Below are 138,357 nucleotides of genomic sequence, written 5' to 3'. Positions count from 1 at the left end.
CAATGGACAACCTAAATTGGTATTTAATTCGTCAACTATGAGATTCGAACCTAAGATCGTTCACTTTCAAGTGAAAAAGAATATCATCAGACCATAGTATTGAGTTGGTTAATTATCATCCTCGGAGTTTATGCTTTTTAGATATAATTTCTACGACCTTATATTCCAAATTTTAGGAGATAATGTTGGCCAAAAATTGTGATGTGTGGAAAAAGGTGATTGCATAATCATATTTTGTTATTATTTCCAAAGGAAAACAGTACACGACAATGTGATCATGTGAAAAGTTGATCACGGAAAATCGTGTTAGGAAAACGTGATTTCATCGCCATCGGACTATAATCCTTGATTAAGCTCGTGATTTGTTTTTGTCAAATTAACGAAGTCATTAGAAACTAAAACATTTCTACTAATCATGTGTAGAAATACGAATTCATCAAAATTATAAAAGCAACAATCGAAAAAGTCAAAATTAAAGCGAACTTACCACAAACAACTGAAATATCCATATTATCACCTAAAACTAGCCTAATCCGTAATAAGATCATGCAACCTAGAACAACAAAAACACGAAATTAAACCATACGCCTAAATCATGACTAGCACTGGGAACCAAACCTGGCTCGAATAGAACTCACCACATCTAACAATGAACTTGTAGGGTAGATCAGGAGATCAGTAATCAGTGATTAAACTCATTGCGTGATGTGGCCTAGTAGTCGAATACCGAGTCCAAAATGATGGTCCATTCATCAACTTGGAAGCAATCAGTAATCTCCAACAAGTTATCTAAGACGAGGAAATGTTGAAACTCCACTCCACTGACTCAGAAAGCTAATCTTCCTGCAGCTTCGTATATGTCTGATTGCATGCGGTTTCTTTTCTAATTCAAATTCCACATGCAGAAAGGTTGCTACGTACGTACGTATTTCAACTGCCATTATCCATCCGATTTGGAATTTGGAAATAATCACGCAATTATAAATGTAGGAAAGAAAAATGCCCGGAAATGTAGAACATGGGAAAATTAAACTACATTGACAAGTCAAGCTTCAAGGGAGCATATGCCTTCTTTCTGGTCATGGCTTCTGTTCTATATATCCAACTTATCATTACAAACCCCTTATTATTAAAAATAACAATAAAAGAATAATTGTCGGCAGAAGGCAGAATTTTTTTTCCCTTTTTATTAGAATGGACCAAGCCCAACAATGCTTTATGGCAAAGAATGTTGAATGGTCATGCATCAACGCATGCAAAAATTGAGTGTGGCAAAGATGAGAATGCTTCATTTTTTGTTGTGTGGGCCACGAGAAATGACATGATTAAGAACGAGGTAAAGTAAGAGTAGCCGCAATTAAGGATAAGGCGAGAGAAAATCGGTTAAGGTGGTTTAAGCATGTGAAATGAAGACCTACATATGCTCTAGTTAGAAAATGCAATTACGAGACAGAGGCTAAAGGGACAAATGGTACATAAAGACCAAGGAAAACTTGGATTTAGACTTCAAGAAAAGACATAAAGTATTTGTTGTATTTGAATGAAACATAAAGCTTAGGTAGGAACTGAACACCTTCACTACTTTGTACATGTTCAATAAACATATTAATTTAAAAAAAAAAAAATGTGTTATTAGCTCTCGCATCAGTCTAAAATAGTCACCTGTCGCTATTCCCTCTCTTAATTTTCGATTTAAGAAAAGGAAAGATTAACAATGGTTCAGTGTTAAGAACAATTTTCTTTTGAAAGATACGAATTTAGACCGACCGAAACAAGAAGACCAAAAAGGAAAAGTAGGGAGTAGAAAAGTCACACTGTTGGGTTTTCGTTTTTGTAATGTAGCGATTGGTATTGTTTTCGCAGCACAAAGTGGACTAGTTTGGTCACATCGATTCATGTTTGATCTCATGCCTTATAGTTCATACCGGATTAATCAACCAAAAGGTGCTAAAATATAATTTTAGTAAGGAAAAAAAAAAAAAAAAAAAAAAGGAAGTTTTAACAAAACACTTTCGATACTGTTGATTTTTAACAAAAAACCACATTTCTATCTTTTCTTGGTACTATTCACTACATCTTTATTTGTCATTTTTCATTAAAACTAAGGTTTTTTTTTTTTTTTTTTTTTTTTTTAACTTTTTGTTAGTTTTCCTAAAAAAAAAAAAAGAAGGAAAACTAATGAAAATAACTTGAAAATTTTGAGTTTTTAATGATAAGGACAAAATAAAGGTAAAGTGAATAGTACCAGAATTGATTTTTTAGTGTAAAGATGTGATTTTTCGTTAAAGTGAACAATACTGAAATTTTTTCGTTAAAATTAAAAAAAGAAAAAGAAAAAAGGGTGTGGTCCATCTAATAAAAGTGCTTTATGATTTCGAAGAACTACTGCTCTAACCGACCATCCGTCCACAACAAGGCAACGAAGAAAACAAGGGATTCGGCTAATATAAAATGTGTGTTCGTTGATTTGTTGTTTTGTGGAGGTTAATTTGTTGTCTTCCGAGAGATTAAGGCAAAGAGAATTTTCGAGATGTCAATTTTTAAATGGAATGTTATGCAGTTAAATTTGAAAGTAAAAAAAACTCTAGTTGATATGTTAATCTTACGTAAATTAACATCATAATTTTTTTGTTGTAAATTTTAACATATGAAAAAAGGTGATGTTTGTTAATTTTCTAATTGTTTTGTTGTGTGGGTTTCGTTATTGCACCAATTATAAATCATGAAAATTTGTTTTAATTGATTTCTTTTTAAAAATGGGTACTACAATATTGTTATAACAAACAAAAAATATAGTGGAGAAGAGAAAATATGACATTGCCACATCAACCATCAAACTAACATTTGGTATTTATCTTTTTTTATTTACTAATTTTTTTACTCATTAGAAGGAGAATGAAAGTTCGAAACTATTATAATAATTTAGGACGCTTAATTGGATTAATGGTTCATGTCGATATAGGGTAGTTAGAAGATAGCCCTTGTGGTAAAAATTAGGATTTAAGCCCAAGTTCTTAAGGGTTTAAGCTCAAAAGTGAAAATTTCGTCAATACTCCATTAATTGTTAGCACATGAGACTCACATGCGAAGTTAAAAAGATAAAGTTAGCTCACATGCAAGCCTCACATGCTAACAATTAACGAAGAGTTCTGTTTTAGCCTCATATGTGTAGTTCATGTCCTAATAATTAACAGAGCATTGATTTTTGAATTATTGGCCTAAATCGTAACAAACTTCACTAGAGGGGCTTAAATCCTAATTTTTTTTTTTACTACATGGGGATTATTTTTCGATTACTCTATCGCCACGGGGACTTAATGTAATTAGGCCAGGGAAATTTTGAAACTGGATGCATGGGTAAAAACCCAACACTTTATTCACTAGAATATTTGACCACATGCAACATTTGACATTTATTTTTTGACATCTCTATTGGAGATGTTCTAAGAGAGCCAATTGCTTTTAAAGAGCTAGAAAATCTTTATCAGAACAAACTTACAACGTCATTTGTACCGTTATTTTGACACTTGTGAGCTACATTATAGATAGGGTGGTGCTATCGACACATCATTTTTACCTTTCATACACCCCTTTTAATTTTCAACCATTAGATCGAATAAACTGAAAATGATCAAAGATTCAAAGGACAAGAAACAAAGGGTGTGTGGATACCGGATAGCATAACTACATAAATAACTTGGAAAAGCACGCTGCCCTATTGAATATTTTCTCAAACATTCGTCGATCATCAGTATCGAATATCTCTAGACAATTAGGAGTTCATATTTTATGGTCGAACAGGAAAGCAAGTGTTTAAGTAAAGAATGTTACAGCAAACAATGCATCAAATGTTACATTTTACACAATTATTAAAGAAGAAAAGAAACAAATAAATATACAAAGCATTGAGATCGCTTATTCGTCTCAAGCTCGTCTTCTCAGTTTCACACCACAAATGGAATATAGTGGAACGAACAATCATTGAGAAACCAAAAAAAATTAGAGGAATCAAACAAATTGGAAATTATTGGCAGTACAATTAGTACACCCTGTGCCTGTTATAGCTGCTGTACTTTTTGAAGATGCTCCAACAACGAAGTTGCCTTCCGTTTGGCCCTCGCCGTGCCGCTCCTAACGAGCTCTGTCAAGGGTATCACCGCACCAAGCCTACTTATGCAGGCGAGGCTCTCCTTGTCTCTCTTGCACAAGGCAAGTAAAATGGCAGCTGCGTTCTCTTTGCTACGAGGCAGACCTCTTCGCAAAAGGTCTATCAAAACCGGTATGGTGCCTGCCTTTACAATGGCGACTTTTGCCTCTTGGTGGTTAGCAAGAACTGACATGATAGTCAGTGCTTCATCGACCATGCTCGAATCAGTTAGCATCTTGAGTAAGGCTGTGACTATCCCTGCACGGATAGCCCTGCCTTTGTTGCCCTGATAAATGCACAAATTGAACAACGCTGTTGAAGCATCCTTCTTCCCTCTGGTGCTCCCATTTTGAAGCAACTCTACCAATGCAGGAATTGCCCCGGATGCTCCGATTATTATCTTGTTCTCATCAGCAAGTGACAAACTAAAAAGGGTTGCTGCTGCATTCTCTTTTGTTTCCATGCTTCCGGCTCTGAGGACTTGGACAATGGAAGGAACAGCACCGGCAAGCATTATAAGCCCCTTGTTATTGTCATATATTGAGAGGTTGAGAACGGAAGTTACTGCATTCTCTTGTGTTAGTCCATCTTCTGATGTTAATAGGTTGACCAGAACTGGTATGGCACCCGCTTCCGCAATTAGTATTCTGTTATCAGTGTTTCTTTTGGACAGCGATCGAATCTCAGCTACAGCAGCTCTGCGCTCCGCAATTGATCGACTGGAGAGCTTGCGAACCAAGGCTTGGATCGTCGCTATGTCCCCAGTAATGTCACGGAATGATCCATCACTCTTCTTAATCTTCCCGGTGGGCTGCTCTATATTGTTGTTAATACACCACTGAGCAATCAAACTTCTCAAAACATAGTTCGGAGTTAGTGTCAAATTCAGCAGCTTTTGCTGAGTTTTCGGACATGTTGTGTTCCCACAATCCACCCATCTCTGTATGTAAGATCTCTCATACGTCTACAAACACACATCGCAAACATAGTATCGTATTTTGAGGCATCAAACCATGAAAAGGAAAACCCGGAATTCAGATGAACGAAAAACAAGACAAGACGAATAAAAGATAGCATTTTTAGCATACATACCTGACCTGTGGCCACAATAACAGGATCCCTCATGAGTTCCAAAGATATTGGGCAAATAAAATCGTCAGGAATTGCAGATGAATTGGCATCGGGCTTCTTGATATCGTCATGATCGTCGACATGGATGTCATCAGCAGAGTCAGCAGCACGAAAGGCTTCGATATTACGAATCACCATCTCGTCAGTAGAATCAGCACTAAAGCTTCTGGGAATATTGCCAATCGTCTTTGCATTGTTCTCTACATACACCCATTTTCCAGACTCCACCAGAGACTGGGAGAGGCAATCAGACGACATCGTTCTACCTTTCATGGAAAACCCATATCTTTCTATCGCTCTTCTCAACTGGGCTCTAACCAATTCAACCTAAACTTCGCCAAGAAATTAAAAAAAAAAAAATTCATTTTATTATAAAATTATACTAATTAATGGGTTATTAACTTGATGATAATTAAGTATGGTGAAAAACATGCGCAACGTAGTAGACATTGACAGGCTTAAGTCAGTTACCTGTTCTTCAACTTCCTCGGAGATGTCGAACTGGTCGTACGGTATGTCGCCCAAAGCCTTCTCCAATTTCCACGTCACGCATTGGAACTGGAAGCTTATCTTCTTGCTCGCTTCGTCCTTTCAATTATATAATAAAAAGATCGAAACTTTAATTCAAAAAAATTAAATCAACAAAATTTTGCGAAAAATTATGAACTTAAAGAGAGAGAAAATGTACATTGTGATTGGCGGAGACCGGGGGAGGGGCAAAATTGGAAGTGAAGTTGGCGGCAAGCAAAACAAGGCGCTTGGCGGCCTGGAGGGCGACCACCAGATCAGACACCCAGGATTCCATCGGACCGGAATTCGTGGAAGAAGTCGACGCATCCAACGGTCCAAATTCGCGGCCTTTAAGCACCCTTATCTCTTCGAACAAATGCGTCAGCAGGGCGATCCGCCTGACCAGATCGCTGCAGTCCTTCTTAAACATGCCGGTAACGCCGCCACCGAACTTGCTCGCACCAACGACGTCGTTGAGTAATTGCAGTAGCTCCGATGTACGGTCGACGCCGCCGGCTACTGCTCCGGCCATTGGGTCCTTCTGTTTTCTATCTATCTCTGGGATTGTTGTTTGGCTTTAGGATGGTTCTGCGTCTAAAAGCAGGACATGAAAAAAGTAGGTGGTGGGATCGAAATGGCTGGCGGTCATGGGATTAAGGATCTAATCAGAAAAATTTAGAGAGAGAGAGAGAGAGAGAGAGAAATTGGAATGAATTTAGGAAGGAGAGATATAAGAGAGTGAGTGAAGAAAGCGAGAATCTCGGTGAGGAAAAAGTGTTGAACGGAGGGGGCAAAGAAAACGAGAGGATACAGTTGGCGTTTCCAATTAAATATTGGGCATTTGAGGCTTAATGTTATTATTTTAACAATTCCATAAAACTCTGAACTCGTAATCCAACGATTATATGGTTTCATATTTAGGTTTTTTGTTCGACATGATCTTTGAAGTGAGAATTAAAAGATAGACGTTTCCGGTCGCTAAATACACTACAAAATTGGCCACATTTTAGTGGTTTGAGTTAAGAAGAGAAATGATTTTCGCATCCGTTTTAGGTTCTGAAATCTATTTTTATTTACGGTTATCACATTAAATAAAATAAACAGATCAATGAGCAAGATTAAACAAGAGTGTAAGAAGCTAAAAATGATTATATACAATACATTAATATATAATGAATGGACTCCTCCTCTATTAATAGAGTTAGTGATATATTTAATTTATGGGATAACTTGATATAGATCCAATTTTGTGAGCCATTAGTAGAATTAGTCCACTTCATTGAAATAGGTCCAATAATTGAGATTCCATGTATGTTTATTTATGGTTTGTACCATATTTACCCCTTAGGCTTACGAATTGTAGTAAATACACAAAATTTCTTAATTATGAGATAATTTGTGGTTTAACTAATCCCTTAATTGTAGGATTAGTTATAGCCGTATAATCACCTCAACCCCCAGTCTGTTTCATCCCTCCTTTTTTCCTTCTTCCAAACAATTCCCTTTATCAATCCTCCTCTTTTTTGTCTCTTCTTTTCATTGGTGATATTTTTGTGTTCTTCCCTCCAAATCCGTTCCTTTAATGGAGGTATATTATATCATATTTATATTGTTATGTTCCGCCATGTAGGTTGCCAGCATTTTTCTTCCAATACAATAGGTAGTTTATTTTTGTTTTGCAGGTAGATTATATCTGCTTTGTAGGTATAAAACATTTTCTTCCTATACAATAGGTAGGTAGTTACTAGATTATATCGGTCTTGTTTTCTTCATAAATAGTAGGTAGTTACTAGATAATATTTTAGTTTGAGTATTTAAATATTCAAAATTTAAAAACTGAATAAATGATAAAAAAAATTAAAGAATTTAAATATTTTTATCTGAAAGGGTAAAATTGATATCAAAATAAGTAATTGGATAACTGAACTCGGTCCTAAAAACTATCTAAGTTTTTGGACCTAGATCCAAAAGCCCCATTTATTTATTTTCATTTAGTCGAAGGCGGTTTAGAGCTCAACATGCTAAGACGTGGATGACGGTATATTTGTGAAGTTGAGACCTAATTAAATAAACAAAACACTCCTCACCTTTGTTCTTGCCACCATTTTTCCTTCTTGACACAAATAAAAAAAAGGGGGCCTCCTGTTCGTTGCAAGGCTGTAAAAGTATCTCATTTTTTAATTTTTTTTTTCCGCGTTATCTTATCCTCTGTCATCTGCATTATTGTTTATGGATTTAAACAAGTATGAGATTAAATCCTTAATTCAATCATTAACAAAGCAATGATTTAATCAAGTATGACGTACCTTTTCAACGTGTTTATGGAATTATCCTTTCACCAGAAAAAAAAAAAAAAAAAAAAAAAAAAAGTATGAACACTTCAAATTATAAGAGGTTTGCGCTCGGGCTTTTCTTGTTGTCCGAAGGTTTACTTTTAATTTATTATTATTGTAACACCGTGATTAGAGGCCCCTAATTGCGGATAGCTGATAATAATAATAATAATAATATAATTAATAATAGTAGAAGGTTTGTTGCTAGGGTTGTCAATGCAATAAAACCGTCGATTAGCTCAAGCCCTACCCCTAATCCCCATGGTTATAAAGCAATAAAAACGGCTTGATTCATGCAGTCCAAATATAAAAATTTGACATTAGCTTTCATCACGATGAATTTCTCGTCGATTAATTTCGAAAAATATGTAAAAGTAAAACCTATTAAAATTTATAATTAATTAATATTAGAAAACGTATCATATATAAACCATAGATTAATGCCGTTTATTGTCGGTGTAATATCACTAGGGTTCTAATATTAATTCAGAATTTGTAACGATCGAATTCTTTTGAGCATATATATTTCCATTGATTTTTCATAAAATTTTCGCTTTTTACAGTTCAATGAATTTGTGATCTTGTCTAATGTAAGAAAGTCAAATGCTAAGTTGGCTTCACCTTGACAACATTGAACTGTTGCCGACTGATTTAATTAGCTTAATTTGCTTAAAATATAAAAGAAGTAACCAGAAATTTGCTTAAAATATTCCTTTTGTAAATAATCATCTCCTTTAATTAAATATTAGTATTTCAACAGATCATTCGATTGGAAAGGAAGGGTTTTTCTTTAATCTTTATTTTGTATGGATTCCTTAATTTAACCAACGAATGACGTGCAGCCACATGGACCGCTTCATTAGAAGAAGAACATGCTGCCAAGTGCCAAGCGACATATTGATAGCATTCCTAAATAATCTCATCAAGAACATGAAAGCAAAATAATACTTACTAATGGTAATTGCGGCTCTACTTAATTAAGGTTAAAGGATTGGACATATTAGAAGTCTATATGCATGGGAGGGACTTGTGATTAACCATTCATCCATGCTTTAAGCCAATATTAGAGTTTTGATTTCTTGTATTAACTTATTAATTAAACCATCGAGTATCACGGAGCTTTGTAGATCTGTCGATGTAAATGAAGAGGTACGGGCGGCTCAATTGCTTCATGAATTCATTGATCAACAATGTGTTACAAGTCGTCGCCTTTACAACCTCTAAAATTAATGTATGTATGAAGAAAGTTGAGGTTACACCATAAAATCAATTCGCAATTAAGGGAGTAGCTCTTGCAAGGTTTCTCTTTTTACTAATGTGAAACTCTTTAGCCTTCACGTCATCACACGCCCCCTCAAGTGGAGGACACAAATTGGGTGACATGGATCACGTGGGGCGGATGGGCTTCACACATGAGCTAACATGCTCTAATACCATGAAGAAAGCTAAGGATCCACCATAAAATCAATTGGCAGTTTCCTAACTTATAAGCTCTTACAATGTTTCTCATTTCACCGATGTGAGACTCTTCAACTTTCATATCCTAACTTATTTCGAATTCTTTTAACCACCAAAACAAAAGAGTAAATAAGAAATCCAAAGAGACGATGACACGAAATTCATGGTTAACACACATAAATTCATAGTGTGTGTGTGTGTGTGTCCTTATCTTCATATTTGAATATATATGAGAAACAAAATTTCCTCTATCCACATATAAAGATTTTATATCTGTGTGTGTATTATATATTGTCACTAGCTAATTGCCGATACAGGTATTAATCTAGCTATATATTATTTCGCGAAAAATATATATCTTCTATCAATTTGTTGGGTATAATTATTGTTTTAATCTTCTCATAGGTCCAAGACTGATTCAACAATAATATTTTGAAATGTTTAAAACATCTTCGTGGTCTGTTTTGGTTGTGTCTTGGACGGTCATTGGTTGTATCATTCATATATATCATATCAAATCATATTTCTCAGACCTGACTCGAACTTAGACAAAAAAGGATTTGCTGATTTGTTCTTCGTGGTTATCCACAATTCCACAAATATTATTAAATCCAGAAATCGACCAACAATAATGATCAGGTAGTACTCGTTCGGTCTATATATATGCTAACTGTATTTTACACGACCACGCATCTATGTTTCTGTCTTGAATTGATATGCGTATGTGTGTGGTTACTGTGATATGCTATGCTATATCTGTAACACATGGCACAAATACTTGAAAAAGTACCTGAATAATATATGCGAATGAAAAGAGAGAGAAAAAAGGAATGTGAACATGCATGCAAAAAACATCAATCATACACGCGGTAAGAAATACGACTTACAAGATGGTAAAATGATTTCTTACTCATCTTCTTAATTTTTCTGACTTGTCTGACGAAAAAGAAACTATATTATATTCAATATTATTTGGTTTTGAAGGGAAATATATGAGGAATGCAATCAGTGGGAGTGGCGGATATGAATTTAAAATGCATAATTAATAGTGTTGTGTGACAGTGAGGACAGAGGATTAGCTTGGTCATTTGATGAAGAGATCTTTGAGTTTCTAAGTCAGATACGTATATATTCGCAGATGCATGTATTTGGGCTCAACCTCAAACGAATATCCAATCCATCACTTGCAGCCATTGTTACCAGCCTCTCTAGTGTGCCTGTGTTCAGGCAAGGCAATTACAATGAGCCATTCGTTTTCAACAGATTATTCACACTCAACCTGCTAATGATCAGCAAAATAAAAATCGTAAATTTTACATAGATGTGAGTTATATCAGTTTGTTAAGACAATATACTCGCTCATTTGTTCCTGAGTTTAAATACCATTAGAATAATTTAAAATCTCGACTTCTCCAACTCACACTTAAAATTAATGGTTATCTTACGTAAATATATAATTGCAAAAAGAAATTTAAATGGACCGTGGTATTGTTGACAAGTTTTTTTTTTTTTTTTTTTTTTTTGTCAGAGGGTGGTATTGTTTACAAGTTGGATTCAACCCCTTGTTTTAAAGTTTAATTTTTTTTTAAAACAAATTAAAGTCTTAATTTTTTGTTAGACAACTTATAAGGAACAACTAACATGCACGATACATATACGCGCGCGCACACACACTCAAAGGGACAAACTATTTGCTTTAATCTCCATCACACAACAGTATCCTGAGATCGGAGTTACCACACACTCAACCTAAGGTAAAAACTGCATCTAACAATATCTTGAAGATCGCACCTTATATATCACGGTATAGCAAATGTGCTCATAATTGGTTTGCTTACCTACGTATATAATTGTTTTCTTTATTTGATTAATTTGGTAATTAACATATAGTTGCTTCCTTTTTTAAGGTGTTAGTAATAATTGTTAAGTGATTAACAATTTATAGGAAGTGTATGATGCCTATTTGTACTCTTTTCTCAATATCATATTCAAAACATAAACTCCTCAAACCTCATCCACCTCCCACTACTCTAATAATGGTTTAAAATATGTGTTGGTGTGGCTCTATATATTTATAAAATGAAAACTCTGTGAACGTGATATCCACTTAAGTCATTGGATATAAAAGTTGCTAGATGGAGAGTGGACACACATAATCACATCCCCACAAATAGAATCGTGGATCGTTTATCAAAGAAAATGCTAGGGGAGGGTGATCATATTCAAGGTTCTAAAAAACGTTAGGCGCTAATTGGGTGGTGGACTAGCTCTTAGCGTCTAGGCGGCCTAAGTGGATTTACATAAATTTATATTATATATTATAAAATATGAGTATATGTGTATAATTTTATGACTTTTTTTTTTCTAATTTTATACAAAGAATATTGGGCCTAGTTTGTTTTTTCTTTGAACAAAATAGTGGGCCACAAAATGGACCCAAGTTCAAAGAAAATCCCTTTTTTTCAATTAAACCAACAGCTTTTCCGGTTTCTCCAATGCTAGTCCCAATCAACAATCACTTGTTTAGTGGCTCTAGGCTTGCATTTATTATCAACAGATCTCCTCTTCTTTCTCTCTCTTTAGTCTTTTGTTTTGTCAGACTCTCTCTTTAGTCTTTAAGTTATGCCTTTCTTTTTCTCCCATTTTCAGTTTTTCTTTCGACTCTCTCTCTCTCTCTCTTTTCTCTTCGACAGAACGGACGGATCTTTTCAACAGATCCCCTTCTCTCTCTACAGTAAAACCCAACAGACGGATTATGTGTATTGTTCATCCCTGTATATTCTCAATCTACTTGGGTTCATCGATTGATGTTGGGTGCAAGAGCGCATGTTTGAAGATTTGGGTTGTGGGTTGTGGTTGTGGATCGTGCGGATGCGAGGGGAGATTTGTAGAGAATTGACTACCGCCTAGCACCGCCTATGCCGCCTTGAGTGCTTAGAGACGCCTAGGCAGGCGCCTAAATCCTTCCCACCTTACTTGAACGATTTAGCCCAAATCGGATCGGGACTCCACCGCCTAGGCAGCCGTCTAGGCCGATTTTTAGAACATTGATCATATTTAAAAATCACATAATGTGACGTTGATAGTTGGACACCATCTTTAATTATATATAAACAAGGAATTCAACTATCAATTAAGTGTCACATTATGTGATTTACAAATATAATTCAGATAGATAATCTCTCTAGCATCACCCTCAATAAAGTTACAACGTTAGGCTTGGAATTGAGAAGTTATTTTCTTAGCTAGCGAGCTAGCTACTGCATGTCAAGGCCATCTCCAATTGAGTCGATCAAAGGACTGTAGGCGAAAACATAGCCCGTTTTGACACAAAACCCATCTCCAATGGAGGGCTAGGCAAAAAAAAATGTGGGACCCACCAGGCCAAAATATAGCCAAATGGCCAGAGGGTTGGGCAAGCATAGCTAGCCAGCCAACCTTGAAAGTTGGTACCAACTGTGCTGCTAGCTGACATCATGTAGCCCTTTTTTATTTTTTTTTTATATTTTTATAAGGCGAAATTTTAAAAAAAATTAAAAATTCTAATTTTTTGTTTCCTACAAATACTAAGCCATTTCTACACTATCTCCAATGGAGGCCTGGGCCAAAAAAATATGGGACCCACTAGGCCAAAATATAGCGGAGTAGGATTCTCTCCCCTCCTATTCCCATCCTCTTCCCTCCCCTCCTCTCACATATTGCTTTTTGTCTTATTGTCTCTATAAAAAAATCAATATAAGATGTTGACATGGCTAAACTGTAACCGTTCAAATAGGAGGGGAGGGAAAGGGAGAGAGATTAGGAGGGGAGAGAATCCTCCTCCAAATATAGCCAAATGGCTAGAGGGCTGGGCAAACATAGCCAACTAGCAAGCTATGAAAGTTGGTACCAACTGTGCTACTAGTTGACGTCATGTAGCATTTTTTTTTTAAGACGAAATTAAAAAAAAGATTAAAAATTCTCATTTTTCCTACAAATACCCAAGCCATTTCTACACCATTTTCATCATTCCATACTATCTTATCTCATTTTAATGTCCAAAATTGTTAACATGCAAGTAAAATTAAAATATTTAATAACATGAAACTTAAAACAACATTTAGCGACAAGAGTGGCCCTTAAAATATGTTTAAAAATTTTATTTTAATATGGTAGTTTAATTCAATTAACATTTAAAATTAAAGCACAAACTTAAAATAATAAATTATTAAGAGTGCTAAAAAATAAACCTCTTCTATTAAAGATTATATATAAATGTAGTATGATACAGTTGATTAAAAAAATAATTTATCGCATAACCATAATTAAGCGGAGCCTAAATGTAGCCCTTCACAAACGTAAATACATGACAACGTCAACGTTGAGCTACTTGGCCATCCATGTCAAGATTGGGGGACAATCGGTACTACATATACTGAACAATCTCAATCGTAGACCCCACAATATATTCCCAAAGTCTTTTGATTCTTGAGTATGTTTTGTAATTAATAAAACATTTGAGATTATTCAGTATATATTTGAATATAACGAAAACTTTGTAGTTTAAGTTACTAAGAACTTTTACTTAAGGTTTTTATCAACCAAAAAAAAAAAAAAGAAAAACTAGTTGATGGTTTGATAATAACAGTTTATCCTTTCAGGGGCAGGAAAGATTCACATAGACGTCAGTCTCTCTGATCACAATTGTGTAATTCACTAGTCTTAGGAATGGAATCCAAGATGTGCCTTATTGAATATGGACATGATATTTGTCTCCAACCACTAGGCCACCATTTATGTAAAAAAAAAAAATGACTAATATAATATTTCTTTCTAAAAGAAGTTATGGTTGCAACATAAACTCAATTAGCAATAAAAGTGGTAGTTCAACTCCTTATAATGATATGCAAAGATCCCTTTAACTTTTCTATATGGGATAACATCTCCACATTCTCACACATTCATTCATGGTACTACGAAGGAAGTTGAGTTTCTACTACAAAATTAATTGATAATTGCAACTATTGTAAATACATTCGGATGTGAGACAATACTTCACATACTCACACTTTCAACCTCGATATCAATGCCCAAAAGCTTAAGCTCAACTTTATACTACGAGTTACTTATAAATCATAGTTACTTGTGTTGAGAGTATGAATATTACATTCGGATTACTTATTTAATTCAAAAATCTGTTGAGCGCTTTCAATTTCGTATCTATGAAGTTTCTTGCCCCTTTACAATAATCTAGCGCGCATCCAATGGTACCCAACTAGCCTACCTATGACATTGTTGTCCTTTGAACAAATTAAGGTCATTTACAAAACAAAAATGAGAAGAACAAATTAAGCGGAATGAGAAAATTCAAAATTAAGACCTTGAACACGCACATCACAAAAGAGATATATAACTAACATGGGAAAGATTACCAAATGGGACTGTTAGTTCTTCCATTTGTTCGAACGTACTCCATATTGAATGGCAGATATAGGTCGATATCAGGCATCAACATATATATATATATATATATATATATATGTATGTCAACGATAAATGTACAAAATGCATCATGTGTACTATTTAGTTTTCTGTCTAATAATATATGAGTAATGCTAGGTAGACTAAATTTATAGATTGAATTTATGAACTAAATGATGTACATTTCGAGACCTACTATTGGTCAGTAGCGGGGTGCGCATGCAACTACCTACTGAAAGTGAAAGTCTGAAAGTACTAAAACGCAGGTTAGACGCACGCTATCCAGTTATTTCTCTACTGCCCTGGTCCTGGATCTGTCTCCTTTGAATGTTTGGTATTTTAACTCATTTAAATCCAGCAGCTGAATCTGAACGCATACCAACATCTATTAAATGTATCAAACATATCTCTGTGTGTGTGTGTGATGTATCAATCTTCATATTCTAACTTTTGATTCCCCTCTAACATATTCCAACTCAATTGGATTACTATAACACAACAACGTGTCATTAATAATTGACAATACCGGACTAACTAGTGGCACATTATGTGGTTGAAACCACCACATCAACAGGCATGGTTATTACTGGCTTAAAGTTTTAGTCTCACCTCACTCTTCTTGGAATGCATATTGAAAGAAACTTTACTATTTGTTCAGTTTCTCTAGTATGCGCACCTGGTGAACCTGAAAGTATATATCGAACTCCTTGGCAGTTGGATCCTTACTATTGAATTCTTGACTGCCCATCTAACCCTTTTCATTTGATGCAGTGTCATACACCGGAGCATAATAGAATATTCGCCATGTGTTTAGTTACCAAATTACAATATATATCTAGACCATATCTTAGCTTGGCCCGAGATATATAATAAGTATTCTACTTATGCATAGTTGCTATAAAAGATAGCATTCTAAGTCGAAACTGGCACTTTCTGCAGTTCTTTTTACAGGATCCATCTAAAATTTGGTGGGGTGCAATCACTTTCTTTGGATCCTAGCTAGTTATAAGAGAATAATCAATTAGGAGAATAACCAATAATTATTTATGGGAAGGAAGTACTGATTAAACCCAATTTCAAACAAGATTCAATGAAATAAAGATATATCAAAGCTAGAAATACTGTAATTAAATGGAATATGCGGATGTTCATGTTCACAAATTTACATAGCTAATACATTTATTAATCACTTACCCAACTTTATGATAAATAAATTGGCTAATTTATCTAGCCAGCATCTCCGATCAAGTAAATATGCTTTCTTGTTGATACGTTCAGCTTCAGCCATCATCATCTGTTGCAAAGCCTTGTTATAAACTGATAGATTATCTTCAAGTCCAATGATTCCGAGCAACTGCAAGCCAACATTTTGAGATGCATGCAAGAAAGATTCTTGGAAGTACATTTGTCGCTCTTTTAAGGAACTGCATTGTAATTTTGGATCTCACGCTGACTTTCCAAGATATGCATCTTGCATTTTTTACCCAAATAAGTAGGTTCTACAAAATTAGACTCTTTATATATCTCCAATTGATCAATATAATTATTTTCAATTTCATAAGCCATTTCAGCTAAAATTAATGCTTGTGGAAACCTTCCGATCCACATGGACGAAAATTCGATTATCTGAAGAGAGGAAGGATGGTAGATGAAGCAAATTCTGATGACTTCTTTGACACTTTAGACTCGAAATTTTGCTCCTCCTTGAGGTTATCAGGAACTGGATTAGACAAAGGAGCAGTTATTGTGAGGTCTAGGTTTAAATCAGGCAGCCGGCCACAAGAATCATCCTCTAAGCAACTTGTACCGTCCGATTCATGGTCACAATTATTATTACCACCGGATCTTGCTTGCAGCTGATAATTGGTAGGGTTTTTTAAAGCCGCAGACAATGTTGCAGTACTACTGACAGTTTGTGAATTTTGATGATGAAGACGAGGGAGATTGACGTTGTTCGGTCGATGATTATTTGGATCTATACCCATGTTCATAAGCTTTCTTCTCAAATGAGAGTTCCAGTAGTTTTTCACTTCATTGTCTGTACGTCCTGGCAATCTCCCAGCAATCAATGACCACCTAAAAAAATTTGCTAAATAGTTAAATTAATTAGTTAACACCAACAAATCTGTGAACTCTACTTATTTATGCATGGTGCAATTGCATACACTAATAATTGATTATTCTTATTTGATCATTTGTCATAAGAAATAAAAGACAACGGGGGATAACTAAAATTCACACACTTTTCTTTTATTCTCATGCATACCCAATTTAATTTAGCACTTGGATTTAATAAAGTAAAAAAGAATTAATTGATAGAATTAAACAGAGATGTGTAGAGGAGAAATATTGTGTGTATAAATCAGTTCTCTTGAAAGAATTAGCTAGTAAGGACCGGTTGCCCTTGGATAAAGAAAAAAGATAATTGATAGAAATGAACAGAGATATACAGAGGGAAAAACATGGTGTTTATAAATCAGTTCTTTCAAAAGAATTAGCTAGCAAGTACCGGTTGCCTAGGAGTGCATGAAGCTTGATGATAAGATCTTCTTCATCTTCAGCAAAGTTGCCTCTTTTAAGGTCTGGTCGTAGATAGTTTATCCATCTCAGCCTACAACTTTTACCACAACGAAGTAGGCCTGAACCAAATTGCAAAAAGAAGAAAAATGTAAAAGAGGTGGCAATTAATACTCATTAAATTAATTATCTTTTCAAAGTTCTCTGAAATTAATCAGAAGAAGAAAAGGAACAAATTAGCATTTGTTGGCTTAGTTAAAATAGAAAGAGGAGACAAAAATATTGACGAGGAATTTAAGAAATCAAGGAATTAACTCCTTAATATGTAAATAGTTTACCATTCTGATGAATGTTTTTGCTATGATATTACCAAAAAAGATGTTTATATACATATATATATATATATATAACCTGTTAATCCACAAATATACGTAAATATACAAGTTCATAGTTAATTACCGGCAGCCTGAGGAAGGGTACGCCAACAACCCTCGCCATTTTTACGAATGTATTCAATGAGCTTCAGGTCTTCTTGCTTGGACCAAGCTCCTTTGTTCGTGTCCTGCTTATCGCAGCAGGGTTTCCTCATTCTAAAATCTTATAACTAACCTTAATTAATAACCTAAAAATTGGGGGTTTGTGGTGTGGTGGGGGGGGGGGGGTGTGGGGTGAAGGTGGGAGGAAGAGAGAGAGAGAGAGGGGGGCCAACTGCCAAGAAGCTAGCGCGAATTGGGTAGAGAGTTGAGGAACAAATGGAGGGGGGGGTTTTGGGTGGGGGAAGTGGGGAGGAAGAGGGCGAGAGAGGGGCCAACTGCAAGAAGCTAGCGCGGATTGGGTAGAGAGTTGAGGAACAAATGGAGGGGAGGGTAATGGTTTATACTATCAGGTAGGTAGGTAGCTGTAGCTGCAAATGAATTGGATGGCCGGAAGCAAAAGGGTGGGTTGACTTGGACCGGTGGTTCGCCCATGCGTGATAATCAGTGGCCAATAGATACGACTGCGAGTCTCAACATTTTTGTCAGAGATAGAGAGAAGAGAAGCGGATACACTGTGGTATTACTGTTTGAAAATTATAATGCTTAGTGTATATCAGTATTAAGAGTGCGAATGTCATATTGTAGAACTGAAGGACTTTGTTTAGTAGTGAAATTTCAAATTACTTTATAATATCATAGTCAAGTTGGCCCATAACTATAACGTTACAACAAGGTTCAGCTTTAAGTTCTTATTTTTTTTGTATTGGTAATGGATGTGTTAACGAGATATATTCAAGATGATATCCCTTGGTGTATCTACTTAAATTTTACGGCTTAATTCTCATTGTATTGCATAACTGAAAATATATACAAGATACAATCTTTATTCCATATGGAATCAATAAACAATAAAGGACACAAACATATATCCTTCCTAATAAATGATTCCTAATATTTACAATATATATTTACATACCCTTTTAATTATTACTCACGGCAACATATCTTTTCGCAGAGGATATAGTGCTGATAGATGAAACAGATGAGGGAGTGAATGTGAAGCTTAACCATTGGACATAACTATTGGAATCTAAAGGTCTTCACCTAAGTAGGTGAAAGACAGAGTTTATGAAGTGAAGGTTCACTGGGAAGGGGGATCCAAATAAAATAGGGGTGAAGATTGAAGATCAGGAAGTACGAAAGAGTGAACGCTTTCATTATCTTAGATCTATCTTGCACAAGAAATGAGAATTAGATGGAGATTTGTCAACCATAGAATACATGCTAAATGTATGAAGTAGAAGAGTGTATCGAGTATGTTGTGCGATTGTTGTATGTCACTTAAATTTAATGAAAAATATTATAGGATGACAATAAGGCCAACAATGATTTATGGCACAAAATGTTGGGCAGTCAAAAAGTAACATGTGTAAAAATTGAGTATAAAGAAGATGAGAATGCTTAGTTGGATGTGTGAGCACATGAGAAATGATAGGATTAAGAACAAGGATATCCGAGATAAATAGAAGTAGCCGCAATTGAAGATAAGAAAATCAGTTAAGGTGTTTGAACACGTGAACCTGTTGAGAAAGAAATCTCTGATTGATTTACCATATATTGTAAATTGATAATTAGTTATTTACTTCCTTATTTAGTCTTTGGTCAACCTTGATTATAGGCAATACAATAGGAATGTGTTGACTGATATGTCTATAAGAATGTTAACCTAGTTGAATGAATATACAAGGAAATACAATTTCAGTATAATCTGATTTCTTAGATGGTACTAGAGTATTGATCTGGGAAAACAACAAAACACAACTCTAAGGAAGACACGATCATGGGCGACAAGCCAGACTCAAGGTTAACCATTCAAGGCATGATTGCTTATTCAAAATGGAAAAAGCCCAACCATCTGTTTTATCTCCACCACTCAAACTAATCTGGTGCAATCCTCGTGCCACAGCCATTGGTGGAAGACAACTACAACACATGGGTTTCATCCATGAGTATGGCCCTAACAATCAAGAACAAACTCAGTTTTGTTGATGGGAGTGACATGCCTCGACCAGAATCAAGGCGTGTTGGCCATCATGTGAAGGTGACGTAACCGAAAATGCAAGTGATGTAAGAAAAAAGTGGATAAATTAAAAGCAAAACTAGAACTTAATTAAACTAGTAAAGTGAGTGCGCAGTAGTGGTTACAACCTAAAAACTACAAATATTCATAGCATAGATAACATAAGGGTAAAGTACATTTCCTATAGTAAAAGAAATCTAAAATCTATCCAAACAGTGTTTCTAGCACTGATAAAATTAATGTACCCTCGTAACAACGAGTACAAATTAATTACAAAAGCGAGAAAAAATAATTTAAAGTTGCACAGTCACGTCCACGTCACTTGCCAACAGGGGCACAAACATCCATTTACACATTCGGGGAGAAATTACATAGAAAATTAGGAATGGGTCGTCACAAGGACAATCACGAAACCAAGTGAAAACAATACCGAAGAGTTGCAGCAATGGAATTGTTGTAACAACTTGGTCAAGACATGGCTGCTAGGTTCTATGTCGAAAGAGATTTTAGGGAGCGTCATCAACTACAAGGACACTCAATAGATGTGGACTAATTTAATGAGAGGTTCTCACATGTGAATATAGTTCAATTGTTCCATGTTGAGAATGAGATCCATGATTGCATCCAAGGCAATATAAGTGTAAGTTCTTACTTTCCTAAACTTAAAAGTTTATAGGATGAACGCGATACTTGTGTGTTCTATTCTAGCATGCAGTTATGGAACAAAAAATGAGATGACCTTGTATGTTGAAACTCAGAAAACCATGAAGTTCCTTATGAGACTAAATGAATCGTATGTTACGGTTTGAAGCAATACTCTTCTTCTTGAACCACTGCCTACGGTGAACAAGACATATACGTTGGTCCTTCGACATGAACACCAAGCAAAGGTTTCCAATGGGAAAAATACACAACCAGAGGTTGCTGTCTTTGCAGTGAAGAACTTGTCGCGAGAACCTGCGGCGGAGGACAATGAGGTGCAATATGGAAAGTGCAACAAAACCAATCACACCACCAAAAATTGCCGTGAACATCTTAAGTGCACCTTTTGAGGATGGAAAGGCCACACTTTGGAGTTCTATTGAAAACGGAAGGCAGCTACAGAGACTGAATCTAGTCGCCCTTTTTCTTCAAAGGGGAATCAAGTTTCCTAACATGACAAGCAGGAGACAATGTCTAGTTTCCCGTTCTCTCAGGACGATTGAAAGCAAATCCTTCAGATATTGTACAAGAATAAGTCATCATTTGCTAATCAAGTCGGTAATCCTTTTAGTCATGAAGAACTTTCAGGTAAAGCCTTTTCTTTTCCACATAAAGGCACCAAAAGTATTTGGATCCTGGACAATGGTGCCACGAATCACATAGTTTGCAGCCCTGGTCTGCTTACAAACTCACGGGTCGTTGACAATCATACCGTTGAACTGCTAAATGGTTCCGTTGTCAAAGTCACTCATGATGGAGAAGTTGTTTTCTCTCATAACCTTATTCTTGATAATGTCCTATGTGTGCCCATCTTTAGAATCAATCTAATATCCATCAGTAAACTAGCCTATGATTACTTATATGTCACCATTTTCTTAACCTGTTTTTATGTCATCCAGGACCTTCGCTCGAAGAAGATGGTTGGGACGGGAATTGAAAGGGAGGGACTCTACTACCTCGACCCATCGAATAAAGGAACATGCAACATTATCCACACCGTCTCACCAAAGCTTTGGCACCAACGCCTAGGACACCCATCTCATAAAGCCTCTTTGTTATTCCCATTTTTAAATAATGAGATTTGTGATTCGGACAAATGTTTAATTTGCCCATTGGCCAAACAAACAAGATTGCCCTTTCCATTAAGTTCTATTTCTACCAAATCATGTTTTGAATTATTGCATATTGATATTTGGGTTGGTTATCAGGTTGCTTCTCTTTCAGGTGCCAAATATTTTCTTACCATTGTAGATGACCATACTAGAAGCACTTGGGTTTATTTGATGAAGCATAAATCTGACACAAAAGACATCTTAGTCAAATTCATTCAAATGGTTGAGACTCAATTCAATACTAAAGTTCAAATCATACGAAGTAAAAATGGCCCTGAGTTCAAACTTGATCGATTTTATGCTCTCAAATGCATTCTACATCAATCTAGTTGCGTAAACACCGGCACTTGCTCAATGTTGCTTGGCTTTGCCTTTTCAAGCTTGTCTGCCAAAACATTTTTTTTGGGGGGGGGGGGGGATGTGACTTTAGCCTCGGCTTATCTCATCAATAGAACACCTACTCCACTTCTCCAAGGTAAAGCACCCTACGAAAAACTGTTTCACAAAGCACCTAACTATTCCCATTTAAAAGTTTTTGGTAGCCTATGCTTTGCTTATACACACGCCCAAAGGCCCTTTAAATTCGACCCCCGTGCAACCCAATGCATTTTTCTTAGATATTCTTATGGTCAAAAGGGTTATAAATTGTTCGATATAAAACAAAATAAAACATTTGTTTCCAAGGATGTTGTGTTTTTTGAAAACCATTTTCCATTCCAAAATCTTACCACTTCCGCTGCCCCATCCCCATCAAACACTTCACCCTTACCTATTTAGTTTGATTTGGACTCTCCCCTTGAGTTGCATCATCCAAGTTTTACACCAGGAACCATTTTAGATACCAACTCTTACACACTTGCTGACCCCACCCCATCTCCATCTCATTTACTCACTCCAACTTCACCACCAAATACCAAACCAACCACTCTATTACCATACCAAACCCCTCTGCCCCTTTGCGGCACCAGACAGACCAAACCTTCCACATTTTTGCAGGACTTTCACGCCAAGGTGGCCCTCCTATCCCGTGTTGCTCCCACATCTTCCATAAGCATGGTCCAGTCATTAGGTATGCCCCACTCTCTATCTCGTTACTTATCCTATGACCGTCTATCCCCCACTCACAAAACCTTCATCACCAACCTCACCATTATCAAAGAACCCACCAATTTTTCGCAAGCTATCCAGGATCCCAAATGACGTGACGCCATGCAACAAGAGATTGCTGCCCTCCAAGACAATCATACTTGGACTCTGGTGCCCCTGCCTTGTCACAAATGTCCTATTGGTTGCAAATGGGTTTATAAGGTGAAGCTTAAACCGAAGACCTACATATGATCCAGTCAAAATATGCGACTATGAAACAGAGGGTTAGGAAAAAAGGGGTAGAGAAAGACCTAGGAAGACTCAAAACACTTGGCGCAAAACAAAACATAGTGACGTTTTAGAATTCATACAACCGACCCCCTAGTGGAATACTACTTGGTTGTTGTTGTTGTAGAGTCAAGTTGGCCCATGAGCGCAACGACTTTGCACATGAGCGAGAGGGCTTGTTAAGATTGTGAATCTTGTATTGGAGAATCAAAAGACCTTGCATATCTTTATAATGAGTTGGATTCCTCCCGATTTAGTTAGATACCATATATATGTATATGTATTTATGTATGTATGTATTATTATTATTTTAAGTATTTGAACTTAGTTGGTTAAAATCGTTCACCATTATATATGAAATTCTGAATTTAATTCCTCTCACCACTTATATATTTTAAAATAAATACTGGACGGATACAAACTAGACACCCATATACCATAATTGAAACCCTAGCCTAACTGAGTCATATACTTGGCTTTTTTCTCCGTATCAATCAAATACCTGAAATTTCGTTCCCAAATTCGTCCTGTTATACCATAACTAATTAATTAAAACCCTAGCCTAACCAAGTCATATACTTATCTTTTTCTCATATCCGTCAAATATATTTGGTATATATTCTATTAACAAAATTCATCATTTCTGAAAACATATCTTCAAACATCTTTGAAGAACAATTTTTTTTTTTTTTTAAGTTCTAAAAACTTGTTTGGTATATATATATCTAACTGAGAGTTGGATTCCTCCCCATTCAGTTAGATACCATATATTCAAAATTGTTTTTGAATCTCTATGATTATCATGACCTTAACAATCTTAGTACAATTCGATGATTTTTTTACCAGAAAAAAAAAATAAAAAAAAATAATATCATGCAATTGTAGTAATTAAGATTAAAACTAGGTGTGGGTACAAAAAAAAATATTGATCTAGTAAGTAGCTAAGTTAAACAATAGCATCTCAGCCCCTAATTAGAAATATATATATATATATATATATATGTGCTCGAGCGCGAGCGAGAGAGAAATGGTGAAGACATCAATAAAAAGAAAAGGGAAAAAGAATCTCCAACTAGTGCATCCAATTATAACTGTATATACACACATATATTCACACACACACGCACACACAAGTTTATTGATCTCTTACTCATCCTTAATTAAGCGTAGAATTCATATTGTGTAACCGTTTGATCACATCCATTAATAGCCTTCTGTGCAATTCTTGTGCAGATATTTCATCAACTGTAGTCTGTAGGTACAAAAAATGTAGGTAAGAATTCATCGTGTGAGCTGTTGATCGTGGTGTGTTTGCACGATAATATGAATCAAGAACACCAGCAGCTTCAAAGATGGTTTTATTTAGGTGAACGTAGGTTCATGTTCAGTTAATCGTTATAGAGAAAATGGAAGGAATGAAGGGGGGAAGGTAGCAATAACAATGTGATCACATGCTCATGCATGCACGTTGACTGATAGCTTCCCATTTTTGTCATCCTCATCAGCATAAAAAGTATTAGTATAAATCTTACAAATAACCACTCCCCTCCTCCTTTATCCACAATATTTGGTACTGATTTTACCTACTTACCTACGTGCGTTAATTTGTCCCTTGTGCGCACCTTTCAGATAAGTATAGATTCAGCCAAATATAGCTGATGGTCCAGTAAACTAGATTCAGCCCCCATACACACACACACACACACACACACACACACACACTTACTGTTGAAAAAAATACAAGAAAATTATGCCATTTTGATAATAAACACGTGGACAGTTAGGTTGAGGTGCGGATATCTCAATTTTTTTATTAACTAAGATATTCAAGCTCCACGAACCGGTGCAGCAGCAGTATATCTATTGACTTGTCCCTTTCTGGATACAACAGCCCAACTGAATTGTTGTGTGACTCAAACATATCCACACAAAAAGGAAGAGTCCAAAGCTCCACCACAAGAAAACCCTTCTTTGGCCAATAAGTAAAAATGGAAAAGATGGAGCAATGAACAATAATTGTTATAGAATAAATTGCTAGTGGGATAATAAATAAAAGAATGACGGAGAAAATGCTACTAATTGTAGATTTATTATTTCCCATAGGTTTTTTTTTTTTAACAAATATTATCACCCATAGTTAATATAGTAATAAACAAAAATTAACAAGAAAAATGTTACAAGAGTTACAAAAGATGAAAGGCTAAAAAACTCCATCTTAATTTCCCGCTAACAACAATAAATTTCTCACTAACAACAAATAAATTTCCCACTAAAATCAAACAATAACAATTTTATTTATTAGTTAATATAAAAAAAGCACCAACACTTACACTACAGCCTTCAGTGTTTGGATAAGGATTATGGACTATAACCTCTGCTGTTTCGTCGGCTCACCAATATGTCTCTGTCGATCTCATGTTCAGAAACATAGGCCATTTAATATGTATACATAATATATTATATGCGTGTGTCTCTGTGCGTGTAGGGTTTATAGTTTAGGCCATGGCTGTGGCTTGCCAATTATTGGCTGAGTCTGCACAGACATTTTAATTTTTATTCCAGAGCCCAGCATTGTTGAGTAAGACTGGTGCTTCTCTCTTGTTATATATTAATATTATCAGCTTTGATAGCAAAAATCAAAGGATCACACACAAAATTGATGTGCTACCAAATCATAAGAGTTCCGGTTTCTCATCATCATGAATCTCCAATAATTTTGTTCGACGAAAAAGCGAAAACCACCCCAAAAAAAGAAAAAGAGTTTATAAAGATGAAATAAGAAAGCAACGAGAGGATTGGAGTTGGTGGCATTCTGCTTACTGCAATTTGTATCTATCTACAGCACCATTCGCTAATGGAATTAATAAAACAGTGAGCGCAGCAATTCAGTATTCGCTCGTAGGTAATCGTGTTCAATGATTGACCTACTGCGAAAAATAATTCTCTCTCTGTTCTTGTCTTCCTTTCTGGTAATAATGAAGTAATGATGACGTCCACATTACCTACACTATGAATCTTCGGTTGGAGCTTTCACTTTCTGACCATATTATAAACTTAATAAGCCCAATGGCAATGCTAATAATGATTCTAGGTGGATCGATCATGTTAATTTAGACTTAAAAATACTAACAATTTTTTAAAGGTTCCTGTATACAAATTGATAGATTAGTTTTTAGTAGCTAGGGTCCAATTAATTAACTGTTAGGGTTTGATAAATCTTTTTCTCTGATTTTGATTCTCTGAGCAACATTTGTCGAAACTCCTAGCCTGTGGAGATTAATTAACGTAGAGTTTAGGTTAATTAATACGCAATATTGAGGAAATTAATTTATTAAAACCCCATATATATTATAAGTATTAGTTTGAAGTTTATATATAACGGGCCGATGGTGACGATGATCTTGAATTGTTACATACGTTATATATATATCAACCAGCTTTCACATGCATGTAATTGATTAGTACTGTTTCTCTTACAAAACATTGTAATCAACAATTAAGCTACCTGTAAACCTGTTTATTAGTAATTGCTAAAGCTAGAAGGGGACCATAGGTAATGCCCATCTTTGTACGTTTCTAGTCATTGATTGAAGAAAAAAACAAGAACAAACAATATATCCACACACAATATCCACAGCAGGTTGGGAGTTAGGTTGTTGGACTTCTTGATGAGCATGTGTCTCTCGTGCATGTAAGAAAGATGGGTGTGGGTGTGTGTATGTGTGTGTGTGAGAGAGAGAGAGAGAGAGAGTTGTCTATATATTACTTGTCTAAAATATACGGATCTGGATAGTAGGACGGGTAATATCCTTTTGCTCTAGGGTGATTGGAGCTAAGTAAGTTTGTTACTTTATCGTTAAAAAGGAAAAAAGATGAGAAGAATTAAGTTTGTTAACTTCAAATTAAACACTATCAATCATTGTTTGTTGGTAAAATCTCGGCACTGAGCCCAGGTGCATCATATAATACACACACACGCGCGACTGCAAGAAGAGTACTAAAAAAAAAGCTAAATAATTAATTAATGTGTAAATTAATACATAGAGATCTGATTCATTCTTTTTCTTTGTTTGCTAAGTACATCTCTGATCGGTATTCCTTATTCTCTACGGTAAACAGATATTTTTTCTTAACAAACAAGGTTTCTTTAGATCTTATAGACATGCATATTATCATATTTTATCTTAAGCGTAACAATTGAGAAAAATTACTAAATCATATGCAAGGTTGTGTGTAAACAAGATCCAAGAATTGCAAACCTTATGCGCAACCATATTTGCTTTGCAATATATATAACGTATAGACTTGTGAGAAATATGATAGAAAAAAAGTGGGTTGTCTTTTATAACAAGTAATATATGCCGTTAAATTCTAGATCTTATTTTTAATGATTTGAGTTAAGATCTTGAAAGCACAATTCAATGATAGTCTTGTTTGAAAAGAAAAAAAAAATCCTGATATAATTCAATATCGTTAAGGCTATGAAGAAATCTTGGTAGGGTTGAACTGCAAGTGATCGATGAGCATACGACTTTTCAGGCAAAAAATAGCACATACATTATCTAGCAACTTAATTTGGATGGTATCAAAATTAAAATTATATATATATATATATTTATATTGTATAGAAATAAAACCCCTAATAAAGGATATTGGAAAGATTGAAGGTAAAGAAAGCATGCCACCTTCCCCTTGTGTTAGCTGCAGCATGATGTGTACGTATTTGTCCAACAAATGCCATGTGTATTTGACGGACGAGCTGCCTCTCCGCTTGCTTGGCAGCTGCCCCCAGCTACGTATTTCTCTTATATTTTCTTTTCTTTTGGTTTGCAATGTACTTTTATTCCAAGCTAGTCTTTTAATTTGGTGCTGTAAAAATACATCTTTATCGTTAACATTTGTCTTTCGTGGACAAGGAATTGTTCGTAAAAGTCTAAAAAGAAAAATGGTATACATGAAAAATAAGATCGATTCTACATCTTGAATAATTGAATGGCATACAACTACATGGAAAATTCTTGGTTGCTACTCTCTTTATTGTCACTTAATTTTACAATGGAATTTCTTCTTTTTGCATAATATTAAAGCAGGTTGCCTTGTCTTCTGTTTGAAGTTCAAGGACTACATGTGTTCCACAACACTCAAATGTGTTTTTTATGCGTTTGGCTTGAGTATGGTTACACGAAGAATTAATTAGGATGTGAAGTGTAGTCTCACCTCAAAATTTTAAGCAACCTTGAATGTGATTAATGAATGTGGTTATTCTCGTTACCGATTAGTTTTATCGTAGAAGATTCTTTTGTTAAATTTTGATTTTTTTTCTTAATATAATTATATATTTACACTAAGGGGTGGGGATCTGGGCTTGTCCACACAATGAATTAGTCATAATAATGTGGCATAGAGCTCGCCATCAATGGAAGTCGAACTTTTTTTTTTTTGACAAGTGATATTATCTAAACTAAGGAGGACATGTGAGCTTAGCCTCATAATAGGCTAGCAATAATGCATGTAGTTCAACAATAGAAGTCAAACTTAAAACCTCTCAATATCACTAAACTGTAATATTAATCAAACGACTACATTTGTAAGTTTTGGTCACACCAAAAGAATTCAAATCTGATCCTATCCTAACCCCAACTAATTATCCTATGTATTCGTACCACCAGCCCTCTCCTATGTCAAACAAAAATCAACAAAGGATTCATCTGGTTTAATCTTATGCTCAAACTGGCCCAACAATGATCGAGGGGCAGGAATGCCGTATTATTTAAAATTTGCAATGACATAATTTCTAGTACTTGGAAAACTATTTGTTGACTTTTATAGCAATATTTTTATGCATGTCAGTACTTGGATCTTCAACTCATTTTTACTGTATTTTTTTTTACAGGTCTCGATCAATGACAAGCTGCATGCAAGTAACACTGTTTTTCTTGGACCCGACTTTCCATATACTGTACAACATTATAGCATAGGGTATTAATCAGTTGACCTGTTTTATACGGGAAGCATCAACGTATAGACCAACTTTTACGAACCCGTCCACCGTCACTATTACGTCCGGATTTAGTAATATGATTTTATGTGAAGCGTAGTTAACATGCACATGATTGTTTTATGATATAAGTTGTCATCGCGACAATGTGTTCGGTCCATATAAATCGTTCTCGTAACGGTATGGACTGGGCTCTCATAAAACCTAAAACTTAATACATTAATCGTTATACTCAAGTGAAATCAAATGGTATATAAACAATCATATGGTGAAGCTAGCTCTTACATATGATTCATGTTTGCAAAGCACTTTACGAGCAAATCTCAACATTGTATTATTATTATTTCGAACACGGTTGCCATGCATGTTATCTAAAATTTCCCAGCGAGCCACCGCCAATCACTTTACCAGCAAAGCACTATCTACTATTTCGAACACGGTTGCCAGTCACGGATAACGGGATAAGCACCTCCTCCTTCACTATCTACCTTTCAACTTATTATAGTATAATATATTTTCTCTCTTTTAATGATTATTAGGTTTTTCTTGTATTTAAATTGTGACAATATTTTAGTGCTCATGTACCCATTTACGATGAATCAAAACATTGGATTCTGAAATCGTAGGTTAAGGTTTTCTGAAACAACCGACAGGATCCTCCTTGGATCTTTTTGGTAAGGATATTAAGGATTCGTAAATTATGTTCGTTTATCGTACATCATATAATTAGTTTTTATCAGATATTGTTTGTGTATAATTTTAAATAAAAATATTTAAAATAATTTTTGACCGCACAATATACGATGAATGAACACGATTTACAGATTCTCAGATCTCACAAATAGGATCCGGAGTCTTGAATCACAACCTTAAATCCCTTTATCCTCCATCAACTAAGTAAGTTATTTGCATTGATTATGGTTTTCTAGAAAGTCGAGCTTGTTTGAGACTTACTTCTATAACGGATAAAAATAGTTTTTGGCAGCCAAAAGCATTCATTGTATTTGGCAGAAATTTTCAAAAGTACTTTTGTGCCACATAAGTGCTTTCATCGAGAAGAATGTCAAATTTCATTTTTATAGTTGATGGGTAACATCACATTTTGCAAAGTGTCCAATGCTTTTTTATTATTTATAAAAGCGCGTGAGTCAAAATTTAATAATAAAATAATCAACAAGTGAGAAAAATTAAGACAATCTGTGGGCCTAGCATTAAAATAAAGGAGTTTTAAAGAAAAGCATATAGTATTGTTCATTTTAACGAAAAATCATATTTTTACACTAAAAAGTAAAATCTGGTACTATTCACTTTACTCTTTATTTTGTTATTATCGTTAAAACTCAAAGTTTTCAAGTTCTTTTCATTAGTTTTTATTTAAAATAAAACAAACAAAAAAAAATTTTGACGCTATCTTCAAATTTGACAACAAAATAGAGAATATCAATCCAAGTAGGATTTTAATATCTCATTTGAAACAAAAATACTACTCTTTTTTGTCATAATATTTTGCGTATAATTTTTGACATCTCATTTAGAGATGCTCCTACCAGCACAAGGAAAGTCCATTCACAATCTATGATCCTTGTAGACTGCCCTTTTCCACAAAAAGATGAACAATATTTACTCCAGTCAAGGCAGCTTCTAGATTTGAACCTCTCAAGAGTCAGACTGCTGTTGTAAATTGTAACATAAACAATCAAAACTCGCAAAACAATTCAAACTTTTACTTTCTGCTCTGTGTTGTCAATAACCCCAGTTTTGAACGGCAGGTGGGGGTGCAGAGAGTCGTCCCAATTTTTTTAGGACAGGTATCAGATAAGAACAAGGACAGTACCAACAGATTCTATGGTCATCGTTCAACTATATGTATACAAAGATAAGAAATAGGACAGTACCAACAAATTCTATGGTCATCGTTCAATTATATGTATATTTGTCTACAAACAGATATATCTATGTATGTTTATGTGTATCAGCATTAGCATCATCATTCAGTACAAAATTTGATCACCACCAATTTATTTTACTTCTGATCAAGATCTAAAACGTACCGAAACAAATACAAGACAACCATTGACTTGTAGTTTCACGTTCCATCAACATTTAGGTTGATGAATTGGTATTCGGTGCCGCCTATCCACGTCGAATGGCGCTTAATTCGTGACCAGGTGATTCACCTGGTTAAAAGTCAGTAGCGGATTCAACAAGTCACCAAGCTGCATCCGTTCCACCTACTGAAAAATCATCAACATCTTTACGAGAACAGCAGGTTGAATCTTCAACCATAAATCCAACGTGATAAAATTCTCAAGTGTTGAATGATGTATTTCGAAACTTGAATAGTTAAAGCCTAAAAAAATTAGTTGGAAAGAGAAATGTAACTACTTTAATCAGCCGATTACTGTGGCATTTTAACAGCGTAACCATTGGCAGGCAACAGAGAAGTTTGTTGAAGATTCTTAATCCTATTTCTTCGTAGAGAATGCGGATTTACTCCAGCCTTGTGTGCTGCAATGACACCGATTGCTTCCCAATAGTTTGAGACATTGACCTGCAGGAAAAGTTTCATTTAGCTTAGAAACATAAAGCCTATGAGTTGAAGCAAAGCCATTTTCCTAGTGGGTACGTATGTTCAGAAGAAATGAATAATGATATCTACAGATCACTACACCATAAATTAGAACGAGACACGTGGAAATTCTTCCATCCCAGAAGTTACTCCCAAGTCCCAACAACCAAAGGGGGGAAAATGAGAAGACGGGATGTGCACACATTTGATTGCACATTTGGATACATACCGCTTCAATCCCAAATTTATCTGGTGTATCATCAAGGACTGTTTCATTTTCATCCACAGCAATTATAAGTGGCTGTAATAAAATTAGAATTAGTATCGCAAGGAAAAAGTAGCCATATGATATCAGTCAAATCTGCTTTTGATACGTGCAATAGGCAAAACATCCTCAGGTTCCAAGATTATACCTTGTTTCTTTTGCTTCGTGCAAAAGCAATAGCGCCATGTCCTCCAAAAGCATCTCTAGGAAGGATGACGCTATCAACATCACTAGCAAGTATGCAACCATTCTCCGACTCAGAGTTCTTTACCAAGTACTGTGGTGCATTACTAAGCCCAGCAAGCACACATGGCAAGAATGTGTACCCCAACTGTTGCACATAGAAAAAGAGAGAACAAAGAAATCACCTTCCAGAAGAGCATTGATATCATATTCTTTCATTTCTACTTTTTTTTTCCAATGTTCCCTACGAGTATTATCTCCTAACGCTCATAGACCGGCCATCGAGACTCTGAGTTATGCAAAAATTTACTGACCTCCTCAGCAGCTGATTTTGGGCATAGAGATGGGGTCATGGGGAGTGGTGATAAAGCAGGAGCGTGTGCACAAGGAATTTGGAACTCCTTCACCACTAGATGGCTTATAACTGCCTCAACCCCTGCCAATAGATCAATTCCCTGTAAGGTACAAAGTGAAATGAGATGTCGACTTTATACAAATAAACAGAATGCCTTCAGTCTTGCTGCTGAAGGTAATGTCTGAAGTAGAGTGTAATATCAAACAAACCAAAACGTTCGCATGTCATCATTAATATCACCTTATTCCCTATATTAATCATGGTCCTGATTAGTTTTTAACTGTAAATTGATGTTTATGGTTGTGCGTGGCTATGTGATAACCACAAATACTAGAGAGCGATGCCTGTACAACACATGATGCGTCTAAGCAGTTTCAATTCCTGTCATTACACTAGTATCCTAAATTGCACGTTAGTATAGAAAGATGAAATGGGAGGGGGAAGGAGGAAAAATATTAGCAGCGTCGACATCTTCCCTATTTTCAATGTTACATAAAACCGGACCACTAATGTGAAATTTGGAAACTTATTGTTCAGGGTCATGTTCAACGGACTCATTGTAACAAAATTAAGTAAACCAAGTACAATAAGCAATTGGCTCGCTTCAACTTATTGCATAATAAAATTGCAGTCGAGAGTTCAACAATTCAGGAAAGTTTACACATAACAAAACAGAACATGCATTATATTGTTGTTAAAATTTAACATACCATCCCTTGTCGATAATCGTCTGTGTCATGAACATCATCATCGTCCGGGAAGCGTCCAACAACTGCAACAGCATTTACTTGCGAGTGTTTAACTAAAGCCTGCACAGCCCTCAATAGTGAATCAGGGTGCTTAATCCTCCCTGTTGATTGCCTGGTTTTTGGATCAACCCACTTCTCTACCTGTAAAACTTGTCCCATTCAATCTCGTACAGTCACAATTATTGAGATGAAAACACAGGCTTGGCAGCAAAGAAAAGTGAAGCTAGTAACGACTAAATCTCTTTGCAATTGCCGAGTTTTCAAGCGCTTTCTTCGAATGAGATTAAAACTTGAAAGGCATACATAATGTGCAATTAACGATCAAAAACCTAATAACCGTATAAACGCAATACAAAATCAAATCCAAGTTTCAACAGCTAAATTAGTACCTGCAATGGAGTGTCAGTGACAACATATTCCACAACAGGCAAGCCAAGGGAAGCCCTCGCAGCATCCGCCACTTGCAAATGGCGAACACGAAGCTCCTCCTCGATGCCACAATCAAGAACCAAACCCACCTGCTTCACAAATCAAACACTAAGTAAAATAAACCTATAAAATGTGTTGAGAAAATTAAATTTCAATTTCCGAAATTACCTTGTTTTGGTGAACAGGCATGAGACCCCATAGGCCTTCAGCAAAGCGGTCAAGGGCATAGCCTTCGACGTACAACGCATTCGGCATTGGCCAGTAAAGCATCGCCGCATTCAGCACCTGCCGCGACGGTTAACATTAGTCAACATCACAGTGGCAGACTCGGAGACTGCCAAATTCGGGACTTCAAAACGCTAAATTTAAAATTTAAAATACGTACGTTGGGGTGAGCGATGAGACAATCGACGACGGAGGAGAGAGTGCGGGCGACGGGCAGGGCGTCGCCGGCGTATCCGCCAATGGCGGCTCCAATCCCGGTCGGGACTATCATTACGCTCGTGTAGTCTCTCTTAATCACCGTATCCAAACAGAGCAACAATTTTAGTTCTGTTCATGATTTAATTCAAATAAATGGGAGGAGTGTTTGGCGGTAATTAACTGACCTTGAAGGAGTGCCGGGGATTGAAGCATGAGATGATTGGTGGAGCGGACGGTCGGGATTTGTTGAATCGTCGGTTTTGAACGGGCAAGGAGAGGAACGGACGGCTCAGAATTACTGTCATCTCGTTTTCCCCGTCGACGGAACTCGGAGGCAGCCCTGTTATCCCATTTCCCGCTGTTCCTGACTGGCCGTGCTTCCAATGTTATCCGCTGAGTCCCGTCTTTAAAAGTAAGTTTCCTCAATCAAAATTGTTTTTTTTTAAAGCGACATCTTTTCAAAATTAATTTTCTATAAAATAATTAGTTTTCGTTATTGCGGTAAAACGCTATCTAATGCTAAAGCGATTTAGATCACCCTCAAATGAACTCGAACTTATGTTATATTTTCCTGTACTTTCCATTTATGAAGTGATAATTTACTCCAAATCGGCAAATTTATCCATAATTTTTTATGATTTGATGAAAAATTTGTAGGGTACAAGTTTACACATTTGAAAAAATTTCTGACTCACCAAATTAAAAGTTCCTCAAAGATCCAAAAAAGAAAAATCTGTATCAAGAAGCATTGCAAATTGTTTTTATTGATTGCATTAGAAAATAAAAAATGACTTTCCATTTTTTTTTTTTTTTGGTGCAATGGGCCAACAGCCCAAAGTTCCTACAAAAAGGCCACAAAATGCAGCTTCTATTCTTTGTAAAGAGTGTGCTGAGGTAGAAAATAATAGTAAGGAAATGATTTCCGCACTCTTTTACCATCTCAAGCTGTAACAATCAATATTTGTGACAAAAACGCCACATTGCCTTGTCGCGGGAGTTCCTTGTTATTCAAAGTTGTGTCTATGAATCTTGCATATGCTTCATGAAAGTATCGGTGCTACTTTTAACTACTGGTGGGTCTCGGTGGAGAGATTTTGTTGTGTAAATGATTATATATTACTTTGCATCCGGGAGTCTCTCGTATCCAGTCGCCCTTGTCAACGGACAATTTTTAAGGGTCTCATCATGGCATTGTCCTCATGATCCAAGATCTACACAAAATAGAATTAAAATTACATGTCAAACCCTATGAATATTAACAATTTTTCACCATACTAGAGTAGTTTAAATTATATCACTAATACGAAAATAAAATGAAAACACGCATAGTGTAAGTGAAACAAAATTTAAAAGCTATACTTACATGACAATGGTACACGTAACCAGGCTCCGCAGTAGGATCAAACTCATACGATGCATTCGAGTGTATGTAAGCAAATCTCAAAAATATTTTTGTCACAGTACCGGGTCTCATCTTGAACACATTCTTCCAACCTTTCTCGTGAGCTGGCACGTCTACTCTCTTGACAACTGCATATTTGCTTATTTGGCACTTGACGGCGTCGTTTAATTTATTCATGCACTCTTTAAACTTTTCTACATTCACCAGCTCCCTCTGCTCCAGTACAACGAACAGTCCCAAGTGAATGTGTAACGGATGGTTGTCCGCCGTCAGATTGATCACGTTCCACACCTCACTGGTCCCCGCTTTCGCGATCTCCGTCGCCGGTGCCTCATAAGATTTCCCGTTCAAATAAAGATGTGTCGGCTCATCGGTGTCGCTCGTGTACTCATACATTGCAATGTATCGTGTGCGTGATGCACTCGATAGATCAGGAGCGGGGTACTGAATTAACCTCGCCAGAACACGTGACGTGTCCAGCTCTGAATGATCAGCAATCAAAAACTGCATGACCCTACTGTTAGCAATGTTAACGGGATCACCCGATGGGTAAGGATACGGTGCATCATTGGCTAGGATAGCATTGGCATTCTTAGACTTCGAAAAGTCAACCACCACGTCAGCGATCTCAGAAGGCGCCAGCAAAATGTCCTTGCTCCCCACCGGTTTCCAAGGTACGCCGAATCAGCCCCCACGTGGATGAATCTCAAACCGTTGGCGAAGAAGAATCTGAAAAACCTCGCATTGCTAGCGTTGATAATTCGGAATCTGTATTTACGACGTCGTACCTTCAGCTGCGGCCATGCCTTCCCATTCACAATAATTGCGTCACCAAAATATTCCGGCTGCCATTGCGGGTGTATGGAGGGATTGTTTCCGGTAGAGTTCATGTATATCGAACCGTCGGTGCGAAAGCTACGATCGAACACCATTAGCGTTCGATCAAATTCGCCAATTGGGAGTCGAAGCGGGTCTTCGACTTCCGGCTGACGGACAATGTAGGCCCCAATCAAACCAGCGAGGAGGTTGACTCTGGTCAACCCGATGGAGTGATCATGGTACCACAGGTTCCCGGGTTGTTGCTGATTGCGGTAGCGATATCTTCGCTTCTGCCAAGCGGGCCCACGGTCTTTGAATTTGGCGGTGAACCATGCTTCTGCGCTTCCATCGCTTGCGGGTTCATGGATGCCGCCGTGGAGGTGCACCACAGTAGGAACGCCCTTGTTGGTAGCGGGTAGGGCCGTTGGAATGGTGGGATCCCAAGGCAGAATGTGTTTGGAGGGGAGGTAATTACGCCACGTCACGAAGGTATCGATTCCTTGGAGGGCTTCGATTGTTGGACCAGGCACTGTTGCTGTGCGCTTACGTGTACCGTAGGCGAACACTGGAGTCGCCGGAAGGTCTCGGTGGAATCTCTGCAAAGAAAATAAAATAATATAAAAAGATTACACTGACAAACGAAGGGGTCTAAACGAGCTCACTAATAAGGACCAGTATCCTTTCCTGACCTTAAAAACTGAATCTGCTGAGCAGACAATCATGATTGTTAAAATTTAATTCAATAACTATAAGTATTATAATTTTTAAAAGATCCTTTGTTTGTAGAGGTTGGATTGAATTTCAACGATTACGATTGCTTGCTCAGCAGACTCATTTTTTTAATATCAGGAGAGAATCCTCATCCCTAATGAGATCCCACTAATAAAGTAATAATTAAATTACGGGAAGCAGCTTTACAACTGTGAATATGGAATTGGGTTGGTGACCCTTATGTGCATCTTGGTCCGGTCTTAAGCTATAATAACTGGATTATTACTTAACGAACTGTTATTAGCATTTCAAAAATCTCATTCTACATTTTTCATAAGTATATTTTTCTTTCTAATTATAGAAAGTTTAAAGTGTAAAATAAATTTTTTTGAATGTCAATAACAATTCTCATTACTTATGTGTTAATTAATGTGTTTCTTTTCAATTAGTGATAGTTTGCAAAATAGCTATGAAATTTAGTCTAACTACCTAAAATTTAGACCGAATTATCAATTCATCATCAATCCAAAATAAATGCGTTAATCAACATATATGTAAAAATATAATTATCAACAATTACGCCATATAATTTACAACAGTTAGAAAATAAATGCAAATTGAATGATGGTTGGGTTGCTTACCCATTTTTTCATGTACATGCCAATTTTTAATGACTTGGGTTTGGGAACACCATCGACAACATCAAAGCCTTTGAGTAGGGGCATATCGGGAAGTTCATCCACAAACATGTGCAGCCTGGTCAGATTGACAAGCTGCTCTTCCGCCCATGAAGTCTCCAAAAGCACCCCCAGAAAAGATAGTAATAACACCAAAACTCTCTGGGCTCTAACCATCTCTCTCTTTGTCTTAGCTCGGTTGCATGGAGGGGAGAGAGAGAGAGAGAGATAAGTGCTTATTGGAAAAGTGATTTATCTGAGTAGGTGTTTTGCGGAAAGGAGGAGGTTGAGAGTTGAGAGAGAGAGAGACTGTTGTTTTAAAGGCTAAAAGGCTGGACAGCGTTTTCTTGTTTGGATGTGTTGGATTCGTCGGACTCGAAATATAATGGAAAAAGAAGAAGAAAAAGGGAAAGTATTTGGCCAAGGGATACGATTTTCACATACCATTTTTTGTTTCTTACATGTTTTTCTTGATTTTTAGCCATTATACTAAATAAACCAAATAAAATCAACGATCAAAATTAAAACAGGTGCGTGTTAATTATTTCTCTTTGGTTAATTTCATCTGTTGGGATATGATGTTAAAGAAGAAATTTTTTATTTTTTTAACAAACAATATTATCTGCACTAAAAAGAAGGATGTGGGTTTAACCTCATAATGAGTTGGCAATAATATGGTTCAAATCTGCTTTTGCTGAGAATCAAACCTAAAATCTCTAACTTATAAGTGAATAAAAATACCATTAGACCGTAGTATTCAGTGGAATAGAAATTATTTTTTTTAACCCAGGTCTAGATACAACGTTTTTCTGTAATAATTTAATAAAGAAATTAATCATTAACCGACAAATCACATTGTATATAAAATAATTTAGGCAGATGATCTATCTAACCTCACCTTATAAAAAATACGCAGCATTTCCTGTAGGTCCCTCCTTCCCCTTTGGATTCTGCGTTATGTGCCAATTCGAGCGTGAGCTCTTATAGATGGGCAGCAATGCCTCCTTCCTCTTTGGTGATGGTTTTATCTTGTGACGGTTTACCTGTAAATGAGTTTTGAGGTTGCTGGGTTTGTTCTTTCCCTCCTCCTCTTTAGGTCGCCATTTTGGCTTTTGGATGATACTTTTTTGTCTGATAATATTTCTTGTATATTCAGGTTGTACGGCAAGTAAAAATAATATATAAATAGAAATAGAAATATATTTCTTTTTATGGACTTTGTTATTTGTTAATCACCAAATTTATTTCCAAATCTATTCACCAAAAATGTGTCAACACTTTGCGTAATAGTAATAAATAAAAATATAAAGTAAATATCAAGATTCAACAAATCAAATATTGTCACGAAACTTTTTTTTTTTTTTTTGCACATAATTCAATTGTTTTTTTTTTTTGTCAAAAAATATATTTTGTTAGAGTAGATGTTAGATTATCTACCAACGAGATTTTAACTTAGACCGTCATAGCTCAACATCTTTTTGTAACTCAGTTGTTGAATCTGATACTTCTGTAATAAGTTAAAAGTTTTAACTTTAGCAATAGATTTCTTTTCGTGTTCATTTCTTTCTGTCACAAATGTAATCCACGGCCTTGTATATATAAACAAAGTAATTGCTGTCAATAAAGCACTTCCGTTTAGTATTTTCGGAGAATTAAAAAAAAAATAGAAAAAAAAAGAAGCACAAGGACGTGTTCGCGAAGGCGTTAGAAATTTCTGTATTTACCATATTTTTATTTGTATTACAATTTTTTTTCTTATGAACAGAAATTTATTGCATCCTTTGTTCTTATTCTTTAATTAATATTGTAATTAAATGAATGATGTTATTTTTTGATGAATGAATCACGACGAGGACCAAGGCAAAGAGGCCCGAATGAATTTATGTTGACAATCTCGATTAGGATATTAAAATTTTAATGAATTTATGTTGACAATCTCGATTAGGATATTAAAATTTATTTTTCATGGAAAAATAAAATTAGGATGTTAATATATTACTATATAAAGATGAAATTTTTTTTTATCAAATATATTGAAAAGCAAATAAAGGAAAATAACCATAGTGCAATGCAACTCTCTCCTAGGAATAAACAGAATTAGGATAATACTTGGCTCACCTTTTAACTTTGTCATGATATTTTAATAGTGGCAAGGGAGAGACTGAGAAGCTTATGTGAGTTTTTTCAATCTCTATAAAAGTGGACTGACATGATAAAACCACCAATTCCCTTAAAAAAAAAAAAAAATTAAAAAATAAAAAAAATAAAAAAAAACTTATAGCTTTACATAAGGCGAAGTTTGAATGCAGCTACATGAGTTTTATCCGCATTTGGACGCATTAGGTTGCCAAATCGATATGGGAATGCACGTTTGATGGGCTGGTTTGGATTGGGAATTGGACATTGGATTGAACTAGGCTAGTTTGGAAACTCATCTCTAAAGTGGTTTTGTGACCCCACTTATTATGGATATAGATCCGAGATCGATATTCAATCCGTGATACAATAGGCATGATTTATGTCTAATTTTTTTATACAACAACATATTTATAATAAGGGGATAGAGGAATAAATTGGTATTGAATTTGCCACAAAAGAAATTTGACCCTAAGACGTCTTAGGCTCTTACTCACGAGTTGAGGATTGGCTGACAATTATATTTCGCTTATCATTACATTCTATTATTTTCTTTGGCCGTCAAATATATCACAAGTTTATATATGTTTAGTGGTGCAAAGTATGATTTGAGTGGTTGAATTGAAAAATTAACAAGGGGCCCTTCCTCTTCTAGTTGTGGACCTCCAGGGTGTAAAAGCACTTCTGCTACCACTCACGGCAGTGAGTAATATTAGTGCCAAAAAAAAAAACATATATATATATATGATATGATGGTGGAAGTCTCATCAATATCAACCAAAGTTGTAATCTAATAAACAAAAAAACTTTAACGAAAAACTTTCGGTATTGTTCACTTTAAACGATATGAGGAGGGTGGGAAAGAGGGAGTCGAGCGATGGTGTGGGATCTTGGTGGTTTTGGGTTTGGGGAAGACGGGGAGGGTGGGAGGGGGGGAGTCGAGCGATGGTGTGGGATTTGGGTGGGTTTGGGTTTGGGGAAGAGCGCGGGGGGTTTTGGGGGGGGAGGGGGGGGGTGGGGGGCGGTCCGCGTAGTGGTGAAGGACAGGAGTGGGGAAGAAGGGGGGGTGGGGTTTGGGTTTGGGTTTGGTTTTATTAAATGATTTTTTTTTTTAGTTTTTTAATATTTTATTAATTTTTTAATAGATAATGGGCTCGTATTAAGTCACGTTACTATTTAACGGAAGAACTGACAGAAAACTGATAGAAGGTATAAAATTGTAAAAAATTCGTAAATGAGGTATGACATTAAAAAAATTTAAAGAAGGAGTATGAAACTGCGACTGATTCAATAATTAAGGTAATTTTATGTAATTTACATTAAAATTTATTACAAATATTTTTGGTTATTCTAAAAACACTTGTAAACTGAAACGTCTAACTTCTGTATTGACTTACATTGATCACGTTCCAAATCTTCGCAAGTTGCAGATGAGCACCAACCACCCACAAGGCCACAAGTGAGAATTGCAAATAAGCCCTGTGGTCCTCTTGGTTAACAAGTTTTGCACGCATCAAAAGTAAGACGCACGTGACATACGCGTGCAAATCTGGTTCATGTGGCAAATACTGTGTTTGCATTTTATACCACTGGACATTGTCAGCCAGCTGTTCCTAACCCTGCACAAATTCCATGATGCCCTCAGGTCCTCCCCGCTGACCACAAATGCACCATCCGATGCCACATTTGTCCCCCTATTGCATCGTAAAATTTATCCAGTTTCCGAATCGACCGTAACCTAAAAACCCAAACTCGGATGACTTAGAAATAGGGAAACGATTTTTGGACAATCTTGTTTATTTCTGGCTTATTATTCTCTTTTGATTTTTCGACCTAAACGTGAGCAAGAGTATATAAAGAAAGAGAACGATGTTTGTAAATCACTTTCACAAAAGAATAGATTATTTAGGTCAAAATGCGATGAGAGTGTCAATTGCTCACTCGGATTTTTACTCTCGTATCTATAATATTTTATATTGAGTATCATTCATTGGAGTTTCATTACGTTCTAATTTTAGACAAATCCCTCAATTAATTTTTCTATTTTTGCATTCATCCATGATATGCACCACTATGTGATCCGGAAAATTAACTATTTAGACCTTGCATCAAACAATCTAAGGGATCTTGCAACTGTTATATTTAGCATAAAACCCGTACTACTGAGTGAGATGTATTGTACCCGACCTCCTATTTTCGTACACATCTTGTTTGAAAAAGAAATGTAACTACAAAGACGAAAATACAAGAACAAAGCAGATTATTTACTAGGATGGTTGGATTAAACTCAGTCCTGAAACAAGAAGGGGAAACATTACCCCAAGAACTACAGATTACATTACACAGATAAGTGATTAGATTCAGTCCAACAAACGACTCGTCGTCCAAAAAACCCCACCAATAAAACAGAGAAGTTCACTCTCCCCTCCCCCTACTCCTCTACACATTTGTTTTTTCCTAGATGATGAAATTACACTGATTGAACAGCTGCTGGTGTTCTCATCACTGAACATGTGAGCAGCAGTGTTATTACTGCCGTAACCAGGCTCACCGCCGTAGGGGTATGCGGCGGCGGTAGGGGAAAAGCTAGGGCCGGGGCTAGGATAGTAATTGTAGTAGCCAGTACTAGGAGGAACCAAGGGAGACCTATGATACATCATCTGTGGCTGTTGCTGCATTGCTGCTTGCCTAGCCTGCATGTTCATCATCTGTGATGGGTGGGTGTACCCATTTGGATTCATCAGGATAGAAGATGGGTATTGACCAATTTGCCCCGAGGTATATCCACCACCTGGGAAACCTGCTGCATTAGGGTTTGCCTGTGCCTGAAACCCTCCAAGAACGTTGGGATTTGCTTCCAAAGCAGCAGCATTTGCAGCAACATTTCCACCATTTCCATGAAAACCGGCTAAACTCATCATCGCACTCAGGTCATTCATGTTTCCTCTTGTAGCTTCACCATTATTGATGTTCATCTTCAGGGCGGCCATTGTTTTCGGATCAATCCCGCCTGGATTCGCCTTCATGTTCTGATTCGGGTGCCCACCTTTCTTCCCGGGATTCACACTTCCAACATTGTTGTTCATCATCTTCGCATTGTTGGGAGCTGCAGCAGCCGCGTTGATCACTCCAGCATTTCTCTTTGCATCATTTGCTTGCTGCTGCTGCTGCTGCTGCTGCCTGAGCATCCCACGGATAAATCGCAGCTCGTCCTCCTCGCTTTCTTCCTCATCGTCGAAGAAGTCATCATCTTCCTCGGAGCTGAAGGACGGAAACTTTTGCTGGTTTTTGAAGGCTTCGAAGTTCTTGAGGATGCCCTGTTTCTGCCCTTCGTTGTTGTTGATGTTCTTGGTCTTGTCATCTCTGATGCAGTTGTTGTTGTTGTTGTTTCCCTTCTGGCTTTGGTTATTAGATTTCTGGGACCAGATCTCAGCATGTTTCCCAGCTCTGAGCAGTTTCTTGATCAAAGTTGCAGAATCCACAGTTCCAGAAACTGTGACTCTCTGCTGATCAGAATCTATTTTCACTTGGTAAACACCTGTAGGAGAATTGGGTTTCAAAAAAAGGAAGAAAACTGAATAAGAAATGCACATAACGGTAAACTTTAAACAGAAATGGGTGAAAATTTTCAATCATATCTTGAAGAATGAGTGAGAATTTTATGCAAAAATTACTCCTAAATTCATCAAAGGTAAAATCTTTTTACTTAATTTTACCCTTTTTTCTAGCGTACTTTTCTCAGTAACCAAACAAGTCTTACAATAATATGCTTTTAGCAAGAGAAAAGTGGTAGTAAGTTAGTCATCAATTAAAATACAAGAACACTACAAAAAGTGAGTACCTTCAATTCTCTGAAGGAGTTTCTTGACTTTCTGCTTACAACCATCACAGTGAATGTTCACTTTGAGAATACAAGTCTGTAAAAATGCAACAACAAAAAGAATAAAAAACCAAACAACAAAAACAAAGATCCTTCAGAAAAAGACCAACATGTTGACTGAATAAAAATAATAATATTTAGGGAAAAAAAAAAGAGAGAGAGTGAAGGAAAGAATGTGGGTTAATAGAAAAGCACCTGGATTTTGAGGAGCTTAAAGTCATCGTCTTTGGTCATTTCTTCAAAACTCTGTTTGGATGGTAAGAAAGTTCACTTTCTCACTCTTTCTTCTCACTCTTTGAGGTGTTGGGAGCTTGGGTGGTTTGAAGTGGCAGTGTAATTGAAAAGGTTGGGCGTGTATTGACCAAAATAAAACATAAAAAGTATGTTTTTCTTTTTTTTTGGGTTTCCTGCAACTTTTAGTAGAAGACTGGAAGTAGAGAGAAAGAGATGCTTCTTTATTTATTTATGTTTAATTTTTTATTTCTCCTCAAAAGCAAACAAAAGAAAAGCACATGGGTCTTGTCACCAGAGGGTAGAAGCTCAATATTTTATTTGAGAAAAACAATGAGAGTACACAAAAGAAAAAGAAGAGAAAAGCCTGAATGTTGAGATGATGTGATCCAACGTTAAATACTGGACAAGAAAAGCAAAGAAATTTAAAAAAAGTACAAGAACAACGACTAGACAGACTGAATTTCTATACTTCTTTCTTTCTTTCTCTCGCTCTCCTTGTCATCAGAAGTTAGGAATACGATCTGATACACAAAATGTAATAATATAATTAATTTAAAATTTAAAGAAAAAATCTTACCTAAGTTTAAAAGTACTTTTAAAATGTCATCAAGTATTATGATCTGATGATATTTCTCTTCATTTGAAAATGAGAGGTCTTAGGTTCGAATCTTATGAATAATGAATTCGATACCAAATTAGACTATTTATTATGTGGCTTAGCTGAAATCTCAATTTTGTTTTTTTTTTTAAATGAAGTACAATATTCATTGAAAACAATTCAAATATGTACAAACCGAGGATAGTGTGCTTAATGGGCCTCAATAAAACTTTGTCGAAACTTTCAACCCAATCGAAGAGAAAAGAGCTTCCCGCATGATAGAGAAACTATCCTCAAATGACAATAAAGCAAAATTACATACTTTCTTCAATCAATACATCCCTAATCAAATCAAGGGGTCTTTAAACCATAAAACCGACTCACTATTACCCACACCCATTCAAGCTAGTCAATGTGCCGAAGAATGGGTCTTCAAACCATAAAACCGACTCAGTACTACCCACACCCATTCAAACTAGTCGATGTGCCACATAATTACCATTCTTCGGAACATGGTTCAACAATCACCGAGGAAACGACCTGAGAGAATAACGAAAATAATTATAGGAAAAAATGACCATGCATCAGGCATACTAAAATTTCTCCTTCGTTACATGGGAAATGGATCATCTCCAGATCCCTTCCACCTAATCCTACAAGTTCACAAATTCGAACTCTTAAATTTGATCCAACGGCTAAAAACAAAGGGCCTCATAAAAAAGTTATTAACTTTAGCCGTTAGATAAAATTTTAAGTGCCCAAATTTATAACCTTGATGGATTAGGTGGAAAAAATCCAAAGAGGATTTCTTTGATGTTACATGTACCTCCATTCTCGTGATTATTTTTATTCAAAGAGAGCATTACCGTTGTGAAATAACAATACATCTATATTTGTATTTTAATTGTGGTACAATAAATAATGCATTCCAAGTCCCATCGGGCTTTGTAAGGAAGAAAACACATATGTCCAAACTTGGTTCTAAAAGGACATATGTTTTAATTTAAATTAAGTTGTCAGCGATGAATTATTATGATAAAGCTTTTCTATTTGAGTTCGACCCTCTTTCCCTTATTTAGTATAAAATATTAATTTTAAAATTATAATTAAATTATATTTATTTTCATTTATATTAGTAAAAAGTATAATAATATTTATTTTTACTCATAGATAAGAATATTTTAAATTCAAGTCTAGTCATCGATAATAGTAACGTGATGAATTGTTTTCGGCCCGGCCCATGTTACAGTACCGCACTGAGAAATTGAAAAATAGTGTGAGAAATTGTGTAAAAATAATAAGAAACAGGGCACCAATAGTAAATATTGAAAAAAAAAATTGAACCGTTGGTCACGTATCCCGGTGAGTGGGGAGGATATGGGGTCAGAGTTGGTGAACCGTGGGTGCAAGACAAATAGGGTTTCAGTTACGAGGAATGGGTTGGACCGTAGTTGTTTTTCACTTTTGGATCCCCGCATTTACCATTATTTCCGAAAGTTTCCCTCACATTTTCTACTTTTGTGCTTCAACCCATACGGTGTATAGCCTTTAAATATCAAATAGGTGTAAATAATGGAATTTATTCCAAGAAACAAGCAAACAAATGAAATCATGCAATCTAAATATGAAAATCAAACGAATTATTGAATGGAATTTACATTTTAAACTTAGAAAAAAGGAATAATCTATATGAAACGAGAATATTAAAATAATAATATTTCAAATAAATTATGTGACTTTATATGAAAAATCAAAACACGTAACAATGCGTGATAAATTTGAAATGTCGGTACTTTTACTGTTCCATTTCTCAAAGCAAGAAAATGTTAAGAATGTAATAAAGGCTACAGTAGATGTAGTTAGGGTTAGTTGGACTCTTTACTCTTGTAATTGAAGTGCATTCATAAATCAAAGTAATTTTTTCCCTCATTGACAACATTGTGAGAGCTCCAATAACAGTGGTCCTAACTCCTAGGGACAAGGGTAGTTAGCCAAAGGAAGGCAAAAATTGAATAAGACTTTAAGAACTCATCACATTATTGTAAATGGTGAAGCTAAAGAAATTTTTTTAATTTTATAAATCACTTGATTTAGTAATTGGTGATCGAATTGCTTCTTTTAAATCATGAAACAATGAGTCCACAATCAACCGTTACCTTATGTTATTTACAAAATATAATTTAAAAAAAATGATCGCTTAGCATATTTTTGGTGAAAACGAGTAATGCTAAAGAAACAGTTAAATTATACCACATTTCTAAACCGCATGATGTTTATGCTGAGGTTGTTATGACCTGTCACTAGGTTATATTTTAAGAATTGTTAATTATTAATAATTATTTTTCAATATTAATTATTATTTTAACTGCATAGAAGTCTAAGACCATCTCCAAATGATATGTTAAATTTTAAACATGAAATTTAAATTTGAAGGCTGATGTGGCATTTTGATCTTTTTATTAATTTTGTTCACCACCCGCTATGTCAAATTTAAACTATTATTTATTATATTATTACTTTTTATAATTATTTTTAAAACAAAAAAATAATTAATAATGAAGAAAAGTATTTATTCATAACTAAAAATAGATTAAAACCCTAGACGATAGTGTTGAGGTTTGCAGTCGCGCAGCTCTCTACCACCCATCATTCCTCTTGTCTCCCTCACCTCTCTACCACCCATAATAAAAATGGTAAAGTGTTGAGGTTTTGCAGCCGCAATGCTGCTGTTGCCGTTGCTGGTTCAGGTGTCGGTGGGGCTGCCCCTGCTACCGCTGCTCTTGCAGCATAGTAGAAGAAGGAAGAACCCAAGGAAGTGAGTGATGACGATATGGGATTCAGCTTGTTCGATTAGGAGCTCCTTCCAGCAAGATGTATTCTAATCTTCAGTTTGATGGTTTTTAGTACTTTGTGATTAGTTTTCTTTTTGGCTGATATGCAGTGGTAATGGAGAAATTGTCAAGACTCCTGGCGTTCTGCGGAACAAATCTTGATTTTAAATAATTAAAAATAGATTTGAAGGAGTTGTCAAATTTGACAGCATCTTCTCTTACAGCCATTCCATGTCATGCCACATAAGAATTGGCACATCGATTAAAAAACATTTGCGTTGTTTTTTATTCTTGTTATTACTGATTTGATATTTTCTTTGAAGATGCTTTAGGGTTTAGTCTGAAGAAGTCGCTAAAATAGAGCATGTATCTAGGGATTGCAATGAAAAAAACCGAAAAGACAAAGGGAAAGTTCACTTTGTTACCCTTTAGATGGTTCACAAATTCCCAACTCACTTGGTCATATTTTATCCATTTCTGAGCAATTTTTCAAAGTCCTGAAGTTGCTTTAAACCAGACAGAGAGAGCAGCACGCAATCAGACAAAGGTGAAAGGTGTGTACTCTACTATTCTTGTGCAAGAAGGAAAGTAAGGGCTCTCATTGCCTCCACATTCAATTCCACGCCCTGTATTTTGGTCCCGAGCAACTGTTACGAATCGAATAAGCAAATTCATCGATAAATAGGGTTCAAGGACCGGTGAGCAAATTGAAAGAACGTTTGTGCGTGGGCAATTGCTAACAAAAATTTTCATTATGTCCAGAATACATAACACTACGTTATATGTTATTATATAAGAAATTTTTTTTATTGTTAGGTCGTTGTGCTTGTTCCTACACATTTTTCGATGCAATACACTATCATAGACGCTAAGAACATCTCTAATGAGAGTTCATACTTAGGAACTCCCACTACCAACGTCAATGACTCATATAGAGGCTTTAAAAGAATATTCGAGTTCCTAAAAGACAAAGGGAAAGTTCACTTTGTTACCCTTTAAATGGTTCACAAATTCCCAACTCACTTGGTCATATTTTATCCATTTCTGAGCAATTTTTCAAAGTCCTGAAGTTGCTTTAAACCAGACAGAGAGAGTAGCACGCAATCAGACAAAGGTGAAAGGTGTGTATTCTACTATTCTTGTGCAAGAAGGAAAGTAAGGGCTCTCATTGCCTCCACATTCAATTCCACGCCCTATATTTTGGTCCCGAGCAACTTTTACGAATCGAATAGGCAAATTCATCGATAAATAGGGTTCAAGGACCGGTCAGCAAATTGAAAGAACGTTTGTGCGTGGGCAATTGTTAACAGAAATTTTCGTTGTGTCCAGAATACATAACAGTACGTTATATGTTATTATATAAGAAAAATTTTCTATTGTTAGGTCGTTGTGCTTGTTCGTACCCATTTTTCGATGCAATACACTATCATAGACGCTAAGAGCATCTCTAATGGGAGTTCATACTTAGGAACTCCCACTACCAACATCAAGAATATTGTTCGCAATAAGAAATCCTTATATTATAATCCCTAAATGTAAGGATTAAAATATTAAAAAATTATTGTTTATTTTGTTGGAGTATTATGACCATTGATAAAAATAAACATTTAATTTTCAAGAGAAGGAAAAAAAAAAAAAAAAAAAGCTACAGGAGAAAATTAAATGAGAAGTTGTCTCATGTGGTTAATAAGAGGTCCACTCTTTGAGTCTCTATATGTTGAGATACTTTGAGATATTCAATTCCGGCCTATTGAGAGCCTTTTGTCCATATATTTAGAAACTACACGATTGTTGGGACTCCATTTAGGATCTCTATCGGTGATGCCTAAAACACCGATTTAGAGGTCCCATTCGACCACCTTTTTTCTTCTTCTTTTTCTTGGGCCCATGCTAACGGCCCAGATTTATTACGGGTTACTCTTGGCCATAAGATAAACGAACCTCGGATTTAGGCCCAAGTTTTATTATGGTTGTAGTTTAGGTGCAATTAATCGTTGTAGCTTACTAATTGTTATAATTTCAAAACAGGTTGAACTCCGCCATAATTTCTACGGATTCAGCACTTTGAGGTCCAGGCATGCATATGATGTTTTTACACCTCAAAAACGTCTAATTTACCTTTACGTATGTAACTCGAGAAAAAATGGCAAACCTAACTTTGTATTTGACTTGCAACAATGAGTAAACTACAACGGGAGTTAAATTGCAACAATGGGGGCATAAAATAGTGGAATTTAATTAGCTCAAACCATAGAGATTAGAGAAATGTTAAGAAGACTCTCTTAATAGTTAGACTCTTCATGAATTCTCTGTCACTTCATATTTTTGGCATAAATGTTAGCACGAAAATCGACGTTAAACTGTGAGGTGACAGAGAGTCCTACTTTTGAAAAAGTCCCTTTTTTGGCTTACAACTTATAATTAAGAAACAAAGCTAGGAAGTCAAGATGGCAAAGCTTAAAAACGATATCGTGTTCAGGTCCATTCTTCAAAGAATATTCATAAATGAAGTGAACATCTTGTACAAGTGTATATGAAGTACCTTTTTTTTTTTTTTGAATTCAAACTTCCAAAATCCAAAGACGAAGAAGCTGACTAACGCAAGGAATCTCCCTTACCTTTTTTACTTTGTGATCGATATTCTTTTTTTCAACCAAAATAACATGCCAAAGAGCCTGCATCTTGACCAAGCATGAAGTATCCACCATAAACATCGTTTAAACTTTTAAAAAGGAACTAATTGATTCAAGAGCATCAAGTATTTGCCCTTAAACCGAGCAAAGTTGTAAGTTTCCGAGAAGCATATTTTTTTTTCATCTGATGGTGACGGTACACTTTTGAAGAACACGTACAGTAAACGAAAGCAGAGAAACCTCGCGCACGCATTTGTTGCAGTTGCATGCAACATCTCTCTCACGTTCTGCGACATTGTATATGAGCTGCCCATGATTATATACACTATAAAGATGTTGCATGCAACGAGTGCATATAAATGTTCTCAAACGAAAGATGGTACGTAGGTACACAATATTAATTATCATTTTGACAGGATCAATCATGTTGATTTCGTATTTTAGGAATAACTAATATAATCACAAGATTGGTTTCGAAATCACAATACTATTGGTTCTTTCTAAATCTGTTATGTTCCAAATACATATCTGGTATGACCCAAAAAAGTGAGTATATTTTTATATATAATAACATATTGGTTCATGCATGCAGCATAAGCATATATTTTGGGGGTGAAAGTTACATGAAGGCTTATCTTCTCAATTCTTTTTATTGTTGTATATGAATTCTGATCAGAGTAGGTGGAGTAGTGAAAGTTACATGGAGCTTATCCTTTCAGTGCTCTTTTTGAGTTGTGATTTTACAAGAGGCAACTCTTATAAAATCTTACTCTTAATTCGGATCAAAACTTTTAAGTGGACGACAGATATGCTAAGTGCGATTACATGTTACACGTGGAAACTACCCAGAAGCTTAGGATAGTATGATTTACTGGACATGTATCCACATATATACGACCAAATTTTAAAAGATATCTCGATGTACTGTAGCAAAATTGAGACATATAGCAATCGATTGGTCACTCATATATCAAACATATATTGATCAATATATCATTTGTTGAATATATGAGTAGTATATGCGGTACGTATTCTGTTTTTGCTATAATTATAACGAAGCTAGATCTAGAACGCTTATGGTGACTAGTATAAAATTAAAGGTATTTTTGTCGAATTAACCTATTTACTTGCTTTTCTATTTAATGAAGATTTTTCACGAAAAGATCAAAATAATTTACGGTAGACAAACTCAGGAACCACTTCTATCAATTTTTAATATTAAGGACCAAAGTAAAGAATTATATTAATCTCATGAACTATTTTGACTAAAAAACTATATTATATTATGAATCTTTGATCAAATTCTTGCCAATATATTTTTGTCTAATAATGCCAAATGTAGGAGAAGTTTGTTCTGCGTATGGAGCGCTTGTACCTTATGGTCCTTATCCCAAAGTTCCCAACGAAGAGGATGAAAAGTCCCGAGATATCTTTCTTCCATCTTCAATGGAAGTGCTGGATATAAAACAATTTAAAATGGATGGTTGATTGGTGTTGGTAGGGCACAAATGCAACATCAGTGTATAAATAATCAAATATAATCATAAAGAATATTTTCAAAAATTTCACAAAAAGGCTTGATGATTCCGCCACTCTATTGCACATATCTAAGAGACAGTGATTTGATTGTTTAATTGTTTCATTTGCAAACATACGTCGAATGATTTGATTTTATATTGTTAATTGGGTATTATTTTACCCTTTTAGTGTTACAAAACATACCTAATCTAATATTTAATGAGCAAGGAAGGACAATAATATGGAGAAAATTTGCATACAATGACCTGATCACCTTATTTGTAAGATGAGTTTTTTTTTTTTGTATTCCCTTCCGTATTTGACATCAAATAGGGTGAACTTAGGGTGGGTAATATACAACAGGCTCTCTATTGGCGTGACTAGTTCCGCATGGACAATGATCTGAAAGGTCACATTCTAGAATTCCTCCATTTCAAAGATATTTTTTCCAATTCATTCGGTTTGAAAACAAAGAATTGAAAGGAGTGTGTAAGAAGTAAAAATGAGTGTGTGAAGAGCACCGATCATAATAATTTTACGTGATAACATGAGAACACTCAAAAAGTTTACCGAAAATGATCATCATCAAATTAAGTACGTACAACCCTAAACATCAAGGAGAAAATTAAACAACACAAATCAACCTAAATACAAACAAAACTCAAAGCACAACGTGGCATAAATCGATCATAGTCCGCATACAACAATAATTTACTAACTGTAGTCTAATCTAATTAAGCCAGTGAATTTCAACCCTTCTTAATTACTTCTAAATCACTTCACATGATAGAACAAGCATGTGGATTTTCGTCGCTAAACATAGAGGTATACTTGTCGTCCGGCGCATTCGGGCCCGGAAGTGCCTGAGTCACGTTCCTCACGTAGCCGGAGGGAGCCTTCTTGTCATAAGCTCCGGCGACATAAGGATATGCCACCAAGTTGTAAGGCACGTATGGCCAAATCTCTGCCTTCTTCCCTGTGCTCTTCACTTTCTTTAACACCTTGTTTGGCTCCACGTATCCCGTCACGGTCACCCTGCTCTGCTTTCTGTTCACCTCCACTTGCTTAGCGCCTGAATTTATGCATAATAACACGTTAATATTGTATTTAATTAATCTAACTAGGTTTAACTAACAAGGGTCCCGTCCCACATATTAAAGGTAAGATTCAATTATTATGTCAGATGTTTGAGTACTGGAGAAGAGAGTCAAAGTAAATTTTTCTGTCAGTTGCAGAAGACTTTTGCTTTACGAGGATGCTCAGAAACTCTGGGTGTCCAGCCTTTGATGATCATCACATGCATGTATATATGCTTCCTTTTTCTTTCTTATCATAAAAAATTAATCATGGGTTCCTAATTAAGTACCTAGCTAGTCATGCTGCAGTTAGGGTTAAGTATGGGTAAATAACATGTATAGAGAAAGAGAAGTTCGAACCTTTCATGTTAGACACAGCATTTTTGACTCTCCTTTCACAGCCATCACAGTCCATTTTCACCTTGATTTCAACCGTCTGCAAAATTAAACAACATTAAGAGCAGAGAGATGTGATTAGTTACGTGTTTAGCCATGGAAAAACTTAATCAGAAGAGATTAAGGCACATGCAAACTACTACATGGAGCAGAATATCACAAGCCAAACTGAGATTTTGTATTGGTTTTGAAGGTTTTGATGATGTATAGTATACCTGCATTGGCTTTCGTTTCTTTCTTGGTCTTGAGATTGTGAAATAGTCTGAAAGAGCATCCAGAGCACCCATTTCTCTCCACTCTGATAATTCTGATCTGAGTTTTTTTTTTTGCTAGTGAGAGAGAGAGAGAGAGAGAGAGAGAGAGAGGGGTAGGGGGGGAAGAGAGGAGAGAGAGGAGAGAGAGGGAAAGGGAATGTGTTGCTGCAAAGGCAGTGTGTTTGGGGCGAGAACAAAGATATTTATAATCAGAATGTAGTGTGACTTGGTCCTCATCTAATAATGCAAAGATTTAAAACTCATTTTTGAGTCTTTGCATCGATAAGAAAACATTGGACTCAAAATTCATATATGAATTTTAATAATTTAGTTATGTGTATTGGAGATTATTGGACTCAAAGTTTAATCTTATTTTCTTTGGTTGAATAAAAAAATTTCAACTTAAATCTCATATTAAAACTGAAATTTGAGTCTCACTTTCCCTCAAAACTCAAACATGAGTTTTAAGGCTCATGGGCGGTGCAAGTTGAGCTTAACCAAAAGGTAGTGCAAAAGATAGTGACATGCGTCCTCAATTCCTGCTATTCTTCAAGATATCACGCGCTCATGCCCAACAGCTTGGCAAAAATTAAAACAAAAATAAAGTATACTACTATTCACACACTTATTTTAACTTCTCATACATTATTACTAATTTTTATCAATTGATATTCTTTAACTCATTCGTTCTGAATACCGAAAATTGAGAAGAATATGTGAGAGATAAAAATGGATGTATGAATAGCACCACCTAAAATAAAAAGAAAAATCAAATTAGCAACTTTTTTATTAATTTAAAAAACAGGAAAAAGATAAAAATGAAAGGGAGATATCTGGAAGGAAGCAAACCTCGATGGTTTGTATATGTTTGACAGCTTAATTGGAGGCTGTCGTCTTGCTGTTTTCTTGAGCCCAAAGAAAAGGGATTGTTCTGTTCAATGGCCTACTAGACAGTGTATGCCTCCAAAAACGAAAGTTACAGCCAAATCATGCATAAATGTTGACAAAAGAAGGTTTGAAAATGTGGCAATTAATTTATTACTGATGTTTATGTCCACCATGAACTTGGTTTACGCGCATCCAATTTAAATAATCAGAACAAAATAGTCCCAATGCAAAAGGAGACTTATGAAAAAAGGGAGACCTATGAAAAAAGATGCAACGAGACGTTCTTAATTCAGTATTTTAATATAATTTTTTTCATAAACTAGTGAAATTATACAACAAAATGAATTTAAGGCACATTATGTATATGTAGGAGAATAAGTAATTATTATTATTTTTTTTAATTCTCTTTTGCTGAAAAGTTTAATATATACATAAAATAAATATACGAAGAAAATACGAGTAGTTCAAAATGAGACTCAAAGCACATGTTTTGTTGGCCTTGTTTCTGGCCGACTCTTTATTTTTTTTTTATAAAACAAATTCACACACATACACGCTCTTTCCTTTTCGTTTTTCTTGTGGGGTGTTGGTGTTAGGGGTGGGGGGAAGGGTATGGAGGTGATTATTGATGAACCTGTTGCAGATGTTTGCTGTAAGATGGCGACGGTTCTCACTGACACTAAAAGAGTTTTCAAAGAATAAAAAATTAAATGATCTGGAGCCCCTCTGTCTTGAATCATTTGCTAGGATGAAACCAGTGTTAATTGCTGGACATCATCCACCTTTTTTCTCAAATCATACAAGGCGCGGCTAATTCTAGAATTTTGAATGAATCACGTAGTTAATATAAAGTGTGAGATGTAAAGGTAAAAAAGTTATATTTGACGATAAGAGAAATATGATAAGGGCTTGTAAGAGGTTGGGCAACTTCTCATATTGCTTGATTTTATAATGGAACACCAATTTCGTCATAGTATCAGAGCATGCTGGTTCACATGTGAAGGCCAACGAGATACACGTGTTCAATGTCATCTAATTTGTGTTGTCCACGTATTTGGCTTGAAAATTTGCCACACACAAGGATGAGTGTGAGGATGTAAAGGTAAAAGAATCTTACAATAGCGAAACGAGAAACATTACAAGGCTTATAAGAGTTTGGATTACTCTCCTTATTGCTAATTAATTAATGCCAAGTTCTTCATAAAGATATTATTCAAATAAAAGTTTAAACCTCTAAACCACAAGTACGTAAAACAACTGAGGTCAATACATATCTTCCACAAAGACGAAAAACGCAATAATGGAAGCTGAGTGTGAGAGAACGAACATGCAATAATAAATGTCATGCAAAAATCTAAAATATGTATGGTTCTTGAGAACGAGCCGATCAAAACAAAAGAATTTATGGGACGGGTCCAATTATTCAAGAGTTTAGGTGAGACATCGCTAGCCAAATGTATGCTTATATCACATCCACTCGGGGAGATTTTCATGGTCTTCTTTTTTGTTTTTCTGAAATTCAAAATTTTCATGGTTTGCAGACTTCCAGCTCCATAATTCATGTATGTATACATGCATGTCGTTTTCAGAAATTATGAAGTCGAATGAGTGGCATCGGAAAGGGTAAGGCTCTTTGCAAAGCAAAGGGAGTCGTAAAAACAATCTATTTTCTAAACAAGAGTAAGGTTGCGTACGATACACGATTTCTCTGACCTTAGCAAACCGGGGAACCTGATTAGCTCGGGGTCATGCAGTCGAGTGAGTGGCATGAGTCAACTCAACATGTAGTGATGATTGTTGGCACGATGGAAACCCTACCTAGCAAGGGATTCTTTAAAATTTCCAAATTTACATGCATTATTGAGGAAATATTTGCTTACATATTTTTCATGATCGGTTGTCTTTTATTCCATTACTTTTAGTATAACAATAAGAAGAACAAAAGTGTATATATTATATAATGGTACACAAGCATGAAAACGAGTAGGGAAATAAAAAGCTAGCTGCTCAATTATTATGTAGGTGGTAGCCCAAGAATGTTGATTCTTTCTTCAATTTGATCCTGACTTTGCATGTTGGTTTCTTATTTCTCCAACTTTTTAGGTACGCAAGCAAGCGATATTTAGCTAGAGAAGTAAAATTCGAAATTAAGGATTCATGGGCGTGTAAGTTGCTTTAAACCGTGTAATTATAACATGAAGAGATAAAGTCTTACCAACTTATGGTTACGCGGCCACGACAATCTATGAACTCCGTGCTTTAGATTGACTAAAATTATTAATTTTGGTGCAAAAGAATCGTTAATTTGAGCAAGTTATCTTTGACAATAAAAAAGCAAGTTATCTTGCTGTTCGATTTTTGAAGGATCGACTGCCATCATCGTGACAACACTAACAACAAAATATAGTACAAAATAAGAGTCCTTTGAACAACTTCTGGAATCTCTTGCAAAAAAATTGTAATTTTGAAATTAAAACATGGGACCAGATGTTGGAAATTCACTGGAAACAACGTACGGCCAATGCAAACCGGAAGTGATGCATGATTGAATATTGAGGTGATGGGTTAGTTGGACTTTTGGTAAACGTCCTTGTACGCGCCTCGATCCCTAGACCGCTACTGTCATCATGAAACGGAGAAGAATTTATCTCCCATTTTAGTACTAGTTTGGTACTGAGGTGATTTTGAAAAAAAGTGGTTATCAAAAAAAAGCTGGGAGCTTTTTTATGTTTGGTAAACATTCAGTTTCAGTTTTTTTTCATAGTTTTGGGTGAAAAAAAAAGCCAAAAACAGATGCAAAACCCAACTTTGAAAAACCAGTTTTTTTTCACATCTGTTTTACATAAAAGTTTATCAAATATTATAATACTGTTTTTTTTTTTTTTTTCAAAAGCACTTTTACAAAAAAAAATTACCAAACACTCTATTACTTTATTTCACAACTGTTTATTCGCACAACACAGCAAAAGCTGTTTTTCTTTAAAGCACAACAATACCAAAGCAGCCATTAATCTCTCTCATTCCTTCCCCTTCTACTTGAATACTTACGCTAAAGTCATATTAACATTTTATATTAATTTTTTATAGAGATAATAAGATAAAAAGTAAAGTGTGAGAGGAAGGGAGAGAAATGGATGAGATTAGGATGAGAGAGAATTATACTCTTTATGTAACGTACATACAATGTTATAAGTTATTTATATATATATATATATATATTATAGGGTGAAGTGCCGATTCAACTATCACCTCAATAAAAATTAAGTCTCTGAACCTCTAATGTGTATCATATACAAGTAACGTGACTTAAATTGACAAAAAATTGAATATGGTATATTCGAATCTAATATTAGGGATGTAATTGGTAGATTTTTATAATTCAATGACTGATTTTTCTGAAGAAAAAAAAATTAGTTTAGAGACCTAATTTTCACTCAAGTGATAATTTAGGGACTAAATTAGCAGTTCACCTATATATATTGGTTAATCCAGGATTCGAACATTAGGACGTTCCAATATTTAAAGGTCTACGTTTTTCCCTCGAACACGTGGTGGACTTGTTGCCATCATTCGAATGATCCTCGGAAGACCTTCACATGTATATTTTATGTACTCTGAATGATCCTTCTACACTACATTAGTCCCAATGTACATCCGTCATTGTGTGTGTGTGTATTTTGTAAAAAAATGTTTGATCTTTCGTACAAGAAACTTTAACTAGATGAGCACTCGTTTTCATCTGATACAGGTGAGATCATCACATGATCAAAGTGACAACCTCCCTGCCCATAATATATAAGATGCTGATCACCTCAAGCTCCAAGTATATTTTTCCTGTTTATATATATATATATATATATATATATATATATATATTTGAGTGTGTATTTTTGTGTATCAGTAAATATATTGTGAGTGTAGCAGGATTAATTATAAGGTTAGTCATACTTAGGACACACACAACCATACAAATTCCCGTTACTAATTTCTTAATCAGATGGGTTGAAGATGAAAACTACGTAATCAATTATTTTTATAAGGTGTTGGATACAAATATAACCTTAGAATGTTGAATTAGTTGCCCATTACATTATAGATATAACATACACAATACACTGAATTAAATGACATTATCGAAAGAGGCTTGTAACTAATTAGTTAACAAAATTCACCCTTGCATCCTAAATTTCAAATTTGATGCCCCATGACAATATCGAAATGCCATATTCTAAGAACGATTGCGTTGAATTATTCACCAATTACATTATGCATGTAACATATATGACCGTGAGAGACACTCAAGCTAATTTTGAATCTGTATTTAAGGAAGAAAACTGCATGATGGATAGATAAATATATGAGATGGGTCTACCTCGGGAAGTCAACATATAGCGAGTGAAATAAAATAATTTGTTGCTTGTGCGACCATCGAATTAAACAGGCTAATCACCTCATTAAGTAGATTTAAGTACACATCAAACCATTTTATTATGTAAGTGAAGGCTGAAAACAAGAGATACGTGGCAATAACGATATTCAAATTGTCTCCTTTCCTTTGTTTTCGAATGCTTGGCGCTCAGCAGCTATATATAGAGTCCTAGAGATTTTCTACTCAAGAAATTTCCATCAAATGTTCATTTATTTCATTCTTTAAAGTGGCTTCTAAGCAATTGCGTGCATTATTGATCGATGAAGACAAATTTTCCTTCAAAATCGGGGCATTCGGACCACCCCATCCGTAAACATCTCTCACAAAAATACAAAATTTTCTCTCTTTTTTTTTGTTCTCACCGACTTCAATGGTAGAACCAACACGAGATCATTGGTTGTTGATGGCCCCAACAACTTCCAAATTTTTTTTTTTTGTCAAACGATAGATTTGTTAGATTAGTCACCGACAGGGTTCGAACCTACGTCGTTATGCAAGGGCTCAACACCTTTCCACCACTGTGGTAAAGGGCCACTTGCAACTTCCAAAACCTATGAGTATTTGTAGTTTTGAATGGTGTTGTATTTGACCCAATAAATAGCTAGGGAAAACTAAATTAGAACTTCCTCCTCATAGTTCCTCTTCTATTTTTTTTTATCATCCTTGTCTTCGTTTTCTCTCTTCTTGTGTACGACTCTATTGTCTGCACCAAATGCTCGATGAAATGCCTTAGTTAACAAGCCTTGACAGTCTTCAACATTACGCTACAGTTTCCTGTATCCACCCTTGACAAGCCTCTACATATCATAGTTATTGTTAACATATGTTGGCATAAGCCTTCATTAGATGTTGACAGGAATCAACATGTTCCTACACCAGATGCTTGACGAAATGGTCCAATGAAGTTTTATGGTCGAAATCATGACTCCATTATTTAAAAATTCCAACTGTGCCACTGACCGACTTAACACCATTATTAAGAAAACTCTCCTAAAAATACGAGATCCTTTATGTTTTGATCCCACCCAATCTCAAAGTAATATCAACTAATATGAGAACTGTCCTAATCCATAAAATTCCCCTTTCTTTCCTTATGCTGCTTTTTCCTGTGTTCTCAATCCCGTTTTGGCTTGTTTGCACACCACATCGGCGTCCCTCCTCCTAGACCTTCTCCACTTTGATATGCAGTCACTCCATACCGCGCTTTGTTGTGGTTACATTGAGAAGGTGTATAGAGTTCTAATGTCCCCACCGACTAGGGTGTTCACAACACCACCGCTTTCTCTCTGACTGCCTTTTTGCCAACGTTGCTCGTGGACTCCCATAGGCTTCTTTCACTTGGTGACTGGTTTTTTTACGTTGTGGCTGCGATCCGCGAGTCGCTCGTTGCTGGATGATGCAATCGGCGATCTGATTGTGGGCGTGGGATCGTGCTGGTCGAGATGCATTGTAGTAGGGACAGTGGCAATAGACCTCTCAGAGTTTCTTTTGGTTTGTTTCTGGTTTCGGCCTGAACTCTTGTTTGGGCTCTTTTTTGGTCTCGGCCCATTACTTATCAATTAATCCACAAAACAAACTCCCTACGCCCTTAACTAACTTTTCGACTCCCACCTTCCTCAACAAATCCCACACCTCCACGTGTCCCAACTTAACCCGCCAAAAACACCCTTACAAATTCTCCTCCGCCCTCCACACCCAAACCCTCGCCAACGCCGTCGAAATCCTCTCGGATTCGGGCTACACCCCCTCGACCTCGCCTTCGCACCCTCCTCCATTCCCGCTCTCCTTCCGTCACCATCTTCGCCCCCAACGAAGCCGCGTTTTCTCACTCCGGCCAGCCGCCGATGAACCTCCTCCCCCTCCATTTCTCTCGCCGATCCCTAAAGTCCCTCCCTTTCGGCGCCAATATCGCAGCTTTACTCTTCGACCGCACTCTCACCGTCACCACTATGCCGTCAGACTATCACTTCTCGCTCAACAACGTTAGCGTCACTGCTTCCCCAATTTTCGACGATGGGTCGCTGATCATTTTTGGAATCAACAGGTTCTTGGATCCGTACTTTCAGATTTCGGGTCCGATTCGAAGCTACACCCCCAAGAACCTCCGTTGCTTGGCCCCCAAGGAGAACCCAGATCAGAGGATGGAGCTCAGAGACGGTAAAGTCCCCTTCAACGACGCTTCCGCCGCGCTGAAATCCAAAGGGTGCTCTGTCATGGCGTCGTTTCTTGAGCTGCAATTTCATGGTTCTTTCTTCAAGTTCCAGACGATGCTGACTGCGCTTTCTCCGTTTGACCAAGTTCTTAAGAACCGGGTCGGAAACTTGAGCGAGTACTCCTCCATCTTCCATCGCCACGTGGTACCCTGCAGGCTTTTGTGGACCGATTTGGTGAGCTTGAATGATGGGACGGTTCTGAGGACGAATCTCGTGGGGTTTTCGATCAATATCACCCTGTCCAATGACGTCTTGATGCTCAATGGCGTGTCGGTTACCTTGCTGGAAGTTTATCACAATGGGTGACTTGTGGTGCAAGTTCTTGATGTGCCAGAGAGAACAGAGGAAACAAAGAAACCGGAACAAGTGGCTGTGGCTTCGCCTGAACTTGGTAACAGCTCCCCTGCTGATGAGAATGCGATTGGTCACAACCATTTTTATGCTTACAGGCATCCATAAACAATCTTGCTAGGGTTTCTTTTGATTTATGGTTATCTCAGTTGAATGCCTCGGTTTCTGGTAATGCTAGCTCTTTCTGCTCTTTCATGTGTGGAGTTAGGGTTCTTGGCATTTTCGGATTTTTTTCGGGTTTCTAGATTTGGCATCTTTTTGTTGAGCATATGAACACAATTGTAAAATCTGTCAGTTCAGTGAACTTCAATCTAGTTCGTGTTTGGGAATTATGTATAAGTGTAGTTTTCGAAGGTTGATCTGTGCAATTTTTAGTTTTCTTTCTGATTTTCTCCCAAGTAATTTGCAACGTTGTCAAACAAGTCCTACAATTTGAACGCTGGATAAACAAGAATAAGCCCCAGAATACTAATACATCAATCTTAGCAGCCATCAGTATCGAATAGCTCTCGAATGTCTCTTTAGCGCAACCCGACTAACGGAGTTTTCCTGAGCCTGTCAATCTAAAGACCCAAACTTATCACAACATCCTTTCTCCCCTCGTCGAGAAGGGCTTGTTTCAAATTACTAAACAACTGCGCTGGAGGTCGATTACCAGAGTCCAACGTCTCTTGAAAGTACTTGTAAGCATCATCCAACTTATTCCCATGGCACAAGCTGTTAATCAATGTGGAGAACATGTGCATTCTTGGCAGGACACCTCTGGTCTTCATCTGATCCCAAACCTGCAATGCCATATCCACGCGATCCTCGTTACAGAACATCCTCACCATGATTTCGTATGTAGTTACTGTCGGCTCACAGCCAGGCTCCCTACTTATTTGCTGGAAAATGGAGTAAGCTTGTTCTGTTCTTCGAGCCCTTACCAAGTGGTGCAAGATTATGTCTTAAGTTCGGGCATTGGGACCGATTCCACATTTCCTTATCTCATCCACCACCCTACACGCATCCTGCATCCGCATCGACCAGCAGTAAGCCCCCACAAGAGCATTGTACGTGGGTGCCTCCGTTTCGAAACCACTGGCTTTATTCAGCTCAAAAAACTCAAGGGCTTCACTCAACCTCTTTCCAGAACCCAACCCATTAATCAAAATGCAGAAGACATGAGGAGTAGCCTTGACATTCTTCGATTCCATCTCACGAAACAACTCAATCACTTCATCGTACCTCTTCGCTTTACAATGTGCATTGATCAGAATAGCGTACATCTGGATCGAAACCCTCGTCCTTCATTTCTCTATAAACCTCATTCAACCTCAAAAAGTTCTGTTCTTGGCCCCATTATTCCAAACTTCTCCATCTTCTCGAACGCATCAATGGCTTCCTTAACCTTCTTCTCCCTCGCATATCGCCGCGAAATCAGCGCAAAATTCTCTTTACTCAGCAGCCCTTTGATCTACATGTCGTTCACCAATTCCCACACCATCTTGAACTGTTTGATCTTACCTAGAGCTTCAATCAACGCATTGTAGCTCTCCGTGTTGTGCTTAAACCCTTTCTGCTTCTCCGCCCACCGGAAGAACGAGAGCGCGAGGACGCCGGCGTTGCTGAACTTCTTCAAGACCGTCACCACAAGCGTCGGCGAGACGTCCACGGAAGCACCGTCGAGTAAGCTCTCGATTTGGGAATTAGAGCTGCTGGTGGATAGCATTTTGCAGATTTTATCAGCATGCTCTGAGACTTTGGGGTTTTTGAGAAGTGGGGTTTTGTCACCGGCGTCATCCAGCACTTGGGTTTTTTCCAGACCGTCGTGGACTGCTCCGTGAAAACTACCAGTGCGATTGCATAGGAACCCAGATGGATTTTGATTGATACACGAGGGAAAATTCGAGAGAGAACCATTTTATTTCGTTCTTATTACTTATAAAATGAACGATTTAGATTACGATATTTTAAAGTTCATACACATTACAAGTGATGGGTGAGTTCGAATCTCGTGGTGAGCGCGCGGTCTTAAATTCAAATATCATGAAGGGGCGAGTTCGAAACCAGAGGGGGAGAGATTCACTATGAATTTAGAACAAGATACAACAGATCAGAGGTGAAAGAATGAATTTGTGATCCAACATTCAAACATGTCCGAATGTAAACCGAATCGAAGTAGACATACAAGAGCATGGAATGGCAGCACAAAAAGAGGGAGAGCCTCTTATTAACTCAGTTACTCAAAAGCTACGAGTGGCAATACCATCGGTAACAGCCCGCCATGCTACGGTAAGTGGCAATACCTCAAGCTAACTCACTATGTTTCTCCCTTCTACTCTGCCCCGACGCCCCGTTATAAACAATAGTCAAGCATGAGACTGGACGAACCCACAAAACGAAAAGTGTTCTTAGGGGCCAAAGAATATATCTCCTGCGGTTGCCAGTCTTCTAAACTAATCAAGTTTAGCTCACAGGAAAACCATACCGGGTATCTGGAGACATTTTCAGCACAGACATCGTCATTGGCATTGATTTGATTGTGCATTCCAGTCATCAAGAAGGTTAGTGATCGACTCTTCAAACTTCTTTGCTTGGGGCCCAGGCTTCAAGATATTGGCATCACCCCAATGAGTGCACGGATCCATCCACCAGCTTTTCCAGCCCGAGCACCATGCCCCCGGGGCAGCTTGATTTCTCCCACGCTTGAGGATCTTTTTATCGACCATATCCAGCACAGGGTCATCTTTCTCGAATTGTCGGGCAAAAGCAGCTCCACTTTGAATCATTTGATCAAAATCCGAGGTGTTGAGGAAGTGGGGTTCCATTTTTGGGGGTGTGTCCCAGATCATGTATCTTAGATCACTGTTCACAGTAGTGTTCTTGAACTCTGGTGAATTGCATATAACTGAATGGAAATATCCTTCCTGTGACAATATCACATTTGTAAAGTACATGAGCAGGGTCCGGGGAAGATTATCCCAACCAAGAATGCAAAATTCCAGAAACGATCTGCTCAGAGTGACCCATGGGGAACCTGCAAATCAGGGAAAAAAAAAAAGGTTTCTAATTAGCAGTTCAACATGTGGACAGAATATCGATATGGGTAATCTTATATAAATGTGTGTTAGACTTTGCCTGTGAATACTTTAAAAGCATCAGGGGTTTTCCGCTTCTCTGTAGCATGAAAAATTTGGCTCCTTCTGGCTAGGTATGTCGCCGGATCAACTACTATTGGCTGGACCCTGTGCAACCTACATCAAATATTAAAAACATGGGTTCAGGTTCAATTAGAAATATGTTGCCCAGAAAGCTAAAGAAAAATTAGCGAAAGGGTTTGCCTACTCCTTCCATCCAAGGTCACTAGTGTGATCAATAAAATTGAGATCTCTTCTGACAGATGAGAATACATGAGACAGATCTGAAAGTACAAAACAGAAGCAGAAGTGAATTAGTTGGTGTAATTTATGAAGAAAAACAACATAATGCAATCATTTATCGGAAAAAAAAAAAAACCAGCACAGTGAAATTAGAGTACACATTTAAACTTAAAAGAAATGCCTGACAATAAAGCTATAACAATAGTAACAGTAACAAGAAATAAGTGAATTATCGTCTCCCTTGGACAGATAACCTTCACAGAATTGTCAAAGATGCACACCATGTGCATTGTCACTGCTGTACATTGTGAAATGTACCAACAAGGCAAGAAGCGGGCACAAAGTTGGTGGCCTGGAGAACTTCATCGTAAAACATTAAAAGTGTTGCCCTTGGTAAAATCTCTGAGCATTAAGGAAAATCGTAACACAGCATTTTAATTCCTTTTATCTCCATATGTACTATATCCGCATAGATTGTATGCAACCTTGATGCAATTTTTCGTGTTCGTTGGAAGAAGTGACAATAAATAGAATCCTTCAACCTAAGGATTCTTTATATGCTCTATTGCAGTTAGAACCAAGTATGAACAAGAAAATGTCTTTAAGACCAAAAGACTGATATTCACTTTCACACACTTTCTACTTAAAAAAGAAGTTCTTTAGCATTTTCTGCAGTACAGATTATTAATGTTAAAACTCAGGCAATTACTAAAGACAATAGACCAATATCCAATCTTTCTGCATAAATAATAACGCCACCAGCTAAACTCCCCATAAAGTCCCCTAAAAACTCTCTCATCTCAAGTGAAATCAATAGACTTGAATGAAATACATCAAATAAAACACTTGAAATACATCAAACATCTCGAGTGAAATCCCAATAAGTGTCCTAGATATCTGTCCTGATACATGTTTCTTTTCGGGGTTTTGTTTGTCAAGGATCTTGTTCCTGGATAATTGGGTATAAGGTAAACCCTTGTTTTTTGGCCCATACAAGCAGAAGCTTATACCCAATCCATTAGGAAAAGAAAAAAAAGGACAGTCGACGAGAGCCACCTAAACGTTAGAACAATTTAGCTCAAAAGTCAACTTCAGAATGACAGCTGCAGAAGCCAAGAGGTTCAGCATAAGGAGCTGACATGACAATATTAAGTTCACTAAATTTGGTGTTACCAGGTCAAAGAAACAGCATCCTATTCCTATGCCAATACATCAAGTTTCTCAATACCCGGCACATCCAACATACCATTTTCCCGATTGTACACGAAAAATAATTGCAGTTGATCCTATACAAGAATCAGTTGGGACATCTGGAGGAGGGGGATTTGAACTATGACTTTTCGCAGTTGCTCCAAACTGGGCTATGCCAACCTCCCCCCTATAAATATATGGCTCTAACAAAAATGGAAACTTTTCGCTTTAATTTATCCTACATATAAGTACTTCCCCAGATAAACACTTTCCCCAACCCTAAGAGCCAGATTCCTTCAGTCAATTTAAACAAAATATTCAATAATAAATTGAATTCCCCAACAAAATCCAATCTTTTTATAGACCGTATTTATATTCCCAAGCAAGTTAAAGGAAAAATGGTCAATAAAACAAAGAAATTACATAAATTTGCATACCGTCCTGGGTGATAAGTGGATAATCCATGGCGCTCAGAGTGACTAACCAATCCCACCCACTATCAACCTTCAACAAAATCGCCGCCGCGCGCAACGTGGTGGCAATATTGGAGGACCCCATGTAAGTGATTCGATCAGGCTTGCCCACCACATCCACATTCCCAAACGCCTGAATTGCAGGCACAGCCTTGATAGCGGCGGCAAGGCGTCGGCGCTCTTCTTCAGATTCGTCAGCCGAAAGATGCAACAAGTATCGATTTCGGGGATGGTAGACGGCGAGCAGCAGCCGGAAGATCCGAGCCCTATCGCCGCGGCCGCCCCATATGTAGTAAGCGAAAGCGGGCGGGTAGTGAGAGCCGTGCTGGACAATTGAAGGGAAGGGTTTGGGGAAGCTGAAGGCGGAGATGGAGGAGAGAAGGAGGAGAAGGAGAGAGAGGAATGTGGCTGAGAAGAGCGTTAGGAGCCATTTCTTCTCAGCTCCCATAATGGGTCGGTTATGTTGGCGGCTCAGCTGGTTTTTGGTGGCGGAGTTGGGGCATATGGGTCGGTTGCTGAGTCAAATAAGTGGAAATTGGGATGTGGGTTTTGGTGGAATTAGGGTTTTCAGACGGATTTAGGTAATGGGTCGGTCAGGATCTTGCAAAAATGGTGGGGAAGCTGTTTGAAGATTGGGTCTTTAAAGATTGAGCTGTAGAAAAAGTAACTGTCTTCAACTATTCGTTATGTGTTGGATCAACAACCGTCAAATTTCAGTTCTTTCTCTCTCTAACGCACACTTTCTCTACAATAATTGCTCTCTCTGGCTGTGTAACAGAGCTAGGGTTAGGGTTTCCAAGTTTGATTTTGTTGCGATGAAGAAGAAGAAGAAAGAGTTCATCGATTTTTTCCCTGTGGAATTTTTTGATTTGTTTGATATGATCTTATAAAAGTTTATGTTCACACTCTCTGTCTTTAATTTTAAATTTAATTTGTCATGTGGCCCCAAATAATAAACTTTGGGAGTGAAAAACATCCCACGCTCGTCAAACGCGCGTGGCCGCACGTTCCCCGACCAGGCGATTTGGCTACGTGTTTAAGGCGATTGGAATATGGGGGCGGCGGGCCACTTTCGTTTTAAGAGATGTTTTAGTATGCTGGAAATACAATTCAGTACGATTTTGTGTATTGAACTTTTTGTCTATTAAAAGAAATTTCGCTCGTTTTTTCTTTTTGGTATAAATTGTGCAAGAGAAATTTTAAAGGATTTTTTATGAATTCTCTGTCATTTTATTGTTTAATATCAAACTTGTAACAATGTTATAAATTATTGTGCAAGAAAATACAAAGTGGCAAAAAAATTCATAAAAACTCTTGAGTTTTGTTAGAGTTTCCATCAGCGTTTCTTATTGTAAATAGCAAATTTGGTGGGTAGAAATAGAGATCTGCATATTTGGTGACGTGTGTGATGAGGTGAGCTATTGGGTTTTTCAATGGCAGATTCAACATTGGTGGTTTGTTGGGCCCACAGATGGAGATGACCAAAGCATAATTGTTTTCTTTAATTGCTAATTATAATTAGGTGCATTTTATGAGGAAATTTTATGGATTAAGGAATGTCACGTGCAATTAAGAGTCATTGACAATAAATACTATTATTATGATACAAAATAATAACACTAGTAAGTTAGGTTTTCAATTTTAAAACAAGACCAATAATGAATTTGAAGTTTAATAGAATGCTGACATCGTGTCATGCTTCTAGAAAAACAGCTAACCAAATTTTCGTAGGACTACCTGACTAGAATAGCTCGCAAATCTAATAAGAGCGTCTCTAAAAAACGTTAGATCAAATGTTATCAAAATATAAAACTCAAGGCTCTTGCTTTTGCTTGCTTTTGGAAGTTTTAACAAAAAACTACAGTTTTATACTAAGAAGTCAATCGTGATACTGTTCACTTTACTCTTTATCTTATCCTTATCGTTAAAACTCAAAGTTTTCAAATCTTTTTCATTAGTTTTCCTCTTGCTTTTTATGAGTCAAAATTTTGCTCCTTTTATGTTGTAACCCATACAAGGTATCGGCTTATGACAAAACTTATGTGGCATCATTATCTCATCTCACAAAATATTAGCATGTACAAATAACAGTATGATTATCTTCTGTTTTTCTTCAAGCTCCGTTTGCCTGCGTAAACATCCTTTGGGACTGTTGACCGTCTTTGACAAGCTTTCCAGAATTGCCCGACATCTCAGATGGAGTTGACTGAATCGTCATCACTGCCTGCATTATTACCACCATTTTCACTGCCGCTGCTGCTGCTGCTCCCACTACTACTTCCGCTGCTGCTGCTCCCACTTCCGCTGCTACTTCCGCTGCTACTACTTGAACTAGAAGTCTCAGTTTTCCTCCCTTCTGCATTCCCCTCGTCTCCAAACATATCAGTGTGTGTTTCCCTCCCCTGTGCATTCATCACCTGGGCTCGAAGGGCTTCTGCGGCATTTGGCCCCTTGTCAACTTCATCACCGCTATCATCTACATCAGCAATCTCATTATCACTATCATTCTGATGTGGCATAATGATGTCAAATTCAGGATTGGCTTCATCTTCAGCAGCATTCCCATCATCGGGTGATAAACTACCGAAAAGGTCTTCAATATCTATATCCTGGTGTTCATCGTTAACTTCTTCATTCTTAGGGCCTGGCGAGGCAGCAGATACATTTGGTTGATCAGATGAGTAATCAATCACACCTTTATTGGCAGCTTTCGCACCTGTAGATTATGAACAAAACATAAGGATATATGATAACTGCGCAAACAAAATTGAGAAAAAAAAACAGTAGCAGCATCATTACTTTTTGGACAAGACACAGCATAGAGGAATGAAGACATATGCAAGATGAAATTCTTTATTGTTTTCAGTAGACTTCGAAAAGGCGGGGTGAAGGTCATGTTAGCAAATTCATACGCATGCCAAAGTAGTCAGGCGGACAACTGGCGACTAATCATGTGACCATGAATCAGTAAAAAACAAGTAAAAAGAAGTTTCTTAGAGTCCAGAAAAAGCTCAGCCCAAGAACAGCGCTCGAAAGTTTTTAACATTTAGGATGGGGGTTGGCACAGTAATATTTGAGTTGGTAAAATGATTTCAGTACAAACATAGTAATATAAGGTAGAACCATTGGGGTTAGACTGAGTGGACTCTTCAGCGGCCCCAATTAAATCTACATTGGGTTTGGCTACCTCAAATGTGTAGTGAAAGGTATTGTGCATATGTGAGTATCAAATCACAATTGTGCACCAAAAGTGTTTGCAACTGGACAATGGAGAAACTACGCACCCCATTCTGCGGGACAAAAGAAATATTCTTATGAAAGGAAAAAAAAACACTTGACAGGAAGGTAAGCTGAGACAAAATACGCCCCTCCTCTCCACTAGGAAAGAATTAACTCGTCAAGGTTCCAGATTCCAAGCCAAATGTCATTACACGAAAAAGTTTTGAATTTTAGTTTGTTAGAGCTGAGGGCTCATTTGGAAGTGCTTTTAAAATGACTGAAAGCTCTTTTCGTGAAAATGTTTTTGTCATTACAATACCAAATCGTGATCCTACTGATTTTGTCGGAGGAAGTAAACAAACACCATACTGTTCTCACTTGCATACAGAGCTTCATGCAGTGAAATGCAACTAAAGAACAAGCAATGTCTACTTAATTTAATCATGGCATTATGAAGTTTGATTCCGATCCTCTCGAGGGAACGAAAAGCATTCTTTGACAAGCGAAAAATCCGATGTATATTCTTATTTCGGAACCAAAAAGGAAAAGAACTATCATAAAAACAAACCTGGATTCTCAGGCACCCCAACATCTATCCGTTCCACCTCAACCTGATGAAACAGAAAAGGAACCAAAAGAGTGCAAATTTCAGCTGCTTTTCAATAACCAAAAACAAAAGATTCAACCTTGAATCATAATATTTCTAATAGCCAAACCTTACCGGCACGACGGGGAATGCAGTTCTAGCAGGATTATACTGATGCGTTAGCTTGGGCGCCTTGCCAACCGGAGAAAGCTGCGGGTCTACAGCCATACCAGCCGCCGATTCCCCAGGCCGGCGGTCATGCCGGAGCTGCTTCACGGAGCGGTGAAGCCTCTCCAACCGAAACGTCTGGCCGTCAAAGAATAATACGGCGTCGTTGCCCTTGTACTCCTCGCTGCTCCCTTTAAACGTGACATTGGGTTTCCCCACTTGGTTGTTCTGAAATTCGACCGTAACCCTATTGTCCTTGGTCTTCTTCAGCGCCCCGGCCTTAGTCTTGTCAATCGACGCCGGCTTGAAGTCGTCTGCGATGGATATCAAAAATCGAAAAGGATTACAAAAGAGGCAGATTGGATAGGATACTTACATCGGATAGATACTTACATCGGAGAGTGCAGTACTTGTTGGCGGAGCCGTCTCTGAAGGAGGGGCCGAGGGTTAGGTTGTACCAGCGATTGGACTGGGGGCCAGTCTTGGGCTCTTCCTTGGAGTTGTCCGCCATTGTTAATTTGTGGAGAATGTTTCAGGCGAAAGTGGGACGACGGAGGTGGGGCCCACACCTTGCTGACATGGTAAGATGATCGGAGTGACGATGGAAACTCAGGAGGGGTCGGGACTGGAACGGGAACGTGGGAGAAGGAGATGGCGACGGCTGGTCTCCAAGGACAGCGGGCTTGTCTACTGGGGACAACTGATAAATTCGATTCGCACCAACCCGATTCCATTGCGGGTCGGATTATGCTTCGAACAGCCCAAAACGGTAAGATTACCGGATTGCCTGTGATGGGCTGGCCCAACCAGAAGTTTATTTCGTTACACCTCTTATCCCCAACAGGGACACGCGTCGCGCAAGAGCGATTTCAATGAAATGGTTCAGTGGGCCAGATGGTTTTGGGCATCGGGGGCAGCGGGGTGGGCCGGGCCCTAGCCGCCGTGCCGCAGCTCTTTTGCTCTGCCTCTTTTCCGGCTCCGGTACAGAATTCCCACCGGAGACCGACGCCGACGACGACAAGGACAATGACGCGATAGACCACAAAGCCGAAACCCCGGGTGTCGGAAAAGTGATTCCAGTCACAATCCGGTGGCGCAACATCAACTGCTCCCTCTCTGACAAATCCTCCACAGCTGTAAGTTTCCATCTGTTGGTTATGACATGTCCCGTTACGACCGGTTTGGTCGCTGAGAAAATGTGTAGGATAAAAGATTTAAATTCCTTAATTTTGAATGCTTAGGTTCGATTTCTGCTTAAAAACGGAAGCGGAGAAGCGAAACCGGGAGACTACTGGCGATTATGGGGCCGTCAGGGTCAGGGAAGACGACGCTGCTAAATGTACTTGCGGGTCAGCTAGCTGCGTCGCCACGGCTACGTTTATCAGGACTGTTGGAGGTAAATGGCAGTCCTAGTCCAAACAAAGCCTATAAGTATGCTGCTTGTTTATGTTTCAAAGCTCATTGTGTAGTTCATTTGGAATTTGTGCTTATTCTGCAGTTCTCATTTGTTTAATTTTGTGTTGGGTGTTAAGGTTTGCTTATGTGAGACAGGAGGACCTGTTTTCCTCGCAGCTGACGGTGAGAGAGACGTTGTCACTTGCCGCGGAGCTGCAGCTTCCGGAGATATCTTCCTCTGAAGAAAGATTGGAGTATGTGAGCACAGCCTGTTGTTCAAGTTGGCGTTGGTAAGATAGCATTGATGTGAAGACTGATACAAGCCCCTACTGCTAGCATTTACTGGTAGATGACTATTGTAGCGTATTTTTATTTCTCGTGGAAGCAGAAAATGGACCTTTTACTTTCATTGTTTGACACAATATACCGGTTGTGCTTCTAGGACTTGATGCCCACCAGGCAGAGAAAGTAATGGAAACCCCTTCGACAGCTTGCACACGATGGACACACTGTCATTTGCTCCATAAATCAGCCTACAAGTTCTGTGTATGGTAAATTCGATGACATCGTGTTGCTAACAGAGGGTGCACTTGTTTATGCTGGTCCTACACCTGATGAACCACCAGCATACTTCTCAGAAAAGAGTAGATGCTCTTGTTGAGTCATTTTCACAACAATCGTCACTAGTTCTCTATGCAACTCGGATCACAAGAAGGGAAGTGTCCGACAAAGAAACCAAGTTCAGCAAGAAAAACAGAGTCCTGAAGAAGGGAGGTTGGTGGAGGTAATTCCGCTTGCTCCTAAAGTGTGCATGGATGCAGGTAAGACCTTTTTCTTTGTCTTAGCATGAAGACCAAAAAAAAAAACAAAAGGATTAGCTCAATGTGCAATATAGGATTTTCAGTGATGACATTGTAAATTAGTTCACTTTGGTTTAAAGATTGTATTAGTTGCTTCCTTTTATAATGTCAGGACAAAGCTTTATAACAATATAGCTCGTTATCAACCTAACATCCACACTTTTTAAGTAGCGTTTTAGCACTCAACGGTGAGGGAGATATTCATCTATTTAGGTGGGTTTGAACGTTGAATGATGAATTGGGCTGTTTTATGACTATAACTCTAGTTACCTGATTCTGTTTGATTCACTAAACAATCTGATTAGGCTTCTCGTGATGGACCAACAAATAAAGTTTGGTCAGGAATGTCAATTGCATCAGCGATCATATTTGCATCAGTTTTTTGGAGAATGGGAATATCTCAGACATCAATACAAGACGGAATGGGATTGCTTCAGGTGTGAAATGGTTTTTTTTTTTTTTTTTTTCGTTAATTCACTTTAGAAATCTACATGATTTTGAGTTCCTGAATCAAACTTCCGTAGAGACACTGCTCATTTCCTGCAATCCCAACACTTCTACAAATTTGATTATATAAGAGCTTTAGAAATAAAAAAATGAAAGGTTTTTAATAAGTCGAATATTCAAAAAATTTATTGAATACCAGCGTCTCTATCTAAGTTTTTAACTACCTTTGGTCCTACTTATGGATATTTTCTCTCAGGTTGCTGTATAAACACAGCAATGGCTGCTCTAACAAAGACTCTGGGTGTGTTCCCAAAGGAGCGTGCAATAGTAAATAGAGAACACGCTAAAGGGTCTTGTACATTAGGACCCTATCTTCTATCTAAGTTGTTGGCTGAGATTCCCGTTGGATCAGCATTTCCATTGATGTTCGGCAGTGGGACCTTCACTTATGACAGTTTTTCTTGTATTTGGAGGCTATTATGTCAATGCAGAGAATACACCAATCGTATTTCGTTGGATTCCTCGTGTCTCTCTAATTAGATGGCAAGATCAAAGATCACTTGGATCACTTGCCATTTGCCCGAAAGAAGTTTTGATTGCTTAGATATATCAAATGATACAACTATGTATTGTTTCCTTTACCTTACGGTTTTATATTTCCTTGTGCACTTTCAGGGCTTTCCAAGGTCTTTGCATCAATGAGTTTAGGGGTCTTCAATTTGATCATCAGCATTCTTACGATATTCAAAACGGAGAGCAGGTTCAAGGAGAACTCCTGTTTGAACTTTCAAGAAAATGAAGCGTCTTCTCTTTATTAATAGAACCTAATATTATGTAAGAACCATAGGCGTAAACCCTTTAGCACTAGTACCACAATTTTATGCTTCTATGTTGTATGGTTCTTAAAATTAACGTTGTATCGCTTGACTGAGGTATGTATAATTTTATATCTAATACCTTCGGCTCTGTTTCCTCCTTATTTTGCAGGCACTTGAACGCATCCCCTTCGGAGGACGTCACATTAGGGAAACAATGGTAGCTCAAAGTAGAATACTGTTGTTTTGGTATAGCACCACTTACCTTCTCCTTCCGAAAAACAAACCGAAATACCAGCTGCTGGAGGCCACACCTCTTGACCAAATCCAACCGGCGGTGCAGCTTGAGCTCTTAAATACCGAACAAGATGAACAAAACGAGCCAAATGAAGTTAATGAACAACCCGTAACAGTTGAAAAAGTCGAATTAAACCAGCCATCAAGTGAATCATCGCCAATTGACTTTGTCCTGGAAGGTTTGTGATCACTTGGGCATTAGTAGTGTTGTTATGGAAGGTTATTTACTCATCTTGCACAAGCTCCTCTATGTTTGTTAATTACTCATCTTACAAGTTAGGTCAGTTGGTTGTGGCAGATAAAATTCACACAATACTCCATTTGCACTCAAGTTTGAGTCTCTACGTTGTAGTCATTTGTAATTTAAAATATCTTATTATAAAAAATAAAAAGTTAAAAGTTAAAAACAAAAAAAAACGTGCATTTCTTTCAACGGTACATTAAATGTGGAGAGCAAATCTTTGTAACACATTTGTCACGCTGCTGTTCTCATCCATACGTTTCGGTAGCTTCGGAGATTTGCTCAAACATGTTTAAAAGATAGAACACGTTGCTAAATTGACCACAATACCCTCGGTACTGTGATATTAATCGATAAAATATAACACGGGCAGTGCCAACTATACCCGAAAGTGTGCCATAAAGAAAGAATGAGGATTTTCTACGGATTCTTTTTGTGAAGATTTTAGGATCCTCAAATTATGTATATTCATTGAAAAATTGACCAGATTATATACATAAACGATCACAATTTGAGGATCCCTAAAATTCTTATTTGTGAATCCTCCTGGATAAAGAAAAGTAATGCCTAAGAAAAAATGAGATGGCTGCTGACATGCATATGCATAAACAGTAGTAACTTACACAAAAGGTATAAAATCAAGATAAATGCTAAATAAACTTTCTCAAAGTCAAACTCTCTATGAACTTTTTTATGTTTCACGTTTTTGCACAGTATTTTATAATATTGACACTAAAATTATGCTTAAATCACGAGCTAATAAAAAATCCAAAATCATGAGCCAACGAAATTCTATGGAGAATCACACTTTTAAGTGAGAGATTTTTCAGGGTGACTGTCACATGTGGTGGCACATTACGTGTCACTATATAAATTGTGCGATATGTTTGTTAAAAAGTTAATAACTTAAAAATAAAATTTCCTACCATTTATTAAAAAATAAAATTTCTCAACACTTACGTAAAAACACGTAATATATCATCCGTATTTCAGTCACAGATTAAAAATTTCTCCACTTGTAAGATACTCTGCTTACCGTGTCTCCAAAGTCAAAGGATTAGATTTGGGTTGCCGTCCCGTGACAATATTACTTTGCCGACAAGTAACTTCTTGGAGGGTTCACTCTCATCTCATGGCTCGTGCTACATGCCAACCCCGAAAAAGCCACGCACAAATTGCCACGTGTCATTCCTACGCGGCCTCTCTCTCTCTCTCATTTGCAGCATCAGTATCTATATATATGTACCACGTACGAACCTCGTTGTCAAACAAAAACACACATCAAAATCTTAAATCGTCAAACTTTCGAGAAGCTGCAAGCTTTGTCATCATGTCTACATCAACGCAAACCTCTGCTCTTCTCTCAGCTCCGCCACCGCCGCGGCGTTTCATTTCCGGCGTTAACCGAAAGACCGGGTTGCTGGAAATGCGGCGTAGGCGTCGTCCTCTGACGATTTCTGCGTCGTCGCGTGGTCCTGATAATTACGACGGTAGACTTGTGGACGAGGACATGATTGTGCTTCGGATGCGAATTCACGACACGGAGATGCTGCAGGAAGACAATCACCAACCGCCGTCGAACTGGATGCGGTGGGAGAAGCAATATTATGCACACTACAACTCGGACATCTGCAAAGGCGTGGGGTTGTTGCAATCCCAATTGATGAACACTAGGCCAAGCGTGGCGTTGGGAATGCTAGCTCTTGTTACAATTAGCGTGCCAATATCCACGGCTGCTTTGATGTTCCCATTGCTGGACATCTTTAAGGGGATCTTAGGCAGTGGGAATATTCACTTTTAGTTCATGCATGCATGGCTTCACTGTAAGTAAATTATGCAACGGAAAAACTTATTCACAATTATCAACTTAACCACTTACCTATGGAAGACATCGTCTTAGAGAAATAGGATTAATAACTGAAGTTCTTCTGCAACTCTACACAACTGAAAGCAAGGCTCGCTCAATGGGGCTTGAGTTTTCTGTAAACTTGCGTGTACTGTGAGAGAATAGGGACCTCAGTTTATACTGCATACGATAGAATTCAATAAGGATCCCTCCCATTAAGCGATCCTTATCAAAGAGTAGCCTTATCACCGTGAAACACTTATGCATTATATCATCTAGAAGAGTTCTAGTTTTATCAAGAATGTATCTAACTTGAAACTTTAAATAATACAACTCCTGATAAGTCTACCACAAATGTCAATCCTAATCTCCTTATCATTCCAAATGTCTTTAATCAAATCACCAAGTGTTTGCTCTCATATAGAACTTACATTCACTGCCTTCTGTAAATAGACACACCTATTATTTATTTATTTAATTTCTTGGAAAATTGTTCACCCGTGTAGCTATATTGACTTAATTTGTTTTAGTTGTGTTTTATGATTGTGATCACTTGCGACAGTTTTTGCAGATACAATGCAATAAATTTCGACTCACACCAGAGGGGACGTTGAGGGGGAGCAAAAGGTGCAGTCGCATAAGACCTCAAATTTGAAGGGGCCCCTAAATTTTTTCCATTTAACATTATGTAATAATGTTCTATATTTAAAAATTATTTTTGTTAGCACTTTAAACTGCATTGTGCACTCCTCTTAAGAGTGTATTTTTTTTCCTTTCTAAACATAAGAACTTGGAGTACAATGAGATTTTTTTAGTGTCAATAATAACACCCTGAAAAGCGACATTTTCTTATTTTTTTATTTTTTCTTTTTTTTTCATGTTTGGCTATTTAAGATAAAACTGTTTTTGATTATTTAGTGAAGGTTATTGTTTGTAGTTCTTTTTACTTATCATTAAGAACATTTGTGAACATGCAACCAGTGAGTGCTAAAGTTTGTTTTGATTTTTTTTGTTGTTGAATAAACTATATTAGCGTAGTTTGTTTTGATTTTTTTTTTGTTGTTGAATAAACTATATTATCTACGCTAAGAGGGTGGGGAAGTGGGCTAAGTCTCATAATGGGCTAACAATAATGTGGTTCAAATTCGCCTTTGGCGAGAATTGAATATAAGACCTCTCACATACAAGTGAAGACGAATACCACTTGACCGTAGTACTAAGTGACTTTGTTTTAATTTAAGTGAATATTTTATAGTATCAATACATTGTCATACTTTTCTAAAACTTAAAACTATCTTAAGGAGGGTCCCTTTTACAAATTTCGCATAGGGCTCCCAAAATCTTAGAGACGGCCCTGACTCACACAATAACATCTAGCTATTGGTTCAACGATACTTTCTTTCAAACGTGAAAAAGAGTTACTGAATTTGAATTCCCCACCCTCATTCATCAAATAACATTTTATGGGCATCTTGAAATCATCATTAAAGCCAAAAGTATTTTCATTGTTTGCTACGTTTTTTGTTTTTCCAGGTGGGTTTTGCTGATTTTTCATGAGTCATAATGTGCTGGAAATTAACTAGCTTCCTCAATTATATTAGGGTTCTTCTCGTTCGCAGTAATTAACCAGTATTTAATACCGTGAAATGCATGATAGGCAAATGTAATTTCCGTCGGCTCTTTTTCAGTTTTGTATCAAGAGAGGTGCATGATTTGCACATCTTTTTGTTTGTTCATTACTCATCTTGCAAAAGCTTTGCTATGTTATCACAGATTTGGAGCCACGGGTTGTATTCCTACGCTCTTTAGCTAATACAATTTCAATTCAACGTTGTTTCCATGTAAATACATGTCAGGCCAGTTGGCTAAAATAGCCAAGTACAATCGCACAATGTTGCATTTGTACTAAAGTTCGAGTCTCTGCTTGTACTTTAGAATATCACAAATATAACATAAATTGAAAAAGTAAAAGCAAAAAAACGTGCATTTCATTCAACGCTACCTAACCTAAACCTAAACCTTCTAGAACAATCTTTGTAACATGGTCATGTTGCTGTTAGCATCCATCTGGTTGTGTAGCTTCGAAGATATGCTCAAAAATGCCCGAAACACGTTGCTAAAATAACCAAAATAACCTCGGAAGGTGTGATATTAATCGATAAAATATGATATGAGCGCTCCTAACTGTACCCGAAACCGAAAGTGTGTCGGAAAAGAAAAGTAATACCTAAAAAACATGAGATGGCTGCTCACACGCATAAACGGCGGTTACGGCCCCATTACAATATTACTTCGAATACAAGGAACTTCTTCGAGGGCTCCCAATCATCTCCTGCCTCTTGCTATATGCCAAAAAAGGCACGCGCAAATTGCCACGTGTCATTCCTACGCGGTCTCTCTCTCTCTCTCTCTCTCTCTAAATCATTTGTAGCTTCTATATATATGTACCGTGTACGTACCTAGTTGCCAAACAAAAACACACATCAAACTCTTAATCATCAAACTTTCGAAAAGCTGCAAGCTTTTTCATCATGTCTACAGCAATGGTAATCTCTGCTCTTCACTCAGCTCTGTCACCGCCGCGGCATTTCAATTCCGGCGTTAACCGAAAGATGGGGTTGCTCGAAATGCAGCGTAGGCGTCGTACTCCGACGATTTCTGCGTCGTCGCGTGGTCATGATAATTACGACGGTAGACTTGTGGACGAGGACATGATTGTGCTTCGAATGCGAATTCACGACGCGGAGATGCAAGACGAAGACAATCACCAACCGCCGTCGAACTGGATGCAGTGGGAGAAGCAATATTATGCACACTACAACTCGGACATCTGCGAAGGCGTGGGGTTGTTGCAATCCCAATTGATGAACACCAGGCCTAGCGTGGCGTTGGGAATGCTTGCTCTTGTTATACTTAGCGTCCCAATATCCACGGTTGCTTTGATGTTCCCATTGCTGGACATTTTTAAGGGGATCTTAGGCAGTGGGAATATTCACTTTTAGTCCATGCATGCATGGCTTCATTGCCTTCTGTAAATAGATAAACATATTAACTATTTGGTTAATTAATTAATTTCTTGGAAAATTGTTCACTCGTGTAGCTATATCGAATTAATTTATTAGTTATGTTTCATTATCGAGATAACTTGTCGCAAAGTTTTTGCACATGCAATACAATCAATTTCAATTCACAAAATCTTAACAAGTTATTAATTTAGTGGTATTTCTTCGCACTAAAAGAGTTCCTAAATTTAAATTCCCCACCCTCATTCATCAAATAACATTTTATGGGCTCTTGAAATCATCATTAATTCCAAAAGTATTTTCTTGGTTTGCTACGTTTTTGTTTTTCCAGGTGGGTTTTGCTGCTTTTGCACGAGCTACAATGTGCTTAAATTAACTAGCATCCTCAATTCTATTAGGGTTCTCCTCGTTCTCAGTTAAGCTACCCTTAATTAACCAGTATATAATAAGGGAAATGGTAATGAGACTATTTTAAAAGTGAGTGAGACTTTTTATATGTATTCTGCCATCTTATATTTTTTTACCAATATTTTATAACATTGTTCCGTCAATTGATGTAAATTGTGAGGTGACAAAAAGCTTACAGAGAATTCCACTATAGAAAGTCTCCTTAACACTTCTCATATAATAAGAGAATAATGCTAGGTAATTAACTTATTTCTTTTTCACCAGAGGAGGTGGGGAGATATATAGAATAATGTTATACACTAAATGTTTGATAAAAAAAAAATTTATAGACTAAATATATATACTAAATGATATGTCACTAATAAAAAATAAATACATTAATCGATATTTAAGTAATAATCAAATCATCAACTTTTATATTATTTAATTTATAAATTTTATCTATAAATTTATTCTTCTTATTATTACACGAAGGTAAATTAGACACTAAATTAATTGAGAGGAACTGAAGAGCCAAACATTGCTCATAAGTACAAGGGGTGTAATATCCACACACCCCATTTTACTTCTCACACATCATTTTAATTTTCGGCCATCGGATCGGATGAATTGAAGAAAATTAATAGACAGAAATTATCAAGGGGTGTGTGAGAAGTAAAATGGGATGTGTGAATAGCACACCCCTAAGTACAAATATAAGCGCCCGTCCATGTCAACCCAATTCCACGCCGGTGGATCCCCCCAGGTAAAATGCCAATATCCTCCTCAATGATTTACAATATAATAAACGAAAGATCCTTTCATTTGTTCATATATTCCAGGAAGGTTTCTCTGAAATAAGATGCACGCATGTTAGGTAAATGTAACTTCCAGTTCTTGACTCCCTGTCCAAACTTTTTTAATCTCTATACATGATAAGATACAAGAAAATCTGTTAATATTATTTAAAATTAAATCGTAATTGTTGAATTGATCAAGAGGAATATCGTTGACATATTAGTTAAATATTGTTAATATAATTTTGACCAAAAAAACTTTGTTGGACCATTTCGTCAAGCACCTAGTATGAAGATGTCGAGTATTGTTAACATTTGTTGAAGGTTTATGCTAACATATGTTAACAACTACTAAGATATGTAGAGGTTTGTCAATGGTGGCTATAAAAAACTGTACAATAATATTGAAGATTGTAAAAACTTATCAACTGAGGCATTTCATCGATTAATTGGTGTGCACAATAAAGTCACACACAGCAAGAAAAAAAAAAAGAAAGACATGGATGACAAAATAATACAAGGAGAAGTAAGAGGAGGTTATAATTTTTTTTGTCCTAACTGTTTATATGATCAAATACAATACACATACAAATACATAAGTTTTTTAAGTTGTTATAATAAACTACCAATGATTCCAGGATGGTTCGGGATTGAATCCATTTCAACGTTTGGTATTTAAAAAATGATCATTTAATGATTTTTCTAAGCCTTAAACGCTTTTCTTGATTAAATCAGAGCCGTCGATTAAAAAGGTGCATCAAATCTGACATATACCAAATTGGCAGCACAAGATTAAAGTCTTGTTATCCGTACCCCACAAGTCTCACTCTGTGTGTGATGTGACAGGAGCTAAACTTCCGGAATTTCTGACGTAAATAACGCGTTGAACAAGCTTAGTGCCCCTTAAAATATAAAAACACGGTTAAGCCTCCATCTCCATTTTCCCAGTTTCTTAGCTAATAAGCTGTGTCACATGCCCCACCGCTTTTTCTCTCTAATCTACAAAATTAGAACCTTTATCTCTCCAATTATTAGTCCATTATTATTATTATCTTAATTGTTAATAATTTATTAGCACTATAATTAGGCCCATAAATGTAGGTGCATCCACCACCAAAAACCATATCAAATTTCAAGTACACCAATCGTTCCCGTTTCTCAATCACCGTAGAAAGCAATGGCAGCAACTTCACTCGTTTCTTCTTCTTCTTGCTCCAACATTCTTTCATTTAATCCGATTTCCAGCACGACCCGAAACCAAAAGCGGAAGGTTTCTTCAACTAGGGTTTTTGCATCGAGCAGAAAAGGAGGTGATCATGCAGACCAGTACTACGAAAACTACAGCAGCAGGCTAGTGGACGAGAGCATGATTGTTCTCCGGAAGAGAGTTCACGAAATGAAGATGGTGGAGAGAAACTACGAGCCTCCGTCGGATTGGATGGACTGGGAGAAGCGATATTACACCACCTACGATTCGTTTATATGCCAAGTCATGGGCTTCTTGCAGTCCCACTTGATGGACACAAGGCCAAGTTTTGCTTTGGCATTCTTGGCTTTGGTCGTTTTGAGCGTGCCTACTTCAACGCTTATGGTTTTCTTCCAACTTTTGGAGCTCGCAAAGGGGGTCGGTCTTCACTAGCGGCTATATATATATATATATATATATATATAGTAATTTGTTTGTATAAATACATAGACATGTAGGATTCCAAGTTAATGAAATAAGTTCTTTCGTCAAAAATTTCAAGGAAGTTTTGGTTCTTCTCGTTTGTTTTTTCATCAATAATCATATTAGAGGCAAGTTATATACAACCCATGAATCTAGGTAGTTTACAAGAAAGTAATTTTCGCACGTTTAACTTATAACATAAATCAAATTAAGATATACAGATGTTATCTCCGCTCATTTTCTTCACTTCCACACCCGAAAAAGAAAATGCCACTTTTTTAGCATATGACAGTAAAATGTGAATTAGAAGAATTCTCGATCCACCAACTATACTTTTGATGGCTTTTTAACTAAAATATACATCCTGAAATTGATATAATTTTTCACTTTAGTCCCTGACAGTAAAAATTATAGAAGTGATTTTTGAGTTTGTCCACTGTTAATCATTTAATTTAGTCATCTATAAAAAATTTGTCAATATCCCTATTAAGTGGAGAGAATATTGATTTGACAAAAGTAGTCTTAAAAGTGGTACGTGGTTGTTCACTAGACAATTTAACGAATATATTGACAGATTTTTCACAAAATGACTAAAATGATCTACGAGACTACGACAGATAAATTCAGAAATTTCTTCTATAGATTTTCATTGTAATATATAATGTGAAATTATACTAATATCATAAACTGTCTTAACTGAAAAAAAACCCAAGTGTGGGCATATCCCTTTGCATCAGTTTGAATCTGTGAGTTACAGTTCATCTATATTGGACGCTTGAAGTTGGGGCAGCTGGGAATTATATTATTAATCATGATCAAGCACAGGCAGACGTCGTCGTCATTATCGTGGGCCACTCAATTACTAATTTTTTTATTTTTTTAGTTTTTGGTTGACACTCAAATTTTAATTAAGTTTCAATAAAAATGTACATTTTTTGAAATGATTGAGGAATTGCCGTGGATGCGCACAAACTCAACGGCCAAAACAATTCCATAATCTTGACTGATTTATTTTCTATTATTAGATTCCGATCAATTGCAACGATCTTGAAATATTATTGAATAAAATAACTAGGACTTGGATGTCCTTTTATTTAGAGAGAAGTCGGATCAACAGTATGATACAAAAATGATTTAACCAATGCGGAATGTTTTATATAATTGGAAAAAAAAAATAGTGCGTTTGAAATACAAAACGGTATTCTATATATTATTATACCGTAAAATAAAATAAAAAATTCTCAAGTGTTTATCAAATTTTATATTAACATGTGTATTGCTCCGTATTTCTCGGACATATTGAAACATTTATCCTAAAATTGTTTAATATTTTTTTATTATAATTAGAGGCATAAAATGAGTGGCAAAAATAAATAAATAAATAAATATGATACCTTCTCAAACAACATGAGAGGCATAAAAATGGTTCCGCTGAAAAATGGCCTTGTAAAGGTTGAGTCGTTGACGAGCAACCAACAGTATTATGATTGCTTCAATAATTTCTAAGACAACAGATGCTAATTTTTAACCATTATCTTAATTGTTAAAGGGGAGAAAAGCATATATCTTTAGTAAATCGGCTAACTTCAAAGTTCTGGAATAGGATACTTTCCGGATCCTCTTTGTGGGATTTGAAAAACCAATCAATCATATATGTTTATTATATATCATGCGGTTAAAAATTGTTTAAAATTAAATATAAAAGCACTTAATGAAAACTAACCACACAATATATGATAAACAGATACAATTGATTGATCTCCAGATCCCCACAAACAGGATCCAGAGAGGATCCTCGTCCCAAAGTTCCAAGGGAACGAAAAAGAAATTAACTTAGTCGGTTCTATCTATATGATGAGGCTGCTTGATTAAATATAAATTTGTAATCAAATAATTAAACACTGCTCTTCAATCTTCAATTCTTCATTAATCTAATATTTTATTATAATTGGAGCCAATGAACCATCAGTTAATTCAAAACAACTGATCACCATATAAAAATAAATAAATTGGGATTACTAGCCCTTTCACAAATCCACCAATTAAAATTAGCCCTCATCTTGAAAACAATCTCTACAAACATTTTTTTAACAAAAGTACTTTTAATGTTGTATCAATAATCTACCAATATTGCGTCAAAGATAACGAGTAGATATTGCATTTTAAGAAGGGCTGGGTTTGTGAAGGGGCTACTAAGCCAAATTTATCAAAAAAAGAGTCGGTTCTATGTACACAAGTTCATCTTTTGACACACATCACTTTCATTTAAAATAAAAATTTACCCCAAAAGACTTAGTGGTTTAAAATTACCCTCAAAAAACTTCATGATTCATTAAAAAAAAAAAAAAAACAGTTATTTCCTTTGGACACCAATAGAATTTTAAAACAAAAGTGGTAACTACAAACTGATTTGGATCAAACTTTAATAACCGCGTCGTCGCGATAAGATTGGGAAGAGAGAAAGGGTGTCCAAAGAAAATAAAAAATGGGTGACCTAAACAAAATAAGTAAACGAAGTGTCCACACAAAAAATTTGAGTGTACACAAAACCACTCCAATTAAATACCTAAGTTCGATCTTTCTTAATTGCCATACAAATACATTACATCGGCCTCTGATGATCAAATCTCCAGCCGGAAAAGTGAGTCCAGTAAGTAGCTTCTAGCTAGGCGTATGCAGCTCCGGTTGAATTCTCAACAATCGATCTTCAAAGCATGCTCCCCATATGTCATATATCCAAGTAAACTAGCTTCTTCCCAAAGGCATCTTATATATCTGCATGAAGTTCTACTGCACAATAAATTGTGAGTTAAGAAAATCAATTCATAAATCCAGTAATTAGTAATCTTTTTACCAAGAAAATAAATTTAAAGTTTTGGAATGAATAATTATAGGTAAGGAGCTCCCTTCAGTCCAAGACGTGACAGCAATAACCAACTTCTCGGCTCCTGCTTCGTTGGATCAGAAAAACACCACTTCTTTTAGCAACTTTATGATGAGTTTTTGAACCAACGAGTCAGCAGCTGAGTGCCAGCCCTTAAACTGCCTCGGACTGGACTGAAGAAGAGCTCCTTTCAGACACACACACACACACACACACACATATATACGTATATGTATGTATATAAACCCACCCACACGACATCATATATAAAACCCTAGGGATTAAATTAACGAAGCGAATACACGACCACATAATGTAGGGTTTGCATGCATGGCTTAATTACAAGCTGTTTTGATCAGCTAGAAGATGCATGCTTGTTCAATAAGTACTATACATAATCACATTTATATAATTTAGGGCTTATTGCCACAGATCGAAAAGAGAGAAATAATCTAGGGCACAGCTGAGAAAATGGTAAGGGACGAGGGAGGAAGAAGGAGGGCGAGGGTATATATAGCCATAAAAGGTGAAAACGCCAACATGCAGATCTAAAAAACAGTACTGATAGAGATTTAGGGCAGAGATAAAGGGCACCAATTCATATCCTGTTTGAAAATTTTCGAAGTCCTTTCAACTCAAACAAGACAACTTTATCTTAATTTTGGGAAAGAGATCCTCTCCGAATCTCTTTCTCCAAAACATATGGATTAAGTGATTTAGACTTTTGAAATTTAATTTAACGGTAAAAAATTATTATAACTTTTAAAAGTTTTTACTAACTTCTCTATTTTTAGCCGTTGGATCAAATTTCAAGGGTCTGGATCACTTGATCCCTGGACTTTGGAGAAAGATATCCGGAGGGAATCTCTTTTCTTAATTTTGGGAATTAGATCCCCTCCGGACCTTAGTTTCCGGAACCTAGAAATCAATTCATCTGGACAGCACAAATTCAATCTAACGGTCCCCATTAACTCATTTTCCTAGCTCACCACACAAAACCAACGGCTCTGATTCTTTTACACATCAATCAGCGGTCCAGATGATTTGTTTCTCAAATTCTAGACACTAAGATTCGGAACGGATCCAATTCCCTAATTTTGTACCATCTCTGCTGACCTAGCTAGCTGATTTTACATATCTCATCAGACAGCTGGATTGCTCACCACAAACACTTGTCTGATCAACTCTTATATCTCATGGCTCGCTGCCACAACTACACACATATGTATATGTACAGCTGAGATTAAATCTTAAATAAAAAATTATACACTGTTTTAGTCTTTTTAGCATCTTAAGCACTCTTCTTTAATCTTATTTTTTTGTTTGATTAATTTAATTTCATGATCAGAAACTAAAAGAGGTGTGAGAAAAGTTAACAGTATATGTGAAATACATCTTCCAAATAAAAAAAATTTACATATGCATGCAAAACCACGACCATATCATCTAGGGTAATTTTATCTACACACTCATTTTTACTTTTCACACATATTTTTCAATTTTTGGCCATTGTATCAAATGAATTGGAAAATCAAGGGACAAAAATTAACAAAGAGTATGCAAAAGATAAAAGAATGTATAGATAGCATATATAAGACAGAAAATTCTTAATATGCTAATCTCAATTAATGTTATGCAAACCCTAGAGTGTCATGCATTTTGGGAACATGCAAGAGCATTTCTTAATTAACATGTTTTTGTTTTAGTGTAGAAAAAACAAAATAGTTATAGGATTATCGTATGCAATTTTTAAAAATAATTCGGACTATTTAGTAGTACGGGAAATGAAAGGTTGAGATTGAATTAAAAAAATACTATTTATACTTACTTGTCAATCTAATGGATATGAAGCCAGACTACCAAGTAATCCAGATTATTAAAGACTCATACCTCTATCGTATGAATCATGTCTTCACCATATAAGATCACTTATATAATATATATCACTATTTTTTCCTTACTTTCTTTAGAACACAATAGTTCTATGTGATAAAATACAAAGTTATTGCAGAGCAATATCCTCATGTTTTCCTCCAATAGCACAGAAACCTTGCTCTGAAGGGGCTCGATAACATGCATTCAGCACAATACCAATTGATAATCCGAGAAGAGATCAGTTAATTAGTTAGTATAGACGTCTTAATTATCTTTACAATATATGACTATTGTTGCAAAACGAAAATGATCATGCAGCACAAGAATACATGATTGATGACCTAATGTGTAATATTATATATGCCCATTTCGTACGCGTACTTCTGTGGACAGAAGATATGGTTGATTCCTTTCCTCAATTCCCTCCTGAGGATGGCAGCCGTTAAATAGGAGAGAGAGATCCCAAAGGCTAGTTATTTTTTAACCAAAAAAGAAAAGGGCTGGTTCGCTCCAATCACAAGTCCCCAATGAATCTAGTTCCTTTCCAACCATTTCATTCCCTGGAGAGTAGACGTAGGGCTAGCTACACGAACAAGTCATTTGGGTACGCGCAGAAAAGAAGAAATTTTTTATTGTGACCGGAACATGATGGTACATAATATGTTTTTATATAAGTGGTGGAAAGTTTTATATTTTAAGTTATTAACTTTTTAAAACACATGTCCCACCATTTGTATAATAACACGTGGTGTACTACCTTGTGTTCTGGTCATATTGAAAAATCTCTAGCAGAAAAGAGAGAATATTTGGAAACAAGGAACTGTTATGTAAGGTGGAGTTTTCCCAGAAATAAGAGAGAGCGTACGTTTGGCAGATTGGGGAAGCTCATTGATGTTTATGATGACTTGTAGTGTCTGCCAGTACTCTCTGTCTCACTCACTCACGCTCGCTTACTGTGTGTTCTTTATTTCTTTCTGCATATAAATAGAACAAACAATCAGGGAATCTCAGTCCATGTATATATGTGTGTGCATGTATATATATAACGTACCACTCTACGACTTGTCATTCACCTCTTTTTCCTTTACCTTTCCCAGGCTTTTACCAGTGAATTAAGTTTTATTTCTATATCTTTTAAAAGTATTGCTTATAATATTAATATATGATTACGATTTTTAACAAAATTACTTGTATTATTTTTGATGTGTTGTTGTGCATGCTAGGTTTCAACCCAAACCCTAGTTCAACCTAGCTAAATCGTACACAGAAGGAGAGTAAAAAAGATTACAATCCACAGTTAGCACAGAGAGCTAGTTTATGGCTTAAGCTCGAACATTCCGAAAACAGACCCCAACTGATTCAAACTAATTACGGTTGACAATCGACCAATCAAAATAAGCCACTTGGACAAAAATACTTGTTAAGAGCTTATGAATAGCAGTATGCCAGTATCCTATTGTATTATTGTTGGAAAAAAATTATGTTAACTTAAAGTGGGACAGGTCTTGAATGAATGATAATTATGCGTGGTTATTTGGGCATGAGGTAATAATAATTCCTTTTTGGCGATTCTATAAGTCTACGGCGTATTAATCATTCACGTTCGAAGGTGATTTGTTATTCACCTATTAAAAGTGAGGTTTGTCCTATTAATTCGAGAATTTAGAGCGTATTTAATTTGACATCAACATGAGATGACAATGAATCACTCATTCACTTGACTTGTTTATCATAAAACCAATTACTTTTACGCTTTACTTAGTACAAACCTACGCTACTAGACTTGACAATAAGATGTACTTATTTCAACATAAAATCTTCTTTTTCATTACTTATGTGTTAGTAAATGCATAATATACAACATGTCCTGAAATTGTTGACTACCCATATTTTCCTTAAGGAGTTGTCACTCTAGAAAAAATCATCATCCACTTTTCTATGTACAAATTCTCTTTTATTTTTATAGATTTTAAAATGAGTGATGATTTTGAAAAGTGTGTGAATATATAAACCTTCCATTGTTGCGGTGCAGTTTCAAATCGATACAAAACAAATTGGTAAGGTATATAAACACTTTTGGGTACAACAGAAGCCAATAGCTGGTTTGCCCGAGAGGTTAAGGGGGAAGACTTAAGATCTTCTGCACATAAGTGCGCATGGGTTCGAACCCCATAGCCAGCACTAATTTAGGTTTTTTTTTTCAAATTCATTGAATTTAGTATTTCAAAATCTACAGCCCATAACATAACAGTCCGCTTGAATAAAGCCCAAAAAGTATTAAACCCAATTTGCAAAAGCCCAAATACATTACCAAAAAATAATCAAAGCTCCCAGCCCGCCCTTCCTTCGATCAGCACCACATAATCTCCACCCGCCAAAAAAAGAACTAATAAAAAAGAACCTCATGCTTCCGAAGGACTCGACGACGACTCCTGTTTTTGTTCGTCTTTGTTTTCAGAAAAGAAAAGACAACTCATTTTCTCTCCTTCTGAAAAGGAATACTGACAAGTCATAATTCAGTATCATTTGGCTTCAAATTTTGTTATCAAGGCATTCGCCGGCAAATCTTTCTCCGACAGCCTCAACCACCGCCGCCCCGTTGTCAAACCTATCGTTCAGCCCTCTCCAATCTCATCATATCTATCTGTAAGTCTCTTCTTCTCTCTCTCTGAGCACTACAATTTCGTTGACATTTAGGTTAAATTCTGTGTGTACTGACTTACGCACTTTTCTTTCTTGGTTCGCTAAGTTTTGTGAAAATCCCCGTGTTCCATTTCCGTTGAATTTTTCGTAGCCATGTTGTGATATAATCTGTCGGATAATGCACTTTGATTTTGTTACATGCATACGTTTGGCATGTTGTCCTGAATCAATGTTGTGGATTCTCAAATTTATTTGGTCTGGTTTTATTCATTGGAATCTGTGTTTGTCTAATTGCAGAGAGAAATATCACGCTTGTTCTTCTGGTAATTAAAGGAAAGATGTATCGGTATCTTATGGAATTGTATAAAAAAAAATTGGTGTATAGTGGGGATGTGATGAGTGCAATAGTTCCCTTGATGAAACTTTTGTCCCTCACGGTTATCGGACTGGTTCTTTCGCACCCGAAAACTGAGTTGATACCCAGAGCTACTTTTAAGCTCCTCAGCAAGCTTGTTTTCGCCTTGTTCTTGCCATGTCTAATCTTTACCGAGCTAGGTGGATCGATTACACTTGAAAACTTTATTAAGTGGTGGTTTATCCCATTTAATGTGTTAGTGAGTACGCTTATTGGTTGCTTCCTCGGGTATTTAGTGGTGATCATATGTCGTCCTCCCCCACAGTTGAACAGATTTACCATAATCATGACGGCATTCGGGAATACTGGAAATCTCCCAGTTGCCATTGTTGGATCTGTCTGTCATACCCCGAAAAACCCATTTGGACAGCATTGTCACTCCCGAGGGGTGGCTTATGTCTCTTTTGCCCGATGGGTTGCTGTAATTCTTGTATATACCTTTGTTTACCACATGATGGAGCCTCCTTTGGAGTACTATGAGATTGTTGAAGAAGGGTGTGAAAAGGAGGAACCACTAACTAACGTTACGAGCAGACCTCTCCTTGTAGAAGCTGAATGGCCGGGTATTGAAGAAAAAGAAACCGAGCTTTCCAAGACACCCTTTATTGCTAGGGTTTTCAAAAGCATCTCAAACGTTTCGCTGAACACTTTGCCAGATGTTGATCTCTCGGGAGAAGGTGGCGGAAACAGTCCCAAGTCGGCTAGGTGTTTGGCTGAACCTAGGGTGGTCAGGAGGATGAGAATTGTTGCTGAGCAAACTCCATTACAGCACATACTGCAACCTCCAACAATTGCCTCTTTATTGGCTATCACCATCGGGACAATACCAATGTTAAAAGCTTTTTTCTTCGGAGATGATGCTCCACTGTCCTTCATCACTGACAGTTTAGAGATTTTAGCCGGTGCAGTGGTGCCTTCGGTGATGCTTATTCTTGGGGGGATGCTTGCAGAGGGGCCAAATGAGTCTACGCTTGGCCTCCGGACAACTGTTGGTATAACTGTGGCAAGGCTTTTACTGCTTCCTCTGGTTGGAATTGGTATAGTGGCGTTGGCCGATAAGCTCAATTTTCTGGTCGACGACGATGCAATGTACAAGTTTGTGCTTTTGATGCAGTACACGACACCGAGTGCAATTTTATTGGGAGCAATAGCCAGCTTGAGGGGTTACGCAGTTAGAGAGGCCTCGGCAATCCTCTTCTGGCAGCATGTGTTCGCTCTCTTCTCCCTTTCCTTGTACATTGCTATCTACTTTAAATTAGTAACATATGTCTGAGGTTTGAAGAAGACGGGTTTGTTTCTTAAACAAAAACCTCTGCAACTGGCGACGGAAAGTGGTTTTTGGGCTTTGTTCTTTCATTTCTCAAAAGCCAGTGACGCTCAATTGTCTAAAGCTTCATTAATACCAAAATCAGAGCTGTGAACAAGAATATTAGCACCCGAATTTCGCAGAACTACGTGTTAAAGGTGTATTTTTATGGTAATTTATGATGATGTTTGCGAAAATGGAGTTAACATGTAGTGTCATGTTTACTTTTAAGAATGAGAATACAAGGCATGTGTATTGTTTCCATTATTCTCATTTCTGACCGATTCTCTATTTATTAACGCACAAGAAATTAATAAATTAGTTAGTCCTATGTTGAAAATATATAATTGTTCCAAATTTAATGATATATAATTACTAGTAAACAAAAAAAAGAGGGACGACCCCTAACCAACAATGCTCCCTAACTTGTGAGGGTCGGAAGAGGAATGTATATTATACGCACCCTTACCCTTACTTTGCAAAGAGGCTGTTTCCATGACTCGAATCCTGAACTTTGGTCATAAAAGAGCAACATTTTTGCTGGGCTAGTTAACAAGATATCATTATCTTTGGTTATTTCATATCACTCATTCCCAAAACTATTACACATGCTAGCATCAAAGTATGTTATGCAAAAAAGGGTGTGTATGCAAGCCTAGCTATCTATCGCTACAGACATTTTTGAGCTACTAGTTGTCACATGGTTATATATAGTCGGTGATAGGCTGTTACATAGAGAATAAGTCATTAAATTATTTAATTGTAGCATAAACTTCTTGTAATTAAATACACGTTAAAGTGATTAGTTGTACAGTAAAAATCATGTGAATAATGTAATATTAATGAAGAGTGCATAATTAAATTTTTAAAATGTCAATAATTTTACAAGAAGTGCGCATTGTTGCGTGCTCAGGTTAGTCCTCCCCGTACGTGAGAAGCACTCTTCCCGGCACCTTCATAGGTTGATCATTGACTGGAATATGTCATAAAATCCGTGCGACTTCGGTGGCTTTTACGTAAGAAGACAATTTCAAGGCAAAAACAAATGTAACCCCCCATGTTTGGTGCACTTTGACCAAACTTTCTTTTCGACGATGGAAATCGAAGAAATCCTGGACTTAAAAGTGAGACACGAGAGAAAAGAAAAGAATGAGAATCCTATTATTTTTCTTGAAAAGAAACGTGAAAAGCAAATGGCTCATGGGCTGGATAAATTTTGTATTGTGACGGAAATACGGATGGTACACCATGTATTTTTAAAAATTATGGGAAATTTTATTTTTTAAATTATTAACTTTTTAACAGACATATTTTACCATTTATATAATTACATGTGGTGTACTATTTTGTGTACTTGTCATACTGAAAAATCTCTCCACGGACTGATGAATGAACAAAACAAAGCATAGAAGCCAATCAAACAAAAGGAAAAGCTAAAAAATACCAAATTTACCAAATTACGAATGCAATGCACCTATCGATTATATATAAAGTTGGAGGTGTGATGAACAGTGCATCACAGCGGAGATTTTTATGACCAAATTACGAATTTACCCTTGCATAATTTGAAATATGATTTTGTGCAGGTTTTGACTTATTTTGGCTAAGGGGCAGTTTGGTCCAATTATTTTTGTCAAAGTGGGTAACACCAAAATTTTTGTCTTATGTGTAAAGAATAAAAAAAATGAAAGGGAAGAGAGAAAATAATAAACAAATGACAAAGTTGATGGTACCCACGTGATATAAAAAAGATCATTCACACACGGATAATAATGTGATTAAATAAATTGTCAAATGATTGTTTTTTTTTATGTAACAAACTATATTATCTACACTAAGGGAAGGGGGTGGGCTTAGCCTCACAACGGGCTAGAAATAATGTGATTTGATCAGTTGTTTATTAAATATTATTTTCTCTATTTTTAAACACGTTTAATACATTGTAAGAAGCGTGTAATGTTGGATATAAAAAAATCTTTCGCACGCGGATAATAATGTGATTAAATTAATTGTCAAATGATTTTTTCTTTTAAACAAACGATATTATCTATACTAAGGGGGAGGATGTGAGCTTGGCCTCACAATGGTTAGCAATAATGTGATTCAATCAATTGTTTATTAAATATTATTTTCTCTATTCTTAATGTAAATTTTATGGAGACCGATTTTATTATGTGAATTCAGCTGCTTTAATTGGTTTATGAGATGTTACTTCTAGCATGATCTAAAGTGATTCATTTACTTCAAATATTTGACTTTTCTTTTGTCAATTTACGCATATAAATACATTTAAAATATGTAAGTCGCGTCTAGCACGCTGTGATTCAAAAAATGTCTTTTGCACGTGTAAGTGCGTGCATGAAGGTTAGTATAGTACAACCTATATGTAAAGTCAACACAAAAGTGAATAGTGTTTTGGTGTCATAATGCTTTACTAAAAATAATTTGACAAAAATACCCCCAAAACAAAAAACTTCAAAAGTATCCCAAAATAATGCATCAAATAAGGCAAGGGCATTTTTGTCATTTTAATAGTATTTTTTAATAATTAATGATTTTGTGGGTTTTTTTTTTTTTTTTAATTAGTACCTCACAATAGGCTAGCAATAATGTGATTCAATTTATCTATTTTCAAACACGTTAAAAACATCTTAAGAGGTGTGTAATTCTGGTTATAAAAAAGATCATTCGCACGCGAATAATAATGTGATTAAATTAGTTGTCAAATGAATTTTTTTTTTTTTGGTAACAAACAATATTTCTATACTAACGGGGAAGGATGTGGATTTAGTCTCATAATGGGCTAGTAAGAATGTGATTCAATTAGTTGTTTATTAAATATTATTCTCTCTATTTTAAACATGTTCAAAACATCTTAAGAGACATGTAATGCCAATTATAAAAAAGTTTTTCGCACGCATATAATAATGTGATTAAATTAGTTGTCAAATTTTTTTTTTTTAACAAACGATATTATTTACACTAAGGGAGAGGGGGCGGGCTTTGCCTCACAATGAGTTAACAATAATGTGATTCAATCAATTGTTTATTAAATATTAGTTTCTCTATTCTTTATGTAAATTCTATAAAGACTGATTTTATTATGTGAATTCAGCTGTTTAAATTGGTTTATGAGGTTTCTTCTAACATGATTTAAGATTATTCATTTATTTCAAATATTTGACTTTTCTTCTAACATGATTTAAAACGTGTAAATCATACTTAACATGTAGTGATTCAAAAAATGCCTTCGCACATGAAGGCTAGTGTACAATTAACTGAGTTTCCCATGAAGATGCCCTGCACTCGCTTATGTCTTTTTCATGGACCACACACAACAAATGTCTTCGTCAAAAACTGCATAAAACAACCTTTTCCGCTCGTCTAAAAAGACACCGCAAATTTACGACACAATATTGTGAAACATTCATAGTAAATTCATGACATACAAATTTTATTACTCATCAACCTGTACCACTTGAGTTTTGGCAATGCAAAATCAAAAAATATTTATTAAGAAAATTCTAAAGTGAGGTTTAATATCATATTAGATAGGGTGTTGAGTTTCTATCTATGCGTGGGTTTGAAATCCCCCTCCTCCTATAAAATAATATAATAATTTCGAATCATCCATTTTCGTTTAATAATAGTTCACATCTAAAAAAAAAAGCATATGACGGTTACCTAATAATAAATCCGTTTGAACAAACAACGTTGAAACCGTTTTTGGTGAAAATGTTTTGGATCCAATCCTTAATGAAAATGCAAGTGAACATTGGAACCAATCATAAGTAAAAACGCAAGTGAATCCTGAAAAAGCACTTAAAACATTTTCTCTAAAACACACTTTCAGTCATGGACGGATCCATATAGGGACCCGGGAGGTCCCGGGACCCTCCGGAAGTCCGAAGAAACACTTGTGATCGACCTTCGGGACCCTTCAACAATTTGAGCAGGTGCAGCGGAGAGGTTTGTTGCCTCTATGGATGTGCATGCAACAATGCTTACAAAGAAGAAGAAGAGGTTTCTAATTTTTGTTTTAATCCTCCAAATCATCGTAACCTCCCAATTTTGAACTTAAGTTATCCCATCCCCCAACACCATTTGCTGTTCCACCACCTCTAGCTGCCTAATTTTATTTCTTCCAAATTCATTTAAGTTTTTTAATCCTAAACTCTAGTCTCAACTCTCAATTGTAATATATATGTTACATTAACAAATTTCATCTTTGTAAAGTCATTAATATCGTGTTATGTTGCTGAGGAGAATTTGTTGGTTTTATCACCTTTGAGATTAATCTTGATTATTATTATTATTATTATTATTATTTTTTTTTTTAAAGTGGGACAACCAGTGGTAAGTCACGGTTATCCACCCCTTCTAGGGGCCTAGAAGACTCACAAAGGCATTTCAGCTTTCTCATGGCCACAGTCAAGCAGACTCACTAGCTTGGAGCCTCGAACCCGGAACCTCCCTGTTTTTGTATTTTAAGAGCCGAAATCCGCGCCCTTACCACTTGGCTACTTGATGTGGTTGATTAATTTTGATTATTCAATAAACCAAATTCAATAAAAAAAATAGTGCTATGCAACCAAACTAGTCTAATATTTTTTTTTTGAACTTTTATCTTGGGACCCCCTGATCTTGAAATCTTGGATCCGCCACTGCTTTCAGTCATTCTAAAAATACTTCTAAACGTGCCCTGTGTATATATATATATATATATATATATATATATTTTTTTTTTGTCAAATGATAGATTTTCTTACATTAGATGTTAGGTTAGCCATTAACGATGTTCGAACTCATATCGTATGTAAGGCTCAACTCTTTTTTATTATTGTGATAAATGATCACTTGCTAAAAAATTCAAATCATTTAAGAGAATATTATATAATATAAATATATATAATGGGGTGGCGGTGGTAGGGCGCAAAAGAAAGAGAGGAAGGGAATCCAGGCAACGGGGAATATGCGGAGAATTGTAAATCACAATGGACCATGCAGCATGCGTTGTTTCCCATCCATCCCCCACCATGCCTTTTTTTTTTTTTTTTTAAAAATAAAATAATAAAAAAGCATAAAAAGGGTTAATCTGATTCCATTCATATGGCATTTTATTCATAGCCATTGATCTATTACTATCTGCTGAATTTAATTCAAACACTCCACTCAACTCAAAGGGCATAACAAAATGGATGTCCTTTTCTCTAATTTCTTATTATTCCTTACAATGCCATACTCGATGGATGATATCAAACGTCTTTTTCTTTTTCTTTTTTAAAAAAGTTTTGTGCTTTTGGATTTCTATAATGACTAAAAACATTTTCTAGAATTTGGAAAAAAATTTCAACTTTCAATCGCAACGTGTTAGTAAAGTTTCATGCTAAATTCCACTCTTTTTCAATTGAAAACAAAAATAAGAAGGTAAAGTTGTTCGTCGTTTGTTGTCACTAGTCCATTCAAAATGTCAAATTCAACTTAACGAATGTTGTTAATTGTTGAGCAGCTAAACAATCCAATATATACACCAAATACCCCTTCAATCGAAGTTGCATTTTGGCTTAATTTAAACCAAATGCAACTTCTTTTGCCCATTTTTCTTAGAAACAATAAATTTAATTAACAATTAAAGTTAAACCCAAAAACCTATCTCAAAATCTAACCAAAAACAACTTTTTTTTTTTTAGTACATCAATATCTTTTACAAGAAAGAAGGGGAGTTTGGTTAAACCACATAATGGGCAACCTAATTTAGTATCGAATTCGCCATCAACGAGATTTGAACCTAAAACATCTTACTTCTAACAGGAATACCACTACTAAGTGGCAACCTATTTCAATACATATAAAAATATAAAAAGTATTTTTCTTTTAATCAGAAAAAATAAAATAAAATGGTACTTGAAAGAAGTGCCCCTACAGGGATATGATATGAGAGATTTTTCAGTGTGACCAGTACACATGATGATATATCACGTGTCATTATATAAATAATAAGATATGTGTGTTAAAAATTTAATAATTTAAAAAATAAAATTTTTTACTACTTATATATAAACACGTGAGGTTATTTTCTTATCTTTTTTTTTCTTTTTATATTCTGATCATAATAAAAAATTTCTCTAGAACAGGACCTGGAAAATCTTTTCCCACCACGCGTAAATAGAACCCCCAATCTCCTCCAATTTCAATTTTCAATGCAGATTTTTTAAATCCACCCAACAATTTCCCAGCTCCCACCACTTTCCATGTTCCCCTATAAATACAACTCCTTCCCCAACTTCGCCTCCTCACAAACCCTATCTCCTCCTCCTCTTCTTCTCTCTGACCTTTTGCCTCAAATGCTGACCGCCACACATTCCTAGATACAAAATCCCTAACTCTGCTCCCATTTTTGGTCTCCCCAAATGCTTGAATATCTCAAAAGATAGCATTTTTGATTCGTTTTATTAAATCCAAATTCTGGGTTTTGATTTTCTCTATATTTTAGGATAACCCAGTAATAGTTTCTTTTTGTTGCCCCCATTTTTATATTGGGTTCTTCACAATCCGGCCATGGAAGCTGGGATTTTGTTGCCTCCGCCGACCTCCTCCTCCCCTCTATCACCTCCTACGTCGTCTGTGATTCTAACCCAGGACGAGTTGAAGAAAATCGCCGCCTACAAGGCCGTCGAGTATGTTGAGTCCGGCATGGTCCTCGGTCTCGGCACCGGCTCCACCGCCAAGCACGCAGTCGACCGAATCGGCGAGCTTTTGAAACAAGGGAAGCTTCAGAACATTGTAGGAATACCCACGTCGAAAATGACCCACGAGCAAGCCCTGTCTCTTGGAATTCCGTTGTCGGACCTGGATTCGCACCCTGTTCTTGATCTCGCAATCGACGGCGCCGACGAGGTCGATCCCCACCTCAATTTGGTCAAGGGCCGAGGTGGATCCCTCTTGAGGGAGAAGATGGTGGAGGGTGCTTGTAAGAAATTCGTCTGCATCGTCGACGAGTCGAAGCTTGTGAAGCATTTGGGAGGCAGCGGGCTGGCGATGCCGGTGGAGATTGTGCCGTTCTGCTGGAAATTCACGGCCAAAAAGCTCCAGGATTTGTTTGAGTACGCGGGTTGCGTCGGAAAGCTGAGGACTTACGTCGAAAATGGCAAGCCTTTTGTGACGGACAATGGGAATTACATTGTGGATTTGTATTTCCAGAAAGATATTGGGGATTTGAAGGCGGCCAGCGACGCAATTTTGCAGCTTGCCGGAGTTGTGGAGCATGGGATGTTCCTGGACATGGCAACCACTGTGATTGTTGCAGGGGAGCTCGGAATAACGGTGAAGAATAAGTAGCCTGAAGGCGAATTCGGAGGTAGTTTGAGATGGGTTTCTAACTTGTTACTGGTAGGAGTAATTTATATAGTCTTGGTTTCCAATCGAAATGTGGAAGTTCGATTGGGGTTTATTGTAACCGGGGAAGTTTTCTTCTCCTAGAGTTAACTTACACTATTTTTTGGGGGAGGGTCTCCTGACGTTCTGAATTTATCTTTGATTCAATTGAGCAAGAAATATTAGAACGTTCGGATTCTTGGTTTATTGTTTGATGATCGTTGTTATGTTGTTTTGATATAAACTCATCCTTATTATTAATGGAAATCTCTCACATTTTACAAATAGACATCTGTGGATTGATTTGGGAGTTCATTTTTAACCATCGGCACTCCAAACAAGTGATTTAGTCATCGACAGGAAGATATGGTCTTCAATTGGAGGAGTAACCAGGCGTCCAAAGTTCAGCGGCGTCATAAGATGCAAATACCACTGAGGAGATTACTAGCGAGACGGGAATTGATAAGGTAACTCCTCTTCCCCAAGTGTTCTTGTTACAGCTTTAGAATTTGTTTCTCAACAATTTTTCCAATTCGCGGTGTTGGATACTCTGATGTAGCATATTGATATAGACCAAAACAAATTGAGCAATGAAAATCTCAATCAAGGAACATGAATTGAACCTCAAACCTCAAATGGCAGGGGACACGACGAATGATCTCCAGGGTGTTCAAGAAGAGCAATACTTGAACTTCAGTTTTAAGGAATTTCAACCGAGTCCTAAGCATTGTCCTGTTTTTTGCTATGAGATAATATGCTACAAGATAATATGCTGATTGTGTTCCTTTTTTTCCTTTGCAATGGTGGAGAGCAAACGCCGGTTCTTTTTAACTTTGATCACAGAATTTGGCATTCTTTTTAGATCTTGTCTGCTGACAAAATCTCGACATTTTCTTGCTCTCTCTACATGACCCTTGTTTTGGCGTCCTATTATGCACCAAGCGACTCGTATCCACCCGTCTAATTCTCTTGAATTCTTTAGTGCACATTTAGCTGTTGAATTCAGTAAGGTACGTCATACATTGATGTATTTTAGAATTTTCGGCTTGAACTGCCCGGTTCATGCCTCCTGAATGATTGGCAAATATTTGCACAAGTAACGAGTGTATGGGACGTTTTATTGTTTCAAAACCTGACTTTCTGAATGCATGGAGTAATTTTCATCTGGTGCTCAACTTCACATGCCTCCTCTTTCTGTTTTTCGTTTTTGGGTTTGGTTCTGCTACTCGTTTTGGTCTGAAATTTGCATATAGATGAATTTTCAGTGTTGGGCCCAACTTCCCATTATTTAAGCCCAACCCGTTTGACATCTAAATCTGCTGGCCCAGTTATTTTCTTGGGTTGCAAATTGCAATGCAAAATGGTCCTTGATCCGTCAGTAATTAGTCGGCCATTATCCCTAACTACCGTGATTAGGGGCCGTAAGTGGAAATTTTCTTGGGGTTTCAAAAGCAAAAGCAGATACTGATTGATAGATTAGTCGGCAAGCTCTTTTTACTTTCTCCCGTCTCTCTTTTTCTCTTTTGGTAGTAAGCACCTGCACCAATAGTCGAAAAGGTGAAAGCCTGAAAGGGAATTCTGAATGCTAGTTGGGGGGCAAATTTGCAAGTTGCTCCAATGGAGTATTAGTGTGTGCTTAGTTAGTTATTAAAAGCTTCTGACTTGTAGATATCACTCTCAATTAGTCATTAGTAGGCCATTATTACTTTTTGGTGGAATTATTATGATTGTGGAGTAGAGTGGATTGATTGCTAATTTGCTAAGCAGCTGGTAAACGGAAATGATAACTATGCATTTTTTTTACTTATCTCGTACGCTTTTCTTTATTTAAGATCATTAGATTAGATTGAATAAATCAAACAGAAACGATGAAAAAGATTACATAAAGGCGCAAGGCAGAAAAAGCATGGGATTATCATTTCACTGAAAGTAAATGGCCTTGAATGTAGCAAAATCCAGCCAAGCCTTCCACAAACCAAACCAAAAGCCAGTAGATTATAAACGCCAAGATCCCATTCTGGGTGGTGTCCTTTTCATCCCATAAACGCCAAGATCCAAATTATGCTATAGTTGGTGGATTCTACAACCATCTTTTACTTCTTTAGCCTTCCTTTAGTGCCCTAAAAAGTTATAAAGTAGGATGGTGCTATTCATACATTCAGTTTTACCTCTCATATATTCGTTTCAATTTCTGTCTGTCGGATCAAATTAAAGAAGATCAATGGAACTACCTGTAAAATAATTATTCTGAAATGTAGAGGGACAAAAAGAAATGTTAGGATCTTGATTCTTATGTTATTGATCTAAGGAAACTCTTTTAAAAGTAAAACTTTCAGTCGCCTCACATTTAATGTTACATTTCGCGCAAACAATATAAAATATTATACTAAAAACATGAAATTAGTTCATAAAGAACCTTAGTTTTAAGAGAATGACGAAAAACCAACATACATCAACAACTTAAAATCATTCATGCTTGACTGGCCTTGGCCATAACATTGTCCCAAGCTACTAATGACCATGAGGACGACCCAACTGTATTTGCCGAAACATTATTATAGCGGCTGCCGATGCCATTACACCAATGGACACCCAAAATCAAACGGCAGATACGATAACATTAGAAATCTGCACATACTTCGTGTCACAAATGTACAAATACACATGATCAAGTTAAGGTGTCGCTTGGGTTAGATCTAAAGACAAATTTACGAGGAAGGAACCACCTCCACCGCCATGAAACTTCACCATGTGTCGCATATATACGTACGGACGCATCCATATCTCTGAGAGTCACTTTCCTTTATGTGGCATTCAAGAAATGCACAATTGTTTTATCAATCTTTTTGGTGAGGGGGAAGATAGCTTTCTGGAGGTATGTATTGGATCTGATCATTGATCACATGCATGCACCACTTTTCAGCTTCCCCTGGTCCCCCGTGTCATCTCCTTTTTCTAAAGCTAGCTTGCGGTTCATGCATGTATGGGGCCATGGGTGTAGTGCGTAGCGTAAGCGTCTCGTGTTAATAATATAATAATATAAAGAGATAATCTTATATGCATGTATGGATATACTACTATCCTATCGTCTCATCTTATACATGTATGCAATGGTGGAGTCAAAATTTTCAAATAAATGGGATCACGATTTTGATAAAAAAAATTTGGACAATTTCGTCGAGCACCTGATAACAACTTGTCGATTATTGCCAACATGTGCTAACAACTTCAATGATCTGTAGAAGCTTGTCAAGGGTGGCTATAGGAAACTGTGAAGTAATGTCGAAAACTATGAAGACTTGTCAACTGAGCCATTTCATCGAGTACTTGGTGATAAAAAAGAGATTAAAGAAAGACAAAGATGATAATAATAATAAAAAAAAAAGATAGAAGTAGGAGAACAAAGTTGTGATTCAGTTTTCCCTAACTGTTTATACGGTCAAATACCATACGCAAATATGCATACAATTTTTTAAGTTGTTGAAGTCATCGACAACCATTCACCTCATGCTAGATCCGCACTGCATGCATGAGTATAATGTGCCTATCTTATTATGCTAAATAATTAAAAAATAAACGGTTTTTCATGAATACGTTACTTGGTACTTATACCCTCAATTTAATCGATATGGAACTTGCTTTCTGGAACAGAAGATGGAATTTGACACCCACATTACATACTACGGTACTAGTTATATGTGTTTCATATACGACATTGGAATATGTCTTACATAGCAGACAATTATGCAAGCATGCTTAATTAATTTGTCTTTTCGTTTGGTCACAAACCGATTGCCTTGAGACTAAAACTGTATGAACATGGCTGCTTAATTGATTTAGACATGCATCATCATATGTGTTAGCTGGTTCGCAATGTCCCTGTCCCCCTCCCTCTGATTTAGACCTCAAACAACTCCATATAAAACGGTTAAGCCAAGCTAAGTTAAGCTACATTATCCTAAACCAACAAAGAATAACAATATCTCTAATAATGAAAAAACAAGTAACACTATACTTAGTTAGAAGTTGAACTAGAAAATTATCCGAGAATGCAAGATCAATCACACCTATGAATTTTGATATCAAAGATGAAACATAAATTGTTTAGTTTTAATGTTTTAATCTTAACCCTGACACAACGTTCATAAGTAAATACTGAGAATTGTTAGTACAATTAGATGATTAGTGTAGCACGACTCTTAGCAATATGTTTAGTGCAGTAAAATAGCAGGATTTGAGGGGTGGAGGGATCAGGTGTTTCGTGCGGCACTGATTGCGCTGCTTTGGATGTTATTTGGGGGCTGCCTAATTCCGTGTTTAAGTAGAGTGTAGGTAGTGTGGCTGGGTCCCACATGTCCCCACCCCTAAGCTTTGATTAGTCCCTAATCACAGATAAGGGATCATGTAATCTCACCCGTTTATCGTATATCGTGCGATCAGTTTTTGTTAGGTACTATTTATATTTAATTTTAAATTTTAAATTTTGAAATGATTTCTGACCGTCCAATATACGATGAATATGTGAGATCACGGAATTTCTATGATCTCTAAAAAAAGAATCAGGAGAGGATCCTTTTCCCCTAATCACGGTCCTCATGCCCCTAATTACAATATACAATTTTCTTTACTTGTACTAAAACATGTGGAAGATCACTTAAATACCCAAAACTTAGAAAAATCTCCTCTCTAGTCGGCCAGCCGACCTATACGTCGCAATCTTTATTTCTTTTGGTCTAATACAATCTTTGTTTATGTTTTACATTTTATTATTTAACATGTGTATATAAATTTAATATTTTTGTGTTTATTTTTATGTGTTATATCTGCGTATATGTCGTAAAATAATTAATGTCTCCTAATATACAATTTTTAGCAAATTAGAAAATTAAATGTAAATTAGAAAATTTGACTGATATCATCCATCCCTCTCTGGTCTCAACCTACAAATTTACCACAAGATTATGACGTTACAGTGCACCTAACCTAAACGAACACACTATAAATAAAAGAAATTAAAAAAAAATGGTTAGCAAATATTGAGAGATAAATATGGAAAGTAACGTCGTGAATTGTCAAAAAATGCCGATTCCGTCCCTCCAAGGATACTTCCGTTTTGTTCTCATCCGCTACGGAATCCGAAAGAGGATCCGATTGAGAGTGTTCTACTTTTGTCATGCTTCATGATTAATATTATTTTTTTTCTGCAAAAGCACTTATTATTTTAATTAATTAATTACGTACTGCTTTTTATATGACCACCCCACGGCACTAGAGGAGAATGGACGCATTTATTTCATTTACAAATGGCAACTTCGTTTTGCCAAAAAATGAGCAGCCCCTGCTAACATAAGACAAAAACTTGCGTATGGTTGCCCATCACGACATCGAGAATGTGATAGATTCAGAATTTTAACATTTAGAGTGTTCTAATATTAAAGATTAATGTATTTTTTTCTTGTAGTTTTTTTTTAAGTAATGCATTTCGTCAAGTGCCTGGTGCATATGTAGTCATTTGTCGCGCTACGTCGCACACTTGTGCCGAACAGGCATGTCAACAGGTGTCGAGGAAGCCTATGCCGAGTAAAACCTGTTGAAATTTGTCGAAGCATGTTGTTGAAATCCGCCATGCGAGCATTTCTACTAGTAATTCTTATTTGTTGCCTAGAGGAATTTTTGTGCAACGGAAACGATGACACCACATAACGTTACTATTTTACTAGTTTTTATGAGTAGATGACAAAATTGATATGATCTAATTTTAAAATAAATTAGTAAATAACAAATACGCATGTTATAATTTAAGTAGAATAATAACATTACGGGCATTCTAAATACACCAAGTAATTACTCGTACAACTTCTTGTTTGATTCTATGTCAGTCAAGATAACGAGATCTCAAAATCCAATTATACTTCTAATACCTTTCTTGCAATTTACCTGCCATGAAAGTATATAGAATAAAATAAAGAAAAAAAAAGAAAAAAAAGGAGAAAAGCAGAAAGGACAAAAAGAGAAAAGTGGTACAAATAAATAAATAAATAAATAAAACACTGTGTTGATTTGCTTGCTTAATGGAGTGTATTTCAACAAAGACGGAAAGGAGACGAAGTAAGCAAGCAGGTGAGCTGAGGCTCGAGGCACCTAAAACCTCGCCTTTTTTTCATTTCATACCCGCCTTTTTCGGTTTATCTCTTCTCTAATCAGCACTTACCCCACCTCCCCATGTGACGTTGGTTCTTATAAATCTCCCTCACCGCCAAGAAATGTAATCAGATTACAACACTAACGCAACAAACGGTTGGTTGATTACACTTATTTAAGATTGGGTTTTCTTCCAAAACCAAATCTTGTAAATGGGTTCGATTCTTATCCGGATTTGGGTCTGAGTTTTTTTGGTGAACAGAGAGTGTCAGACGGCTCTGCAAATGGAGCGCTTGCCGGTTTCCTCCACCGCCGCTCTCTGCTGCTGCTGCTTCTTCTTCTTTATGGGCTCTGCGAGCTGCGTGTCTGGTCTGGCTCGGAATGGACTCGGACCCACCAGAGATCTTCTGAAATTTAGTCTAGGTACGCTTCTGAATTCGGTTTTTGAAACGGGTCGGATCTCGTGTGCTTTTCCGGTTGCTGCGGAGGATTTAGTGGTGGGAGAAATGGAAAGTGAGATTTTTTGGAGCCATTGGTGTTTTTGGTTTCGAGACAAATGGGAAAATACATAAACCTTCGGTCGCAATTCAATCCAGTTTTTCGGTTTTCGTCTTTGTTCTTATTTTTAGAAAAATCTGATCTTTTATTCCCCCTTTTGATCAGCAACCAAACAAGGCAAATGCTTTTTTTTTGTTACAAACCTGAAGTTCGAATATTTTTGCAGACCCAAGTTCGAATTTCTCTTCCCGAGAGTTGGATTGGATTAAATTAGAATATCGTTCGAATAAAAAAAGTGTTGTCTTATTTAAGTCTAAACGGCTCAGTCTCAAGACTCTCAACTGCTGAAAATTGTGCAGCTTTCTAACATTGTAATTTTTTTGGTCCGTTGTATTTGCAGTGGATGAGAATCTGGGGTCGTGGACAAATGGAATCGAGGAGACTGCTCAATCTCCGGAGCCAAGCGATGCACCGCAAGGGACGCTTGTTTTGGCGGCGAAAAGGACCAACAGGCCGGATGTTCTCAGTCGGTTTAAGCGTTATCGGGGAGGTTGGGACATTGTGAATCGGCATTACTGGGCAGTAAGTCTTGATTCCTTGTTGCATTGTTATGGTGTACCTCCAGTATTGGTTTAAAGATGCAGAATCTGTTTGTTATGTCACAGAATTTCGTGTTCTTTGTTTACCTTATTAGTATTGTTCCTGCTTTTCCTTTAAATGCAATTATCTACACCTTTGTGAATAGTAGTTAGATCAATATATTGTTAAAAAAAGGTCATTTGAGGATTATATTGTTACTTGTACGTATAAGTTTACCATCATTTCCCTGGTAATGTGATCTCTATTTTTCTGCAGTCCGTTGGATTTACGGGTGCTGCTGGTTTCATTATTGCCGTCTTGTGGTTTGTTGCTTTTGGCATGGTACTTGTGGTTCATCATTGCTGTGGATGGAAGATAAACATTAAAGGTGAAGGATCACACCGCTCGCAGAGAATTTGCTTGATTATGCTACTGGTCTTCACATGTGCTTCTGCGTAAAGATCTGAACTTCATATTTTTGACTTAAGATTGTATAATGAGCATTTTTATGTAGTGTAGGAAAGTTTTATGCTATACTTAGTTAGGTCAGCACCTTATCATATTGGCTGTCTGTTGTGCTAGAAAGGCAGTTTCGTTATGTTATCTGTCTCTTGTGTGCCACAATTCTAACATGATAAACTATATCTTCACACAGGACTGGATGTATTCTTCTTTCTGTTGGGCAAGATGAATTTCATGACGAAGTGATGCACACACTAAATTATGTTGTTAACCAGTCGGACTACACTGTGCAGACCCTGAGAAATGTCACGGAGTATCTGACCCTTGCAAAGGCTATTAGCGTGGCCCAGGTTTTCTTACCTTCTGATGTCATGGATGGTATTGACAAGCTGAATGTGGATCTTAACACTGCAGCGGACACACTAACGGAGAAGACAAATGAAAATTCCATTAAAGTAAAAAGAGTCTTCAATATTGTGTATGTGTCCATAAACTTCAGTACTACAATTTAATTAACGGGTTATACTGAAACCCCATGTTTTTTATGGACTAATTTTGAGTTGATTGTTGCAGGCGTTCATCTTTAATCACCGTGGCAGCAGTGATGCTTCTCTTAGCTGTGATTGGTCTTTGTATGTAACAACAGAAACAACCTGATGAATGAAATCTATTGTTTGTTCCTCTTGTTTATTGGAAATTTTGCCTGCTTTCAATTTCAACTGACTGATGTATCTTGTTGCAGTTCTGTCCCTCCTTAGGCACCAACATGCGATCCACATGTAAGTCACCCTTGTACTTTGGCTGTTTTGCTACACTTGTACTAATTCTACTACTCTTCACATTCTGGAGTGTCTTCATATATCTGTCTGACAAAGCCGTGATATTGTTACAGATTTATTGTTAGTGGATGGCTACTTGTGGCAGTTACATTCATTCTTTCCGGAGTTTTTGTGATCCTCAACAAGTAAGAATATGTAATCTTTGATTGAAATGTTTCTGTTCAGGTATTTATTTGCTTGTCTACTGAATCAGCAACTCAATACATTTCTATGGTGATTGTGTTTCAGTGCTGTTTCCGACACCTGTGTAGCCATGGAAGAATGGGTAGAACATCCTCACGCCGAAACAGCACTTAGCAATGTCCTTCCATGTGTTGACCAGAGAACCACAAACAAGACTCTTAGCCAGAGTAAACAAATTGTAAATGACATTGTCAATGTTGTCAACCAGTTCATCTACACCTATGCCAATACGTATCCTTCCCCTGCCAGTCCATACCCTTACTATTACAATCAGTCGGGGCCTCTGATGCCACCTCTCTGTTACCCGTACGATTCTCAACTGAGAGACAGCCAATGTGGGGATCAAGATGTGTCTATTTCAAATGCTTCTTTGGTAAGAATCGTCGACTATGACTATTAATTTGTGTCTTTATATATTCTACTGGAGGCTGCTTGATTTGTGGAACTAATAGATTAGAGAAACAATTGCCGATGGTTTGCTTAATCCCATTTATTTGGTTGTATGAATTCTTCAGGTTTGGAAGAACTATATATGTGAAGTCTCAGCATCCGGGATATGCACAACTGTTGGAAGGGTAAGCCCGGACATCTACAATCAACTTGTTGCAGCTGTTAACGAGAGCTATGCCCTTCAGCACTACACCCCGCCTTTACTGAGCCTTCAGGATTGTAATTTTGTTCGAGACACATTTCGAACAATCACGTCAAGTTACTGTCCTCCGCTGGACCATTACCTGAAAATTGTGAATGCAGGATTGGCCCTGATATCAGTTGGAGTCTTGCTGTGCCTTGTTCTCTGGATACTCTACGCAAACCGCCCCAGAACGGAGGAAGAGTTTGCAAAACCATCCTTGCCAATAAAAGGCAGGAGCGAAAGGAGGAGTTCCAGCACATCAAATGAAGTCTAGTAGTAGAAGTAGTAGGTCTCAGAGTAGAAATCGGTTATACAATTAGGGTTTGTTATCGTCATTATTTTTCGGATTGAAATATCAAAAAGAAAAAACCGAGTGGAGCGAAGTTCCATTACGAGTTGTGGGGGCCTGGGAGCTAATAGCAGTTCCGGTCCTGTATCTGGTTTCTTGTGTATAGTAAAAGCAATTTAGATATTGTTGATCATCTGTCTTGCCTTCTCCTTCTGAGTATTCCTTCATCATCTCAGTTTCGGAGTCGGACACATTGCTGAACTCGGTTTTGTTTCAGAACGGAATGATCAACGATCAAATGACGAAAAGATCACATTTTCGAGCGAAATTAATTCAGCTCAGAAGCCAAAATGATAACTGAGCATTTAACTAATCTGCTGAAATAGCTTCAAAATTTGTTCACAAAAGAAATCGGGTAAAATTCTGAAGTCTTTGAATTTTTTCACTGAACTGATATCTTTACATTTGCTAATTTTGCCCCCCTTGAATCGCATCAGATACAAAAGAACGAGCGAAAATTACAATAAAAGTCACCAACTTTCCATCTAATTACAAGAAAAAGCTGACGACCCAAAAAATTCTTCAGTAAAAAATTGAACTTGTTTGCAAGAAATTAACAGCACTTGCCAGAAGTTGATCTCACAATTCAGTATTATCAAAAGGCACCTCATCGTCGGTTCTTCCACTTCCCGGCGAAGACTCATCGGCAGATTCCGGCGTCTCCGGCATCGCAAGAGTCTCGCGGAGGCCGTGAACGACGAAGGTGTCGCCGTAATACATGTTGGCGAAGAAGACTGGAACTCCATTCAGCAGCAAAACGTTGCCGTTCCTCGAGATGGTGATGGTAAAATCCTGCATGTACGTCGGAAGTACAACGCCGTCTGTGAAACCCGCCAAATCGCTCCACATCAGCCGGCACGGAACGACGTGTCGCAGAAAGATCGAGGGTTCTTGCAGTGGGTTGTCCATCGCTTGGTCGAGAGGAGCGAACACGGTCATTGGAGTCGCGTTCTTGAAACCCAGAAGTTGCAAGTTGAGGAACGACGCCATGACATTGTAGCCATTGGACCTCAGCATTTCACTCGCTTCTTCGAACCGGGAAGCTCCGGGAAACCTAATTGCAGTTGTGCCGTTGGCGGATGACGGCGGGGAAGAAGACCCACAAACCGGATCTGGAACGGGGATCCGAGTCGGTATCGGGAGATGAAAATTGAGGTCGAAGAAGTTATCGATTCCGAAAATGATAAGGAACCCGTCGTCATAAATGGGCGACCCGGAAGTGATCTTGACATTGTTGAGCGAAATTGGGACGCCGGAGGGGGGCGTGGTGACGGAGAGGGATTGTCCAGAGAGTAAAGTCGGGATCTTACTGCCTGAGGGGAGGGATTTGAGGGTTTGGAGGGGCAGGGGAAGAGGGCAGAAGTGGTATTGGAGCAGAGAGAGGGCGGGTTGACCCAATTTGGTGAAGGCGGTGTCCGGTGGAGTGAAGATGGTGAGGGAAGGGGACTGCGGCACGAGGGATTGGGATACGAGCTCAAGTGTCAGCGCCATGGAGACGTAGCCGGAATCGGAGAGGATTTCGACGGCATCTTCGATGGCCTGGGCGGGTAGGGCGGATGAGAAAGAGAGGAGTGAGAGGAGGATGAGGGAGACGAGAAGCGGCGCCTCCATTGATGGTTGGTTGTGCGGAGGAGCTTCGCGAATCAGAAGGAGGAATTTTGGTTCCTTGGAGTGGGATTTCGTTTGTGCGGAGGAGCTTCACTTGCAGTTGCAGAATGCGAGTGAGAGTGAAAGCGGCATTCGGTGTAAATTTAGACACTGTTCGTTCGTGTTTTGGCGCCAAAGATGAACACGTGGCGTGATTGGGTTTGTTGACGTTACGGTGTTCGTTACGACGAGTTTGTTAAGCGGTTTTCTTTGAATGACGATTACACCCCTGATGTCGTAGAATTTTGGAGAAATTACATTCTCTTCCTTCATTTTTCTATTTCATTAATTAAAATTTATTTCTTTTCAGTTTTTTTATCAAGATTTATTTATTTATCAAATTATAGGTTTTGTTAGATTAAATGTTAAATTAATTATCAAAAATTGATCCACATCATCATGCGATGACTTAATTTATTTCCACCATTTTTATTCTCGTTTATTATTTTAATAATAAAATATTTACGTATCAGTACATTTAAATAAAATAGGAGATCCGATGGGTAGTATTGTGAGGTCACACGCCATGCAAATGCAGTATTATTTATTTCTTTAAGAGAGTGCATCACGAATTATGTGAAGGTGAATGATATTCAAATACAATGATGGCCATTTAATATGACAAATATTATAAAAAATATGAGTACATTATTGATAGGAAATATAAATCTAAAATAATTGAAGGTGTAATAGGGATTCAATGATAGCCATTTAGCATATAAGAAAGTATGATCCATGGCATGAGAAAGTCGATCGTCACCTCACCCACTCAACTCTCCATCCAATTATGCAACATGCACCAATTAAACATAGGGAAGTTAGATTCAAGTTTAAATTTTCATTTTTTTTTTTAACGGGGACAACTTTTAGTGAATCACGTTATTCACTTGTTTCGGACTCGGAGAAGTTTAGTTGGGAATTACACCATAGTCGTGACTACAATCAAACAGATTCATAGCTTACAAAGAATAACATATCTTTATGATAAGAAGATAACAAAAGTTTTGAAGTGAAACGTATTTAGATAGCATTGAATACAACTAATTCTAAAAAGATAGATTACAAATAAAAATATCTATAATATAAGTAGCTAAAAACGATTTATTTGTGATGTAGATAGATTATTGACAACAAAATCTTTGATATAGATATATTAAATAAGTTAAAAAGCTGAATGCACCATGGTTGAAGAGGTTTAATTCTTATAAATTAGAATATTACAATTCTTTTAAACTTTCAGTTTTATCACAAACTTAACAAAAAATAATAATCGTTGGACCTATTTTTAAAAAAATAGAGTATTCCTAATAATAGCTCACAAAATTATATTTATGTTGAATTTACGCTTACATGCATATGTGTATTATTATTTAATTTGTTTATGCAAATAAATTAGAAACTAATTGCTTCGACAAGTCAAAATCGCATCATATAACTCCCACTAATTATAATAGTATTTGATGCTCTTTCAGTCGCACTTCCTGCAAATCGTATAAATGTTTGTTGATCAACCACACCTCACCTTCTTATAAAGTAAACCTAGAAAACGATAAAACCAGATTATTAGTCTAACGTTTTAATTTAATTATGGTTTAGGTCACGAAAAAGGAAAAGAAAATTTGGTTTTGGTGATGCAACTGTTCAGGACTCAAATGCGGCTATCCCTCATCCAGAATGGTGAATAATTGACGTGTTCTTACCGGTAAGAAACTGTGTAAATATTCAACTTATATGAACGTGTTATTACCGGTAAGAAGATGTGTAAATATTCAGCTTAGATATTGAACGTGTACTTACCGGTAAGAACACCTGCAAATAAAAGATGCATGTCATTACTTGCCTTGACACGTTAACCCTTGCATCATGGCATGCCAAAACATCATTGTGGGCCTCTGACGAAATGTCATGGCATGCATTTTGCACGCTTGGCATGGCTTGTCATGACACGGTAACGCTCCCATCGTGGCACACCCGAACGTTGATGTTGACCACAATATGACAAGCATCGCGAATTGTCGACAAAATGCATTTCATGACATGCTGTGCATTCTCTCCATAAACCCTAATGCTCCACTTGATTTTTCGGAAAATTTAAGCAATTGAAACTAAGAATTTAGAAAGGAGAGAAAGATAGGCTTACATGCACTCTCTCTATAAACCCTAACAATCGTTGACTTTCTTTGCCTACATGATCTCTTCCCCACTCATTTTACCACAAGATTTGAGATAGGTATTGTAGTTGACACACTTATTTTTATTTTTCACACTTCTCTTACAATTTTGGGTTGTCCGGTCGAATGAATTAAATAAGATTTGAGATGGGTATTGCTATTCACACACCTATTTTTATTTTTTAAACGCATCGTACAATTTTTGGCCGTCTGATCGAATGAACTAAAAAATATTAATGACAAAAATTAACAAATGTACCTGTTTGGGCCCAAAATACTATGATTGGGCCAAGCAGCAAGATGTGCTCGGCCCAAGGTAATGACAAATGCTATGGGCCGAATAACAAACCCGGGCCAGCTGGCAGGGTCGGCCAAATCCTATCCTAAGAGGTCCAGGTGAATAGAAAAGGTCGAGGAAGTCCTGGTGCGACCAGGAGTCTCGACCGGCAAGGAATAAAGCCTCAAAAGGAGGAAAATTCAGAATCCCAGTAGGAGTAGGATTGTTCGAGTTAAAGGTAAAATGGGACAAGGACTCCCAATCCGAATCAAAGTGCGAATTGGATTCAAGGAGCGAGGTGCTATAAATACAAGAAATTACGCAATAGAAAGCTCTCTTCAACATCAGCATACAATTGCCCTGCGCAAATTCTCTCAAACACCTTGAGATCTTTTCCTTTTCTTTTCCTGCCGACACACCTTCAGTTTGGATAAACAGCACTGTAGAAGCAACCGGTGAGCACCTTCAGTTTGGATAAACAGCACTTCTGCCGCAGAATCAGCCGACCGAGAAACACCTTCAATTTGGATAGACAGCACTGTGTCGAGGTCGACCGATTATCTATCTAAGTCTCGGCCGAGAAGGGTTTTCGAACCTTTGTTGGTAGAGGTCATCTGACTAAGCCTTTTCGGCATAGTTGGGTGTTACGAATTGCATTGCTCGGCGTATTGGACGCCGAGTGAGTTTATGATTGGATACTCGCAAGTAAGTTTCAGGGTTCGGCATTCCGACGGCCGAACTACGTTCACCATCAAGACATACATCACATTCGAGTACCTGTGCCCATACAGTTTGGTCTCGATTCGGCGTGCTTATACTCTTACGAATATAATCACAGTGACCGAATCAGGGTCCGACGACTTGTGAACTTCGTAGAATTAGTAGCCTTGTCTTCAGGCTATAGAACCCAGAGGCCGAGAGCGTTCCTTCCTCGGTCGCAATCGCAAGATACAGAAGTCAATAGCGCACCCAACGCGACAACATCGCATTTTACTCCTCGGCCGAGCTCGGCCGACGAGTTGGCACGCCCCGCATTCAGCCGAAGGACGTAGTTAGCTCATTAGTTACTCGGCCTGCGCGCCACGTAGGTTTTGTAATTTTTGTAGACAACAATACCTAAGAGGTAAAAATAAGTGGTTAAATAACAATTTTCATTTGAGATTACATATATTCATCTTAGACAAATATGACTACATTAGGATATCTTAGTGGTTAGATGTTAGGTTAAGGAGCTGATGGGGTTTGAATCCATACAGAGATGCAATTGCATAACTCCTTTCCACCACTGTAGTGAAATGCCACTTGCACGAAAAATGATCAATTGATCTCTCATATATATGCGTTTGAACAAACAACCATTAGTTACGTAATTAAAATGCAATTAACAAACCAAAACAAGGAATCTTAAATTTGTGATATCATGTCATGAGCAACAATGATTTCAGTGCATTTTATTTTGGAAACTTTAACGAAAAGCTCTCGGTACTGTTCACTTTAACGAAAAATCACATTTTTACGCTAAAAAGTTAATTATGGTACTATTTGCTTTACCATTTATTTTGTTCTTATCGTTAAAACTCAAAATTTTCAAATCATTTTTATTAGTTTTTATTTTCCTACATAATGTATTTACGTACATTCATCGGCTTTCATTTGATCTATTCAATACAAATTATTTAGAGACTTGGTAGTTAGAGATATGCAGGTGAAAATGTTGTACCAAAATTACTCCACAAAAACAACGATGGTGTGGTTAGAGATGAGAAAATGAAATTTACCTTGAAAGTTAAGTTGTGGAAAATCTTAACGGTAATAACGGTTAAAGTACAAGGAATCGTGGAAGTCGAGCCCTCTCTCTCTCTCTCTCTCTCTCTCTCTCTCTCTCTCTAAGCTTGCTCTTAATCCATATAGAACAGATCCTATCCGGATCCCTGTCACCAAATTAATCAATCTTAATCTTTGAAATTTGATTAAATAACTATAAATAGAGAGCTCATTTGAAAATTATAATAGTTTTAGTCATTGAATCAAATTTCAAGAGTCCAAATTAGGTGATTAGGTGGATTTGGTGGAAGAGATTCGGAGAGGATTCCTTTCCAATCCATATATAAATACAATACAATGTCACTCAGCACTACGGTCTGATGATATTTTTCTTCACTTAAAAGTAAGAAGTCTTATGTTCGAATCTTGTGGATGACAAATTTCATACCAAATTAAATTGTCCATATTCATAGCTGAACTCTTCATTTCTTGTAAAAATATCAATGTATTAAAAAAAAAAAAAAACATGTGGACACGTCTACATAAATATCTTGCACAGTAAATAAGAGAGAGAAAGAGAGAGACAAGAGTGCTGTATTAACGCCGCTATTTTAGAACACAAATATTAATTAATTAATTAATCTTGGATTAAGACGCTATATTTGTAAATTGAGTCCCAAAACAAGTGGCTCAATCTCTTGGCTTCAAGAATATCGTAACCTCTTCGTAAGTCTCTCAGATTCTTCATTTCTTGTTTTCTTGATGCCTTTTAAGGCCTGAGTTTTCATAAAGGTATCAACTTTCTGGCATCTCACTTTGCTTTCTTTTCTGGGTACTTTCTTCTTCCTTCTCTTTTTCTTTCTTTTCGATGATCATTCAGAATTCTCTACTTATTTAATTTGGTTGAATTCTTTGCTGGTTCGATTTGTTACGAGCTTTGCTGATTTTCGTGTATCCTTTTGCGATATGAATTGATAACGGCGATATTCTTTCGTTGATTTCTGTTGTTTTAATACAGTTCAACTTCTCATGTATCAAACAAAATGGATTTTTATTTTTTCCAGGGGGTTTCCTTAAAACGTTGTGAATTCCTGTGTTTCTTGTGGAGATTTTAAGGATGGGGGAGCACTTTGTATTGTTGGTGGATCGATTGATCACCGAATCCACTTTAGAAGCTGCGATCGAGAGCAGAAACAGATCGATGCAAGCCACTTCCTCAGCGCTCGAAGATGCGAAAAGCGACGTCTCTTGTCAGAAAGTCGATTTTAAAGATACACCTTCCTCTCCTGGGAAGCTAGCAGAATGCAGGATTTGTAAGGATGAGGATCAGGATTCGAACATGGAGTCGCCGTGCTCTTGTTGTGGCAGCTTAAAGGTTAGTTCGCCTAATAACTAGTCCTATTTCTTAAGCTTCAATTTTGTTGTGTGATATCCTTGTCATTGTTTCGAGGATTAAGATAAAGAAGTGTCATTAATTTCTTCAAGCGCGTTCCAAGATCAAATGTTCATGTGCGTTTCTGTGTTCGAAATTGAATTTAATTGGTGTCTTAATCTTGCAGTATGTCCACAGAAGATGTGTACAGAGGTGGTGTAATGAGAAAGGCGACACAATTTGTGAGATATGCCATCAGGTGAGTTCACTAATCTGACATTAATCCAATAATTAACCCCTTCCATGGAGAAATTTTAGTCGATGATATGAAAAATACCCTTGTGACATTGATTATTATTACTTCCAGCAATTCAAGCCGGGTTACACGGCTCCTCCTCCGCTGTTTGAGTTTGGGCGTGTACCTATGAACTTTAGGTGAATTATGTTACTAATCTCCGTGTGATAAGGCTTTGCTTAAGTACATTTCTTTCTGATTAAAACTTTGGTTGTCCTAACAGGGGAAACTGGGAGATCTTGAGAAGGGACAGTCCTCGAACCATAGCAATCGTTGCAACTGATCGCGATTTCCTTAACCCTGGCTATGACGAGTACTCAGTTTCTACTGCAAGAAATGTGTTATTGGGCAGTTCGCTCACTTTCATTGTAATTTCTCTTCCTCGAGCAGATGGTAAACTGATGAATTCTGCATTTTCTTATCCTGATGATCATATCTGAACAAGTTTTGGTTTTGTTTCTTGGTGTGCCTATAGTTTATGGTTCTGCTGTTTCTCCGGCATACGCTTCCCCTCATCATCAGCGGAAACCAAGAGTACTCTTTCCCACTTGTTATGGTAAAAACATTTACAAATTAGCTTCAACCCTGCTTCATGGATTTCATAAGGTAGAAGGTACAACATCTGAAAATCTGACCTTCGATTAATTTCTTGCTTGTGTTTGCGCAGTTGTTAGTAGTGCGAACTTCTGGGTTTGTGCTGCCAATCTATGGAATGGTGATGGCAGTAACTGCTCTCCTGCGCAGGCAAAGCCACCAAGTATGTATATGCATGTTCTCTTCCTATTATTTTGTGTATGCATGTGATAGATGGTAGCGCTCAAGTGGTAACCAATTAGTATGCTAACACGGCACTAACTAGTTCACTTGTTGATATGGCGGGTAAAATGCGATTAGGATCTTTCAAGTTCGTCAGCAACCTCCTCGGATGAAGAAACAGAACCTACAACCCTGCAGCTTGATACGGAGCCCCAGCCCCATATTATTCGTGGTCACTAAATTCAGCCTAATACCAGCAAATCGACGTAATTAAGTATTGGCTTGTGATCAAGAGGAGAGAGGCACGCAATTTCAGCAGGAGGCATCAATCAAAGACGAAAAGAATGAATCGAAATTGGCCTGCAATGCTTGTTGGTGGGCAGTTAGTGAAGTATCCTACTGTATTATATAAACAGAAATTATACTGAGAAAATCAAGTCAAGCAACCAAAGCTGACAAATCATATGTAAGTTGAAATGTAAATACTAAAACAATCCTCAATTGTGTCACAGAAACAGCCAGCATTCAGTATTTATTTTAGAGGTGGATATTCCAATTCATACACATCTTGGTGAGAAATCATGTCGAAGTCTTCATCTTCCTCTACCAAATCATAGTCTTCGTCTTCCGCTTCGTCGGAAACAATCACATCAAAGTCGTCTTCTTCGTCTTCCTCCTCTTTATTTTCCTCTTCCATCGCAATCTCCGGGTCTGTTTCACCGAAAAGATATTGCGTCAATCCATCCAAAGACAGTCTATGGTTCGCTTTCCTGGGGCCCTTGTTTGTACTAATGAAACGCGAAGCTTCCTCGTATGATATTAAAGCATCCAAGCAAGCGTAGCGAACCTGAGTAGGATCAAGGTACGTTTTGTCCCAGTCACCGTTTCTCACATTAGTAGGCTTCTCAGGCTTCCTAACCTTGATGAATTGATTAATGTCGATCGGATATGCTACGTCCAACTTATAGTGCTCCTCCAGCTTATCCTTGATGTATGTCATTCTCTCGCTAACAAACACACAACTCTTGCTGCCAAGATAGTTAACGATCGACTGCGGAACCGTGTCACAATCCTTAAACTGAAAGACAAGACATTTATAACCATTCCCACCATTCCCACCACCCTCGTCGAGGGCAAAATATTTTGTTCCGGGAGAGCGTTGGACGGTGCAGATTTGCAAAGTGGACGGGCGAGTATGATCTCCTGTCAAGGATTTGCAACGCCATTCTATGTCGAGTCCTACGATGTTGATATTGTCGTCACGGCTTCGCATGCATCCTACCCAAGAATCCACTATTTCGGGTTTTCTGGTGACCAAGGTTTTGATGGTGGTGCTGCCAAAAACCACGTCGTAAAGCTGGTGGCTGTCTCTGTACTTCACTGATCTAATGGAAGATTTGGCCTCTGCAGTGGGAGACGCCATCTCTATCTACGGAATGAAAGAGAACATGTTATGATACAAGCTCAAGAAATATTTTCATAAAAATTGGCACCCAAATCAAATTACAAAAATATATTAAAAAAAAAAGAGTTTGAGCACTACTTTTATTCGTTATACGAATTGTATCGTACAAATGGAAATCAAGAACAAAAGATCATAAATCACGAAACAAACAGGTTCCATAAAACCTTAAAATTATGAAGGAACTGCATGAGAAAAACCCTAATACAAAGAGTATCAACAAATTAGAGAGAGAAAGAGGAGTACACAGAGAGAGAGAGAGAGAGAGAAGCTGTTAAATCTAAATCAATCTCACAAGTGTCTACTTTCTCAAAGGCCAAAGGAAGGAAAGCTGTCTTCGAGCTTGCATCTACAAGACAAGACCTGTAAATTTTTAGGATTTTCCTGTTTTTTTTTTTTTGTTTTTTGTTTTTTTTTTTTTTTTGGGTGCGGGATGAGCTGTATTTGGGCTTTGTCTCCTGTGTTTTTGTCGGCCTCTCTTTCATTTGTGCTTATCTTGTTTTTGAGTCTATGTTTGTACTCGTTCTTTTTTTTTTTTTTTTGTTTTTTGAAGACTGTTTGTTCTCGTTCTTTGTTGCTCATGAATTTTGCCATTTGTTAAAAAGCAAAGAAAAGAAAGGAAAGACTTTGAACTTCTTCAGTCTATTTAATCCTCGCAGTTGCACCTAAGTCGTAATAACATATTTATAGGCATTCAAATCATGAAACAATTCAATTTCAATGTCAACATTATAAATATTGTGCAAAAAAGATAAGGTGGTAGATACTTCACCGAGAGTCTTCTTAACTTTTCTCTTAGATGTTAAGCGTACATTAATGAGTAAAACATTAAGGATCAGATCAATGAGTTTGGAACATAAAAGATCAATGGGCGATGTTATCAAAACACACTTTTTTTTACTTTTCACCCCTATGCATCTCTAGCTATCCGATCGAGAAAATTGAATAAAATAAATGGATAAAATTTAACAAAAGTATGTGATATGTAAAAAAAATATATGTGCAAAGCACTGCCCACAACCGTACAAGTGAAACATTAACAGTCAAATCTCAAATGCTGAAAGTCTAGTAGGCCGGCTGTCAATGTATTTCGGTTGAACGGCAAATCCTTATCCACTAGTCAGTTGTCCTAAAAATGGACACGTGGCGTCCGTCCAATATGCATCAACACGCTTATACTGTGGAGAGGTTTGACTTTGAGGGGTTGTCCACGAAGCACCAACTGAAATCTAATTCAAAATTTGGAATATTCGAAATTGGTGGCTGTCCGAAACGTTCTAGAATCCCTTTTTACCGAAATCTAACGTCCGAATCGGGACCTCGTCGTCTTCGCCTTTTTCAAATCGTTCTAATTTTCTCTCAGGTACTCCCGTCTCGTCATTTTTCATCTCTCAGTCCAGTTTTTCGCTAATTTTTCGGTACTTATAGTTTAATTTAATCGAGTTCTCAGTAAATGCTTGTAGTTCATGCGCTTAACTACGCTTTTATTATTAATTTTTATATTTTGATTTGTATCTGTGGAGTGTGTGCTGTGGATTATACAAATGTGGTTGAAATTTGAAATTGTTTTAATTTTTAATTTTACAGGATCTCCTTTTTCTGTAATAATTTGGGTGCCTTCGACATTCGCTGAGTATGAAGTTCTTGGAATACACCCCGTTGGAGCGGTAACTTAATTTGGTCCTTGCACTCTGATTCTGTGCAATTTTTGTGCAATAGCAGCCATTTAATTTGGTCCTTACACTCTGATTCTGTGCAATTTTTGTAAATTTAAAAAGTTTTGGGCTTGACTTTTGCAGTTTAAATGATTTCTTTAGTGATTTGAATCTCGGAGAGCGAACAATTAAGGGTTGTCTTGAAGCTTACTCTTGTGGGTACAATTTGTATTTTTTGAATTTTTCGAGCTATCAACGTGTTTGTGATTCGTTGGAGAAAGACTTATTTTCTGTTGTGTTTTAATTACTAGGCAAACACACCGGATCGGATAAGAAATTGTCTCTCAGTTTGGAGAATGAGGTAAAATATAAGAATTTTTATAATTCTGTGTAGATTTGTGGCTTGCTGCAAAACCGAGTGGAATAGCATTCTAGGATTCATACAGCCGACCCCTCTTAGTGGGATAAGGCCTTGTTGTTGTTGTTGTTGTTTTATGTCGATTTGGTATTTTTTTTGTCATCTACTCTCATTTACTTATCTGTATATTATCATATGTATTGATCTGATTATATATTTTAGTAAGTAAGGATGCTTTCTGTATATTGGTTTCCAAACATCGAAAGCTTTCTTGCATATTCGTACTTTTCATTTTTGGCCATCCCATATTCTCTTGCTATATAAATGAGAGATTGGTCTCGATATTATTGTTCTGTTGAAATACTCAGATTCTTGATTATCTTGGGAAATCTTCGGACTCTGATTCTTCCTCGCCTGCTGAATTTCTGCTGACTAGATCCAGGTGACCTATGTTAACTAGATAGATGTGGAAAGTTGCACGTTGTTTCTCATCGATGTTTAATTTGTAATACTTTATGTGCATTCCAGCCGGAAGACATTGATTTACCTTGTTTTGACACTCTATCACTTGTATCCGGACTATGACTTCAGGTATCCCTGTTTCTTTGGGCTTTATTAAACACATTGTATTTCATTTCATGGAGGCCTGAACAAGAGGATTATGGGTAATGTCACGGTCAGCTTATTGGGCGACGTGGCAACCCGCTGTATAATCCTCTTATGTGTTTGCATTGGGAGTGTTGTCAAGTGGTTTGACAGACAGTTTGAACTGTCGCTCTGCATGGAGCTGAGAGTTCAAGTCTCTCCATTTCCCAAGTAAAAAAAGTTGAACATTTGTGTCATGGATTTTGTTTTATTTTGCACCTAATGACTTTGGAGTATATTGTACACTGAGGCATTGACGTGGAGGTCCTTCTTAATAGTTTCTTTGTAGTTTGTATAAGTGTATTACCCACATCTTTGTGGTTTCCAGTGCAGTAAATGCTCATCAGTTCTTCACAGAGGAAAGCTGGGACAGTTTTAAGCAGATTTTTGATACCTCTATGTTTGAAGCATCAAAGGTATTGCTGTGATAAAATCATAAAACGCGCTCTTGCTTTGTTGTCCGTGTATGTTACTTTGTGCAGCTACAGTTACATTACTTTGCAATCCTCCTGTTGACCAGATGCTGAGTCTAGTTCATTATTATTTGTCATATCATTTAGTTTTTATAGAATATTGACGGCTTTATTACACTGAAGACGATGTTGATCCTGTTCTCTGGTTTTGCTGGGACAATTCAATTCAGGAATGGACAGTGACAAATGAGGGCAGTTCCTTGCTGGAAGCCTTGTACAAGGCTTTGGATGAGGTAAGCATATTTTCAAAAGAAGTGAAAGCAGGTAATTCCAGGAGGCAATTTTCTGATACCTTGCAATGCAGGTTGTTAGACTAGCGGAATGTGAAGTTTACAGTTACAGTCCAGACTCGGATGCTGATCCGTTTCTTGAGAGAGGATCCATGTGAGTTATCTTTTTGTTACTTGATAAATTTACACATTCTTGGCTGCATATACCTGTCAATGACATTGCGCTCTTTTGTTTCCTGCAGATGGTCGTTCAATTTCTTTTTCTACAATAGGAAACTTAAGCGTGTTGTGAGCTTCCGTGTCTGCTGTTTAAGGTGGGTTACAATCATCTCCAAACTTCTTTAAATTTTAACAAGTGCTCCCACAAAGAACCAACGACCAAGGGGTTTTCTGTTTACCCACTGTTTTTGGCAGTAACCTGGTGGCTGATGGATTTCTGATGGACGAGTTGCGCTACGATGAAGATGGAGAAGTTTTCGACAACATGGACATTTGAGCGCAATATGCTGTATTGCTGTTGTTCTGTGCAGTTAGTATGTCAAAGATACTTGGCAACCATCTGAAGTTGTGTAGCTTTAAGACTGACGGTCCACCCATATTCCGGGAGGCCCAAGTAGTTGGTTTAGCAATTCGTCACCAAATTTGGGTGTTGTTTGTTATGTACGGAAGAGCGATGCATGTGTATATTTTGTCAAATACAATAAACTGAGGCTTGTGAAACTCTTAAATTTCTGTATTTTTAGGTTACTCGCGGACACAGGACTCCGATTTTTTACGACAATAAATCCAAGAGTTGAACACTCTAGATCCCCACAGTGGGGCAAGGTCCTTGTACTAATTTGTCTCACGTTGGACACGTCGTACAAGATGTGAAAGCTACGTTGCCCATGATCACTAGAGCTTTTGTTACCAATGTTCGCCGTCAAGTTAGACGGTGTTGCCAACCGCCTCACGTCTTATTCTGGTTTACTGTTACGCTGTGTTCTTTGTCCAATAATACGTAGCTATGTGTGCATGTTTCTTTTCACTTATAAATGTATCACTTTAATTACAACCACTTGTTCCTTTTATTTCTTCATCATTACAAGATTTTATATTCTTTGTTTTCATTCGAGCAATATTTTAATTTAATAAATTAAGAAATGGTAATTCAAATTTGAGTGTAGAAGAAAATATATGGTCCTATACTAAGTTAATTAATCTGCTATATTTAATATGTTTTATAAACTTGTGAACTAAAAATAAAATAATAAAGATCTAACTTCGCGTTCCAAACCGACTTACGTGCTTTACAATAGTAGTAATAAATTGGTGATTAATCACCAACCAAGTCACAAATTAATACAATCTAACTTCTTCGTTCTATTTGGAAAAAAAGAAAGAGTAATGTTATTCATACCATCTTTTTATACCATATTTTTATACCATGTAGCAACTGATGTGGATAGCCATATAATTTGAAAATTTTGCAAAACCCAAGGAAATGAATGAGAAAACTCTTCGTATATCACAATCATCATTTAATTGACTAGTTTTTCTTAATTATTAGTTTATTAAATAATGAACTAAATTAAAAAATCTGATTAATTCAAATGAAGTGGCTGTCCAAATCAAATGTCATCTAAGATTGTATGAAAATGTGATATAAAAACATGTTATGAATAACATTATTGAAAAAGAAAAGAAAATTCCGTTCAGCTACCAGTACCACCATTACAGTTACGATAGAAATTAATACGATATTAATCTCCCTACTAATCTAGTATTAACGATCCAAAGATCATATACTGAACCCCCGAAAAAAAGGAAATCCAGGAAATGAAAAATTATGATTAATTATCTAGAACCAATCGGCTCTTCTTTGATGGTTTCCAACACCGGCTTCCTTGACCTAGACGCAGCTAATCTGTACTGAAACTCTGCCACTTGCAACCCCTCAACTCCGTCCAAGCTCAGCCGCAATGGACCTTGATGATCACCTTCATGATCTTGATCACCATGATTTTCTTTCCCACTCTCCACCGCCACCACTTCTCCTCCTCCGCCACCACTCTCCGGCAATATCCTAACCTTCCAGCCGGATATACGTTTGGTAGCGGAGTTAGCCGCCATGAAGAACACGGCCATGTCAGCCGCAGTGACTATGGAGCTGAGCCTCCTCATTGGAAACATGATGTATACGTTCCCGAACTCCAACTCCTCATCGGCGGTGAGGGCGGAGAATCTCCGGCCCATTTGGAGAGAAGTCGAGTTGGCCAAGAAGGCGTTGGGACACTCCAGCATGAGCTCCGCCGCCTTGGTCGTCTCCCGGAACTGCCGGACGTCGCCGTTGGGGAAGATCACCCTCGCTGATTTGGAGCTCTTGATCATCGGCGTGGCCAAAGTGCATGAGATGTAGTTTCCCATTTGAGAGTCGAGAGAGAGAGAGAGAGAGAGAGAGAGAGAGAGAGAACCCTGTGTAAACTTCGATGAATTGGAATCTGGTTAAAGAGTTGGTTGGTTTGTGAGAAAACGTTGTGAGGGGGTTTTATAGAGGGGAGAGCGAGTCAATCAGAGTCGCCAGTGGAAGTAGTTCTACTCGTTTGTTGTGTGGCGCTACTTGTTTGGTGTTTTGCGAAAAAAGTTAAGTGCAAATTTGCTCCTTGAATTTTAGTGGTTGTTTCATTTTGCTCCTCAAATAAAAGTTGACAAACTTAGAAGGGAGCGTATATGGTGTCGATTATGGCAGCACTAAAATTTCTCGACCGTCACAATGCGAAATGTGGAGGGAAAGAAGGGGAGTGGTAGTATTGTATGTGGCAAAGTTTTTATATCTTACTTTAACAAAAAATAAGAGTCTATTTGGTAATCTACTTGAATTTAACTTTTTGTATATGACAAAATTTTTGTATATTTGTTCAAAAATAAACTAGTTTTTTTATTTTTATTTTTTAACAAACGATAATATCTACACCAAGGGAGTAGGGCTAAGCCTTACAAAGGGTTAGCAGCAATGTGATTAAAATTCACCTTTTGCGAGAATTGAATCTAAGACTTCTCACTTACCGATGAAGAGGAATACCACTAAGCCGTAGTACTAAGTAGCAATAAATGTCTGGCTGTAGACATAAGCAATCGCGTATAAGTCGATGAGGGGCATTTTGATCAACTTATATGAGTTACTAAAATACTCTTCAAAAATCAAAATACAATAACGTTTCATTCTGTCAACTTTTGTAACAAAACCCACTTTATATTTTTATGGGGTTTTTTGATATGGGTCCAAAGTAACCAAAAATTGAACCTATTTCAAAATGTGGCCTATAAAATTGGACCTATTTCAAATTTTTCCTATTTTTATTAGACATACTTTCAAAGTTCAAGGGTGAACTTGAGACGAAAAAAGTTGAAGGACGAAAGTGAAGTAACTGGAAAATTGTAGGGGAAAAAGATGAAATCAACCCTTAACAAAATAAAAGAAGAAAATAAATGCGCGTTCGGGATGAAAAGTTTTGGAAAAGGTGGGGAAGGAGCATGTGTTTCAAACTTTGATGTGTCCTGTTTCTCTCTCTCCTCTTTGTCATGCGAATTTTCGCTGTGAATGCGTGTGGGACCCAATTATTACCATCCGAATTCCAGCTAGAGGTGCTGAGTCACCGGACTCGCTGCCGCCAATAGTTCACCAGAAGCTTTCGGATATTTTCAAGTCAATTTTTATTGATGTCGTTTTCGTGGGTTTCCTTCTGGGCCCGGTCCAACCGGAGTTGTTCGACACGTACCAAGGACCAAGTTTATCGCCTTAATCATTGGAAGCATGGAAGTTTAATGCGTCTTCCCTATTGTCCACTCTTCTGTCCTTTGGAGACTTATCTACTCGTTTTTCATTTTTTCACATGAAGAAATTGCCTTTTAATTTCTTCCAAATTACATTGTTTTTCAGTTACTTGTTGATTAACGAGTAATTCTGATGTGGATGGATTTGATTAGGGAAATGCGGAAATAGTACTTCAAGATCCACTACGTGTCTAAAGTTATTTGGTCTTCTTGACGTTTGTTTAAAATTTTGAATTTGCCTTTTTGATCCTAACTAAGGGCGGTTGTTTCAGGAAATAATTGGCACATACTTTTTGTTTCTTCCTACGTACTTATATTTAATTATGTGGCTGTAAATAAAATGAGAGTGAGTGAAAAGCTAAAACAATGTGTGTGAAAATCATCCCATTTTAAGTATGTAATTATTACAATGTAAGCCATATTATAATTATCAAAGGAGAGGAGCTTCAAATCAAACACATGATCTCGACTGCAAGGCTAAATGCTAAAGTGGTTAGAAACATGTACCCTTCCATCGAGTTTTTGGAGTCAATCACTTTCTTAATATAACTTGTATTAAAAAAAATATTGTTAATGTTTGAACTACAAATCCTTCTTTTCAAGACTGTTGACTTAAAACATCAAATACCATATTGGAATTATAAATTATGAAGCGTTAACTTAAAACATCAAAGACTATGCATAAAGTTGGAATGTCCGGGGAGTTCATACTGTTGACAAAATATTATTTGTCGGTGGGTTTCACGCACGCCATGCCCAACACAGTTGAGAAGGTGTTTTTGTCACGAACCAAATGGGATCATACGAGTAATGCTGGTGAGCAAACTATTTACATTAAATTTTGTAAATATTACGTAACATGGTTGTTAACGATTATATTATTATTTAACTGTTGATTAACGTGTTTATTTTCTATTGATCATATATCACATAATTTGCAATTTATGTTTAAAATTTGGTTTATTTAGCATTACTCCGAATTAGACATTATACGGTTTATAATAGAAGTTTTAACAAAACACTCCGGTACTGTTTACTTTTAACAAAAAATTATATTTTTATATTTTCCTGATACTATTTACTACCACATTTATTTGTTCTTTTTCATTAAAATTAAAAAATTTTAAATTTTTCGTTAGTTTTCTTTTATAATAAGGATAATATATGTGACTGCACAGGACAAGACTGCATCATCCACACATAAGCAAGTTGTCATTTCTTAATCAACGCCGGACAGCCTATCATAATCCCATCAATGATAAATAATCCCATCCGATTCCCCACCAAGTTTCTTTATCTATTTACTAACTTGCATAGTGGATTTTCAACTGAAAATTTAATGATTAACGATGCTTAACTAACCAAACCAACCAACGATGTGCACGTTACGCTAGCTACTAGTACTTAGTACTCATCAAATTCACGTTTGAATTTTAACATACACTTATCATATTGCGGTTTGCATAGGTTATACTGTACGACTTGGAAAATGTCTACCTTTTAGGTTGAAGAATAGACTTTTGTTATGATGCGATATGATTAGAGGTGTAAAATAAGTCAAATTGGCATGAACATAACATAGAACTGACCATAATGTTACTTTGTGGGCATGACTAGGAGTCGAACCATGAAAATTTTCTCAAAATTCTAAGATTGTATTGAACCATCCATAGGGTTTGTAATTAATTTACTCATGATCTAGCTTTGATCAAACACGAGGGAGGGTGGTGATGTTGACTAGTCTTCAAATTAAGTGGTCTAATTCGATATTTCGTGCCAGCCCACAAAGCCTTGGATATGATCTTGTAAGCATGCTCAGATGGATGGAAGAAATCCCAGAGCAAAAATTCATTGGGCCTTGAACAAATTGTGTAGCCCTCCTTCCCGCACTGAAGCAATCCTCCTAGAGTCCCTTCCCCACAGCATGCACTAGACACGTCCGAAAAGCCTACACAGAAAAATAATCACACAGATCGATCAGTTAATTAGCATGTCAATTTGTGCTTAATCTGATAACATTAGCCAGGCAGCTCGAGCGCTATTATATGTATCTATATGAAAATTTTCATACGGTAACGTGTGGGAGTGGCTCGAAATTGGTGAACAATGTCATAAAGTGCGCCATAAACAGTGACGTCGGGGTAATTAACAGGCATTTGATTGACCAAGCTTTCTAGTCCCTTATTGTATTTTTTGACCATCGCATTCATCTTCCCGTAACATCGATCAATGGGTGCACCAGACAGGAGGACTCCGCCGAGACCACACCCCAACGGGGCCAAATTAGAACACTGAAATCCGGCGAGCACCAAGTTTGTAGATTTGGTCAAGGAATTTTGTGACTTGGGTTAGCATGGCTTGCACATAAGCATCCGGGTCAAGTATTGGAGGGCTAAACGGGAGAAAGTAGTCGAAGATGTGTTGGAACTTGTGTTTTCTGTGGGACTTGGAGTCCCACATCGCCCAACCACAATTCTTATTAAGTCTTTATAAGTGAGTTCACTCACTTATGGTTTGAAAAGAATTGGGCCAAAGCTATGGACCTTGGGGTCTTAGAATTGGAGAGTTTGGGTGTATATATTAAATGTCAAAAATGGGCTTTGGGGCTCGGATGGACGAAAAACACCAGTTACGTTTTTGATTTTTTGGATTCAGTTTTTTCCGATTGAACAGTTACGTTCAGTTTTTATTGAACAGTTGCATTCGGTTTTCTTTTTACAAAAAACTGATAAGCCAAAACGGTTGGAAAAGTTCGAATTATGCCATTATATATATGGCGATAAAAACCAGAAACTAGTAACAAGTTTTTCCAGATTCATTCCTTCATATTCCGCTGAGAACCACACAACCAATTCGCTAAGAATCCAAGTTCGAGTGCAAGAACTTGGATTAGATAGTTGTATCCTGCAAGATAGACGTCCATCGAACTGCTGCACAAGTGTAGGGACGAGTTTCTATCTTAGGAGATTGCTCTGCAAGCCTCTATCGTCAAAGAACAAGTCAGTGATTTGTGTTTCTATATATAATTACACTAAGTGTTTATATTTTAATATATTGTGTTTGTTGTTGCGTTTTATCATTTGTAATAAAACTGTGCAAATTTGTTGTATAATACATACTTAACATTTGATTGTTTCTAACAAGATGTCGTTGGAACTGGACTCGAAGAAGAAGATGGAGTTTTGGATTAGATTTTTGTCGATGTGGTTTTGCTCCACCAAGGTTTGGAATTGTTGCAAATGTTCCTGGAGCGAGGTCACTCCCTGTATGGCATCCATGAGATTAATTAGTCTGTGACTATTCTCATTTAGTCTCATTTATGTTGTCAAACAGTGAATCTGAATGATTAATTAGATTGGTTTGTTTTGCTATAAAGTTAATCGAGACAGTACTTATGGTTTTCTTACCAAATCTTGATTTGTTGCTTGCAAAACACCACTGCCAGCACTGGCAAAGTTAAGGCCATTGGAGGGATAATCTTTGCGGCTTCCATTGAGAACTTCAATGTTTCTTTTTCGTCCTAGCTTGTGTTTATGCAAAGAATAGATTCATACCTGAAGATGCCATCACAACTGAGAATCAAAGAAAAATTTTCTGCTCACTACGAACTTTATGCTCTCACTAATATAGGGCTAGTATATTTTGGAACGTATTTTTCTCATGAGCTGGAACCACTATTTATGCAGACGCTAAAACAAAACTGTCTACCACCACCACCACCAGTAGTCAGTAAATAAAGCATCTCAACTTCATAGACTTGGAGTTTATCCACCACTCTAATGTTAATGTCTTACTTTAAAGAAATTAAGTTGATTGAAATACTGGCTCTCTAATTGATTATTATTGTAATGTGACAATTAATCCTTATCATGATTAGTAGAGTCCAAACAAAGTTCCAACACATACATCCTATGTGAATTTTGAGAAGCCTTTTGTTTGACGAAAATTCCACGATATATGTTTATTGAAATTCACAAAACTGACAACAAAACAGTAAGTAAAATTGTAAAAGTTAGAAAGGGATCCTCTCCGGATTCCTTCCACCAAGATCCCAAATTTGAGTCTTTAAAATTGGATCTAACGGCTACAAACAGGATTCACTTTAAAAGTTAGAATAACTTTAGCCATTGGATCAAATTTTAAAGACCTGGATTTGTGACCTTGGTGGAAGGGATCCGGAGAGGATCCCTTTTCGTAAAAGTTTTCCTGAAAAATGTGATAGTTGGGTTTTTAAATACGGATGAGGATCCTCTTCAAATCCACTTTGTGAGGATCCTAGGAATTCTCACATCCTAACCGTTTATCATATATCGTGCGGTCAGTTTTCGTTAGATACTATTTTTGTTTAATTTTAAGAAAAAAAAATTAAGTGATTTTTTATTGTACGATACACGATGAATGACTAAGATGTGGAGATTCTAAAATGGATCCGGATGGTATCCAATTGCTTTTAATACCTTTTGCCCCCACAAAATGGATCCGGATGGTATCCAATTGCTTTTAATACATTTTGGTTGTGCAGTAAGAAATATTTTATAATCCATTTGATTTGATGTTGTCATTTACTGCCACGCATAGATATTCTTTATTGAAATTTTCAGTTTTTTTTCTTAGTACAACAAATATATTTACGTAAAGAGGAGTAAGGAATTTAGTTAAGTTACACACTGGACAACCTTGTTTGGTATTGAATTCGTCATGCACTAGATTCAAATATAAGACCTCTCACGTACAAGTGAAGAAGAATACTACCAGACCGTAGTATTGAATGGTTAAAAAAACAAACTAGAGTGGCCTGAAAGGTAGCCAAAACGGATTTCCGACGGCTAAAACATCTTCAAAGTGTCTTGAGAAGCTTTTGAAGCGGCAAAAGTTCCATAAAATAGGTTTAACCCACGGTTCATGTAAGCGAAATTTCAAACTAGTATTGCCTACAAATCATAAATGGGCCTCATTTCCATTTCTGTGGACATCGGTCCAGTTGAGGTAATAGTGCAGCCCAACTTCAAAGTCAGGGCAAGTCTGTCAAATCTGGCCCAAATCATACGACCCGGGTCACCGTATAATTTAGCTTCAATGTTTGGGGCAGACGAAAACGACGCGTTTCGAACCATTTGTTTCCCTGTCTCCCTTTGTCGTTGTCCTTTCTCGTTCTCACAGTTGGCTCTGCGTGCGACTGTTTCTGAGCGATGAGCAGTCGAGCAGTGGAAGACGACGCACTGGCCAAAGCCGCAAGAGCTGCCGAAGCTCTTTACCTCCTCCGAGACACCTACTTTCCGGCCGACCCGGATGACAAAATCACCAGATTAAACGCCGATTCCGATCTTGCCCTCAACCTCCTCGATTCCATTCCTCTTGGTAATTTTTCCATTTACCCATTTCGTTTTTAATCTCTGTTACTTCCATTTGAAGCTGACCTAGTGCCCTTTGATTATAAACCCGATCTGTGCCTTTCTCTTTTGTGGGTTTTCGTTGATATGCTCGTTTCAACTTTGAAGTTCCAATTTTGGACTACATTGGTTCACATAGAAGCTTAAAATTTGAGAAATAGACTAAATAGTTGATGAATTCGAAATCTCCCCCTGATAAAAGTGTTGTTTCTGTAATGCCTACATTGGTTCTCGAATCGCTGTCACTGCTAATTCCTTTGTTATTATGTTGCATTTGTATTTATATCTTATTAGTTCAAGTTTCAACACGTGTGTCTTTTACCAGAGCAAAGAAAACATCCGGCTCAACGTGCGAAATACGAATATCTGAGAGGAAAGATACTGGATGTTTTACCGAATTATAGAAAGGAAGCAGAGGATCATCTCTCAAAAGCTGTAAGAATGCATTGTGACTTCCTGTAGTTGAGCATGTTTGTAATGCTTTCAGTTCACTTCCTGAAATAGATTAAACGACGATGCAGGTTAAGTTGAATCCATCTCTTGCAGATGCTTGGCTATGTTTAGGTAACTGCATTTGGAAGAAGGGAGATCTATCTTCAGCCAAGAACTGCTTTAATCTTGCCCTAAGCAAGGTTATTCTTGATTAGATTTTTGTAGTTTTATTGCAGTGACCTCTCAATTCATTGTACTATAAGATTTATGATTGATATGTGCATTGCGTTTGGAGGCAGGGTCCAAACAGGCAGATACTTTGTCAACTTTCGATGCTTGAAAGAAAAATGGCTCAAGGCAACCGTTTTGTCTACTCAACTTGTTTTTCCTGTTGTTTTTCATGATGTGTACGTCATTATGCTTACCTAATTTTCATCATTTTTCTAGGTACCGACAATGAGGCAGAACTTGTTGATGAAAGCATTCAACATGCCAAGGAAGCCATAACTCTTGATGTCAAGGATGGGAATTCATGGTGTAAGATCTCATAATCAACCATCTCAAAAAGTTCTATATTCTTCGGATTTGAGTAAGATTTATACTTGATAAGTTGTATAGCATGTAACACTGAGTTTGCTTTGCCATTTACCTTGGATGTTTGCTAGCCTTCTTCCAGTTAGCTTGATTTGACTGGTATCTTGTACATGCATAAATATTTTCTACTGATTCACTTAATCCCTTGTTTCATTTCTTTGGTTATTTTTTGGAGATCATTGCTTATTCTGTTTAACTGATTTTTTCTAACTTTATTGGCAGACAATCTTGGAAATGCATGTCTTACAAGTTTCTTTGTGACTGGAGCTTGGGACCATTCCAAACTTCTGCAATCTTTGAAGGCATACCAAAATGCTGTAAGTGCGTAAAGTAAGAACTTCTGCAGAGTCAGTTGTGTATGTGCTGTATTTCTTGTAAGTATGGATCTTCTGTCAGTTAGAAGATGTTCTAATGTTTTATGTTGCGTATCAGGAAAAGGATGAAAGAATGCAGTCCAATCCAGATCTATATTTTAACTGTGCCAGTGTAAGCTCAGTTTTTCTTGTGTTTTGTCCGGAATTAGTACTCATAAGTTTCTCAAGTAGATGATGATTCGTCAATCTTTCCTTTTTATGAATCAGCATCTAGATAGGTTAAAGATGGAGTTGTACTAATACAAGTGCAGAGAATAGGAAACAGTAATGATAAATTGTATATTATTTTCTGTTTTTGTTAAGTAAAGAGGAGGATGTATGAAGTGACATAAGTTGCATGAGTCTTAGAAAGACATGCTGCCATCTGATTGGGTCCTTAGTACTGCTCAATATCTCATGTTTTATACAATTGTAAGATTAAGTTTCTGGATTCAGGTAAACAGATATCTGGAAAACTATGAAAGGGCCCTTTCTGGATTTGAAGCTGCTGCTTTAAAGGATCCTGGTCTCAATGCTACAGAGGAGGTTCAAAAGATTGTTAGCCTTCTTGACAAGCTGGATAATCTGTTAAGGGTAATGCATTTCTCGTTATAAATGTGGTATTTCGGTGTCTTCAATGTTGAGATTAAGTTGGAAATGGGAACTAAGCACACTTAAATATCTATGTAATGTTGTGCGTGAAATTAAGTACTTAAAGGAGCACAGGGTAAGGATATCGTACAGCAAACGGTTTTTAGATCAATATGATATGTGCCGGTTCTCGACCTTATGATTTTTGTTTTGCAGGGGTATGCTAGATCTAAACGACTTCTGTCATTAGCATCATCTCTGGCTGCTGTAAACTGTATGCTTCATTATTCTTTCATGTATTTTGGATTATGATGATTTGTAATTTTCAGTGAGCCTGCCTCGTTGCTCTTTCTTTCCCACAGGAATATATTGATTTTCTTTTTTTGCATCTTCTATTAGTGAACTCCTCATATCGAAGAGCTACTGTAGATATTCTATCAGAGGGTCTGAACAAATCAGTAGCACTAGTGGGAAAAGTGCTATTCTTTATTAAGCATGACAACGTTGCTCCACTGTAAGTCCTCTGCAAAGCACCTTTCTTTTACATCTTCTGTCACTAATATGTAGAACTAAGTCGTCGTGAAACTTGAAGTGATTAGAAATATAAACTTGCTCTTGTGTGTGAGAGAGTTTGCTGGGCGCTCAGTGCATTTGAATTGTCAGTGCTTTTGCTTTGTTCATGACTTTTTCATCCTTTCATCTTCTTTATTAGGTACTACTTGGCATGCGATTCAAATCAAATATGCTTTGTTGTGTCAGTTTATGGCATTCAATATGATTCGGTAAGACTTGGCAGCCTAAGAATAAAATGAGAAATAGAAACCATGTACTTTCTTTACATCCCAAATACGGATTGGTTTGACCCTTATGTATATTGAGCAACTATGTTATCGTCCCTCACCAATTCAAGTGATTAACTGTCAAACTGTTACCTCGTTCTCACAGATCAAAGAAGGAGATCAGCTAACAATACTGGAACCTTTTCATCGGCGTTTCAAGTTTTCTTGGAAAGAAAAGGTACTCGTTTCACATAATTTAGACGTTCTTTATTTTCATTAGTTATAATAAAAAGAGCTTTTAATTAGAATTCTCCAGATAATCTTATTCTTGGAACGTAAGATTGTTGATTTTTATGAACAGCAGTAACAATTATTTACTCTCTTTATTGAGTAACCAATGAATATAACGATTTTTTATTAATTTTGTTTTTCGGTTCCCATTATTGGCAGTTGTACGAGTTCAAATCATTTCGTGTGGATTTCATAGAACAGTTGCTTGTGAACGGAAAGGCCCTTACTCCTCACCAAGCTGTCCGTACCTCAATTTATGCACAGCACAAACCATGAATGTATATAGTGGTTTCGAGTGAAATATTTGCGAGTATTTACTTTTGCTCAGGTTTTGTTTGTCTGCCCTTGAGTTTTTATGCTGTATTCTTCGTGAATAGATTTAGGGAATGAAGAAAGCAAAGCTAGACGGGGCCCAAGTTGTTGCCCAAGTGAAATGCCATCATTGCAGTGAACAGAGATGTACTACATTTTAACGGATTTTTCTTTTGGCCGTATATTTGGATGGATACTGTTCATATAAAAAAATTCGCCTTTTTATATTTTACGGTCGTATAATTTTTAGGGAAATAACAAAAATAGAACAATTTCTTAATTTTGGAACAAAAATAGGATATTTAAAATATGCATACATCATGCACAACAATCGAACATAATAGGATTTTTTACACCTTGAAATGACTTAATTGCTCTCATATATAAATGGGTTATTTTCTTTCACTTTCTGATTTCCATCTCACTCTACTCTCTCTTCCTCCCTCCCTCTCTCCTCTGTCTCTCTCTCCCTCTCGCACTCTTTCTCCCCTTCTCACTATACAAAGTTTGGCCTATTTTTGTCCCAAGATTAAGAAATTGTCCCAATTTTAGGGTATTTCCCTAATTTTTAAGTGTATGAAACAACAAACTAGCATTACGGAGGTCTCAAGTTCGACTTCAACTTAAAGTCATGGTGATGATAAATCTCATACCTCATTGATAGACAGTTCAACATTTAACAGAAAATTTGACAAACTGACGAAGTTCTGACGTTGCAAAACTTTGTAAGATAAGGTATGACATTACAATGTTTTAAATATGATGTATGATATTGTGGTAGTTGAGGTAGTTTTGTGTTGTATCCATTTAATTATGATAAATGAGATTGTTGTAGATTGGGGTTCCTATAGCACATATGTAAACGAATCAAAACGGGCCTTGGCCAAAGTCACTTGGATCCATAGAATAAAAGCTTGCTATCACAAAAGAAATTTTTATTGGTACTTTAAAATTTTCATTTTGTGTCCTAAATTTTCTATATTTATAGAGAAAATACACTTATGAAGAGTACAAATTGAATGAAATTTTTACAGTGCTAATAATAATTCCGTTTACTCAAAGAACGAGGCCTCGACAATGAGTTTATTCAAAAGACTAATCCAACTAGCCTGCCCACTTTCAAATTGCCCTTTGAATGTAGGAGAAATTAGGTTCTAATCCCTCTTTCTTTCATTGTATTGATTAAAACCTTATTTCTTTTTAATTTTTGATCAAGGTCCCTACCTTTTAATGAACGTCATTATTTCAATTATATTTACATACCAACATAATGAAATTTTATTTCTAAAATTAATATATTCATTTAGTGTTAGAAACTTTACATTTGATATATTTATATTTATGGTTAAACTTTGTATTATATATTTCTATTTTTAGTTTGTATCATTTTTAATTTTCAACTCTTTTTAATTTGTACCAAGTTTCTTTTTAGTTTTAATTTGTACCCATATATTAATTTCATCTTGTGCACATATTTTTAAATTTTTTATACTCATAATTTATTTATAATGTCCCCATTTTTCTTTATAAACGTACCACTTTGTTATACGCAGAAGCTCTTCCGCTCTTCGTACCAAAAAGTTGCTTCCAAGCACACACCACGCGTAGATGCTGTCCATGTCAAAAGCTCACCGGGTTTTCTCAAGACCGAGGCTCTAGTTCAACACACACAGATAATGGATTCAATGGTTCAACAACATTTGAAGCTTCACTGGGATGGAAAAAGCAGTGTTGAGGTTTATGACCTGGCTCAGCTACTTGTCACGACTCTATCGGCTCGATTCTTCACTGGACTCGAGAACGATCCGGAGAGGACCGCAAAGTTTGCCAAATTCTACAATGTTATCACCTCAGGGCTGCATACAATTCCCCTGAATGTTCCGGGAACCGCGTTTCATCGTGCGATGAAAGCAGCAAATGCTATGAGGAAGGAGGTCTTGCTGTTGGTTATGGAGAAGAAAGCAGCTGTGTCCAGTAGTACTAGTGAGATCAAAATAAATGATATCATGTCTCACCTGCTGTTTAATCCCGATCCCCGCGGCCAGTTCATGACGGAAAATGAAGTTGCTGACAGAGTTATGGGTTTGATGGCGGGTGGATTTCACTCACCTTCCATGGCTACAACTTTCCTTATCAAATTTCTTGGAGAAAGACCTGACATCTGTGACAAAGTCCGAACAGGTAAGGAGGAAAGCAAAATGACTTTTTTGTAGTACTAATAATGATTCATTCTATTAAACTGCTACCATCTCAGTTATTTAACCATTTAATATTCACCGATTATTTGGTGATTACTGTCTTAATTTTAAACCGTGCAGAACAACTGGAGATTGCAGGGTCGAAAAAATTAGGGGAGGCCCTTAACTGGGAAGACATACAGAAGATGAAATATTCATGGAGTGTGGCACTTGAAGTGATGAGGCTGGTGCCGCCTCTTCAAGGAACATTCAGAGAGGTTGTCACTGACTTCACCTATGAAGGTTATACAATTCCAAAAGGCTGGAAGGTGTACTGGTCAGCAAGCAGCACCAATAAAAATCCCGAGAATTTTGCTGCGCCGGAAGAATTTGACCCGAGCAGATTTGAGAACGGAAATACTCCACCACCATACTCTAACATCCCGTTTGGCAGCGGTCCTCGAATTTGTCCCGGAATAGGATATGCTAGACTCCAACTTCTCCGTTTCCTCCATCACGTCGTGACACGGTATAAGTGGGAAGTGTTAAATACAAGCGCCAAGATTGCCGGCGGCCTGAATCCGGTACCAGAAGGAGGCGTTCACATTCGCCTCCATCCTTATACGGCATGAGGATCCTGACTCGTCAATGCATGTTCTTCCTTCCTTATTGCACATGCAATATATTCTTGTACTAGTTATTATGCAAGCATTATCTAATAAGTGAAGGAGGTGGGCCGGGGGCTCCCCGAAGTAATAGTCTTGGGGAAGGGTGAGTTCGGACTAATGGGGTCTACAAAAATGTTTGATATGTTTCCAATTGTCTGTATATAAAAAAAAAAAAATTCTTTCTTTTTCCAGCACTCCATGTGGCCGAGTTCAAATTTTATGTACTCATTTTGTTTATGATGTCTATGTAGTCTCTATTACTAATTGTTACGTGTTAATAAATTTAATTATTTCTTAATTTTGTTGTCATAAACTTAATGCGTGTCGATCAATAATAGAGGTCACAAAGAGGCTATACACAAAATAAGTGCATCCCATTCGGTAGATGTCCTCGAATTTGTACTCTTCCGGATCAGGAAAGTATTCGGGGATTTTGTTGGTGCTGCTTGCCGACCAATACACCTACAAAATTTAACCTTATCAATTAAGAAACACAAACTAATAAATTAAACAACTGGACTGTAATTATATGATTAACCTGATTAAGTACTATATTAATTACCTTCCAGTCGGGTCCGGGTTAAATAGTATGAAAGACAAGATGTCATGCATTTGGACTCCTCTGGAAGCAGCCGCTTTCTTCTCCTTAATCAGCAACAAAACCTCCTTCCTCATTGTGTTCGCCGCCTCCAGCATCTATCTTCTTAAAAAAAAAAAAAAAAAAAAAAGTTACATATGAACACAATGGAGGCTCTCTTCCTTCCTTTCTCTACAACATACATTCCCATGTTATTATTATTACTCAATGCTCTTGCTTTCATCGTTTATGCATTCAAGTTTAAACCTTCCAAAACTAAACCTCCACCGGGTAGTTTTGGGTGGCCGATTATAGGCGAAGCAATCGCCTTCATGAACGAGATGCAACAAACGTTTGTGGGAGAGAGAATGAAAAAAACACTCCACAAAGCTCTTCTAAACCAGCATATTCGGTGAGCGGATGGTTGTTTTATGCTGCACTGCCGGTCACAAGTTCATTGCCACCACCGAGGAAAAGCTTTTAGGTAGGAAGAGCGGCACTTCCGCATAAAAGCTTTTCCTCGTTGGTGGCAATGAACTTGTGACCGGCAGTGCCGCACAAAACAACCATCTGCTCGCCGAATATATATGCTGGTTTTGAAGAGCTTTGTGGAGTGTTTTTTCATTCTTTCTCCCACAAACGTTTGTTGCATCTCGTTCATGAAGGCGGTTGTTTCGCCTATAATCGGCCGTCCTAAACTACCCCGTGGAAGTTTAGTTTTGGAAGATTCAAACTTGCATAGACGATGAGAGCAAGAGCATTGAGTAATAATTATAACATGGGAATGTATGTTGTAGAGAAAGGAAGGAAGAGATTCTCCATTGTGTTCATATATAACTCTTTTTTTTTGAGAAGATTAATGCTTGTATGGCATGGAGGCTGCCAAGCTTCCCCTTACATATATAGGCGTTGTATTTTTACTTCGCGTCCACACTTGGGCGAACCTTAACCAACCATTAATTTTGGGATTTAATTACCAAAGATGCTATTCTTACCCAGT

General features: G+C 37.0%; 23 protein-coding genes, 1 non-coding gene and 2 pseudogenes across 31 annotated transcripts; 13 read left to right on the top strand and 13 right to left on the bottom strand.

Moving 5' to 3' along the window:
• Positions 1-3,840: 3,840 nt before the first annotated feature.
• LOC103948484 (U-box domain-containing protein 11) lies at positions 3,841-6,594 on the bottom strand. Its single transcript, XM_009359520.3, has 4 exons — positions 5,967-6,594; positions 5,750-5,866; positions 5,240-5,605; positions 3,841-5,111 (listed from the first exon to the last, which is right to left on the bottom strand). Exons 1-4 carry the CDS (start codon positions 6,318-6,320, stop codon positions 4,059-4,061), a joined length of 1,890 nt encoding a protein of 629 aa, XP_009357795.1. The 5' UTR covers positions 6,321-6,594; the 3' UTR covers positions 3,841-4,058.
• A 9,549-nt stretch (positions 6,595-16,143) lies between these two features.
• Positions 16,144-18,399, bottom strand: LOC103948474 (transcription factor MYB8). The gene is made up of 3 exons (XM_009359509.3): positions 18,016-18,399; positions 17,549-17,678; positions 16,144-17,115 (listed from the first exon to the last, which is right to left on the bottom strand). The coding sequence occupies exons 1-3, from the start codon at positions 18,143-18,145 to the stop codon at positions 16,662-16,664; spliced, it is 714 nt and encodes a 237-aa protein (XP_009357784.1). The 5' UTR covers positions 18,146-18,399; the 3' UTR covers positions 16,144-16,661.
• Positions 18,400-31,184: 12,785 nt separating this feature from the next.
• LOC103948462 (uncharacterized lipoprotein syc1174_c) lies at positions 31,185-34,683 on the bottom strand. The gene is made up of 10 exons (XM_009359500.3): positions 34,457-34,683; positions 34,234-34,362; positions 34,017-34,133; positions 33,809-33,937; positions 33,381-33,560; positions 32,630-32,770; positions 32,281-32,463; positions 32,097-32,168; positions 31,684-31,849; positions 31,185-31,532 (listed from the first exon to the last, which is right to left on the bottom strand). Exons 1-9 carry the CDS (start codon positions 34,574-34,576, stop codon positions 31,697-31,699), a joined length of 1,224 nt encoding a protein of 407 aa, XP_009357775.2. The 5' UTR covers positions 34,577-34,683; the 3' UTR covers positions 31,185-31,532; positions 31,684-31,696.
• A 324-nt stretch (positions 34,684-35,007) lies between these two features.
• Positions 35,008-38,157, bottom strand: LOC103948451 (multicopper oxidase LPR1). Its single transcript, XM_009359488.3, is given in 4 exon segments — positions 35,008-35,482; positions 35,635-36,344; positions 36,347-37,088; positions 37,845-38,157. Coding segments are annotated over 4 exon segments (1,719 nt in total). The 5' UTR covers positions 38,058-38,157; the 3' UTR covers positions 35,008-35,428.
• Positions 38,158-42,259: 4,102 nt separating this feature from the next.
• LOC103949563 (heavy metal-associated isoprenylated plant protein 37) lies at positions 42,260-44,341 on the bottom strand. Its single transcript, XM_048585248.1, has 3 exons — positions 44,092-44,341; positions 43,858-43,933; positions 42,260-43,554 (listed from the first exon to the last, which is right to left on the bottom strand). The coding sequence occupies exons 1-3, from the start codon at positions 44,128-44,130 to the stop codon at positions 42,377-42,379; spliced, it is 1,293 nt and encodes a 430-aa protein (XP_048441205.1). The 5' UTR covers positions 44,131-44,341; the 3' UTR covers positions 42,260-42,376.
• Positions 44,342-52,275: 7,934 nt separating this feature from the next.
• Positions 52,276-53,625, bottom strand: LOC103948443 (heavy metal-associated isoprenylated plant protein 20). Its single transcript, XM_009359479.2, has 3 exons — positions 53,398-53,625; positions 53,147-53,222; positions 52,276-52,782 (listed from the first exon to the last, which is right to left on the bottom strand). The coding sequence occupies exons 1-3, from the start codon at positions 53,467-53,469 to the stop codon at positions 52,490-52,492; spliced, it is 441 nt and encodes a 146-aa protein (XP_009357754.1). The 5' UTR covers positions 53,470-53,625; the 3' UTR covers positions 52,276-52,489.
• A 6,119-nt stretch (positions 53,626-59,744) lies between these two features.
• On the top strand, positions 59,745-63,467 carry LOC103949553 (putative fasciclin-like arabinogalactan protein 20). The gene has a single exon (XM_048584984.1). It carries the CDS (start codon positions 60,598-60,600, stop codon positions 61,270-61,272), a length of 675 nt encoding a protein of 224 aa, XP_048440941.1. The 5' UTR covers positions 59,745-60,597; the 3' UTR covers positions 61,273-63,467.
• Positions 61,735-63,220, bottom strand: LOC103949545 (annotated as a pseudogene).
• On the bottom strand, positions 63,363-67,130 carry LOC103948433 (beta-glucuronosyltransferase GlcAT14A). Its single transcript, XM_009359468.3, has 4 exons — positions 66,308-67,130; positions 64,645-64,720; positions 64,438-64,553; positions 63,363-64,336 (listed from the first exon to the last, which is right to left on the bottom strand). Exons 1-4 carry the CDS (start codon positions 66,789-66,791, stop codon positions 63,822-63,824), a joined length of 1,191 nt encoding a protein of 396 aa, XP_009357743.1. The 5' UTR covers positions 66,792-67,130; the 3' UTR covers positions 63,363-63,821.
• A 1,239-nt stretch (positions 67,131-68,369) lies between these two features.
• On the bottom strand, positions 68,370-70,989 carry LOC103948424 (ELL-associated factor 2). Its single transcript, XM_009359457.3, has 4 exons — positions 70,710-70,989; positions 70,284-70,630; positions 70,131-70,173; positions 68,370-69,059 (listed from the first exon to the last, which is right to left on the bottom strand). The coding sequence occupies exons 1-4, from the start codon at positions 70,825-70,827 to the stop codon at positions 68,536-68,538; spliced, it is 1,032 nt and encodes a 343-aa protein (XP_009357732.3). The 5' UTR covers positions 70,828-70,989; the 3' UTR covers positions 68,370-68,535.
• Positions 70,990-71,138: 149 nt separating this feature from the next.
• Positions 71,139-74,663, top strand: LOC103949535 (annotated as a pseudogene).
• A 1,038-nt stretch (positions 74,664-75,701) lies between these two features.
• On the top strand, positions 75,702-76,172 carry LOC103949526. Its single transcript, XM_009360645.3, has one exon. It carries the CDS (start codon positions 75,702-75,704, stop codon positions 76,170-76,172), a length of 471 nt encoding a protein of 156 aa, XP_009358920.2.
• A 2,588-nt stretch (positions 76,173-78,760) lies between these two features.
• On the top strand, positions 78,761-79,219 carry LOC103948412. Its single transcript, XM_009359447.3, has one exon. It carries the CDS (start codon positions 78,761-78,763, stop codon positions 79,217-79,219), a length of 459 nt encoding a protein of 152 aa, XP_009357722.3.
• A 2,210-nt stretch (positions 79,220-81,429) lies between these two features.
• On the top strand, positions 81,430-82,185 carry LOC103948403. Its single transcript, XM_009359436.3, has one exon. The coding sequence runs from the start codon at positions 81,602-81,604 to the stop codon at positions 82,061-82,063; it is 462 nt and encodes a 153-aa protein (XP_009357711.1). The 5' UTR covers positions 81,430-81,601; the 3' UTR covers positions 82,064-82,185.
• A 6,765-nt stretch (positions 82,186-88,950) lies between these two features.
• Positions 88,951-89,033, top strand: TRNAL-UAA. The gene has a single exon. It is a non-coding gene; the product is annotated as a tRNA-Leu (tRNA).
• A 49-nt stretch (positions 89,034-89,082) lies between these two features.
• Positions 89,083-91,513, top strand: LOC103948394 (protein PIN-LIKES 2). The gene is made up of 2 exons (XM_009359424.3): positions 89,083-89,498; positions 89,793-91,513. Exon 2 carries the CDS (start codon positions 89,834-89,836, stop codon positions 91,181-91,183), a length of 1,350 nt encoding a protein of 449 aa, XP_009357699.3. The 5' UTR covers positions 89,083-89,498; positions 89,793-89,833; the 3' UTR covers positions 91,184-91,513.
• A 5,953-nt stretch (positions 91,514-97,466) lies between these two features.
• On the top strand, positions 97,467-98,879 carry LOC103948384 (probable ribose-5-phosphate isomerase 2). The gene has a single exon (XM_009359413.3). The coding sequence runs from the start codon at positions 97,775-97,777 to the stop codon at positions 98,552-98,554; it is 780 nt and encodes a 259-aa protein (XP_009357688.2). The 5' UTR covers positions 97,467-97,774; the 3' UTR covers positions 98,555-98,879.
• A 5,801-nt stretch (positions 98,880-104,680) lies between these two features.
• Positions 104,681-108,408, top strand: LOC103948376. The gene is made up of 10 exons (XM_048585082.1): positions 104,681-104,887; positions 104,994-105,154; positions 105,630-105,811; positions 106,085-106,263; positions 106,464-106,748; positions 106,844-106,902; positions 107,013-107,049; positions 107,163-107,234; positions 107,338-107,665; positions 107,808-108,408. Exons 2-10 carry the CDS (start codon positions 105,016-105,018, stop codon positions 108,198-108,200), a joined length of 1,674 nt encoding a protein of 557 aa, XP_048441039.1. The 5' UTR covers positions 104,681-104,887; positions 104,994-105,015; the 3' UTR covers positions 108,201-108,408.
• Positions 108,409-108,854: 446 nt separating this feature from the next.
• Positions 108,855-109,886, bottom strand: LOC103949516 (putative fasciclin-like arabinogalactan protein 20). Its single transcript, XM_009360633.1, has one exon. The coding sequence runs from the start codon at positions 109,884-109,886 to the stop codon at positions 108,855-108,857; it is 1,032 nt and encodes a 343-aa protein (XP_009358908.1).
• A 4,831-nt stretch (positions 109,887-114,717) lies between these two features.
• LOC103948353 lies at positions 114,718-117,121 on the top strand. Of its 3 annotated transcripts, none has more exons than XM_048585246.1 (8): positions 114,718-114,860; positions 115,199-115,509; positions 115,694-115,765; positions 115,874-115,941; positions 116,025-116,169; positions 116,277-116,357; positions 116,469-116,558; positions 116,696-117,121. In XM_048585246.1, the coding sequence occupies exons 2-8, from the start codon at positions 115,252-115,254 to the stop codon at positions 116,795-116,797; spliced, it is 816 nt and encodes a 271-aa protein (XP_048441203.1). In that variant the 5' UTR covers positions 114,718-114,860; positions 115,199-115,251; the 3' UTR covers positions 116,798-117,121. The 3 variants fall into 3 exon arrangements, with proteins under 3 accessions (XP_048441203.1, XP_048441202.1, XP_048441201.1); XM_048585245.1 differs by having other exon boundaries at positions 114,778-114,926; XM_048585244.1 differs by having other exon boundaries at positions 114,808-114,966.
• On the bottom strand, positions 116,996-118,747 carry LOC103948364. Of its 4 annotated transcripts, none has more exons than XM_048585241.1 (2): positions 118,325-118,747; positions 116,996-117,986 (listed from the first exon to the last, which is right to left on the bottom strand). In XM_048585241.1, the coding sequence occupies exons 1-2, from the start codon at positions 118,502-118,504 to the stop codon at positions 117,090-117,092; spliced, it is 1,077 nt and encodes a 358-aa protein (XP_048441198.1). In that variant the 5' UTR covers positions 118,505-118,747; the 3' UTR covers positions 116,996-117,089. The 4 variants fall into 4 exon arrangements, with proteins under 4 accessions (XP_048441198.1, XP_048441200.1, XP_009357655.2 ...); XM_048585243.1 differs by having other exon boundaries at positions 118,266-118,746; XM_009359380.3 differs by having other exon boundaries at positions 118,315-118,746.
• A 489-nt stretch (positions 118,748-119,236) lies between these two features.
• Positions 119,237-122,218, top strand: LOC103948332 (repressor of RNA polymerase III transcription MAF1 homolog). 2 transcript variants are annotated; one of them, XM_009359353.2, is made up of 11 exons: positions 119,237-119,382; positions 119,607-119,686; positions 119,819-119,889; positions 119,986-120,035; positions 120,401-120,474; positions 120,561-120,623; positions 121,006-121,093; positions 121,321-121,383; positions 121,455-121,534; positions 121,623-121,694; positions 121,795-122,218. In XM_009359353.2, the coding sequence occupies exons 2-11, from the start codon at positions 119,655-119,657 to the stop codon at positions 121,874-121,876; spliced, it is 675 nt and encodes a 224-aa protein (XP_009357628.1). In that variant the 5' UTR covers positions 119,237-119,382; positions 119,607-119,654; the 3' UTR covers positions 121,877-122,218. The 2 variants fall into 2 exon arrangements, with proteins under 2 accessions (XP_009357628.1, XP_048440937.1); XM_048584980.1 differs by having other exon boundaries at positions 119,371-119,437.
• Positions 122,219-123,216: 998 nt separating this feature from the next.
• Positions 123,217-123,786, bottom strand: LOC103949506. Its single transcript, XM_009360622.1, has one exon. It carries the CDS (start codon positions 123,784-123,786, stop codon positions 123,217-123,219), a length of 570 nt encoding a protein of 189 aa, XP_009358897.1.
• Positions 123,787-126,884: 3,098 nt separating this feature from the next.
• Positions 126,885-128,760, bottom strand: LOC103949496 (GDSL esterase/lipase 6). Its single transcript, XM_048585176.1, is given in 6 exon segments — positions 126,885-127,141; positions 127,265-127,478; positions 127,480-127,611; positions 128,340-128,456; positions 128,601-128,671; positions 128,748-128,760. Coding segments are annotated over 6 exon segments (804 nt in total).
• A 1,531-nt stretch (positions 128,761-130,291) lies between these two features.
• Positions 130,292-134,162, top strand: LOC103948297 (tetratricopeptide repeat protein 5). 2 transcript variants are annotated; one of them, XM_009359308.3, is made up of 13 exons: positions 130,293-130,551; positions 130,909-131,018; positions 131,105-131,215; positions 131,315-131,372; positions 131,463-131,552; positions 131,832-131,926; positions 132,042-132,095; positions 132,419-132,556; positions 132,770-132,827; positions 132,953-133,067; positions 133,266-133,335; positions 133,499-133,570; positions 133,783-134,162. In XM_009359308.3, the coding sequence occupies exons 1-13, from the start codon at positions 130,383-130,385 to the stop codon at positions 133,897-133,899; spliced, it is 1,257 nt and encodes a 418-aa protein (XP_009357583.2). In that variant the 5' UTR covers positions 130,293-130,382; the 3' UTR covers positions 133,900-134,162. The 2 variants fall into 2 exon arrangements, 1 of the variants encoding a protein (XP_009357583.2); XR_007258684.1 differs by lacking the exon at positions 133,266-133,335 and having other exon boundaries at positions 130,292-130,551.
• A 1,327-nt stretch (positions 134,163-135,489) lies between these two features.
• Positions 135,490-137,648, top strand: LOC103949490 (beta-amyrin 28-monooxygenase-like). Its single transcript, XM_009360604.2, has 2 exons — positions 135,490-136,116; positions 136,254-137,648. The coding sequence occupies exons 1-2, from the start codon at positions 135,612-135,614 to the stop codon at positions 136,742-136,744; spliced, it is 996 nt and encodes a 331-aa protein (XP_009358879.2). The 5' UTR covers positions 135,490-135,611; the 3' UTR covers positions 136,745-137,648.
• The last annotated feature ends 709 nt before the right edge of the window (positions 137,649-138,357 follow it).

This window comes from the organism of the source record quoted next, unplaced genomic scaffold (genome assembly GCF_019419815.1).
Source record: "Pyrus x bretschneideri cultivar Hongxiangsu unplaced genomic scaffold, Pyrus_bretschneideri_v1 Contig22, whole genome shotgun sequence".
NCBI lineage: Eukaryota > Viridiplantae > Streptophyta > Magnoliopsida > Rosales > Rosaceae > Pyrus > Pyrus x bretschneideri.
This window is presented reverse-complemented; position numbering and strand designations above follow the sequence as displayed.

Coding starts and splice junctions, on each gene's coding strand:
- LOC103948484 (XM_009359520.3), bottom strand. CDS start 6,320: ATGGCCGGAGCAGTAGCCGGCGGCGTCGACCGTACATCGGAGCTACTG. Junction 5,867..5,966: donor CGGTCTCCGCCAATCACAAT/GTACATTTTCTC, acceptor TATAATTGAAAG/GACGAAGCGAGCAAGAAGAT. Junction 5,112..5,239: donor TTATTGTGGCCACAGGTCAG/GTATGTATGCTA, acceptor GTGTGTTTGTAG/ACGTATGAGAGATCTTACAT.
- LOC103948474 (XM_009359509.3), bottom strand. CDS start 18,145: ATGAGGAAACCCTGCTGCGATAAGCAGGACACGAACAAAGGAGCTTGG. Junction 17,679..18,015: donor TACCCTTCCTCAGGCTGCCG/GTAATTAACTAT, acceptor AATTTGGTTCAG/GCCTACTTCGTTGTGGTAAA. Junction 17,116..17,548: donor CATGCACTCCTAGGCAACCG/GTACTTGCTAGC, acceptor AAATTTTTTTAG/GTGGTCATTGATTGCTGGGA.
- LOC103948462 (XM_009359500.3), bottom strand. CDS start 34,576: ATGACAGTAATTCTGAGCCGTCCGTTCCTCTCCTTGCCCGTTCAAAAC. Junction 34,134..34,233: donor GTCTCATCGCTCACCCCAAC/GTACGTATTTTA, acceptor CCGTCGCGGCAG/GTGCTGAATGCGGCGATGCT. Junction 33,561..33,808: donor TCACTGACACTCCATTGCAG/GTACTAATTTAG, acceptor CAAGTTTTACAG/GTAGAGAAGTGGGTTGATCC.
- LOC103949563 (XM_048585248.1), bottom strand. CDS start 44,130: ATGACCAAAGACGATGACTTTAAGCTCCTCAAAATCCAG. Junction 43,934..44,091: donor TTAAGCTCCTCAAAATCCAG/GTGCTTTTCTAT, acceptor GCATTTTTACAG/ACTTGTATTCTCAAAGTGAA. Junction 43,555..43,857: donor ACTCCTTCAGAGAATTGAAG/GTACTCACTTTT, acceptor ATTCTCCTACAG/GTGTTTACCAAGTGAAAATA.
- LOC103948443 (XM_009359479.2), bottom strand. CDS start 53,469: ATGGGTGCTCTGGATGCTCTTTCAGACTATTTCACAATCTCAAGACCA. Junction 53,223..53,397: donor AGAAACGAAAGCCAATGCAG/GTATACTATACA, acceptor TTAATTTTGCAG/ACGGTTGAAATCAAGGTGAA. Junction 52,783..53,146: donor TGCTGTGTCTAACATGAAAG/GTTCGAACTTCT, acceptor GCATAAATTCAG/GCGCTAAGCAAGTGGAGGTG.
- LOC103949553 (XM_048584984.1), top strand. CDS start 60,598: ATGAACCTCCTCCCCCTCCATTTCTCTCGCCGATCCCTAAAGTCCCTC.
- LOC103948433 (XM_009359468.3), bottom strand. CDS start 66,791: ATGGGAGCTGAGAAGAAATGGCTCCTAACGCTCTTCTCAGCCACATTC. Junction 64,721..66,307: donor TCCACTTATCACCCAGGACG/GTATGCAAATTT, acceptor TTGTACTTTCAG/ATCTGTCTCATGTATTCTCA. Junction 64,337..64,437: donor TGCTTTTAAAGTATTCACAG/GCAAAGTCTAAC, acceptor CCTGATTTGCAG/GTTCCCCATGGGTCACTCTG.
- LOC103948424 (XM_009359457.3), bottom strand. CDS start 70,827: ATGGCGGACAACTCCAAGGAAGAGCCCAAGACTGGCCCCCAGTCCAAT. Junction 70,631..70,709: donor CAAGTACTGCACTCTCCGAT/GTAAGTATCTAT, acceptor TATCCATCGCAG/ACGACTTCAAGCCGGCGTCG. Junction 69,060..70,130: donor TGGGGTGCCTGAGAATCCAG/GTTTGTTTTTAT, acceptor CATAATCTACAG/GTGCGAAAGCTGCCAATAAA.
- LOC103949526 (XM_009360645.3), top strand. CDS start 75,702: ATGTCTACATCAACGCAAACCTCTGCTCTTCTCTCAGCTCCGCCACCG.
- LOC103948412 (XM_009359447.3), top strand. CDS start 78,761: ATGGTAATCTCTGCTCTTCACTCAGCTCTGTCACCGCCGCGGCATTTC.
- LOC103948403 (XM_009359436.3), top strand. CDS start 81,602: ATGGCAGCAACTTCACTCGTTTCTTCTTCTTCTTGCTCCAACATTCTT.
- LOC103948394 (XM_009359424.3), top strand. CDS start 89,834: ATGTATCGGTATCTTATGGAATTGTATAAAAAAAAATTGGTGTATAGT.
- LOC103948384 (XM_009359413.3), top strand. CDS start 97,775: ATGGAAGCTGGGATTTTGTTGCCTCCGCCGACCTCCTCCTCCCCTCTA.
- LOC103948376 (XM_048585082.1), top strand. CDS start 105,016: ATGGAGCGCTTGCCGGTTTCCTCCACCGCCGCTCTCTGCTGCTGCTGC. Junction 105,812..106,084: donor TGAATCGGCATTACTGGGCA/GTAAGTCTTGAT, acceptor ATTTTTCTGCAG/TCCGTTGGATTTACGGGTGC. Junction 107,050..107,162: donor CACCAACATGCGATCCACAT/GTAAGTCACCCT, acceptor ATATTGTTACAG/ATTTATTGTTAGTGGATGGC.
- LOC103949516 (XM_009360633.1), bottom strand. CDS start 109,886: ATGGAGGCGCCGCTTCTCGTCTCCCTCATCCTCCTCTCACTCCTCTCT.
- LOC103948353 (XM_048585246.1), top strand. CDS start 115,252: ATGGGGGAGCACTTTGTATTGTTGGTGGATCGATTGATCACCGAATCC. Junction 115,510..115,693: donor CTTGTTGTGGCAGCTTAAAG/GTTAGTTCGCCT, acceptor TTAATCTTGCAG/TATGTCCACAGAAGATGTGT. Junction 116,358..116,468: donor ACTCTTTCCCACTTGTTATG/GTAAAAACATTT, acceptor GTGTTTGCGCAG/TTGTTAGTAGTGCGAACTTC.
- LOC103948364 (XM_048585241.1), bottom strand. CDS start 118,504: ATGAAAGAGAGGCCGACAAAAACACAGGAGACAAAGCCCAAATACAGC. Junction 117,987..118,324: donor TTCCTTTGGCCTTTGAGAAA/GTAGACACTTGT, acceptor TTCATTCCGTAG/ATAGAGATGGCGTCTCCCAC.
- LOC103948332 (XM_009359353.2), top strand. CDS start 119,655: ATGAAGTTCTTGGAATACACCCCGTTGGAGCG. Junction 119,687..119,818: donor GAATACACCCCGTTGGAGCG/GTAACTTAATTT, acceptor TGACTTTTGCAG/TTTAAATGATTTCTTTAGTG. Junction 119,890..119,985: donor TTGTCTTGAAGCTTACTCTT/GTGGGTACAATT, acceptor TTTAATTACTAG/GCAAACACACCGGATCGGAT.
- LOC103949506 (XM_009360622.1), bottom strand. CDS start 123,786: ATGGGAAACTACATCTCATGCACTTTGGCCACGCCGATGATCAAGAGC.
- LOC103948297 (XM_009359308.3), top strand. CDS start 130,383: ATGAGCAGTCGAGCAGTGGAAGACGACGCACTGGCCAAAGCCGCAAGA. Junction 130,552..130,908: donor CCTCGATTCCATTCCTCTTG/GTAATTTTTCCA, acceptor GTCTTTTACCAG/AGCAAAGAAAACATCCGGCT. Junction 133,336..133,498: donor ATGGCATTCAATATGATTCG/GTAAGACTTGGC, acceptor TCGTTCTCACAG/ATCAAAGAAGGAGATCAGCT.
- LOC103949490 (XM_009360604.2), top strand. CDS start 135,612: ATGGATTCAATGGTTCAACAACATTTGAAGCTTCACTGGGATGGAAAA. Junction 136,117..136,253: donor CTGTGACAAAGTCCGAACAG/GTAAGGAGGAAA, acceptor TAAACCGTGCAG/AACAACTGGAGATTGCAGGG.